The sequence below is a fragment of the Thalassophryne amazonica genome, chromosome 3 (genome assembly GCF_902500255.1).
Source record: "Thalassophryne amazonica chromosome 3, fThaAma1.1, whole genome shotgun sequence".
Classification (NCBI taxonomy): Eukaryota; Metazoa; Chordata; class Actinopteri; order Batrachoidiformes; family Batrachoididae; genus Thalassophryne; species Thalassophryne amazonica.
In genome coordinates this window covers 60,597,180-60,741,358 of record NC_047105.1, presented here as the reverse complement: position 1 = coordinate 60,741,358, position 144,179 = coordinate 60,597,180, and the positions used below count along the sequence as shown (strand labels likewise).

Sequence of the window (144,179 nt, the reverse complement as noted above, 5' to 3'; positions counted from 1 at the left end):
CTCACTTTATAGTCACCCTTTCTTGACTTCAATGAAAATAAATACTTGTTTTATAAAAAGTAAAATAAAGACCTCTTTCTTGACCTCATATTTAACTGTTGACAGCACTGTAACAGTAAAACTTGCAATTTCAAACCTACATTGTTTATAAATGTAACTATTAAATTCTAACATTTTTCTAACATTTAAATTCTGTCTAAACATTTTACTTGTCGAAATTATTATTATTTTAAGCAATATTAGTAGTTGTAGTAAAAAAACGGCTTCAAAACTGGACCTTTAATCTAGGGGTGTTGTGGGGGAGGGGGGCACATCCTTGCCCGACGCCCCCATTCCATCTGGATTCGCCGTTATGCGTTTTCACATCATGTGGTCCTCAGAAAGAGAGTTTAGGTGCATTTGAGTGGAAAATAGTGTTAGTTATTGACGCGTCGCGGAAGATCAGCTGTTTTAACGAGACGATACAGAGCAGCTCAGCTCAGAATTCTAAATAAAGGAGGAAAAAAAGTATAAAAATGTCTTTGTAAAGCTCAGTGCAGGTGTGCTGATCACCGCGCTTTAAGAGGTGAGGATGAGTCGAGCAGCTGCAAAAAACTGTGGATGAAAAGCTCACAGCTCGCTTAAAGTGTGCAGTTCAGTCGAACCCCGACTTCCTGCCCACGGACCAAGTTTAATGCTGCTATCGACCCACAATGAAAAATAATAGTAACGCACAGTGACATGGAGAAGTAACTTTAATCTGATTACTGATTTGGAAAGATTAACGCGTTAGATTACTCGTTACTAAAAAAAGTGGTCAGATTAGAGTAACGCGTTACTAAGTAATGCGTTACCGGCATCACTGGTGATTCCATAATTTTTTCCTCAGAATTGAGTGATTCCATATTTTTTTCCTCTGCTTGGTCTAAAAAAGTAACCGTTACTGACTGCCACAATCTTTTTTTCTTGATTTCTTATAGTGTTTCTTAAAGCCAGAAAGTTGCCATTTGAAATGACTTTAGTTTCGTGTCATGTCTGTGATCTGCTTTTTTTCTACAAAATTAAACAACTGAATGAACATCCTCCGAGGCCGGTGATTCCATCATTTTTGCCAGGGGTTGTACAATGCATGGGTGCTGAAACTGCAAGCAGCAATAGCACAAAAGAATGAATAGGATGAACAACTGTCACCCTACAATACAAATCCCATATCACATAACAGGGTTTCCAAAATAACCTACACAACTAGTGTATACAATTATTACTTTAGTTGATACACAAAGTACTAACAATTTGCAGGCTTAAGACTTCACAATCATACTATATTCATAGTTTACAAACTGTTAAAAATGCATGCAATACAAAAAAAATACATGTACTCACAATGTTAAGCATGTCCATATAAATATGTATTTCATTAAATGTAAATGTAGTGTAAATGTACTATCCATCTCTTTTGCAGTCAGTTACAAGTATGCAGTTTTACTCAACACTCACCTTGGTTTGTTATCCTGAGCACAGTTGTTGCTCCTTGACAAATGAAGAAACTTGACAGAGGGTGATCAAAGGCCAAAAAAACACAATAAGCCTCTTGAGCATGTGGCATTTGGCTTGAGCATCAACACAAGGCTGCTTCTATATTTGAATTTTGCCCTAATAAGACAGAAGATTTTGAAGCAGGTATCGTGTAACACGTGGTTGTTGAAGACACAAGCTCATTATATCTTGTGGGGTAAGCACTTTAGAATTTCTTCTTCTTCTTCTTCTTCACATTTGACAGGAGATCATCTTACTGATGCACAGTGCCCAATAGCTGTTTAGGAATAGTCTAAATTGTTCCGGCACTGTGCCACAGTCTTGGTAGAAGCATTTGGCTGCTTATTATACGTGCCATCATTGACCAGATCTTTCCTCTGTCTTATGACATACTTGGTACTTTGTACATGTGGTTACACATACATCATGAGCCACACATTCTAAAGAAAAACAAACAATTGCTGAAATGTGAGATGGACTGCATAACATAGATTTTGAAGGAAGTCAAGCTGCAACCCATCACTTACTGGTGCCACATTTGGAGTTTGTCTTGCTCTCCCATGTGTTTCCTTTAAAAGCTGGTGTAATAACAGCTGCTGGCGCTGTTGTGACAAATAATCTCTTGGCAATCTTTCCTTTTCTTTAAAGCTCAATGGCACTCTTTTTTATTTTTAAAAAACTTCTGACTCTTAATGACTCTGAAACAGAATATCATTGACATTAAAGCTTCTCCAACACACAGCAAATGACAACTGTGGTGCCAGGAGCCATAAAACACAAGATGTGTTAGTCACATCTTTGAAACGTTGCTTCCACCTTAACCTTGAACAACAACTGAAGCAATTCATGTGCAAATGCATGCTGTGTATTTATCTGCATGCAGTATTTGTGTGTGCAAATTGGGCACCTCTTATGTATACTACTCACATATTAACAATGAAGGAGAATTACCAACATTCTCTAGAGATGCCTTCTCAGAGCACAACATATACAACAATATACGATATATATATATATATATGTATTATTTATGTATATATATGTATGTATGCGTTCCTCTACTAACCACTGAAAGGCATGAAATGCATAGTATGACAAATAGAGGTAGGAACCACTCAACAAGGACAATGTGAGGCGACATGACCAAATAGAGCTGGGCATGTGCAGAGGGCTTCTATCACGCTATATAAAAGGCAGAGCTCCCCTCCACTATGCACAGGCACCCAGAAAAAGGTAGGTTTCTTTGTAGCTGACTTACACAAAGTCACTACTCAGATACAGCTTTAATTTATAATACACACACTCATCTTCAACTGCTTATCCAAGATTGGGTCACAGGGGGCTGTCATTTATGTGTATTTATAACAGAAAAAAAAATAAAATCATTTGTGTAAATCTAACTTATATCAATGCATTTATTTCTTTTTCCTCTCCATCAGTAGTTTGTACTGACATCTGCTAGAAAAGCCTCAGCCCACCTGGTATCCTCCGAGGTAAATCACTGTTGGTTGCATGCTGTATATAGTTACAACAACATCTCATGAGTTCTGTTTTAATTATACATGTACTATATACATAAGTATTTTCCATTTGAATCACATATTCACTGGTATGTCTATATGTCTGCCTCTTGTGTAACCAATCTTAATGGTAGGTCATTAATGGGACTCCAATAAGCCTACATATTGAAGCCATCACTAGTTGTGCACTCTTTCTACCCACTTCACTTAAACATATCTGTCTTTTAATGGCCTCTGTCTGTGTACCTCATTTGCAGTGAAGGGTCATCATGAGTATAGACCCCGAAATGGAGTGTTTTGGCCCGGCGGCCGTTTACCTCCGGAAGCCAGAAAGAGAAAGACTTGAAGCTCAGAACATTCCCTTTGATGCTAAAACATCTTACTTTGTGTCTGAACCCACTGAGATGTACCTCAAGGGAAAGCTTGTGAAGAGAGAAGGTGGCAAAGCTACAGTCGAAACTCTTACTGGAAAGGTGAGAATGAAGAATGAAAGAATTGAAATATGTTACAACTAAATCCCTTTGGCTGCTCCCTTGTTTTCACTTGGGTTCACCATAGCAGATCCAATGGGCATCTGCATGTTGAATTGGCACAAGTTTTACGCCGGATGCGCTTCCTGACGCAACTCCACATTACATGGAGAAATGTGGCATGGGTGGGTTTGAATTAGGAACCTTTCACACTAAAACCAAGTGAATAAACCACCTTTAATATTATGATGTAGGATCTGATGTAGGCGGCCTCGTCAGATTAGCCAGTGCTGATTGCATTCTTTAAAAAAAAAAGACCTTGCAGGTTGTGACTTTGTAATGACTTTTAATTTAAGAATACTATCGAGACAACATACGAGGGGTGATTGAGAAGTGTTGAGTCTGACCCATAAAAAGTAGGGTGTGGTTCTCCATCTTTTGCATTCTGAGAAACCAACATTTCTCAAGAATGTGTGAAATTTTTAGTCACTTGGTGCAAATTTGAGAAAAGCTGAGTTGTGTTGTATGAAGGTGTTATACTTGAACCTTTTTTACTGAAATATGTAGATGGTAACCAGCTTGTACTGGGAGCTGTTTGGGAAATATTTGTTTTATTTTAATTGTAATTATGAGCTGCTGTTGAGATTTTGTTAGGAAAGGAAGATTTATGAACAGGCATATATGCCTGGTTTGATTTGACTTCATGGAGGGGAATAGGCATTGATAAGCTTTGCTTCTGCCTACGCCTTTAGGCACCGTGTACATTGTTTATTGTTTTTGACTACTTTGTTTGAGTTTTGTTGTTGTATATGAGTGAAATTTTGTTGCATGGGTGTCTAATAAATTCAATTCAATTCAAAGTGTTTATAATATCTATATATGTAATGCATGATGGAGTACAACAGTTGAAAGTATATTCCATTATACTGCAATTTAATAATAAGGGTGTGCAGATCAGATATGGCTTCTGTCAGTATCTTCTGATATTGGCCAGAATTACTGGATTGGATATCAGGAATTTAAAAAAAAATACAATCTGGTCCAAGTCTTCTGTTGCACATCTGAGTCATGTTGTGAGCAATGTATGTTTTCTTTTAAGAGATTAGAACATTTGTTTCAAAATTTGATTTGATGTTTTGCTGGATGAGGTTAGCAGAGTACATCCAACCAAATGCGTTGACAGATTGGTTGGTTTAAAACAGAAATCAATGGTCTGGAATTTGCATCAGTATTTTCAGATACTGTAGTTTCCACTATTGGTATTGTATCAGAAATGAAAAAGTGATATCGTGCGACCACTGCACAGCCTTAAAATGACCACAGACCTGAATCAATGTGCTTCTGATATTAACAACTTCAAACTACTAGTTTCATAAAGTCACTATACTGTTGGGGTTGGATGGTCTTATAAGTAACAGGTGTGTCTACTGTATTTTCCTGAGTGCAAGTGCTAGAAAATAATATTGGACTAACTGTCACTCATCTGATTTCTGTCTTTCCTCTCTCTCTTACAGTCCCTCACTGTAAAAGAGGATGACATATTCCCTATGAATCCTCCAAAGTTCGATAAGATCGAGGACATGGCCATGATGACCCACCTCAGTGAGCCCGCTGTGCTGTATAACCTCAAAGAGCGTTACGCAGCCTGGATGATCTACGTGAGTCTGAGCTGACACACACTGACCTTACAGAACAGTATGTAGGACTGACGGTGTCATGTGTCCCAACAGACCTACTCTGGGTTGTTCTGCGTCACTGTGAACCCCTACAAGTGGCTCCCTGTGTACGACTCTGTGGTTGTAGCAGGATACAGAGGCAAAAAGAGGGTCGAGGCTCCACCACACATCTTCTCCATCTCTGATAACGCCTATCAGTTCATGCTTCAAGGTATCAGTCATTTTATAAATTACTGTCAAAAAAAAATTCTTGAGTGAAGCTGTAAAAGAAGGTACTTCTCAACAGTCGTACCTCATTTTGATGTTTTGCAGACAGAGAAAACCAGTCAATCCTGATTACGTAAGTACACATACTTTACAGGACACCATTGATTATTGTGTAGTACATTGATATAATGTAATCTTTTTTTAACAAACACCGCTACCCAGTGGAGAATCTGGTGCAGGAAAGACAGTCAACACCAAACGTGTCATCCAGTACTTTGCGACAATCGCAGTTGCTGGAGGAAAGAAAACTGAGCCAACTCCTGGCAAGATGCAGGTGACAAAAACTGAACAGTATTACTTTTAAAATAAAATTGAATGTTGTTTGGCTTGACACAATAAATGTGGCCTCTAGGGGTCGCTGGAAGATCAAATCATTGCAGCCAACCCACTGCTGGAGGCATATGGTAATGCCAAGACTGTGAGGAATGACAACTCTTCACGTTTTGTAAGTGCTTCTTGATACTTCTTTTTATTTTTCAACAGATTTTATTTTGTGACAATGTCTCGCAATAAGAAATTAATGTAAATTGAAACATTAACCTGTCTCCACACAGGGCAAATTCATCAGAATTCACTTTGGTTCAACTGGAAAGTTGGCTTCAGCTGATATTGAAACATGTAAGATTTCTAGTTGAGCAATACCTTTATACTACTCTCACCCCCACCTGTCCATATAACACTAAACTGAATATTCGTCATATCTGTGCAGATCTGCTGGAGAAGTCTCGGGTGACGTTCCAGCTGTCTGCTGAGAGGAGCTACCACATCTTCTATCAGCTCACAACAGGCCACAAACCTGAGCTGATCGGTAAGAGCCCAGTGGCTCCTAATGCACATTTACCAGAGTCTACACCAAATAAACATATTGTACTTCAGTATATATCTTTTTACAGAGGCTCTTCTGATCACCACAAACCCTTACGATTATCCAATGGTCAGTCAGGGTGAAATTACTGTAAAGAGTATCAATGACGTTGAAGAATTCATCGCCACTGATGTAAGTGTACTTTACTCTTATCAAAGCATTTACTGTTGTACACAAGTTTATCTTCTCTTCTTATGATAACTATGTACATAATTTTGGTACACATGTGCAATCTAATCCACTCTAACTGCTTTATAAGTGAGACGATTGCATATCTCTGGTAATATTTGCAGCAATAATTTGTTAGCCTACATGAAAGGTTGTGCTGGAGAACATTAATCTGAGAGATGCACATTCACACTGCGCTACATGATGGGACACACTATTTTCACATCTCAGTCTGTCATTTACTTTGTTTATAGATCACTTTAGTAGATCCTTTTAGCACACACTATATAAAGTAAAAGCGAAACAAATAGAGATAAATAAATGTGGTTTCATGTATATTCAAGAGTGTGCCGCTACTTGTTTTGCAACAAAGCTGCATTATGCCTGTAGTTTCGCACATGCACAAAAAAAAAAAAAAAAAAAAAAAAAACAGTACAAAAGTACAACCAAATACGTACCGGTGCATTTATTCAGGTTCTGACTTACTCTTTATATTATAGACTGCTATTGACATCCTGGGCTTCACCTTGGATGAAAAAGCCAGTATGTACAAGCTGACTGGAGCTGTGATGCATCACGGAAACATGAAGTTCAAGCAGAAGCAGCGTGAAGAGCAGGCTGAGCCTGACGGCACTGAGGGTATTAAACCTACAAAACACTGAGCAAACAGCCAGGTTTATAGCTGTATTGTATGACTCTTAATTATAATTTTGCTTTCCTTTAGTGGCAGACAAAATTGCCTACCTCATGGGTCTAAACTCTGCAGACTTGCTCAAATGTGTGTGCTATCCCAGAGTGAAAGTCGGAAATGAGTTTGTAACTAAAGGTCAAACTGTGCCTCAGGTATGGAATCAAAAACCAAACACAAATTAAGACACCCAACCACACTGTCATCCTTAATCATCACACTTCAGGACCCTCATTTTCCTCCCTCCTTCTTTGTCAGGTTCATAATTCAGTCATGGCTCTCTCCAAATCTGTCTATGAGAAAATGTTCTTGTGGATGGTTGTAAGAATCAATGAGATGCTGGATACAAAGCAGTCCAGAAGCTTTTTCATTGGTGTCCTGGATATTGCTGGGTTTGAAATTTTTGATGTAAGTATTCTTGGGTAACATGAATTAAAGCTACATGATGTTAAATAATACAGTGCAGGGCTTTTAGACAAATTCGGGTTTCAGGAGCTAAGTAACAAATATAACCAAGCTATATTCAATTATTTTTTCATAACTTCACTTCTTCAGTTCAACAGCTTGGAGCAGCTGTGCATCAACTTTACCAATGAGAAGCTGCAACAGTTTTTCAACCACCACATGTTTGTCCTGGAGCAAGAAGAGTACAAGAAAGAGGGCATTGAATGGGAGTTCATTGATTTTGGTATGGACTTGGCCGCCTGCATTGAGCTAATTGAAAAGGTATGCTGTTATTGTAAAGGGTGCAGTCTCATTAATGTGTCTTACATACTTACAAATTAATTAATTTCATTTCATTGTAGCCAATGGGCATCTTCTCCATCCTTGAAGAGGAATGCATGTTTCCCAAGGCAACTGATATGACATTCAAAAACAAGATGTATGACCAACATCTTGGTAAGAGCGCCCCATTCCAGAAACCAAGACCTGTCAAGGGCAAAGCTGAGGCTCACTTCTCTCTGATACACTATGCCGGCACTGTTGATTACAATGTCAACGGCTGGCTGGAGAAGAACAAGGACCCACTGAATGACTCTGTTGTTCAGCTGTACCAGAAGTCTTCAGTTAAACTGCTGGCTCACTTGTATGTAGCACATGCTGGCTCAGAAGGTAAATGTCCTATTATAAAGAAGAAAAATAATTTGAATGTTTTTTAAGTTAAACATTGAAATTTTATTATTATGTTACAGGTGAGGGTGGTGGTAAAAAAGGTGGCAAGAAAAAGGGTGGGTCATTTCAAACCGTATCTGCTCTGTTCAGGGTAAGCATCACATCTAACTTTAAAACCACAAATCTGTTAATCTTTACTTTAACATTAATATAATTAATTTCTTTCACCAAAACATTAAATCTATACTTGTATTGCAAATTGTAGCTGAACTTTCAGTTCTTCTTCTTCTTCTTCTTCCATATGAGTGTTGTAAAACTCATCCAACAATGTTGGCCAGGTGTTGAAGCCATCTCTCCATATCGTCATCTATGGTTGTAGGGTCGTGATGGGGGGGGGGGGGGGGGGGTGAAGGATCTTACATTCACCGAGTATGTGAGCCATAGTCTGGGCCTCCGCTCCGCACTCGCATGAAGCTGATGGTTTCAGCCCCCATCGATGCATATCTGCACTAAAACGACCCACTCCAGCTCTGAAACATGTACTGTGCACAGTTTCTCCAATCACAGCCACAGAAGCCTATAACTTCTTCTGGGTTGTCTGGGTGTCTTGGTGGCTTTCCTCACTCGTCTCCTTCTTGCACAGTCATTCAGTTTTTGAGAACTGTCCACTCCACACAGATTTACCATAGAGTGCCATACTGTTTGTATTTCTTCATAACTGATGTAAATAGTTCAGGACATATTCAGTGACTTGGAAATGTTCATGTATCCATTCCCTGACTTGTCTGAAGAAAGCTGGCAATTAAACTGATTATTTAGAGGTATTATAACAAAGGGGCTGATTACTTATGCAACCCATCATCTTTTCTTTTATATTTTTAATTAATTTATATCAAGTTGTAGAGATTTACTTTCAGTTTGAGTGTAAGATAATTTTAGAAATTTTTATATTGAGAAGCCTGATTTGCTTTTTGTATTTGAAATGCCATAAACAAATTAAAATGCATGAAATACCAAGGGGCCCAATACTTATGCAAGCCACTGTATAGTGTATAACACCAGAGGAAGAGAACTGCACTTAGTTTCATTGTACGTTTGTACAATGACAATAAAGCTATCTTATCTTATATTCTTCGATTTGTGACATTGAGGATGAATATGACATCTTCACTTTTTTCTATTCATTGTATTTTTTGTATTTCATATAGGAAAACTTGGGCAAGCTGATGACCAACTTAAGGAGCACTCACCCCCATTTTGTACGGTGTTTGATTCCAAATGAAACAAAGACTCCAGGTCAGCCTAACACTATCGCTGTCACTTTTGCTATCTAGAACGACTGTGCCAATGAGCACTAAATGTAACATGGTTGAATGTCCACAAGGCCTTATGGAGAACCAGCTGGTCATCCATCAGCTGAGGTGTAATGGTGTATTGGAAGGTATCAGGATCTGCCGAAAGGGGTTCCCAAGCAGAATCCTCTACGGTGACTTCAAGCAGAGGTAGTTAGCTAAATTACTCACAAGTGTTGACACGTGTATGACCAAATACTGATGGAAAGCTCTATTTCCCTCCAATCAGATACAAAGTATTGAATGCCAGTGTCATCCCTGAGGGACAATTCATTGACAACAAAAAGGCCTCAGAGAAACTCTTGGGTTCTATTGACATTGACCACACTCAGTACAAATTTGGGCACACAAAGGTAATCTGTTTTTATTAATGAATGTGCTATGGATTTGGTCAACTATTTCTGAAATCATCTTACATGATGCAGTGATGCAATATTTAATTTACCACTGTCTTTTAGGTGTTCTTTAAAGCTGGCCTGTTGGGTCTTCTGGAGGAAATGCGAGATGAAAAACTTGCTATCCTGGTGACAATGACACAGGGCTTATGCAGAGGTTTCCTCATGAGGAGAGAATTTGTCAAGATGATGGAAAGGAGGTACACTTAAATTAATACACTAAACAGCAAGTTGACAACTCTAAACAAATGCTTGTAACTTTTAGGATTTTTTTTTTTGAAAATTTTATTCATATTTTAAAGAAATATAGCTTTCAGATACTAATAATCGTTATGTTGTTTTGTCTACTAATCATAGAGAGGCAATTTATTCTATTCAGTACAACATTCGCGCATTCATGAATGTCAAAACGTGGCCATGGATGAAGCTTTATTTCAAGATTAAGCCTCTTCTGAAGAGTGCAGAGACCGAAAAGGAGATGGCTCAAATGAAAGAAGACTTTGAAAAAACTAAAGAGGAGCTTGCAAAAGCGCTGGCAAAGAAAAAAGAACTGGAGGAGAAGATGGTTACACTCCTACAGGAGAAGAATGACCTCCAGTTACAAATTCAAGCTGTACGTCAAATTAATATAGTGATTTTTCTTTGAATTAACCAACAATTTAAATAATATTTACTTTCACTGCTACAAATTTAGGAAAGTGAGAACTTGTCTGATGCAGAGGAAAGGTGCGAGGGACTCATCAAGAGTAAGATCCAGCTTGAGGCCAAACTCAAAGAGACTTCTGAGAGGCTGGAGGACGAGGAGGAGATCAATGGTGAGCTGACTGCCAAGAAGAGGAAGCTGGAGGACGAGTGCTCTGAGTTGAAGAAAGACATCGATGACTTAGAACTCACCCTCGCCAAAGTGGAAAAGGAAAAACATGCCACTGAGAACAAGGTGAGAATTTTATTCTCAATCCTTTACAGTCCACCATTTTTTTTAACAAAATGCTTGAAAATTATTTGCATAACATTGCCAATGTAGGTTAAAAACCTGATTGAGGAAATGACTTCTCAAGATGAGACCATTGCCAAGCTGACCAAGGAGAAGAAAGCCCTCCAAGAGGCCCATCAGCAGACTCTTGATGATCTTCAAGCAGAGGAAGACAAAGTTAACACTCTGACCAAGTCCAAGACCAAGCTGGAACAGCAAGTGGATGATGTAAGTAATAAGAAAAACACATGTTCCATTCTTCTTAAATATAACCCCCCCCCCCCCCCCCCCAATATATATATATATATATATCATGTCTCCTTTCCAATAAAACAGCTTGAAGGTTCTCTGGAGCAAGAGAAGAAACTTCGTATGGACCTTGAGCGAGCTAAACGAAAGCTTGAAGGAGATCTAAAACTGGCCCATGAAACTATCATGGATTTGGAAAATGACAAACAGCAATCAGATGAAAAACTAAAGAAGTGAGACTCAAACCATTTATGGAAATTCATGTCTATTAATTGTAACACGATGCCAACAGGCAATCATGTAATTAAATTCTGTATGGCGGATAAGCTAATGGAATAGAAAGAATGGCTGTGCATTTTGCTTCAGTGAAAATGTAATTGAGTATGACCTTTATAAAATATTTCTGCACAGGAAGGACTTTGAAACAAGCCAGCTTCTGAGCAAGATTGAAGATGAGCAGTCACTTAGTGCTCAGTTTCAGAAAAAGATCAAAGAACTTCAGGTTGGTTAAAGTTATTTTAATGGTACAACAATGACTTTTGACAGCCCAGTTGTACTTTTATTATAAATTCCTTGTGTCAGAATGCAGCTCGGGTGTTTATTAGTTCGTTTCAAATGTGAATTTCAGGCTCGTATTGAGGAGTTGGAGGAGGAGATCGAGGCTGAGCGGGCTGCTCGGGCCAAAGTGGAGAAACAGAGGTCCGATCTCTCCAGGGAACTTGAAGAAATCAGTGAGCGTCTGGAGGAAGCCGGTGGAGCAACTGCTGTTCAAATTGAAATGAACAAGAAGCGCGAAGCTGAGTTCCAGAAGCTGCGTCGTGACCTAGAAGAGGCCACCCTGCAGCACGAGGCCACCGCCGCAGCTCTCCGAAAGAAGCAGGCTGACAGCGTGGCAGAGCTAGGAGAACAGATCGATAACCTCCAGCGTGTCAAACAGAAGCTGGAGAAGGAGAAAAGTGAATACAAGATGGAGATCGATGACCTCTCAAGCAATATGGAGGCCATTGCCAAAGCAAAGGTGAAGTAAATCATGGACCATTGCTCAACTAAGTTAGGTTTGCTCTTTTGGACCCTGGGCTCTTGTGAAGGACCTTGAGACGGTTTGTGTTGTGATTTGGCACGATACAAATAAATTGAATTGGTAATCGAGTCAACCAAAGCTTTCAGTGTTTTGTGTTAATTCTAGTTGCCATCTTTGATTGATGACTGACTGTCACTTTGGACCTTTGTTCTTTACAGACAAACCTAGAAAAGATGTGTCGTACTTTGGAGGATCAACTGAGTGAGATGAAGACCAAAAGTGAAGAGCATGTTCGCCAGCTGAATGATATTAGTGTACAAAGAGCAAGACTGCAAACAGAAAATGGTGAAGAAATATTTTGCATGCATTCACAGTTTGTTGATGCAGGTCATGAAGGTCTTGACCTCGAGAGATTTGGGTAGATCTGAATGTTATTGTTGCACAATGGGACATTTTGGGACACTGTGGCAGTAAACGAATCCCCTGTACTTAATAAATGTTCCCATCTTTAGGTGAAATCGCTCGCCAGCTGGAGGAGAAAGAAGCCCTGGTATCTCAGCTGACCAGGAGCAAGCAGGCTTACACCCAGCAGATTGAAGAGATCAAGAGGCACATTGAGGAGGAAGTTAAAGTATGTGAGACACTTCTGCAGAACTGCACTAGTGTATGACTAAAATGTCTCAAATCAAAGCTAACTTAGACACTTTTATACAAATGTACCCATTTCTTTAAAGGCCAAGAATGCCCTGGCTCACGCTGTTCAGTCATCTCGCCATGACTGCGACCTGCTCAGAGAACAGTATGAGGAGGAGCAGGAGGCCAAAGCTGAGCTGCAGCGTGCAATGTCCAAGGCCAACAGTGAGGTGGCACAGTGGCGAACCAAATATGAGACTGATGCCATCCAGCGCACCGAGGAGCTGGAGGAGGCAAAGTAAGCTGTGCAGTTGTGTGTAGCTTCAACTACATATTCTAAAACGACAAACTTATGAATGAAATATTGCCAACAGGAAGAAGCTTGCTCAGCGTCTCCAGGACGCAGAGGAGTCCATTGAAGCTGTGAATGCTAAATGTGCCTCTCTGGAAAAGACAAAACAGCGTCTGCAGGGTGAGGTGGAAGATCTGATGATTGATGTAGAGAGAGCTAATGCTCTGGCTGCCAACCTTGACAAGAAGCAGAGGAACTTTGATAAGGTTGGATTGTGCTGTTTTTGTTCTAACATGTTGAGGTTCTATGAACTGCGGGTGATTATAGCACACAGGTCTTCCTCAGGTTCTCGCAGAGTGGAAACAGAAATATGAGGAGAGCCAGGCAGAGCTGGAGGGATCTCTAAAAGAATCGCGTTCTCTCAGCACGGAGATGTTTAAGATGAAAAATTCATATGAAGAAGCTCTGGACCACCTCGAGACCTTGAAAAGAGAGAATAAGAATCTGCAACGTAAGTTTTAGAAACGTTGAATACTCATCTTATTTTACACCTTTCATTTGCCTTTTACACTTGTGTTGTGTACAACTGGACAGAATGAGAAGTGTGCCTCCTAGTGGGCTAACATGATTATATGCATAGTCCATCAGTAATAATTAAAATGCCTATAACAAAATAATTCGAACAACTGAAACAGCAGAGTGAAATAATCATAAATTCTCTGTTTCTTAAAGAGGAAATCTCTGATTTAACTGAACAAATTGGTGAGAGTGGAAAAACCATTCATGAGCTGGAAAAAGGCAAAAAGTCTGTCGAGACTGAGAAGTCAGAACTTCAAACTTCACTTGAAGAAGCAGAGGTACTGTTTTTGACCAACTGTCTCTTGTAAAAAAAAAGTTATAAATATTGATTGAAACAACCTACATTCCATATTTTCTCATTAAGGCTACACTGGAGCATGAGGAATCCAAGATGCTTCGCATCCAGCTTGAGCTCACCCAGGTCAAAAGTGAAATTGAGAGAAAACTTGCAGAGAAGGATGAGGAGATGGAGCAGATGAAGAGGAACAGTCAGAGAGTGATTGAGTCCATGCAGAGTACTTTGGACGCTGAGGTCAGGAGCAGGAACGATGCCCTGAGAATCAAGAAGAAGATGGAAGGAGATCTAAATGAGATGGAGATCCAGCTGAGCCACGCCAACCGGCAGGCTGCTGAAGCCCAGAAACAGCTGAGAAATGTCCAGGGACAGCTTAAGGTACACTTGGCTTAGTGCACAGAATTACACCTCCAGCCTACTCTGTGAAAACTGCATTACAAATATGTATATCTTATTATTGTAGGACGCACAACTGCACCTTGATGATGCTATCAGGGGACAGGAAGAAATGAGGGAGCAAGTAGCAATGGTGGAACGTAGGAACAATCTGATGCTAGCTGAGATCGAGGAGTTGAGGGCGGCTCTGGAGCAGACGGACCGAAGCCGCAAAGTCGCAGAACAGGAGCTGGTTGATGCCAGTGAACGAGTGACGCTGCTGCATTCACAGGTACATACCAAAAATCCAAACCAAAATTCAACCAAAAACATTTGAAAAATTAAGATTATATAATCCAAATCACTATTTCTTTAGAATACAAGCCTTATCAACACCAAGAAGAAGCTGGAAGCTGACCTTATTCAGGTCCAAGGTGAAGTGGAAGATTCTGTACAGGAAGCAAGGAATGCTGAAGAAAAGGCCAAGAAGGCTATCACTGATGTGAGTATAGCATATCTTAAAAGAATTCCTCACTTAGTGGATGAAACAACAGCATATACGTAGACCCTGTGCAGCTAGGTGATGTGATTGCCATGTTGGAGGGTGAGAAATGCTCCCTGTGGTTAGCTTGACGAGTAGATCAATCCTCACATCGGTGCGTGTGTGTGCCCGTGTGAATGGGAGGCATCATTGTAAAGAGCTTTGAGCTTCTGATGCAGATGGAAAAGCACTATATAAATAGTCCATTTACCATTATATGGATTCTTCACTCCAACAAGCATTATACCGTTCTTTAGCCTCGTCATCTAAGTGTTCAATGTATTGGGAGAGGTGCAGATTTGTGCTTTGCATTCAGATAGCGACAAGCCCATTTGTGTGGGCACGGGGTTAATGCAGCATCTCCTATGCCCTCCAAAATGGCAAAGTTACATGACTAACCAGGGTCTGTACTTGATTTATGTTCAAAAATACAAACTTCCAGGCTGCCATGATGGCTGAAGAGCTAAAGAAGGAGCAGGACACTAGTGCTCACTTAGAGAGGATGAAGAAGAACCTGGAGGTCACCGTGAAGGACCTGCAGCACCGCCTGGATGAAGCTGAGAATCTGGCCATGAAGGGCGGCAAGAAGCAGCTCCAGAAACTGGAGGCCAGGGTAGGTGTCCCAAAACTGCTTACAAATATGCCCTTCAAATCTATACTGCATTTTAAAATTACTGCCTTCTTTTTCTTTGAAGGTTCGTGAACTGGAGAGCGAAGTTGACACTGAACAGAGGCGTGGAGCTGAGGCTATCAAGGGCGTACGTAAATACGAGAGAAGAGTGAAGGAGCTGACCTATCAGGTATGTTTAAATGTTCTGTGAAACTTGTAGTAATAAAAATAACTTTAAAAATGTCACATGCATTGTCTACATTGTTTGATCTTTCTTGATTCATAACAGTCTGAGGAGGACAGAAAAAACCTGGCCAGACTTCAGGATTTGGTTGACAAGCTGCAGCTGAAAATGAAGTCTTATAAGAGACAGGCTGAGGAGGCTGTGAGTACATGTTGTATTTGTGTTTAATACATTATTAAAATATGATTCAATCAACAACGTGACATTTTCTGCTACTAATTATTCAGGAGGAGCAGGCCAACACTCACCTGTCCAGATACAGGAAGGTCCAGCATGAGATGGAGGAAGCTCAGGAGCGAGCCGACATCGCTGAGTCCCAGGTCAACAAGCTGCGGGCGAAGAGTCGCGAAATTGTCAAGGTAAACAAGAACAATCGGACAGGAATCCAACTAACTGAAATATATTGGATCTATAGTGTTTAATTTCTAATTATTTGACCATAATTTTGCATGTCAATATTTTGTCATTGCAGACCAAAGAAGCAGAATGAAGAAGTTGTCAAGCTTTTCAGTAACGAGTCATAAAATATGAGCATCTTGTTACATGTTCACTTTGACACGTTAAACATGCTAAAGTAAATAAAAAAAAAGGCAGTCTGTGACATTATTTGTGTCTGTCAAAGATTTTTGCATGAATCATATAGTAATTTAGAGTCAAATATGACAAATAGAATAAGGCATGATGTTATACACACAAAACATTTTCTTATAGTACCTGCTTATACCAATGCAATATGTTTAAAAAAAAAAGAGGCTTAAAAGAAAAAATGTCAAATGATACAAAACAAAAAACTAAGATAACATCTGGTTAACATCTGATACCAAGTGGTTCAGTGTGCTTGTTTTCAGTGTGTAAGGTTCCTTGTTCAAACCCTTTCCCATTCTCCATGTAATATGGTGCTGTGTTGGGAACTTGGGAAGTGCATTTGGTGTAAATCTTGTGCCAAATCAACATGTGGATCCACTGTGGTGATCCCGCCTGAAAACAAGGGAGCAAAGCGACTTACTTTACTTTCAAGATAAACACATTACAACGTGGAAAAATGCCAAATTTACATTAAAAAAATAATTATCATAAAAATAAATAAACACTGGAATCAAAGTATACACACAATGTAAATGTAAAATGTCATTAGAAAACAAGTTCAAATAAGTGGTAATTAAGACTGGATTTAAATGCCCCAAGAGAACTTGACCTTCTCTCTTCCACCAGCAGATTATTCCACAACACTGGAGCACTAGAAGAAAAGGCTTCACATCCTTCTTAATCTTAAGAACGCACAGTAAATCTGCATCCTGCACAAACTTTTAGTATTTTATAGGTCATTAGTAGGACATTAAACTCTGCTCTCACAGTCGAAGACAGCCAATGAAAAGAGGTTAGAAAAGGTGCGATATGGTCACATTTCCAGGCTCGACTTAAAAGTTTTGCCTTCTGGGAAAGATCAACAGCACAAAGAGGCATGTACCAGAACATCTGTATGTCATCTGCATAAGACTGAAAGTCAATCCCATAGCAACATATACAACCCCAGTTCCAATGAAGTTGGGACGTTGTGTGAAATGTAAATAAAAACAGAATACTATGATTTGCAAATCCTCTTCAACCTATATTCAATTGAATACACCACAAAGACAAGATATTTAATGTTCAAACTGATATACTTTTTTAGTATTTTCTCATTTTGAAATAGACGCCTACAACACGTTTCAAAAAAGCTAGGACAGTGGTATATTTACCACTGTGTTACATCACCTTTCATTCTAACAACACTCAATAAGCTTTTGGGAACTGAGGACACTAATTGTGAGTGTCATGATTGGGTATAAAAGGAGCATCCCTAAAAGGCTCAGCTGTTCACAAGCAAAGATGGGGCGAAAATCACCACTTTGTGAACAACTGTGTGAAAAAATAGTCCAACAGTTTAAGAACAATGTTTCTCAACATTCAATTGCAAGGAATTTAGGGATTCCATCATCTACAGTCCATAATATAATCAGAAGATTCAGAGAATCTGGAGAACTTTCTACATGTAAGTGGCAAGGCTGAAAACCAACATTGAATGCCCGTGACCTTCGATCCCTCAGGCGGCACTGCATTAAACACCAACGTCATTGTGTATCTTACCGGATGGGCTCAGGAACACTTCAGAAAACCATTGTCAGTTAACACAGTTCGTCACTACATCTACAAGTGCAAGTTAACATTCTACCATGCAAAGCGAAAGCCATACAACATCCAGAAACGCCGCCTTCTCTGGGCCCAAGCTCATTTGAAATGGACAGACATAAAGTGGAAAAGTGTGCTGTGGTCTGATGAGTCCACATTTAAAATTGTTTTTGGAAATCATGGACGTCGTGTCCTCTGGACAAAAGAGGAAAAAGACCATCCAGATTGTTATCAGCGCAAAGTTCAAAAGCCAGCATCTGTGATGGTATGGGGGTGTTAGTGCCCATGGAATGGGCAACTTACACATCTGTGATGGCACCATCAATGCTGAAAGGTACATCCAGGTTTTGGAGCAACACATGCTGTCATCCAAGCAACGTATTTTTTGGGTCGTCCCTGCTTATTTCAGCAAGACAATGCAAAGCCACATTCTGCACGTGTTACAATAGCGTGGCTTCGTAGTTAAAGAGTACGGGTACTAGACTGGCTTGCCTGCAGTCCAGACCTGTTGCCCATTGAAAATGTGTGGCGCATTAGGAAGCGCAAAATACGACAACGGATACCCCAGACTGTTGAACAACTGAAGTCGTACATCAAGCAAGAATGGGAAACAATTCCACCTACAAAGCTTCAACAATTAGTGTCCTCAGTTCCCAAACAGTTGAGTGTTGCTAGAAGGAAAGGTGATATGACACAGTGGTAAACATACCACTGTCCCAGCTTTTTTGAAACGTGCGGCAGGCATCCATTTCAAAATGAGAAAATATTTGCACAAAAACAATAAAATTTATCAGTTTGAACATTAAATATCTTGTATTTGTGGTGTATTCAATTGAATATAGGTTGAAGAGGATTTGCAAATCATTGTATTGTTTTTATTTACATTTTACACAACGTCCCAACTTCATTGGAATTGGGGTTGTATAAAGAAGATGAGAAGTCCACGCAGCCATCAGCACCATAGGCAGGGGCCATCCAGCATTCCTCACGCCGTCAGTGGGCCTGTTCCCACGACAGGGTCACCCCCAAACGCAGACTGCAGCATGCAGCACCTGTGTCAGGCCTTGTATCTCAAAATCAGTCTGGCCCCTTGCGGTTTGGATTCATCATTCCTGCAATCCCATGCAACATCGTTCGTACCTTGGACAGATAGAAAAAAAGCAGAATCACACCTAAAGTATATTTAATCAGCAGTAAGTCAACAGGAAAATAGAGAAATTACTAAGGTGATCGCCGGCCACTATCCCCTAAGCTTCACTAACAGACCCCAAATTTAGATAAAGTTGAGGCCGAGACCTGTTCCGTTGCAAATAAATTGACTTTAAAGGGATAGGAAGCATAGTACACATATTTCATACCATCCCAACTGCTTCTGATTTGAGGTTGTACATCACAGGTGCACAAATTCTTTCCTATGAAAGGACATACGTTAATATCGTTGGAGAGCCTGTGAATAAATAAATGCCGATGTTGTGTGAATTACCAAAATAGTTGTAAAAGAATTAATGTATTACATTTTGTAGAAAATTAATGTTCTGAGTCTAAAATAGGACTTCAATGTAATAAAAGCACTGCTCTTTAACCTGTTTCACTGTATTCATTTGCAGAAAGCTTATCAGTTGCTGCAGGGGGCCAAAACAAGGGGAGTCCAGATCAAATGTGATCCACAGACCATTGGCATCCTATATCTCCATGAATATGCAGAAGTGGCAAAATAATGAAATAATTTTAACATCTGACATTCAACTGAAAATTGGATTTACATAATACGAGCACAGTGGCGCGAAGCTCACTCATAGCAAGTGCCAATATTCAAATTGTGGAGCTATTCGCCATCCCTGCGCAGCAACACTTGCGTTTTACTTAGAGTTAACACAGTGGAAAAACTTTACCGACTAGCATTGCTAAGAGAAACGCTCGACAACCATTTTCTCCGTTGGCTGGCACACTCACAAAAACTAGTAAGTCAGCCTTTTATTCAAACATTTAAAAAAAAGTGGTGGTGCGCGTGGGCGTATACATGGTCACTGACGTCATCACGTCATATAAATCTAATTGGATGCTGATCAACATGGCTTTGCCCTAATAACAAATATGCTTAACACTCCCACTCGAAGACATGTTTACAGCTCTCTTTCTACTGTATAGTGGAAAACAAAACAAAACAAAAAACTCATTTGTACTGTACCCAGTTACAGTATAACTCATAAAACAAAAACATTCGACATACTGGCAGTTCTGAAAACCTAAATAAAAAAATATGTTCTTAACTTCATTTCTTCATTACCTTCATTTCATCTGCCAGCTTCCATTACTCTCCAAACAAATAACCCATGAATTTCTCAAATTTGACCTTTGACACTGGTTTGGTAAGTACATCAGCTACCATGTCTGCAGTAGGACAGTAAACAACATTAATTTTCCCTTCTGTGTGTGCAGACCATACAAAGTGATATTTAATATCTACATGCTTGCTTCTCTGTCTGCATACCGGGTTCTTGGATAACGCTATCGCCCCCTGGTTGTCCTCATAGATTTTGACTGGTAAATGCTGATTACTACCATCCATCCCTTTCAGTAGTTGTACTAGGTACATACTCTCCTGAGTAGTGGCTGCTAGAGCCATGTACTCTGCTTCACAGCTAGATAGCACCACTGTTGGCTGCTTCCTGCTCTTCCATGAGATTACTGCACCAGTCTCAGTTAAGCTGAAACAATATCCAGTGGTGCTTCTCCTGTCATTTTTGTCAGCTGCCCAATCAGCGTCACTATACCCCTCAAGTTGTAAGCTTTTCTCACATTTTCGATAGTTTAATTTCTGACCCATAGTACCTTTTAAGTACCTCAGTAAGCACTTCACAGCAGTCCAATGCTGTTGATTTGGTTCTGCCAAGTGTTATGATAGCTTACTAACTATCCAACTCAAGTCGGGTCTACTACATGTCATGATGTATATCAAGCTACCCACTATCTCTCTGTAACCTGTTGAATCAATTACATCACCATCACTGTCAAAATGTAATTTCTGCTCAGATGGGGTGGATCTGGGTTTGCATTCAGACATTCCAAATCTGGCTAACATTTTCTCAATGTGTCTCTTTTGTGTCATTTTGATTTCTCCATCACTGTAGTTAAAATCAATACCTAGGAAGTGTTTAAGTGGACCCATATTCTTCATCTTAAACTTTCTATTCAGCATTTCATTCACATCTCTCAGTATGGTGTTGTTACTCGCTGCTATGATTAAATCATCAACCCACACTAACAGTATGACTCTCTCGTTCCCAGATTCCCTGGTGTAGACACAGTGGTCAGCATCATTTTGCACAAAACCATTTTCTGTAAGGTGATTATGCAGTAACATATTCCAGTTACGACCGGACTGTTTTAACCCATACAATGACTTGTTAAGTTTACACACAAGGTGTTCACCTGTTTTTGACTTAACCTCAAAACCTTCCTGTTGCTCCATATATACCTCACAGTCCATGGGAGCATGCAAGTAAGCAGTCTTTACATCCATTTGGTGAAGGATAAGATCCTCCAGCACAGCTACCTGCATCAATGCTCGGACAGAGGTCATGTTGGCAATGGGTGAAAATGTCTCTTTGTAGTCAATCCCTTCCACCTTGACCGTACCTTTGCCACATATCTGGCTTTACAAGTCTCAGATCCATCTGGGCTTTCTTTTACTGCATATACCCAGCGACCTCCCACTGCTTGTTTACCCCGTGGCAGTGGTGTCAAAGTGAAAGTTTCATTCTCAGTTAAGAATTGCATCTCTTCTTTCATCGCATCACCCCACAATTTTGATTTCTCTGAATTCATTGCCTCATTAAACGTTTTGGGTACACCATAGGTCACTCTGTAGAAATAATCCACATTTTCTGTTTCATCATCACACTCTGCTTTGCATTGGTACTCTTTCAGGTATTCAGGGGCCTTTCTCTCCCTCACAGGATATCTCCGTTCTACCTGCTCTTTCTCTGTACCATCTGTCTGGGTTGGACCTGGCTTAATCGTCTCCACGCTAGGCTCTTTAGTCTCTTCAGACTGTCCCTGACCCTGGCTCACTACCTTTGGTGTTGCATCTCCATAGTTCTCTATATCATCCTCCATGTCGTAACTGGTCTGCATCTGGCCATCTACGCTGCCTTTAATGATCGTTTTCACTAGCCTATGTTTTAGGACTTTTCCTGTCTCTGGGTAGTAGATGTTGTAAGCTGGGCTATACTTATCATAGCCGACAAAGATCCCTTTGTCACACCTAACATCCAGCTTCTTTTTGTCCTGCTTATACGCATAGCATTCAGATCCAAATACCTTCATGTTAGACAGGTTGGGTGTTTTTCCTGTGAAAACACAATAAGGTGTCTGCTCTAGACGCTTACTGTAACACCTGTTGCGAATCTGAGCTGCTGTTTGCACTGCATATGTCCACAACTGCTTTGGGAGGTTACTCTCCAACAGCATGCATCGCGCCATCTCAAATAAGGTTCTCCATCCCCTTTCAGCGGTTCCGTTCTGATGGGGTGAGTAGGGTGCACTTGTCTCGTGCTTTATCCCATTACTCCTAAGTAAGGATTTGAACTCCTGCCCGGTAAATTCTGTACCGTTGTCAGATCTTATACACTTAATCTTCCCATAAGGAGCTACATCTGCTATGAATTTCTCTGTAGCTTGCGTTGCATAGCTTTTTGCCTTCAGAAAATATGGAAAAATCATCCCACTGTAATCATCAGTGAATGCTATTGCATACTTGTACCCATCTTTATCTGCTGGTTCTATGGGGCCGCACAAGTCTGTGTGTACTAGCTCAAGTATGGATGTAGCTTTTGCATCTGCCTGTCTGTTTCTGCTTTGTGTGAATTTGCCCTGCATGCATATTTCACCGTTTTGGTTTGACTTATCATGTTTGCCCTTAATAGACATCCCTTCAACCACATTCTCCAGCTTTGCAATGTCATCAAAGTTACAATGGCCTAGTATTCTGTGCCATGTTTGCATATCATGACAACCATACACTTCATCAGTGTTTTCATTCTCAACTGTGCTAAGGTAATACAGCCTACTACACACATCCATTTTGAACTTTGTACCATCCCTGTTGACCAGCCAGTCATCGCCGTCTTTGAAACGGACCTCTGCGCCGTTTCTTGTTGCTGCCTTGACAGAAAAGATGTTCTGTGGGAACGATGGGATGTAGAGCGCCTGCTTGAGTCTCGTTCTCACTTGTCGTTCCTCGCTATCCAGCAAGTAGACCTCGGCGTCTCCCCTCATCTTCGCCATTCCGCTCACCTCGGTTCTGTCGGCCAGCTCGATCACGTGGTCCTCGGGTCTGAAGCTCTTGTCCACCGTTTTGAACTTGGTGGCATCGTTGATCATATGCGATGTGACTCCGCAGTCAACCATGAGCCCTTTCTTGTTTTCTCCTTGTACTTGACAGTCACTCGTCTTAAAGAAAAATGACGACTGTGTATCTGTGGTGTGTCCCATGCTCGATCATCTCTCCTCTGTTGCACGTCGTTGGGGCATGCCCGGGCCATGTGTCCTCTTTTCCCGCACACGTAGCACTCCATGTCAGCCAAGTCCACTTTCTTTCCTCGGCCTCTCCCGCGCGCTTTTGTTGTCCCACTTATTCTCATCACGTTGTCCTCGGTCATGTCTCCTCTTCCATATTTCTCTGTACTCTCATAGCTGCGCACTTTTAAACTCGCCACACGTCACGACTTCATTTGTCTGTGTACATGCACAACGAACGGTTTGTAGGACTCGGGTAGCCCTTTCACTACCATTGCAATCATAAGTCCATCACTGATTTGTTTGTCTGCTCTCCTTAATGACGTGAAAATAGTCTCTGCTCGAATTATGTACTCGGTAATCGTCTCATCGCTAGCTTTGCAGAGTGAGGACAGTTCGCAATAAAGACTCACGACTCGTGGCTTGTCTTTGCCAACGTAATGCTTTTGTAGAATCGCCAATGCTTTTCTTCCGTCTCGTTCTGCTTCTCTCATCACTAACGATAAACTTTTGTTGTCCAAAACTTGCACAAGTTCCGCATATGCCTCACCATTCTTTGCCTCATCTTCGGTGAGAGCTCCTTCATCCCCCTCATCGATATCTGGCGTCTCCGTGATGGTCTCCCTGAGACTACGGAGTTCCATGTGAGCGAGGAACCTTGCTTCCCAGAGTTCATAATTTTTCTCTTCGCCGTCGAATAAAAGTCTGTTCCACCTGTGACCTAAGTGACTGGGCCCATAACCTGTGGAGATATTCGCCATCCCTGCGCAGCAGCACTTGCGTTTTACTTAGAGTTAACACAGTGGAAAAACTTTACCGACTAGCATTGCCAAGAGAAACGCTCGACAACCATTTTCTCCGTTGGCTGGCACACTCACAAAACTGGTAAGTCAGCCTTTTATTCGAACATAAAAAAAAAGTGGTGGTGCGCGTGGGCGTATACATGGTCACTGACGTCATCACGTCATATAAATCTAATTGGATGCTGATCAACATGGCTTTGCCCTAATAACAAATATGCTTAACACAAATCCACAGTAAAACAGGAAATGTTCAAATGCCAAACACTTTCTGGATTGACAGACAAGATCCCATGGAATCTCCCGGGAACTCAGTGGCAAGCTCACACTCAAACAGAGAGTGCTGAATTTTCAGTCACAGTGAAACAGGAAATGTCCAATGCTGAACACTTCCTGGCTTGGGTGGAGTTAGAGCAGAGGCCGGCGTTTCACTGGACTCCCCTGAAATCTGATTGGACACAGATGATTGACATGTCACGGCACCACACATCTGGTTGAAAGACCTGCATTTTCAAATCACTGAGTCACATTGACTGCTAGGTTCCTCCTGACCAGTAGTTTGTGCTGTGTACCACAAAAGGTTCTAATCCACCTTAGTAGAAGAAGAAAAATGTTCACTTCAGCTTTGTACTGAACACATTGTTTGAACTATGGACTTCTGATCACACCAAATTTATATTGGTGAATAAACGACCATATTTTATGTCAGAAAGGAGGTCCAGGTTGTTAAAAGCAGTATTTCTCCTTTAATTCTGGTTTCCATATATACACGTTTAAGCTAACAGACAGCAGCTGGTTCATCCTCTGTTGACTTATTAGTGCAGCAGATAACTGAAATTATCCATCAAATGGTGATACAAGCATCACATTCAGCACAAATACAGCTGGAGCAAAATTAATGGAGCAACTTTAACTTTTGACCCCTGTACAAACTGAAACTGACCATTGTCACCATTCTTGCTGCTTTTACCTCAACTCCATAACATTCAGACACAGATTGTCCAAATTCTGCCTTTTTTGGAATATTTATGATCAGGCAAATAATGTGGTGTAGTTTTCTATATGACTGGCTCATCTTTTAATTTTGACCCCTGTGTAATTTTTCAACTGACCCATCTGGCTGCCTATTGAAAATTCAAGTGGCCAATCAGTTTTTTTTTTTCTTTTCAAAAGAGTTAATGTCTATAGATTATTTGTGCTGAATTTGGTGCTTGTATCGCCATTTGCAGGATTCCACTCTAAATACTCTCTTATCTGCTGCACTATATATGAGATGTAACATGCTGCTCCTCAGTGTTTCTCAGTTGCCCTCAAAAGTATTGGAACAATTTGTTTATTCCATTTCAAATACATTTTTTTCTAAAATTATCTTCCTTAACTCAAACTGAAAGCAAATCTCTACAACTTGATATAAATTAATTAAAAAAATATAAAATCCTGTTTCCTGATGAAGTGGTGTAGAGGAGGATTTTCGTAAAAACAAAGACCTGAAAGTTCAGCTACAATTTGACAGAAAGTACATTTGAGATGAAAGCCTAGATTTGATGTCTTGGTGAAAGAAACTTTTGTATTTCTTCATAATTGATGTACATAAAGTCCAAGACATATTCAGTGACTTGGAAATGTTCATGTTTCCATCCCCTGACTTGTCTAAAGAAAACTGGCAATAAAACCGATTATTATTTACAGGTTTTATCAGGTTTTAGAGATTTGCTTTCAGTTTGAGTTTGAGGAATATAATTTTAGAAATGTTTATTCTTTATTTGTATTTCTTGTATTTAAAATGGCATAAACAAATTAAAATGTGTGAAATTCCAAGTGTTCCAATACTTTTGGAGGGCACAGTATCCTAACCTTATGATGAGTGCAAAATGAGTGTGGTATTATTACTGTTTTGTTTAAGAATGTTTAATTTTCACTGTTGCTGCACTTTGTGTCAAATCATAGTCATATCATATATCATATTGGTATGAAAATTCAGTAAGGTATATCTTCTATTATACATTCCAACTCTAAGGTTTTGCCATGCTAATGCTCCCCTGAAGCATTTACTCAAAATAAAATCTGAAGATCCTAAATGACATGGTGAGATGGTGAGGAACTCTCCAGGCATGTGAGAGTCAAAGAAAAATGCTTAAAAAAGTGGGGAGTCTGGGGAGGCGGCGCTCCTCCAGAAGCTGAAAGGTTTTTGCCATGCTAATGCTCCCCTGAAGCATTTACTCAAAATAAAATCTGAAGATCCTAAATGACATGGTGAGATGTTGACAAGCTTTCCAGGCATGTGAGAAGCAAATAAAGAAAAATGCTTAAAAAAGCAGGGAGCCTGGGGAGGTGGAGCTCCCCCAGAAACTGAAAGGTTTTTCCATGCTAATGCTTCCCTGAAGCATTTACTCAAAATAAAATCTGAAGATCCTAAATGACATGATGAGATGCTGACGAGCTTCGTTTGCTCATGCCTGCGACATATGCATATTCATGTAATAATAATACTAAATAATACGTATTACACATATATTTTGAAACAAATATGTAAAGATGTCTGAATCATAGTATAACAGAAAAATAACAGACACAGATTGATTTTTGTTTTTTGTTTGTTTTTTTCGGGTGGGGGGGGGGGGTGTTAAATAATTCCCTCAATGAAAAAGCTAAAAGCAAAAACGTCCATTATTATTTTCAGTCAGCAGGGGTCAGCATTGCACGGAGAGGCAGGATGTTGCTGCGTTAAAGCTCTGAAATGTTAAGATGGAGTTGAGGTGCTTCCAAGGGGGTTTATGAATGCATCGTTGAATTTTATCGTGTGGTTTATCGGCTTACTGTCCGTGGTGGACGTGCGTGTGGTTCTGGTTGGTGAGGAGTTGGGCAGTGCGCTGCAGCGTAAACACGACGGTCTGCGTCTGCACTGCTGCTGTGTCAAGAACATAAAAAAAAAAAAAATAATAATCCCCTCAAGACACACTACCACAAACAACCCCCCCCCCCCCCCCCCCCCCCCCGGCAGCTCGTGGAGAACCAGCGCATTCACCGTCAGACCTTTGTGGCCTTATCATACGCATGCAAGTCTCAATGCGCCAACGGAGTCTCTGCGCCGGGATGATTTTTTAAGAGGATTTCTGCCTGAAAACGTGGCATTAGTCGCAGGAACTCTGCAGCGTCAACTTGCGGAGCAGAAAATGAGAGAGAAGCAGGAACGCGCCGAAAGTGCCGCGTCCGCCGCCAAACTGACGGCGCTGCGGCCGCCGTGCGAGCGCATCTCCTGCCAGAAGAGCAGCGTGTGTTCCCGCTCCTACTTCGTGGTAGTTATGGTGTTTTTTCACGTGTACATCATCAATGTCATAGCCCTGCTACTTTACGTGCATTACAGCAGCGGGCAGGAGGAGGCCAGCAGGAGTCGTGATGCTGTGAGCAGCAAAGAGCAGCTCGCGGAGCCCCAAAGACCCCCGACTGGACCACAGCCCGCACGTGACGTCTCACTCACGCGGATAGAGGGCATCAGAGTGAGTAATGCGAGGATGACTCACACCTATTATTTTTAAGTTTTTTTAATCCAAAACTCACGTGATCAAATCTTGCAAATAGAAAAGACATCGAGAGTGCAAACATCCGCCAAGGATGCACAGTGTTGGGATTTTGCATGGGGATTGCATGTGTTTATGGACATGATTGTCAGGGATTGGACAGGATGGTCGGGGACTGGAGGATGCTCAATCTGGCGGCATCAGAATTACATCTCTGCTTTTTGTGGATGATGTGGGTTTGTTGGTTTCATTAGATGGCAACCTCCAGTGTCCACTGGGCACACTTGAGGCTAAGTGTGAAAACACCAGGATGAAATCTGTGCCTCCAAATCTGAGACCATGGTCCTCTGAAGGAAAAGGGTGGATTGTGCCCTCTGGGTCAGGACAGACTTATTGCCTCATGTAGACAAGTTCAGGTATCTCAGGTTCTTGTACAGGGGGGTAAAATGGAGTGTGAGAGCGACAGATTGGGGCTGCGTCTAAGGTTCTAGCAGTTGCACAATTCAGTTAAATTTATTTAGTGTCAAATCACAACATAAGTGACTCCAAAGCACTTAAGGTCTAACCCCCCCCCCCAGCAAGTACATAGGCAACAATGGTAAGAAAAAACTTCCTCTGGTGTTTTTGAGGAAGAAACCTCAAGCAGGTGCTTTACCATATCACCGTGGTGAAGAAAGAGCGGACAAAGAACGCGAGACACTCGATTTACACTCTCATATTGACTTAACAGTCATGAATCTGTGATCAGCTATTACTGTGATCAGTAATGGCTGAAAGAATAAGACTGCAGATTCCAGTGGTGGAAATGTGATGACAGGGTGAGCGGCTCCATTATCCCGTAGGAACTCAGAGTAGAGCTGCTGCTGCCAGATGAGGTGATTCAGGCATCTGGTGAGGATGCCCCCTGTTCATCTCCCTAAGGAGGTCTTCCAGGCACATCCAACTGGGAGGAGGTACTGGGGAACACCCAGAACATGCTGGAGGGATTATATTTCCCAGATGGCTTTGGAACACCTTGGAATTCTCCAGGAAGAGTTACAGAATTTGGGCAAGGATAGGGATGTGTGGCATGAGCCGCTTGGTCTGCTGCTACCACGACCTGGACCTGGATAAGAAAATGAATGGATGAATGATTACATGTTAAATGGACTGCATTTATATAGCGCTTTTCCATCTGCATCAGACGCTCAAAGCACTTTACAGATAATGCCTCACATTCACCCTGATGTGAGGGTGCTGTCATACAAGGTACTCACTACACACCGGGAGCAACTAGGGGATTAAGGACCTTGCCCCTGCTTAATCCTGTTTTTAAACATTTCTTACAATACAACTTCATTTGTGTCACCTGTCTGTCAGTGTATATAATTTAGATTGTTATATGGATTTACACCAGATTCAGTGGTGGGCACAGTTCCGCTAATCCGCTAACCGCTAATTAGCAAAGCTAACTTTTTTGTTAGCGGATTGGCTTTTCAGCTAATTTTGAAAACCATCAGCGGACCACTTAGCTTTCACTACATTTAGTTCTGCTAACAGTGATTGTTTGCCTTGGGATAAGTCAGGTCAGTCAGGTCTGGGAGCAGGTGCTGGTGCCGTGTGTCACTATACCTACCAGACTATGTAACCTCCTTGGGACCTGGACGTCGACTACCCAGGCAACCAAGTCCATTCCCACCTCTCAAAGGTGAAATGTGGGTATGTTGAGATACACTCAAGGAGTTATTTTCCACCAAATCTTGTCTTGCAGGTCATTTTGGTGGAATGTTATGCATAGGGTTGCCAACTCTCTGAAAAATAAATAAGGGACACCTCACCGCCAGGGCCGACCGACCATTGCCTTCAGCCTTCCCAGCGTCTGTGTGAAATGATTTTTAACCATTTGACTGTTGACTTGACCCTGAATTTAAGTAGATGCATACATGCATTTGTTCTGATACGAACACGTGGAAATTATTATTTAGCAATTTATTTTTAGTGCAAAATAAATTTTCACTCACAATTTCAATATGAGCATTCTGTCCTGCTTCAAAGCATAAAATAAAAATCTCTCTGTAGTGCTTAACAACAAAACAACAGAAAATTTGCATCATCCAAAACAATGTAACAGTGCACATTTACATATTTAGTGTAATAAAAACTGCAAAAAATAAAGTTTGAAAAGTAAACAATACTTACAATACTTAGCTGTTGTCGCTCACCTTTTCCACCCAGCCATTTTCCTTTTCTCATTCGCCCCTGTATTTTTGCATTCTTTTTTGTTTTTTTTGTTTTTTTTTTAGGAGGAGTAACGACGTTACAGACATTGCTGTCCGTAGGCATATCTGCAGTGCCAGTGTCAGTGTCTGTATCGATTCGATATCAGCCATGCTGCACTTTGTTATTGTCGTCCAGTGACCATCGTCGGCTCATGACGTCGGTATCTTCTTGCGAGCAGATGTCCCTCGACCAATGAGATAAGAGTGATTCTGTATTGTCAACTCGTGTCTGTCAGCTCATTGGTGAAGAGCAGGAGAGAGGCTGGGCTCAAATTTACCGCAAGTTTCCATATAAAGTGCCGGTCAATTCCATTGACATTTTACAGACTTTTTGATTCTCACAGAAATACGGGACAAACTGCGTCCCGTTTCAGGTCAATACGGAACGCACACTTTTATTTCCAAATAAGGGACGATTCCGTTTTTCAAGGGACGGTTGGCAACCCTAGTTATGCATTAGCATGAGAGCGTGACAACATATTGAATCTCACGCGGAGTGTGAAACCTGACAGGACCGTTTTAAAGCGCGAGTCTCACTCCAAATGAGTGAGACTTCGGAGCTCTGGTATCCCCTTTGCCATTTACAGTGCTGGGGTCAGTGAGGCACCTGCATGCTCTCATACCCAGACGCAACTCAGACAAAATGGCCATTCAGTCATTGCCTTAGGTCACTGGTTAGCACTCAAGTGCCGCAACAATAAGACAGGAAGTTCTAAGTAAAGTCTTGGATCTTCATTCCCCTGCAAAGATATCATCATCATTGCCAAACCCCTCATAAGTTCTTCCCAGGTGCTTCTTGATCTCAAAGGACCCTCAGTTTGTTGGGACCCAGAGATATGAATGTTACTGCAAAGATAAGTGATTGTCTACAAATTTGACACATTGCAAACAGATGCACTTCTGATAGCCAAGTCCAGGACAACCACCTCAGCATCTCAAGTGCTGCATCAGGTATCCATCAATACAGCAAAGATCACAATGAAGCTGTGAAGTCAGTCTGTGAAACCGGACTCTAATGGAAAAGCATAGAATCCTGTGACCTTTTGATTAAGGACACACACACACACACACACACACACACACACACACACACACACACACACACACACACACACACACACACACACACACACACACACACACACACACACACACACACACACACACACACACACACACACAGATCCATAACTCCTCCCATTTGTTTTTCAGGTCGGACATGTCCAGAAGGTGTCACTCATGCCGGATAAAGTGCATGAAATGCGGACTCTCAGTCTGAAACCTCTACTGTTCGGTAAGAGAGAAAACATCAGTTTGTTCTAACAACTCTACAACAAAGAATCATGAGTGAATAAGTGAAGTCACTATCTCAGCATGCACAATGAATCATGGGTACGCCCAAAGGTCATTCTTGATCAATTTTACCCGGAAGCAATAAGCCACCAATACTTTGATCATGACATAGAAATGGTCAATGCAAAAAAGCTATGGAAACGTTGATTTATGACACAATTTTGTACTGGACAGATAAAATTCATAGAAATGGATGATACAGGGATGAGTTTGGATGACAGTTGGCAATGGACAGTGGTGAATTTAAAAGCATTTTTGAAGAAACAAGGAAAAGAAAAGAGAAGTTGGTGGCACGAGCATTCAAAGAAATGAACTTGACAATCTTGCCAGACTCGGAACAAGTTGTCCAACAAAACCAGGCAGATTATGAATCACTGCTTAGGACCAATGATGGGGAAACAATACCAGACCCCATGAAGATTAACAAAGAAAAGTGGATGGGGGAAGGACAGAGTGGGCCGGTAAACAATACGATATGATACACTTTATTGTCCCCAAAGGGAAATTTGTCTTGGACTTCAAATGCTCTGCAAATGCAGACCACTTCTGCAATATATTCTTTGTAATGCACATTTTTATTGAACACATACAATACTCGGATATATACACACCAACCACCACACAGACCTCTCTTCAAATGCGTACAAACATTACACTTGTAAAATTATGCAACAGAAAGCCATCTAGTAAAGGGAGACCAAATACAATCGTACTGATGGAGTTTATTTAGTACTCCATAAGTCACTTTCTCATAGGATGCCAATTTGACCATTGTCGTCAACCACCACGTGGGGGTTGTTTTTGCCACCAGTGCCTCAACAGAATCCGTTTAGCTGTGGTAAGAGCCAAAACAATCCATCTTTTTTCATGAGAAAAGAAGTGAGAGTCCATAAGTCCTGTGGTAGAGCCCAGCACAGCCAGTTTAGATGAAATTTGAAATCTTGTGACCAGAAAAAAAAAAAAAAAAAAAATCTTAAATGTTTTTCTACCCGTTCTGAAGTGCTGGACAGCTCCACAGAATATGTAGAATTGAGGCACCCTGACCGTTGCATTTCCAGCAAGTGTCCTTAGGTATTAAATTCCACTTGTGTAGTTGCTACAGTGTTTGATGCCATCTGTGGTTATCTTTATTTGAATAAACCTGCTGCCTATTTCCTTGTACGTAGTGTTAATATTATAGAGACACGATTTCCATTCATCTGAAAATATGTCCTCTGCCAGGTCTTCAGCCCAATATCCTTTAGCTTTAGAAAGAGGGTCAACTAATTGTTACAGCAAATTATACATTTTGGAGGTATTGCCTTTACCAAGAGATGACCTAGAGAGCAATGCTTCCACAGGACTACCCGTGGGGCAACTAAGGGGATTCCTAGCCATTTAGTTAAAGAGCTGCGCATTTGGACATATCTCCTGAATTGGTTACGTGGCAGTGTGTATTTATCAACATTCTGATCAAAGCTTAGAAATTGCTTGGTCTTATCATCAAATAAGTGACATACATGGGAGATACCAGTTTTACACCACTGTGACCAGTAAACTGTTGTCCCTCCAATTAAAATTCTGTAATTATTCCACAAAGGTGCCAAAGGGAACATAATAAAGTCCCAGTGACCTGCCCTGCATAATTTGCACCATATTGGTTTTGCAGTTACAATTATGGGGTGGTTAAGTTTGTGATTGAGACCAAACAACTTCAGCCAAGGAGAGATACCGCTGTTTGCCTCTGTCTCTATTTGAAGCCAAATGGGTTTGTCTGGTGTGTTGGGTAACCATGATCTCAGCTGTTTCACATTCATTGCCCAGTAATACCATTTAAAGTTAGGCAGAGAAAACCCCCCTCTCTTTGTACTTGTATGAAGTTTCATAATACTCAGGCGGTGCGGTAAATTGCCCCACAGAAAATCTTGAATATGCAAAGGGATATTAGACATTAAGTAATAAAGCACTGGCATAGTCATCATCTTAATACAATTAACTTTAACTTTACTCCATAGTATGAGGTGTATTCTGGACCATCTACCAAAGTCTATTTTTATTTTTTCAAGTGCAGGCCTAATGTTCGCTTTAATCATATTGGTATAATCAGAGGTGATTTGTATACCTAAGTATTTGAGACTATTTGAGGACCAACGGAATTAAGTATTAACAGTCATCTGCAGTCAGTCACAGCAACAGTGAAGTATTAACATGTCATCTGCATATAATAGAAGTTTATGGTGGCTATTGCCAACAGTGATCCTGTGAATTTCTGTATTGTTTCTCAATTTTTGTCCTAAAGGTTCTATGGCAATCACAAACAATCCAGGGCTTAGTAGGCAACCTTGTGTTGTAGATCTCTGCAACTGAAACAAGTCTGATATAAGACCAATTGTCAATAAGGCAGAGGGTGTATCATATAAGGTCCTTATCCAACTAATAAATATATCGCCAAAGCCAAACTTCTCTACTGTTTTAAACAGATATCCCCATTCCACACAATCAAAAGCTTTAGCAGCATCCAGTCTACAATATATTCTTAGTTTATTTGACTGAATAAAGCTATGTATGTTATAAAATGTTGCCGAAGCAGCTGTTATGATATGCGTAAACAAACATGGGTATTCATGTTTCCCGTAAACAGCGGTATTTACGTAAATCAACAGCAGCAACGTCAAAAAAACAGTTATAATAAGCTTCTATAACATACTGCCGGTTCATTTCATGGAACAATGAAATTTGTCACAAAACAATGATATAACAGGTGGTTTTGATCCTCATCACAAACATAAGCAAACGTTGGCATCCGTTGTTCCCAGAAACAGCGATCTCTACGTACGCTAATATGCTCCGCTTTGATATTTTCATGATGATATTTTAATATGACACAGATTTGAAGCCTGTACACATTATGCTAGTGCCGTTCTATTCCCGACTGACGTTTAATCGAAAGATCTAGCGGGACCTTTAGCCACACTGTGCATGCTCCTGCTGAGATAGCGACTTCGCTTACAGCTCCTGAACAAAAAGCTGTGATGAAAGAAAACCTGTGTAAAAGTCTCATCACATTTTCATTTTCTGTCTTTGATTCATCATGTTCAATGTTTTTTCTTCTGCTTCTTGCTTCAAACTGTGAGACAAGTTAAAGTCTGACAGCTACAGAGAAGCATGAGGCACGCTCAAGTCAAAATCCATTTGGAAATGTTTTCAGCAATTGATTACTGTTGGTTTAACTCAGTAAAACCATGAGTGGTAGCTCCATTCAGTTTTTAAATCCTCCTAAATTCAGTCCAATGAGGCATGCAGTCCATATGGATGAACTACAACCAAACTACATTCAGCATACCTTAAAATTAAGAAAAAAATTAGATCCATTAGTAAAACTGAAATGTACTGAATTAATTTAAGACAAACAGCTTGCATCATCTGTTATGAATATTGTTGGTAACATACAGTACGCTGAACTTGTTTGCCCTTTGGTGATGAAGCAGACACAACAGTCAAAACGTTTTTTTTTTTTTATCTTTTTGGCTTAAACAATAATCTTTATCAGTTTTTTTATCTTTATTTATTTCATTCATTTAAAAGAAAAAGACAGAAAAAAACAGAAATGAAATTTACAAGACTTTGAATGAAAAAGGAGCAGAGAGAAGAACAAGTCTTATATTTTCTGCCCCTTTTTACAATACAATCTTTCAATTTTAAGTATCATTATTCAACATTATTAAACAGATTACATTTTTGACTTGTCACATACCACTGACTTATTTCATAATTTTAACCATTATTTAAAAGATTACATCCCTAACAGGTTACATTTTAAACTTAAAACATTCTAGACATCACTAACAGATCACATCCTAGGCTTTGTCATAGCCCACTGACTTATTTCATAGTTTCATACTTACTTAATACATCTAATTTAATATGTTTTTTAAATAATTTGAGCGACCTTGATTCTTTGATTTATTTGTTGAGGTTGTTCCATAATTTTACACCATTCACTGCAATACTCCGTTCCTTTACTTTGGTTCTGAATCTTGGTTTTTTAAAGACTTCTGTTCCTTTCAAACTGTAACTACTTACTCTTTTTTCAAACATATTTTGAATGTTTATTGTTAAGGTATTTTTGTTAGCTTGATGCATTGTTTGTAATATTTTCAAATCAACTAAATCATGAAATTTAAGTACCCTATATTTAATGAATAATGGATTAAACGATCTCTAAATCGACTATTACTAATCATTTTTAAAGCTCTTTTCTGCAGAATAAATAATGGTTGTGTATAAGTTGTACATGTCTATCCCCAGATTTCTACACAATAAGTTAAATATGGGACAATCAATGAATTGTACAATGTTAATAAACCATAACTATTTAATGAAAATTTTACTTTATGCAAAACAGCAATGGCTTTCGCTATTTTTCCTTTTATGTAATTTATGTGTGACTTCCATGTAAGATCTTCATCAATCATGACTCCTAAACATTTCGTTTCTTTTACCCTTTGTATGTCCATTCCATCTATTTCTAATGACACATCATTATTTCCCACTCTGTCATTAAATAATATGAAATTTGTCTTATTAAGATTTAGTGACAATCTGTTTATATCAAACCAATGTTTAACTTTTTCCAACTCTGTATTTATCACTTGTACTACTTCCTGTATATCTGATCCAGAGCAAAATAATGTTGTATCATCAGCAAATAATATGCTGCCAACGTACTTTAGATACATTCACAAAATCATTGATATACAAAATAAACAGTTTGGGTCCAAGTACCGACCCTTGTGGTACACCATAAATAATGTTACACAATTCTGATTTAGTATTATTTATCTGAACAAACTGTTTTCTATTTTCTAAGTAGCTTTTTACCCACTGATGTGCAATACCTCTAATTCCATATTGTTGTAACTTGTGAAGCAAGTGAGTGGTCGATAACATCAAAAGCTTTTTTCAGGTCGATAAAGATACTTACAAAATAATCCTTATTATCTATTGTTGTTGATATTTTCTCTGTTAATTCCATAATTGCCATAGCTGTCGAATGTTTTGTTCTGAATCCATACTGAGCATTATTTAAAATATGATGTTTCTCAATGAATTTATCCAACCTTGTCACAAAAACTTTTTCCATAATTTTAGAAAACCAGAAAAGTTACCTTTTCCAAAATTAGAGTACCTATAATATTTGACATTTTAGCAATGAAATTACAATGCTTATGATTAGACAAATGGTGTGTAGTATAAAATGATTGTAGCATTTTAAAATTTTAACCCCTGTGTAACCGTTAACTGACCCCTACCTGGCTACAGCTGTCAATGTGGGAAAATTACACATTTTTTGCAGGCCATAGCATACTGAATCCAGAGAGTATGTCTTGTTTTGCCACATTAGGTGGTATCAACTAGGTCAAAACTGGCTGCAGACCCTGTTTCTTGAAGTATTTACGTATACCTGCGGCCGTGGGGTATTGTTCTCTTGTCTGTGTATTTGTCTGTCCGGATATGAACAAAATAATTCCAAGTGTTTTGATCCAATTTCAGTCAAATGTAGTGGAATGACAAGCACAAAGCGATTTAATTGTTTGATCAATCTAGAAACAAGATGGTGGACATGGCTGATAGAAGAGTTGATGCTCTGATTTAATGTAATTTATTTTCTTTTCATTTATATAGTGCTAAATCACAACACAGCTGCCTCAAGGCGCGTCATACAAGTAAGATCTAACCTTACCAACCCCTAGAGCAAGCACACGGGCAACAGTGGTAAAGAAAAACTCCCTCTGATGATTTGAGGAAGAAACCTCAAGCAGACCAGACTCAAAGGGGTGACCCCCCATACTACCGACACACTTGACAATTCAAATATAGAGGAAATTTTAGGAGTCTGTGCTGGTGTCTAGGACAGGAGGCTTGCAGAAGAAGACACCCACTCCCTCTTCTGGATGGAGCCACACCTCAGAGAGAGAGAGAAAAAAAAAAAAAACACAATTAGGCAACAGAAAGACTACAAATAATTTATAATATGTCATTAAGCAACAAGAAAAACAAAAGAAATACTAAGGTGATTGCCAGCCACTAGTCCTAAGCGTCACTACAAGACCCAGGCTTTAGATAAAGTTGAAGTTGTCTATGAGCCAGTCATCAATTTTGACCTAATCGGTACCACTTAAAAGGAATTATTATTTGGGTTAATAGGGTTCTAATAAGGAATAGTTTGCACCATCTGTCATGCTTTTAGTTTTCATGTTACAGGATAACATATGTCACATGTCATAGAATACAATGGATGACGTTTACTTTGGAGACCAAACATTCAACTAGGGTTGGGTATCGAGAACCGGTTCCTTTCGGGTATCGTTAAGAAATGATTCGATCCACCGACATCAATAACCTTTTTGCTTAACAGTTCCCTTATCGGTCCTTCAGAGTGGCCATTGTTTTTTTTTTTTGTTGTTTTTTTTTGGGGGGGGGGGGGGGTGTTTGTCAGGAAAATTATCATTTCTCTACATTGATTACAGACCCTGCAGTGGGTCTGTAATCAACCTTTCTGCAGCGTGGCTTTGCTTTGAACCTTGAACCAATCGAAGCAGTGATTCGCAGATCGATGCGCTGCTTTGATCTGGTGCTTCATTGATTCATTGTTTTATTGCACTTTATCTTAATTTACCCCGCTAAAACCCTAAAGAGCATAAGTCTGTGAGTAATATTTACCTTTTTTATGTTAAACCGACCTGTTATGGTCTTCTGAAACAGTTGATAGATGTATTTTATAACTTAACCGATAGCATAGTTAGCATGTCTATGGCGTTTTCAATGTTAAAGTTAGCATTAAGCTGTTCGCATCTCAGAAGGTTGTGTGTGCATGTTTTCTGTATAATAATGGCTCAGCGTTCATTGTCGTAAAAGAGTTAAATTGTATTTTTTTTCATTTACTTTTCATTCATATATTAATAATAATAGCAACAACAACAATAGTAATAATAACTCATAATAACTAATAATGCTACAATACAATTTTAGAGAAAGAGACAAAAAGAACCTGATGAAACAAAACAACAGAAAAGATAAAACCAGCTAACAATGAAAATAAAAAATACATATAGAAATAAATACCTTTCCTGTGAACACTGAAGTGAAGTTGCATAGTTGATCCCACTAGAGTATTTAAATAATATCCCATAATTTATTTATTTATTGATTTTTGTGTCGTCGTGAGTTTCAGTGGTTTCCCGACAGCGCGTACATGTTGTGACTGCCGTCTGTGAAAAACAGCCTCACATGTGGAGTGCAGCTTTTCCACAAAAGCTGCATTGACAAAAACCACTGTGCACCTTGTTGATGAAGAAATAAAAGCTCTGATCAAATCCAATAAAAATACAAATGATAAAGGCATTTTTTCACAGGTCGGTTGATTCAATTGTGAGTCCTTTCCCTGTAGGGGGTCGATGCCAGGCACTGTGTGTGTGTGTGTGTGTGTGTGTGTGTGTGTGTGTGTGTGTGTGTGTGTGTGTGTGTGTGTGTGTGTGTGTGTGTGTGTGTGTGTTTTTAAATACACAAACACACTGATTCACTTCAAATATGCAATAATTGTATTTAAGATCAGCTATCTGATGAGCACGGAGTCCATAAGAACAGATGGCGAAAAATTTCTCTGGAGCTGCGCACACACTCTGCAGGTGCAGGGGCGGACCCACAGAGATGACGGGTGGGTAAGACCCCCTAAAACTCCTTAATGGCCAATTTTGTAGCCATTTTAAAGATGTTTTTTGCACACAATAATTATTATAATGAGATCATCTGATTCTAATACTTTGAAAAATAAGTTTTATTTAATAATAATATATTATTACTATTAACACGTGTATAGAGCAGAATACACACACAGACTACTGAACCTTTGGACTACTGAACCCTTCCTGTTACCAAATACAAGTGCAAAGTATTCAGTGGCCATACTGTAGCACTATTTCCATTTATTTTGTTGAAAAAAAGGGAAAATTATTTGCTGTTAGTGGGACTTCACCTGCACTGTAACTTTTGTATTCTGTTTTTATATTATATTGCACTCTTTTGTATTGTTTGAACATAGCAACTTGTTATTATTATTCATATTGTGGGGGCTGTCAGGACATTCTAAATATTAGCACAAAATTTAAACAGGAACTGTGCTTTTGTGTTATTTCATATTATTTTTTTTATTGATGCTATTTTAGTTTGTTTGTTTGTGTGTTGGATCAACGGTTAAACCTTTAAGGTTTGTCATACAGTTAATGTCCATTAATGTTTGGGGTGGCGTTTGTGCAGTAAGTGGGGGGGGGGGGGGGGGGGGTAATCTCACCTAGCGCACCAAAATGGCTAGGGCCGGCTGTGGGCACAGCTGCACCTGAGAGCAGTGCAGGCCTGGAACATTAATCAAGGAAATACATGTGAGTAAAGAGCAGGTGCTCAGTTGGCAGTATAACACCAAGTGACAAATGCAATATGATGGTGCAGTGAGTCAGAAAATGAGAACATGCTGCAAATAATGTTTCTACCCTGCTGAGCCCAGAGGTTTCCCTCTGCAGCTGTATCTCTGTCTGCCTCTGTGCATTTCTGCAGAGATTCCTGGGTTCTTATCAGAGGATGAGTGCCGTGTTGTGATGCAGTTGGCCCAGCTAAAGGGTCTAATGGAAAGCCAGCTAATGGTGCAGGATGGCCAGGAGGAGCTCGCTGAGGAACTCAACCTCAGCCCAGATGAGATCTTCGGTCTCCTTGACATCAACCAGGATGGACAGCTGCAGCTACATGAGGTGTATGTCAGTTTGTGGAGTGTCAGCACATTATGCCTAGGACACAGAGGTGTTTATTTGCTTCAGAGTTGTTTAATTTCTGCTGTGTTTTCTACTCTAACAGATACTGACTCACTCTCGAGTGAGAGACGGCATCTGGCTTACACCAGAAAATCTGCTAGAAATCTATGCTGGGCTTGAAGCCGACAAAGATGGAAATGGTATTCATATTGGCGTTATAAGCATTTGCATATTTTCTGTTTGTGTTGAAAACATATTATGGGTTTTATACATAAGTCATTTTTGCACAGAAAATACTTGAATTTTGTAAAAAACAAACATACGAGGTCTGTCAATAAAGTAACGGTCCTTTTTATTTTTTTTCAAAAACTATATGGATTTCATTCATATGTTTTTACGTCAGACATTACTTGAACCCTCCGTGCGCATGCGTGAGTTTTTCCACGCCTGTCGGTGACGTAATTCGCCTGTGAGCACTCCTTGTGGGAGGAGTCGTCCAGCCCCTCGTCGGAATTCCTTTGTCTGAGAAGTTGCTGAGAGACTGGCGCTTTGTTTGATCAAATTTTTTTCTAAACCTGTGAGGCACATCGAAGTGGACACGGTTCGAAAAATTAAGCTGGTTTTCGGTGAAAATTTTAACGGCTGATGAGAGATTTTGAGGTGATACTGTCGCTTTAAGGACTTCCCACGGTGCGAGACGTCGCGCAGTGCTCCCTGGCGCCGTCGTCAGCCTGTTTCAAGCTGAAAACTTCCACATTTCAGGCTCTATTGATCCAGGACGTCGTGAGAGAACAGAGAAGTTTCAGAAGAAGTCGGTTTCAGCATTTTATCCGGATATTCCACTGTTAAAGGAGATTTTTTTAATGAAAGACGTGCGGACGGATTGCAGCGTCGGCTCGCATCTGCTGCGACACTCCGCCACAGGAAAAACACCTCTGTGTTGATAACCATTTGTAAAATCCAGGCGGCTTTTGATGGCTTTCAGTGGAGTGAGTATCTGAGAAATTGTTTAACAGCTGGGCATGTTCCAACTGTCCTTAGGGCTTCCAACAGAGGTGTTTTGATCCACAAAAGGTTGAGTCTTTGAGGAGCATAGATGGGCAGAGGATCTCCAGTTTGTCAGCAAATATGTGAGAAAATTACTTAAAATGTTAAAAAAATGTTTCTCAAAGAAAGATTGGAAGGGATTTGCATATTTATCACTCTGTCTGTAGTGCAAAATCTGTACAAATAATGAATGTTTGAGGTTCAATGGTACAAATATTCCTAAAGTGAAAGATGGATGTTCCATTCAACGAGGCGACGACGGTGGAATGGTATGTTCCAGCCTTCAACGAATTAAAGTTATTTAGAAAAGCTGAGGCATTGGAGTGCTACTTGGACCTAACCTGTTTTAAGATGGTGCTCTTGGTAGAGTTAAAGTAGAGTAGAGTTACTCTACTTTAACTTTAGTTTGGTAGAGTTAAAGTTAAAATGCCTAAAAGGCATTTTAACTTTTTTATTAGATGAGTGCCTTGGTATCTTTTCAAGACTTTATCTGAATTAAAGTATTTGTTCCATTGAAAGAATGAAAAACATTCATTTGTTTTATATAACGGCTAAAATAGATGCCTGTCACTTGATATTATGTAAATTAATTTATCAGCAGAAAAGGGACTTATACTCAACAAAAATATAAACGCAACACTTTTGGTTTTGCTTCCATTTTGTATGAGATGAACTCAAAGATCTAAAACTTTTTCCACATACACAATATCACCATTTCCCTCAAATATTGTTCACAAACCAGTCGAAATCTGTGATAGTGAGCACTTCTCCTTTGCTGAGATAATCCATCCCACCTCACAGGTGTGCCATATCAAGATGCTGATCAGACACCATGATTAGTGCACAGGTGTGCCTTAGACTGCCCACAATAAAAGGCCACTCTGAAAGGTGCAGTTTTGTTTTATTGGGGGGGGGATACCAGTCAGTATCTGGTGTGACCACCACTTGCCTCATGGAGTGCAACACATCTCCTTCGCATCATCCGTGAAGAGAACACCTCTCCAACATGCCAAACGCCAGCGAATGTGAGCATTTGCCCACTCAAGTCGGTTACGACGACGAACTGGAGTCAGGTTGAGACCCCGATGAGGACGACGAGCATGCAGATGAGCTTCCCTGAGACGGTTTCTGACAGTTTGTGCAAAATTCTTTGGTTATGCAAACCGATTGTTCAGCAGCTGTCCGAGTGGCTGGTCTCAGACGATCTTGGGAGGTGAACATGCTGGATGTGGAGGTCCTGGGCTGGTGTGGTTACACTGTGGTCTGCGGTTGTGAGGCTGGTTGGATGTACTGCCAAATTCTCTGAAACGCCTTTGGAGACGGCTTATGGTAGAGAAATGAACATTCAATACACGAGCAACAGCTCTGGTTGACATTCCTGCTGTCAGCATGCCAATTGCACGCTCCCTCAAATCTTGCGACATCTGTGGCATTGTGCTGTGTGATAAAACTGCACCTTTCAGAGTGGCCTTTTATTGTGGGCAGTCTAAGGCACACCTGTGCACTAATCATGTTGTCTAATCAGCATCTTGGTATGGCACACCTGTGAGGTGGGATGGATTATCTCAGCAAAGGAGAAGTGCTCACTATCACAGATTTAGACTGGTTTGTGAACAATATTTGAGGGAAATGGTGATATTGTGTATGTGGAAAAAGTTTTAGATCTTTGAGTTCATCTCATACAAAATGGGAGCAAAACCAAAAGTGTTGCGCTTATATTTTTGTTGAGTGTACATTTTGGTGTGGTGCTTTGACATCAACAGTCCAACATGAACTTTAAATAGGAGTCCAAAATTGTTCTCAGTCAACTTGGATAAACAGATAGTCCATGATACTCCCCCCACCGCCAAAGACTTCTTGTACTTCCTCAGTCCAGCAAAAAAAATTGCGTCAGAAATTTGTCCAGATTTTCATTCTAACAGCTCTTCATGCCTCCAGATGACTTATGGAGTAGTGGATTTGTTTTTTTTGTTTGTTTTTTTGGGGGGGGGGGGTTAGAAGAATTAGCACAGACAATTAGTTCATTCAAAATGCCGTCCATCTGCAAAACAAGGACAAGTCAGCAGTAATGCGGGTGCTCCTATTAGGGGAGCATACCTATGTTCCCAGGGCCTTGTGTTCTCAGAGTCCATGATCCCCAGTTCAATTTTCTGTTCTGCAAACATTAATCCCATTTCTTTGCATGGTAGGGGACCTTATGCTTTACAGGTACCCATTATGTGCTTTAGAGAGCTGGGGAATATATTGGGGGAGGTGATTATTTAGTGGTTAAAGCATTGGGCTTGAGACCAGAGGATCCTCGGTTCAATCCCAGCCTGACCGGAAAATCACTAAGGGCCCTTGGGCAAGGTCCTTAATCCCCTAGTTGTGTAATGAGTACCTTGTATGGCAGCACCCTCACATTGGGGTGAATGTGAGGCATTATTTGTAAAGCACTTTGAGCGTCTGACGCAGATGGAAAAATGCAGTCCATTTACCATTTATTGCCCTGGGAACATAGGGCCCTGGAACTGGGGAACATAGGAACCTGGGAACATTGGACCTTTTATCATGGTCCCATTATCTACCATATTTATTTGGGGCACATAGGGACTTGGGAACATAGGGATGACCCCACTATTACTGGGTTCATTATCTGGCTCAGCTCTAATTTTCCCAATTTTTGGCAGAATCTTGTAATATTCCACAAAGCACTCCTGGTCCTCTGGAAAGTATATCTTAGGCAACATTATCAGTGATCTTAGCACATTTTGTTTTGTGTGTATATGGTCACTGATATTTGGATAGGGTCTTGATGGAAGGTTATCCAATATTTCAACAGGTTTACTGAGTCTAGAAGAGTTCAGGCTTCTGAGCAATGATGCTTTCCAGCGTTACCTGCAGCAGCGTGGAGTGAAAAGGAGCCAGCTAGTGAGGAACAGCAGACACACTTGGTTGTACCAGGGCAAAGGAGCGCATAAGGTCCTCCAAGATATCAAGACGAGGTGAGAAACATACACCGTGACTTGGGGTTCACCAGGTCCTCTGTTGCAGCTTGGACCAATGTATTCTCTTTATTTTGTATGAACAAAGGGTGACTCGGCTTACCCGGCTACCGTCCGCATTAGTGGATCTCAGCGAGCCGCTCCAGGTGGTTCGCTATGAGGAGGGTGGGCACTACCACGCCCATCATGACAGTGGTCCCGTCTATCCTGAAACTGCCTGCACACACACTCGCCTTGCAGCTAACGCTTCCACTCCTTTTGAGACGTCCTGCAGGTGAGATTCATCAAAGTCCTCAGTGTTCACTGGGTGAAATATTTAGCATTTCTTAGCAATATGGAGATTGTCATTGTCATGTTCCATTGTGACACCTGACATGTTTGTTGATGCGATTAAGTTTATTTTTGCCCAAAACATGCTTCTCCATTGGTGTATTTAGATACATCACAGTTCTCTTCTACTTGAACACTGTCGAGGGGGGCGGGGAGACCACGTTCCCTGTGGCGGACAACAGAACCTATGACGAAATGGTGCGTAATTGTGTGTGGCTTTGGGAATGTGTGGAGAGTCCTATGAAGTACAGGGATTAAAGTAAAAAAAAAAAAAACCTGACTGAAATTTTTTTCACAGCCAAATCATCAGGTGTTCACCATCTACCTTTTTATAGAAACCCTTTCGTGATCACATCCTAAGAGTTAAGGTAAATTAGGGTGGTGACAGCTAAGAAAACAGCAAATTGTTCTCCTGCTGAACAAGATTATATTGCACTCACTAATCATTGCTACTCTTTTTTAATGCAGCATCATTTTATAGAAAGGCTTTAATCTACACATTATTTACGTAAATACTTCACGATAAACACATTTTAAGGGGACACCTTGTCTATAGCTTTTACTTAATTCAGTACCAATTAAAATTTCAGGTCTGTATCCAGGATGTGAAGGGGGGGGGGGGGGTGGTTGGTGAAAGTGGACCTTTGGCAGCAGGGGATCTGGGGGCTGCTGAAGACCCCCAGAAATTGTATTTAATTATACTGCTTAATTTGTGTATTTGTATTTTCTTTTGCACATTTTCACCTTTTCTTTGCCTTTAACCAAGACTGATATCACAGCCTATATGTTTGCTTGAGAAGATTACTAACCACATCATTTTCATATTTTTGGCCTCCATCATTCTAACTGACCAGAATTTAAAGCTAGAACCCTAAATAGATTCAGTGATGCTGAGCTTAGACATTACTTTAATAAGCTATTGCTTCACATCCCACTTTAGTTATGCAGAAAAGTTCAATTAAGTAAACTTATTTTTATATGGCTCAAAACATAGGCCCATAGTAAGATATAGGCCCAGAGTGATTTAAACACTTTAGTTGATAAAATTATTATTACTATTATCTGTCCATAACTCAAGAAGTGTCTGTGTGAGTGCGCGTATGTGGCTCGCATATCTCGCTATTTGTCACATTCACGTCAGCTTTCGGATATGGCTCGTGCATAGCACGATGATGTACATGCTTTATTATGGAAATTTGGGGAATTAATTTTCAAAACCTTTATTTTGATTAACATTGTAACATTTGTACTTCCAAAGTGGCATGGCTCGCTATTGTTACTGGTAGAAAAGTTAAACAACATCAGATAGTTCATGTTGCTCGCACCATTTCACAATAAAATGTTTAATACCAGCATCCCAGCAAATACTTTTACTGTGAAACGCGTGCTCTGTGTTCCTTGCGATTGAGTTTAACTTGACAACACTGAGGAGATGTTAGCCAAAATCCATTTTGTTGCTAACACCAACACATTTCCCACTATTTGTACAACATTTCAGTAAGTACATAAGCTGAATAAAATCTTATATTTTCCCACACTTTGTACAAGGTTCCAGTAAGTACATTAGCTGAATAAAATCTTATATTTTCCCACACTTTGTACAAGGTTTCAGTAAGTACATAAGTTGAATAAAATCTTATATTTTCCCACACTTTGTACAAGGTTCCAGTAAGTACATTAGCTGAATAAAATCTTATATTTGCTGTGAATTTAAGTTCAAATGAACTGTGTTCAGGATGTGGGGAACTGAGGATTTGCGGTTTCAAATATTCTAAATGTTCTGTTTAATTTTGTCTGACTCTCTTCCAATAACCTGTTTAATAGGAATCCTTTTATTTTCACATAACTGATGATAAACTAAAAAGTAAGTCCCTTCGGCTGCTCCCTTGTTTGTACTCGGGGTTGCCACAGCAAATCCAAGGTGGATCTGCATGTTGAATTGGCACAAGTTTTACGCTGGATGCCTTCCTGATGCAACTCCACATTACTGTTGGGAAAGTGTAGTGACACGGACCCACAACAGGGGGCGTAAATGAACGGACAATGAAAGAGTCGAATATGAACACTTTACTGTTGTGAATGAGCACAACCACAATACGGAGGAATACAGAATTTTGCAAACAGTCAATCCACAACGGTGACGTGTGGGCAGGTTCGAGGATAGAAGACGTCTGTCCTGAGAAGAACCGGAACCCCACGATTTCCTCCACCACCGAACCTGGAGAATACTGGAGCCGCCAAGTCCCGAGTCCCCAGGTGGCCATCGTCTCCGAATGTCGGATCTGGTACTGCTGGCGAGGAGCAGAAACAATAAGAAGTAGGTGTGTGTACACCCAGTAACAACAATGGTGGAGATTCCACCTCCACCTCTCACCCACACTCGTGCAGCTCCTGTCTTAACACTTATCTGGCTGGGGTGTGAAGCGAAGCCATCGCTGATTACACCAACCTCACTGATAAGGCACTCCACAGGAAAGCAGCTGCAAAATGAATTCAGACTAAGACACAATTAGCTTCTGGCTGAGGATATTACCTTCACAGGTCGATGACGTCCGGGTTTTATGGAGTAGTATGATGAAGTGTAGATGGGTGACAGCTGTCATGAGATAATGACAGCTGTCACCCCCAGCTGTGTCCGTGGCCCTCTCGTGCCTGAAGCCCGCACTTCAGGCAGGGCGCCCTCTGGTGGTGGGCCAGCAGTACCCCCCCCTCAACGGGCGCCTCCTGGCGCCCGACCAGGTTTATCTGGGTGTCGGCGGTAGAAATCGGCCAGGAGGGCCGGGTCCAGGATGAAGCTCCTCTTCACCCAGGAGCATTCTTCGGGTCCATACCCCTCCCAGTCCAGCAAATACTGGAACCCCCGGCCCATTCGACGGACGTCCAGGAGCCGGCGCACTGTCCAAGCCGGCTTCCCATCAATGATCCGGGCAGGAGGCGGCGCCGGACAGGGAGCACAGACGGGTGAGGTGTGGTGTGGTTTCAGTCTGGACACATGGAAAACAGGATGGATCCGCAGTGAAGCTGGGAGTTGGAGCTTCACTGCGGCAGGGCTGAGGATCTTGAGGATTTTGAATGGTCCGATGAACCTGTCCTTCAACTTAGGGGAGTCCACTTGGAGGGGGATGTCCTTCGTTGATAACCACACCTCCTGCCCGGGCTGGTATGCAGGGGCCGGGGATCGCCGGTGGTCTGCATGGGCCTTAGCCCTCGTCCGGGCCTTTAACAAGGCAGAACGGGCGGTACGCCACACCCGACGGCACCTCTGCAGGTGGGCCTGGACCGAGGGCACACCGACCTCTCCCTCCACCACGGGAAACAACGGGGGCTGGTACCCTAGACACACCTCAAATGGGGAGAGGCCAGTGGCAGAAGACACCTGGCTGTTATGTGCATACTCGATCCAGGCCAGATGGTTACTCCAGGCCGTCGGGTGCGCGGATGTCACACAGCGGAGGGTCTGTTCCAACTCTTGGTTGGCCCGTTCTGCCTGTCTGTTCGTCTGTGGGTGGTACCCGGACGAGAGGCTCATGGTGGCCCCCAGTTCTCTGCAGAAACTCCTCAAGACTTGAGAGGAAAACTGGGGACCACGATCCGAGATTACGTCAGTTGGTATCCCATGCAGACGGACGACGTGGTGGACCAGGAGGTCTGCTGTCTCCTGGGCCGTTGGGAGCTTCGGGAGGGCCACAAAGTGGGCCGCCTTGGAGAATCGGTCCACTGTCGTGAGGATGGTGGTGTTGCCCTGGGACGGCGGGAGGCCCGTGACGAAATCCAGGCCGATATGGGACCAGGGGCGATGAGGCACAGGAAGCGGCTGGAGAAGTCCTTGGGACCTTTTGTGGTCTGCCTTGCCCCTGGCACAGGTGGTGCAGGCCTGGATATACTCCCGGATGTCGGCCTCCATAGACGCCCACCAGAAGCGCTGCCGGACAACTGCCATGGTCCTTCGCACCCCTGGATGACAGGAGAGCTTGGAACCGTGACAGAAATCCAAGACTGCAGCTCTGGCCTCTGGTGGGACGTAAAGACGGTTCTTCGGCCCAGTTCCGGGATCCGGGCTCCGTGCCAGGACCTCCTGGATGGTCTTCTCCACGTCCCAGGTGAGGGTGGCCATGATAGTGGACTCCGGAATGATGGGCTCCGGTGGATCCGACAGCTCAGTTTTGACTTAGTCTTCGTGTACCCGGGACAAGGCATCTGATCTCTGGTTCTTGGTCCTGGGGCGATAGGTGATCTGGAAGTCAAAACGTCCGAAGAACAGTGACCAGCGGGCTTGCCTGGGGTTCAGCCGCTTGGCGGTCCTGATATACTCCAGGTTCCGATGGTCATTGAAAACCGTGAACGACACAGACGCTCCCTCCAACAGGTGTCTCCACTCCTCAAGAGCCTCTTTCACCGCAAGGAGTTCTCGGTTGCCGACGTCATAGTTCCGTTCAGCTGGGGTCAACCTGCGAGAAAAGTAGGCACACGGGTGAAGAACCTTATCGGTCTCTCCGCTCTGGGATAGCACGGCTCCTATCCCTGAGTCAGAGGCGTCCACTTCAACCACAAACTGGCGGCTAGGGTCGGGCTGCACCAGAACTGGTGCAGTCGAGAACCGTCGTTTCAGATCCTTGAACGCGGCTTCGCACCGATCCGACCAGGTGAAGGGGACTTTTGGAGAGGTCAGGGCTGTCAGGGGGCTAACTATCTGACTGTAGCCCTTAATGAACCTGCTGTAGAAATTAGCAAAGCCGAGGAACTGTTGCAGCTTCCTACGGCTTGTTGGTTGGGGCCAATCTCTCACCGCCGCAACCTTGGCCGGATCAGGGGCGACGGAGTTGGAGGAGATGATAAACCCCAGGAAGGACAAAGAAGTGCGGTGGAATTCGCACTTCTCGCCCTTCACAAACAGCCGGTTCTCCAACAAGTGCTGCAGGACCTGACGTACATGCTGGACATGAGTCTCAGGGTCCGGAGAAAAGATGAGTATATCGTCCAGATATACGAAGACGAATCGGTGCAGGAAGTCCCGCAAGACGTCATTAACCAAAGCTTGGAACGTCGCGGGGGCGTTAGTGAGGCCGAACGGCATGACCAGGTACTCAAAATGACCTAATGGGGTGTTAAATGCCGTCTTCCACTCGTCTCCCTTCCGGACCCGAACCAGGTGATACGCATTCCTAAGATCCAAATTTGTAAAGATTTTGGCTCCATGCAGGGCGGTGAACACGGAATCTAATAAGGGCAACGGGTATCGATTGCGAACGGTAATCTCATTCAGGCCTCTGTAATCAATGCATGGACGGAGTCCACCATCTTTCTTGCCCACAAAAAAGAAACCTGCACCCATCGGGGAGGTGGAATTCCGGATCAGCCCGGCAGCTAATGAGTCCCGGATGTAGGTCTCCATTGATTCGCGCTCAGGTCGTGAGAGGTTGTACAGCCTGCTGGACGGGAACTCCACGCCTGGAATCAAATCAATGGCACAATCGTACGGACGGTGCGGGGGAAGTGTGAGTGCCAGATCCTTGCTGAAGACGTCAGCAAGATCGTGGTACTCAGCCGGCACTGCCGTCAGATTGGGAGGGACTTTGACCTCCTCTGTAGCCTGTAAACCGGGAGGAACCTAAACACATCTGATGGCAGGTTTCGCTCCACTGAACCACCACCCCAGACAGCCAATCAATCCGGGGATTGTGTTTCAACATCCACGGGAAGCCCAAAATCACTCGGGAGGTAGAAGGAGTCACAAAAAACTCGATCTCCTCCCAATGATTTCCAGACACCACCAGAGTTACTGGTTGTGTCTTGTGTGTGATTAAAGGGAGAAGGGTGCCATCTAGTGCCCGCACCTGCAATGGCGAAGGGAGCGCCACCAGAGGGAGCTCTATCTCCCTAGCCCATCTGCTGTCTACCAGATTCCCTTCTGACCCCGTGTCCACCAGTGCTGGGGCTTGAAGGGTTAAATCCCCGCTCAGGATTGTAACTGGGAGTCGTGTGGAAATATGTGTGTGTCCCACGTGAATGTCTTGGCCCACCCTAAGCCCAGTTTCTAGGGGCGGGCGTTGTTGTTTAAACCGCTTGGGGCAGTCTCTCTGCTGGTGCACACTCGAGCCGCAGACAAAGCACTCCCCGCGGGCCAGCCTCCTCTGTCTGTTAAATGTGGCCCTGCTCGTGTCCATAGCTTCGTCAGCAGGGGGAGCTGTTGCCACACAGAGCGCTGAGGCTGTGGAGCGTGGGGAGGGCGGAACCTTTTCGGACCCGGAAGGGAGAGGGACGGCGCGTGCCCAGCCACGTCCTTCGTCTCGCTCCCGACGGCGTTCCTCCAACCGATTGTCTAACCGTATAACGAGATCAATAAGCCCATCTAAATCCCGCGGTTCTTCCTTCGCTACCAGGTGCTCCTTCAGGACCGACGACAGTCCGTTTATGAAGGCGGCGCGGAGCGCAGCGTTATTCCAGCCGGACGTCGCAGCCGCGATGCGGAAGTCGACTGCATATTTGGCTGCGCTCCGGTGCCCCTGTCTCATTGACAGCAGCACTGTTGAAGCAGTCTCTCCTCTGTTAGGGTGATCAAAAACCGTTCTGAACTCCCTCACAAACCCAGTATAAGTGGTAAGGAGCCGTGAATTTTGCTCCGAAAGCGCCGTAGCCCAAGCGCGTGCCTCACCACGAAGCAAGTTAATTACATAAGCCACCTTACTGGCGTCAGACGCGTACATTACGGGACGTTGTGCAAAGACGAGCGAGCACTGCATAAGAAAGTCCGCGCACGTCTCCACACAACCTCCATACAGCTCTGGGGGACTTATGTATGCTTCAGGGGATGGTGGGGGGGGGGGTCGTTGAACAACCAGTGGAACGTCTATATTCTGCACTGGGTCGGCAGGAGAAGGAGCTGCTGCAGTGCCCTGAGCGTGCGCTTCCACCTGTGCGGTGAGAGCCTCCATCCTGCGATTAAGGATGACGTTTTGCTCGGTCATCAGATCCAACCGAGCGGTAAAGGCAGTGAGGATTTGCTGCAACTCACCAATCACGCCTCCTGCAGACGCCTGTGCACCCTGCTCTTCCATTGGCTGTTCAACAGATGGGTGACGCCCCTCGGGATCCATGACGCTGGCCGAGATATCCTGTTGGGAAAGTGTAGTGACACGGACCCACAACAGGGGGCGTAAATGAACGGACAATGAAAGAGTCGAATATGAACACTTTACTGTTGTGAATGAGCACAACCACAATATGGAGGAATACAGAATTTTGCAAACAGTCAATCCACAATGGTGACGTGTGGGCAGGCTCGAGGATAGAAGACGTCTGTCCTGAGAAGAACCGGAACCCCACGATTTCCTCCACCACCGAACCTGGAGAATACTGGAGCCGCCAAGTCCCGAGTCCCCAGGTGGCCACCGTGTCCGAATGTCGGATCTGGTACTGCTGGCGAGGAGCAGAAACAATAAGAAGTGGGTGTGTGTACACCCAGTAACAACAATGGTGGAGATTCCACCTCCACCTCTCACACACACTCGTGCAGCTCCTGTCTCAACACTTATCTGGCTGGGGTGTGAAGCGAAGCCGTCGCTGATTACACCAACCTCACTGATAAGGCACTCCACAGGAAAGCAGCTGCAAAATGAATTCAGACTAAGACACAATTAGCTTCCGGCTGAGGATATTACCTTCACAGGTCGATGATATCTCGGCAACGAGGTGGAGATGACGTCCGGGTTTTATGGAGTAGTATGATGAAGTGTAGATGGGTGACAGCTGTCATGAGATAATGAGTGACAGCTGTCACCCCCGGCTGTGTCCGTGGCGGCAGCGCCCTCTCGTGCCTGAAGCCTGCACTTCAGGCAGGGCGCCCTCTGGTGGTTGGCCAGCAGTACCTCCTCTTCTGGCGGCCCACACAACAATTACATGGAGAAATGTGGCAGGGGTGGGATTTGAACCCGGAGCATTCTGAACTGAAACCAAGCACATTAACCACTTGGCACCAAGCACATTAACCACTTGGCCACCATCCCCTGCAGCTGATAACTGATTTTTTTTAAAAACAATATGAAATACTATATTAAAATAATAAGATAATATAAGGACAACTCTTTGTACATCCCACATTCAAACACAGCCTCATACGACCATCCATGAGAAATCTACTTAGGCTCCCAATTATTTATAGGAATACAAACTTCCTACAGGCACTGCACTAGTCATTATAAGTACAATCCCAAATCCAGTGAAGTTGGGATGTTGTGTAAAAGGTAAATAAAAACAGAATACAATGATTTGCGAATCCTCTTCAACCTGTATTCAGTTGAATACACCACAAAGACAAGATATTTAATGTTGAAACTGATAAACTTTATTATTTTTGTGCAAATGTTTGCTCATTTTGAAATGGATGCCTGCAACACGTTTCAAAAAAGCTGGGACAGTGGTATGTTTACCACTGTGTCATATCACCTTTCCTTCTAGCAACACTCAATAAGTGTTTGGGAACTGAGGACACTAATTGTTGAAGCTTTGTAGGTGGAATTCTTTCCCATTCTTGCTTGATGTACGACTTCAGTTGTTCAACAGTCCGGGGTATCCGTTGTCGTATTTTGTGCTTCCTAATGCGCCACACATTTTCAATGGGCAACAGGTCTGGACTGCAGGCAAGCCAGTCTAGTACCCGTACTCTTTAACTACGAAGCCACGCTATTGTGTTCCCATGATGCACTGTTTCTTTCTCTTTTTGCTCTGTATGCACCACTCTGCATTTAATCATTAGTGATCGATCTCTGCTCCCCTCCACAGCATGTCTTTTTCCTGGTTCTCTCCCTCAGCCCCAACCAGTCCCAGCAGAAGACTGCCCCTCCCTGAGCCTGGTTCTGCTGGAGGTTTCTTCCTGTTAAAAGGGAGTTTTTCCTTCCCACTGTAGCCAAGTGCTTGCTCACAGGGGGTCGTTTTGACCGTTGGGGTTTTACATAATTATTGTATGGCCTTGCCTTACAATATAAAGCGCCTTGGGGTAACTGTTTGTTGTGATTTGGCGCTATATAAAAAAATTGATTGATTGATTGATTGATTGTAACACGTGCAGAATGTGGCTTTGCATTGTCTTGCTGAAATAAGCAGGGACGTCCCTGAAAAAGACGTCGCTTGAATGACAGCATGTGTTGCTCCAAAACCTGGATGTACCTTTCAGCATTGATGGTGCCATCACAGATGTGATGGTATGGGGGTGTGTTAGTTTCCATGCCATGGGCACTAACACACCCCCATACCATCACAGATGCTGGCTTTTGAACTTTGTGCTGGTAACAATCTGGATGGTCTTTTCCCTCTTTTGTCCAGAGGACGCGACGGCCACGATTTCCAAAAACAATTTGAAATGGTGGACTCGTCAGACCACAGCACACTTTTCCATTTTGCGTCTCTCCATTTCAAATGAGCTCAGGCCCAGAGAAGGCAGCAGCATTTATGGATGTTGTTGATGTATGGTTTTCGCTTTGCATAGCAGAGTTTTAACTTGCACTTGTAGATGTAGGGACGAACTGCGTTAACTGACAATGGTTTTCTGAAGTGCTCCTGAGCCCACATGGTAAGATCCTTTACACAATGATGTTGGTTTTTAATGCAGTGCCGCCTGAGGGATTGAAGGTCACGGGCATCCAATGTTGGTTTTTGGCCTTGCCGCTTACGTGTAGAAAGTTCTCCAGATTCTCTGAATTTTCTGATTATATTATGGACTGTAGATGATGGAATCCCTAAATTCCTTGCAATTGAACTTTGAGAAACATTGTTCTTAAACTGTTGGACTATTTTTTTCATGCAGTTGTTCACAAAGTGGTGATCCTCGCCCCATCTTTGCTTGTGAACGGCTGAGCCTTTTGGGGATGCTCCTTTTATACCCAATCATGACACTCACTTGTTTACAATTAACCTGTTCACCTGTGGAATGTTCCAAACAGGTGTTCTTTGAGCATTCATCAACTTTCCAAGTCTTTTGTTGCCACTGTCCCAGCTTTTTTGAAACGTGTTGCAGGCATCCATTTCAAAATAAGCAAATATTTGCACAAAAACAAAAAAGCCTATCAGTTCGAACATTAAATATCTTGTCTTTGTGGTGTATTCAATTGAATATAGGTTGAAGAGGATTTGCAAATCATTGTATTCTGTTTTTATTTAGATTTTATACAACGTTCCAACTTCATTGGAATTGGGGTTGTAATAAGATTCTCAGGGCCATCCAATCTCTGTACTCACAAAGCAAGAGCTGTGTATGGGTTTGGGTCCTCGGAAGTAACTCAGATTCATTTCCGGTGAAGGTTGGCCTCCGCCAGGGCAGCTCCTTGTCACCAATCCTGTTTGTGATATTCATGAACAAGATATCAAGGTGTAGTCAGGGAGGAGGGTCTTCAGTTTGGTGGGCTCAGGATCTCACCACTGCTTTTAGCAGATGATGTGGTCCTGTTAGCATCATCTTTCTTCCTATTGCACATTTCATTTGCACATTTTATTACTGTGAATTATTCAGTGTTTAGTGTATACATGCCGTACTGAGAGTGCGCAGCTCAAACCGAACGAACACTGGCTTTTGGCAGACAAAACTGTAGCGACAGAGAACTTTAATCCCTGAAAGTATTATGTAAAAGCTGTGTTGGTCAGTAAAAGGGCCTGAAATTGATGTCACTGCATAACTCATTGTAGTTGTGTGTTTAGTCTCTCATACAGAATGACGTGGATCTGTTAGACACCAGAAGGAACTGTGACAAGAGTAACCTCAGGGTAAAGCCGACCAAAGGAACAGCTGTTTTCTGGTACAACTACCTTTCTGATGGAAGAGGTAGAGTTTACAGAATAATATACCACACACTATACTAGACCTCACCCTTGTTTTAAATGTATATTAATCAATTACTAATGAAATTCAATGCAGCATTTTGTAATTTTCTTTAAAAATTTCTGAGAACATAATATTAAAATAGTCTGCCATTAAAAATCATGTTTTTTTTTTAAAGAAGACAATAGACATTTCGATAAGCCAGAGCAGAAAAATTAAAGCTTTGTCTTAATTTATAATTTTTATAAGCATCCCATTGTGTGTGTGAGAGGCAAGGTTTACTGATTGTCATAGTCACGGGCACACACATGATGTTGTTTTTTTTTTTTTTTTTAGACTATTTTTCGTTCAGTTTTCTCTGTGTGTTCTTTTCCTCCCTCGCAGTGAACCTATGCTTTCTGTAAAGGTTGTTCTGCAGAGCACTTGTGCGGGTTCTCTGTGTTTAGTTTCCCTCAGCACTTGGAGCAATGTACAGTTTTTTTCACCAGTTTACTTTGGGTTTGATGGGCACTTGACTCTTTTGCTTTTTACCCCCTGCTGGCCGAAGGCCTGAAGGGGGATTATGCCGTGGCGATTTCCTTCCTTCTGTCTGTCCATTTGTCCATCCCAAAGAAGGGTATAAGCATTCTCAAATCAACTCCTTGTTATAGGTTGGTAATTTGCATATTATCATATCATTTGACTTAGGCCAATTTTACCAGAGTGATGGTTAACAGAACTAGACACTACCACTTTCATGAGCTGGTGTCTTCATTCTGAAGTCAGCTGTCACATACATTTGTGCTCAGAAGTTTACATACCCTGGCAGAATTTTTGCTTTTTTGGCCATTTTTCAGAGAATATGAATGACAACACAAAAACTCTTTTTTCACTCATGGTTAGTGGTTGGGTGAAGCAGAGAAAAAAACGAGCACTCACAGGGACCAGGAGTGGAGGTGCACGGCTCAAAAACTAAGTCAATGTAAAAATATAGCCAGCAACACTCAAGTGTCCTTCTTAATAAAGGTTTTAATGACTCACGGCAAGGTGACAGGATCAAGAGCACAGACGCGTTTCGACTAGGTCTTCATCAGTGTGTAAGGCCGTTCAGGAAATGACGTCTTTTATGGTAACACCAATCAAAAACAGGTGTACAACCCCTGGCAAAAAGTATGGAATCACCGGCCTCGGAGGATGTTCATTCAGTTGTTTAATTTTGTAGAAAAAAAGCAGATCACAGACATGACACAAAACTAAACTCATTTCAAATGGCAACTTTCTGGCTTTAAGAAACACTATAAGAAATCAGGAAAAAAAAATTGTGGCAGTCAGTAACGGTTACTTTTTTAGACCAAGCAGAGGGAAAAAAATATGGAATCACTCAATTCTGAGGAAAAAATTATGGAATCATGAACAACAAAAGAACGATCCAACACATCACTAGTATTTTGTTGCACCACCTCTGGCTTTTATAACAGCGTGCAGTCTCTGAGGCATGGACTTAATGAGTGACAAACAGTACTCTTCATCATTCTGGCTCCAACTTTCTCTGATTTCTCTGATTTTCTTCAACTTCCACCAAAGATTTTCAATTGGATTGCGATCCGGACTATTTGCAGGCCATGACATTGACCCTATGTGTCTTTTTGCAAAGAATGCTTTCACAGTTTTTGCTCTATGGCAAGATGCATTATCATCTTGAAAAATGATTTCATCATCCCCAAACATCCTTTCAATTGATGGGATAAGAAAAGTGTCCAAAATATCAACGTAAACTTGTGCATTTATTGATGATGTAATGACAGCCATCTCCCCAGTGCCTTTACCTGACATGCAGCCCCATATCATCAATGACTGTGGAAATTTACATGTTCTCTTCAGGCAGTCATCTTTATAAATCTCATTGGAACGGCACCAAACAAAAGTTCCAGCATCATCACCTTGCCCAATGCAGATTCGAGATTCATCACTGAATATGACTTTCATCCAGTCATCCACAGTCCACGATTGCTTTTCCTTAGCCCATTGTAACCTTGTTTTTTCTGTTTAGGTGTTAATGATGGCTTTCGTTTAGCTTTTCTGTATGTAAATCCCATTTCCTTTAGGCGGTTTCTTACAGTTCGGTCACAGACGTTGACTCCAGTTTCCTCCCATTCGTTCCTCATTTGTTTTGTTGTGCATTTTCGATTTTTGATACATATTGCTTTAAGTTTTCTGTCTTGACGCTTTGATGTCTTCCTTGGTCTACCAGTATGTTTGCCTTTAACAACCTTCCCATGTTGTATTTGGTCCAGAGTTTAGACACAGCTGACTGTGAACAACCAATATCTTTTGCAACATTGCGTGATGATTTACCCTCTTTTAAGAGTTTGATAATCCCCTCCTTTGTTTCAATTGACATCTCTCGTGTTGGAGCCATGATTCATGTCAGTCCACTTGGTGCAACAGCTCTCCAAGGTGTGATCACGCCTTTTTAGATGCAGACTAACAAGCAGATCTGATTTTGATGCAGGTGTTAGTTTTGGGGATGAAAATTTACAGGGTGATTCCATAATTTATTCCTCAGAATTGAGTGAGTCCATATTTTTTTCCCTCTGCTTGGTCTAAAAAAGTAACCGTTACTGACTACCACAATTTTTTTTTCTTGATTTCTTATAGTGTTTCTTAAAGCCAGAAAGCTGCCATTTGAAATGACTTTAGTTTTGTGTCATGTCTGTGATCTGCTTTTTTTGTAAAAAAAATTAAACAACTGAATGAACATCCTCCGAGGCCGGTGATTCCATAATTTTTGCCAGGGGTTGTAGAACTCCACAAGACATGCAAATGCAGACATTACTAATAATAAACCAAAACATTCAAAAGCAGATAATAATGATAATAATAAGAAGAAGGAAATAAAAAGAAAAATAAGAAAAAGCCGACTGTAGAGAAAATACACTACAAAAAAATCTACACTGCAAAAAAAATTTTTTATACTACAAAAAAAAAAAACCACATCATCAACACGTAAGAGTACCAAAATGAGACCTACCAATATATAAAGGTCTACATCAACAGCTGTGGCTTGTATATACCACACATGGGCACCAGTGAACAAAGGCTTAAACTGAAACTACTGTCCTTAGGGCTACACACTTACAAAAAACAGTATATAAAAAGACATTCATAAAAAAATACAAAAACATATATCAATAACAATGAAGCTCATAAATAGAAACAATACAAATATAAAAAAACACACATCAAGCCTTTACAAAACCAAATAGGCATAGTAAAGGATAAAAAACACACCTGAAAAAAATATAAGTACAAGGCCCAAAAAAAGTAGGCACAAATAGAAAACCTATGACACATACAAATTTAAAGAAAGCAGCCCAACAGTAATTCCTCATTCATTCCCCTCAGAAATTCTGTTTGCAGTGTATGTATCCAAAATAGTTCCCACTGTAATAGAAGCTTCTCCCTGTTACCTCCCCGTCTAGGGGGTTCAACCATTTCTATACCTTGAAATCTGAGAGAACATACATCGTGGCCAGCACTCAAAAAATGTCTCGCCACCGAAGACTTTTCAACTCTGTTCCTAATGTTACTTTTATGTTCCGAGATGCGAGTCTTTAGTTCTCTCTTAGTCTTGCCCACATAACACAGGCCACAAGGGCATTTTAGCAAGTAAACAACAAACTTAGTTTTGCAGGAAATCCTGCTCTTCACCAAATATTTACAGCCCGAATGTGGATGTGTAAAGCAGCCCCCTTTAACCATTAGCGTTACACTGAACACAACCCCGGCAAGGATAATTCCCATTAGGCAGTGAAGACAAAAAATGTTCCGGGTGCATATATGTGTCTGTCTTAACAAGCTTGTCTCTCAGGTTAGGGGCTCTCTTATGGGCAAATATAGGCAACTCTTGAAACAAATGCCCAACTTGTGGATCACTTGACAAAATGTACCAATATTTCTTAACACTGTTTTTAAGATCTAGTGTGATATCCGAGAAAGTAGTGGTACACACCAACCATGAAGTATTGGACGGACGAGGTTTAGGAGTTAAAAGCGACCGTCTGTCAATTTGTTTGACCCTGTGCCAGCAGTCCACCAGTGTCTTTTTGTCATATCCTTTTACTAGAAATCTATTATAGAGTTCCTCTGCCTGTACATCAAAACTCTCCTCAGTACTACAAATTCTCCTTACTCTCAAAAATTGACTGAAAGGCAGACTCTTTTTAAGACCAGATGGATGATAACTAGTGAAATGCAGATAACTATTAGAGTCAGTCTTTTTCTTATACAGACTGGTACTAAAATAGTCATCCTTACACACATTCACATCAAGAAAAGAAACAGAATCAGAGCTAAATTCTAGCGTAAACTTAATAGTAGGCATCCTAAAATCAATATAAACCTTAAAATCCTCAAGCTGAGCCACAGATCCAGAAAAAATGAAAAAGATATCATCTATGTAGCGAAACCAACACTTTAAAAATGGTAAAAATGGATTATTATTGTATACAAAATCTTCTTCAAACTTGCCCATAAATAAATTGGCATAATTTGGACTACATACACTGCCCATACTAACACCTTGACATTGTAAAAAATAGGAATCCTCAAATTTGAAATAATTTCTATTCAAAATAAGTTCAGACATGTCCAAAAGGACGTTCATGGGAGGGACAGGATTATCTCTTGTATCAAGGAAAAACTTCAATGCTAGTAGCCCTTCAACATGTGGTACATTTGTATACAGACTGGCTACGTCCATTGTGCAGACAAGGTCCTCTTTTGTAACACTCTATATCGCCTCTAATGTATTAAGAAAATCAGTAGTGTCTTTAATAAATGACGGTAGCTGAAAAACCAGTTGTTTAATATGCTGATCAATATAAATAGAAATAGGCTCTGTAAGAGAGTCATTGCTGCAACAATGGGACATCCAGGTTCAACCAAACTCTTGTGTATCTTAGGAAGAGTGTAAAAAATAGGATGCACTGGATATCTTTGAAAAAGAAAATTAAATTCATCTAGTGTGATAAGTTTCTCATCCACTGATTTTTTGAGAAAAGAATACATTTCATCTTGAAATCTAACAGTGGGATCATATGAGAGAGGAGCATAAAAAGAATTATCACTCAGTTGCCGAAGAATCTCATTTCTATAACAGACTTTACTCTGAATAACCACAGCACCCCCTTATCCGCATTACGAGTAACAATATCAGTATCACTAGATACATTTTGCATTTTGTATCACTACTCTTAGCTTCATAGTGGAGTAGAGCAGAGAAGGATTTTCTTTCACCAAAACAGATCAAATCCAGGCTTGCATCTCAGATGTACCTTCTGGAAATTTGTAACTAAACTTTCAGGTCTTCTTTTTAAGAAAATCCTCCTCTATACCACTTTATCATGAAGATGGATAACTGGTGATACAAAATGCAAAGCTTGCACTGTGCATAATTTCTCCAATCACAGCCACATAAGCCTATAACTTCTCCTGGCTTGTCTGGGTGTCTTTCCTCACTCTTCTACTTCTTGCATAGTCACTCAGTTTTTGAGAACTGTCTACTCTATGCAGATTTACCATAGAGTGCCATACTGTTTGTATTTCGTCCACAAACTACCACAAAAGACTCCAAGCTGTCATTGATGTTAAAGGGGGCAATGCACAGTATTAAGAACAGGGGTATGTAAACTTTGGATCAGGTTCATTTGGGTAGTTCTCTTGTCATTTTGATTTAAAAAGAGGAAATACAGTTGTTTGACAATAAATGGCTTCACCCAACCACTAACCATGAGTAAAAAAAAGTTTTTGTGTTGTCATTCATATTCTCTGAAAAATGGTCAAAAAAGCCAAAATTCTGCCAGGGTATGTAAACTTTTGAGCACAACTGTACTTTAAAATGTTATTAGAATGTAGCAAGCTCTTGTACCCAGCAATATTTGCCAGCGGGGGGGGGGGGGGGGGGTATTGTGCTGTCAGAGCACTCTTGTTTTTACTTGTGTTTCTCTTGTTCCACCGTGCCTTTTTGTCATGTGTCCTCAATGGCACGTTAACAGATGAGCATCTTTATAAGGTGTCTCTTTTCACGTATGCCTTGCCAGATAGTCATCGTTCCATCCTGCTTTCTCACGCTCTTCTCATGTTCCCAGAGTTGCTAGTGAGTATTGCTAGTGTTACACTTAAAATATTTTTTTCTTTTACTTCTGCTGTGTACTTTGACTTCTGAGATTTGCCTCACATCTAAAGGATGCTGTTGCTAATTTTGAACTGCAATTTTGCTATTGACCTTTTGCCTTCAACTCTGATAATCCACCTGTTATGCCCTTTGAATGACCACTGCCAGTTATCAACTTACTGAACTGCTGTCTGGACTCCTTTCTGAGTAACTCTTGCTGGAGTTGGATTCTGTTGTTATGGACTAATCCTCAGTGTACTAACAAGTCTGTGAACCAGACCTGCAAGAAACATCACTGATCTCTGTCTTTCACTGTGTGGAGTCCACAGCCTGGTCCATGGCAAGTGACACTGACTTCACTGATGCTGCTGTGAATTTTGCGGAATCAATAAATGCCCTGATAGCAGCACTTGAGAAATGAGGAACTGGAGTGTTTGGTTTTGTGATTGTCCTCGATCAAGATTAAGGTACAGGCTTTCAGTTACTTCCTGGATGTGGCCATTAGATGTGTATCTGTATGGGGTGACAGTATTAAACTTGTAAAGACATTCAATTATCACAGCAGTGACATTTACGTGTCTGCGTACCCCACTTTTGAGATAGAAGATAGAAGACCTTTGGAAAGAGCTTAGGTAGTCATGAGGTCGCTGGAACAAGGTGTTTGGTGATACAGATAACAGCAGCACGAACATCCATGTCTTTATTGTCCTGATGCTTTATGTCATACAGTATGTTTGTGAGACTTGGACACTAACCAGTGACCGAAGCTGATACCTGTATGTGTTTGGTACTTGGTGTCTTCAGGGGATTCTTGGGTACCGCTGTAATTACTTTGTGTCAAGACTCAGACGAGGCATAGTACTTGCACTGTAAGGGAATGTTGGCTATGATATTTTGGCCATATGATGTGATTCTCTGAGCATGATCCAACACACAGGTGCTTCAGTGTTGAGGACTTCAGCAACTGGAAAAGGCAATGAGGAAATACCTTTTTTTTACCTGACTGCAGCAGATAGATTGTTACTTTCATTTCAAATGGTGGAGATGGACTGGTTGGTTGCTGGGTTGATTACCATCCAGGACCCAAAGAGGTTCTGTGGTGTAGTGGAGTGGGTGTGACCATGCACGGTACCAGCTCTTGCTCCCAGACCTGACATGATCATTCACAGCCACTAAATGTTGTAACCCCTTCCATATTGTCATAGATGTGATGATGGCTTCCCTCACGGGTCTCCTTTGTGCACAGTCACTCAGTTTTGAAAATAGCCTGCTCTAAGCAGATGTGCCATGTCATGCAATGCTACAACCCCAATTGCGTTCGTGTGTCATACATCATACGGACAAAATGAGGAGCCTTGGGGTAATTTTTGATCCCACGTTGTCTTTTGACCTCCACATCAGGGATGTTACTAGGACTGCTTTTTTCCATCTGAGAAATATAGCGAGGATCCGCCCCATCCTGTCCATGGCTGATGCTGAGACCCTGATTCATGCTTTTGTTGCTTCTAGACTAGATTATTGTAATGTTCTATTTTCAGGGTTACCACAGTCCAGCATTAGGGGTCTTCAGCTGGTTCAGAACGCTGCCGCCAGACTTCTGACACGTAGCAGAAGGTCTGAACATATCACACCCATTTTGGCATCTTTGCACTGGCTCCCTGTCTCTGTGAGAGCAGGTTTTAAGGTTTTGCTATCCGGTTAAGTGTGACGTAACGCATCATGTGATTTTCAACTTCCGGCTCCAAACAAAAAAGGCGCGCTGTCATTAACATTGAGAAATGCACTGAGACGATCTGATCAGGCTGCACTTACACCATTGCACATGGACAACAGCATTAACATCGCAACATAAAACTTTTTGTATACTGTGCCTAAAACTCTCCTGGATATATTAACTGGGTTTTTAGACATTGTTACTGCGTTTGTTTTATGTAAAAATGTCAGACGCTCAGGTTGTTTCTCCGTTTTTTTCAATGGGCGTTGCTGCGAGCTGCGATCGCTTCCTGTTCATGTCGTTTGGGGAGAAAGTGAAGTTTGCACTTTAACGTCCTGTTTATTGTAATAAATAATTTTTTTATTAACAAACAGACATATATATTTTACCTGTGCATAATAAAATATGTAAAGTAAAAGATAAACAAATTTTTATTAAGTGTTCTGACCATAGAGCCAAACAAATGCGTTTTACGGAGGTGAAGGCGGAGGAGGGACGGAGGTTTGCGCACAATGTAAACACAAACTAAACTTAAACTGTAAATCCTTAAAAGGATCATACAGACGTAACTTTAATTGTAAACTTGGAGGTCTTTGGACCCGGAAACAGACTTGTCACGTGATGCCTTACGTCAGCGCTTAACAACCGGATAGACTTATAAGGTTGTTCATGGACTGGTGGAACTGTACGTGCTGGCCTGGGCTTTGCGGTCGCAGGATGCGGGACTTCTCTGTTTTCCCAGGGTGAAGAAGAAGTCAGCAGGTCAAAGAGCCTTTTCGTATCGTGCACCCACCCTGTGGAACAGTCTTCCTACGACCATGAGGCAGTCTGAGTCCGTGGACATTTTTAAGTCAAGACTCAAAACCTATTTTTAATCTCTTTCTTATGAATAGTTTTTATTTTTGTTTTATTCTTTTACTTCTGTTTTTATTTATGTATTTGATTTTTTTTTTATTCATTTTTAATTATTTATTACATTTTATGTTGACTTGTTTTATGTAAGGTGCCTTGAGATGGCTTTTGCTGTGATTTGGCGCATTATAAGCTAATTAAATTAAATTAATTAAATTAATTCCAATGAAGTTGGGACGTTGTGTAAAATGTAGGTAAAAACAGAATACAATGATTTGCAAATCCTCTTCAACCTATTGTAGCAGGGTGAAGTCCGGATTGAAATGATGTTCCCGCTGGCTTGGCTAACAGGGAATTCCCCGTTGGCTGACCTGGTAGAGTTCTGGTCTTTAGTTCGAGCAGTCCAGGGTTCGATCCCACCACCGTCCCGGCCACAAAGGTCCTCCGGTCACACTATATTCAATGGAATACACTACAAAGACAGGATATTTCATGTTCAGACTGATAAACTTTATTGTTTTTGTGCAAATATTTGCTTATTTTTAAATGGATGCCTGCAACACGTTTCAAAAAAGCTGGGACAGTTTACCAATATGTTACATCACTTTTCCTTCTAACAACACTCAATAAGCATTTGGGAACTGAGGACACTAATTGTTGAAGCTTTGTAGGTGGATTTCTTTCCCATTCTTGCTTGATCGCCTTGGGGCAACTGTTTGTTGTGATTTGGCGCTATATAAGAAAAAAGTTGATTGATTGATTGATTGATTGATGTACGAATTCAGTCGTTCAAGAGTCTGGGGTCTCCGTTGTCGTATTTTGCGCTTCATAATGTGCCACACATTTTCAGTGGGCGACAGGTCTGGACTGCAGGCAGGCCAGTCTAGTACCCACACTCTTTTACTTCGAAGCCACGCTGTTGTAACACGTGCAGAATGTGGCTTGGCATTGTCTTGCTGAAATAAGCAGGGACGTCCCTGAAAAATACGTTGCTTGGATGGCAGCATGTGTTGCTCCAAAACCTGGATGTACCTTTCAGCATTGATGGTGCCATCACAGATGTGTAAGTTGCCCATCCCATGGGCACTAACACACCCCCATACCATCACAGATGCTGGCTTTTGAAGTTTGTCCTGGTAACAACCTGGATGGTCTTTTTCCTCTTTTGTCCAGAGGACACGACGTCCATGATTTCCAAAAACAATTTGAAATGTGGACTCATCAGACCACAGCACACTTTTCCACTTTGCATCTGTCCATTTCAAATGAGCTCGGGCCCAGAGAAGGCGGCTTCGTTTTTGGATGTTGTTCATGTATGGCTTTCGCTTTGCATGGTAGAGTTTTAACTTGCACTTGTAGATGTAGTGACGAACTGTGTCAACTGACAATGGTTTTCTGAAGTGTTCCTGAGCCCACACGGTAAGCTCCTTTACACAATGATGTTGGTTTTTAATGGATTGCTGCCTAAGAGATCAAAGGTCACAGGTGACCTTTAGAGTTGCCGCTTACGTGTAGAAAGTTCTCCAGATTCTCTGAATCTTCTGATTATATTATTGACTGTAGATGATGGAATCCCTAAATTACTTACACACAAAGTGGTGATCCTTGCCCCATCTTTGTTTCTGAACGGCCAAGCCTGTTTCCAATTAACCTGTTCACCTGTGGAATGTTCCAAACAGGTGTTCTCTGAGCATTCATCAACTTTCCCAGTCTTTTGTTGCCCCGTCCCAGCTTTTTTGAACCGTGTTGCAGGTATCTATTTCAAAATGAGCAAATATTTGCACAAAAACAATAAAGTCTATCAGTTTGAACATTAAATATCTTGTCTTTGTGGTGTACTCAATTGAACATAGGTTGAAGAGGATTTGAAAATCATTATATTCTGTTTTTCTTTATATTTTACACAACGTCCCAACTTCGTTGGAATTGGGGTTGTATATTTTTTAGTGATTGTTGGAACTAGATTCCAAGAGATTTGCAACACTTGAATTTTTTTTAAAATACTTGTTTAACCTGCTGACTTGCCAATAAAAATGACCTCTGGCCGCTTAAACACGCCAAACCACACACAAAAGTACTGCAATTTTGGCACCATTTGTCTGATCTGGATAAAATTGCCCTCAAAGATTAAGTCTTTGCACTATGAGCACATGCTCATATGTACTAACACCAATATGATGTAGTAGTCAATGAAAATAAACTTCCACTGTCTCCACATGGACAAAATTACAATAAAAGCATTCCAGTATATATAAATGAGGTTTTTTTTTATGTTTGTTTATTTGTTTTTGTTCTTAACAGGCTGGATGGGGGAGCAGGATGAATATGCAATACATGGAGGCTGTGTGGTCACCCATGGCAACAAGTGGATTGCCAATAAATGGATCAACATTGATCCAGACTACCAGCGCCAAGCTCGCTACCAGCAGCTGGTGTCAGAGCAGCCAGAGGAAGATGATGATGATGATGAAAGCCTGACTCTTAACCATAACCATAACTCGCACATTTCCAGCATCCATCAAGAGTTGTAGCCTTGTGCTGTGGAGAGTATATTAGAAAGTTTGATTCAGGGAATGAGGTCACAGTGATTTTATGCAAATACGAATAACATAGGTGAGCTTTTGTTTCCCGTTTTCCCCATTTTAGGAATGTTGCCCTATAAACTCATTAAGAGTTCAAAGAAACTTTCCCTTTTGCATGTTAACGTTTGCCATCACTCTGGGTAAACACTGCACTTCCTATGCCCCATTTAGTTATTGCTGCTGTAAACCAAAAAGGCTCACACACTGTCACTGTAATGCATGTTTTCTCTCTTGAATTGCTTATTTATTTATTTATTTTACATTAAGTACTCATTATATTGTTCAGATGTCCCATTTGATTCGTTCTTCCTCCTGTGAGTTTGAGAGGTTTTCCATGTTTGCTTGTTAATGTTCGGCCATGAGTCTAGATAGTGGTGTTGACCTGAAATAAATGCTTTTATACAACACAAGGAAAATTGCACTTTTTTGGCCTAATCTCCCATAACAGAAATAGACATTTGGGATACCCCAAAAGCATTTGTGATACTTTGCTCTACTGATTCTACACCTGTTGTCAAGACAGAGGCCTGGCAGACTACTTTTATCTAAAGCAATTTACAATGACATCAATGTCAAGATGCTCCACACACACAGAGTGCACACCAGGAGAGACGCAGCCTTACAATGATAACGTCAGGTCATAAGTATGTCATGAAAACTTGTTTAGCCCAACTGCAACATTGCCGTGAGAAACTATCAAGGATTTTATATAGTTCATGCTCTTATTATCATTTATTTTCTTTAGTTTATGCTTATATTATTATTATTTATTTTCTTATAGTTTATGCTTATTATTTTTCCTCTTTGTGAGAAGAGGAGGTTTTAGAAAGAAAGACTTGTTGTCTGCATTCTTCATGATTGAGCAAACTATTTTTCATTTTGCCTTATCCTGCTTTGACGAGCCACAAGGCTCATGTTGCAGGAATGGAAGGTTTCAGCCATTACCTCGCTTTGCTATCACCCTCTTGCAGACATGACTCATGTAACCTCTCCCGACTGTCCTTGTTTGTTTTTTCTCATGTTGAACTAAATAAAAGGCTGGGCCAGAGGAGGAGATTTTAGGAGAGCTTTGTAGCTGAGCACTTACAAGCTGCTTCATTGTTCTCCTCTGCGCAGAGCAAAAAATATATATATTTGTCTCTCTCTGACTGGTTTCTTTTCAGTGTTTCTGCCTCTCATTTCTTTAAAAACGGGGTGCAAACCCAACAGTTTTTTCTTGGCGCCCAACGTGGGGTGTCGACAGATCTTCTCGAGCGAACGGAGGAAGACACGCCACAGACTGTGCACAGCCAATTCCACTAGAGGGATCGAAGTCCTGAGGAGTGAATTCTCCGTCGGGCCGGTGACTATAGACGTCCACCTCCGCTTGCTGCAGTAGATTGACGACGCCTCCGATCCAAATGAGGGGCGCAACAAATTAACGTAAGTAATTACTGCCTGCCTGTGAGGAAAATATGTTGAGGAGGGGTTCGAGTCCCCATCCGGAATAAAGTGCGGGGGAGGGAGTTAGAGTCTCCGGTCCTGCCGGCACAGGTGGCAGAGGGGTTCGAGTCCCCATCCGGCTGAGAAATACAGGGGGAGTAAGAATAAATTTCAGGAGAAGCAGTTAGAGAGACGCAAATTAACTGATTATTTCAAAAGTGAAACTAAGTGTGTTTGTGGTATGAATGAGAGAAAATTCTGTTTTTGTTGTAAGGATTTTGTTGTTATTTATGTCTTGATATAAAATGATTTATTATTATTATTATTATTATTTTTTTAGATGAGGGCTTGTCTGTAATTGCAATCATTGATGAAATCTGTAATTTATTTTGTATATGTGTGAGAGTTGGAGCGGTTGTGGGAGTGTGTGTGTATGTGACAGTGTCGGACTGTGTGGTATTGTTTGACTGAGTATTCCTTAGTAATAATAAAAGAATGAGACTGTGAGTGACTGAAGCACGGACAGCTTGATATCCCATTTTATCAGGGGATAAAAGTGGAGCCGTTGTCTGCAAAGTAGGTCATTTTAAGTCCATACGCACCACACTCACATATTCCCGACGAGTCTGCAAAGAGGGGGATTCCAAGGAAGGTCCACCCCATGGGGTAGAAGCTTGACCTGAACTTTGCAGAGTGAAGGGGAATAGGTGAACAACATGGGAAACACATGCACAGAAAATAAGCCCCTATTTCAGGGCGACGAAAAATACATGCACAAACGCAATCCGGAAAATCTGAAGTACATAACTAAATGGAAAAAGAAATATGGCTTTTCAGGTAAATTGGTTGTGCCAGATTGTGAAGGTTTGGTGTTAAAACGTACAGCAGCAGCAGCAAATAAAAAGGGTAACAGAAAAGTAAGAAAAGAAGGAGAAATAGAGTGTGCAAAAGTATGGCTCAGTGAAGCACAGATGAGAGTAGAGGCCATAAAGAGGAAAAAAAGACGAGAAAGGAAAGTCAGAGGGGAAAGTAATGTTTGTAAAACCTGAAGATAATGAGACGGCCATGAGAGGCCGTGAAGTAAATCCATCCCTGCAGCCACAAAATCAGGCTGCAGTAAGACAAGCGGCACCAACAGTGGCTCCACCACTGGTAAAGGACCCGATTTTTGACCCTAATTATCCCCAGAGGAGTTCTGAAGGTCCGTCATATGACCCAATAAGCTCACTGTATCCAAATCCATTTTTGGATAATCAGAGGGTGGAATTTTCAACTGTATTGACCCCGCCTGCGGCAACAAATTATTTAATGCCCGAAAAATACATTTTGAGAGACAGGGCTATGATTAGGCCACCTCTAAAATACGGTTTCAATATATCCCCAGATCACAGTTTTATTGCTCCAATGATCCAGGTCCCAAACCCAAATATAGCTCAAGGACAGCCGCCATTCCTTCATGTCTTCCATCCATGGACACCAGAAGAGGCAGCAAAGGCCGTGTCTGGCCTGCCAGACCCACAACCTGATGTGGAAGAGTGGGTAAAAGGAATGGAGGACATTATAAAAGCGTATAGGTTGAATGGCTGTGAAGTAGGACAGGCCATACAATTGGCTCTGGGACGAAACTGGGTCCACGTGAGAGGGACATTTACAGGACGTGCTGCAGACGGCACGGTCCTACCACATGGGAATGAGGAAGATCCGGCAGCGGCGTTACAGGCTCAAATAACCGATCTAATGACCAGAGTTAAAAACAAGTTTAAACAGAAAGCGGACTATGGTAAAATAAATGCGTGTAAACAAAAGGCAGATGAGGATGTGGATGATTATAATCAGCGTTTAGGGACAGTTTTCCGTGCAAACAGCGGTATACCGCATAGTGATGATCAAGCAGGAGCATATCAAAATCAGCTGAAACAAGCCCTCCTGAATGGTTTGAAGCCAGAAATTAGTGCATGGATCAGAAAGCACAATGTGACCACTGACTCGGATGATAGATTAAGTCCTGGAAACATGTACTTCTCTGTCATAGACATCAGTAATGCATTTTTCTCAGTACATGTTCATCCAGACTCTCAATTTTGGTTTGCTTTTACATTCAAAGGGAAAAGATATACATATACAAGACTCCCTCAAGGTTTTGCTGACAGTCCGACCATTTTTACACAAGCAATAAATTGTTGCTTATCTTCATTTACTCCACCAGAAGATTCACAAATCTTGGTGTATGTAGATGATATTTTGGTGGCAGGAAAGACAAAAGACAGCTGTACAAAATGTACTATGATGCTTTTGCAACATTTGGCAGAAACAGGAAGTAAAATTAAAAAGCAAAAGTTGCAGTTTGTGCAACCACAAGTGACTTATTTAGGCCATGCCCTATCAGCTGAGGGGAAACAAATACAAGACGATCGAAAGCACGCTATTCTCAAAACACCTAAACCGTCAACAAAAAAGGAAATGATGACTTTCTTAGGTATCTGTAATTATTGCAGAGCCTGGATTCCATGTTATGCAGAGAAGGTGCAGAAATTGCAGGATTTAATACATTCTATACCAATGGCTATGACTGACAAAATACAGTGGAATAAAGAAGCTGAAGAACAGTTTACAGCTCTTAAACAAGAATTTGTGAGTTCCACAGTATTATCTCTGCCCAATTATGCCAAGCCATTCACTCTCATGGTGGACACAAAACAGGGATTCATGTGTGCAGTCTTGCTACAACAACATGGTAATAAAAATAAACCAGTTGGATACATTCTTATCGCCTGCTAGACAGATAGCATATACCGCAATGCTATTGTCTCAGCCACAGATTACCATTGAAAGATGCAACACCTTGAATCCTGCCACGCTCCTACCTACTGAGACAGACGGTGAACCGCATGATTGTTTGGCAGACACACAGAAACAACAATTACCTCGACCAGACTTAACAGACGAACCATTTACAGATGGACTACATTACTTTGTGGATGACTCATGTTTCAAAGATCAGAAAGGACAGACATTAACAGGCTATGCTGTTGTTCAATTACCAAATGCTGTTATTGAAGCAAAACAGATCGATCATTTTAAATCAGCCCAAGCTGCAGAACTCATTGCATTAACCAGAGCTTGTATCTTGGCTAAAGGACAGAAACTGACAGTCTATACAGATAGTCAATATGCATTTTCAACAATTTGGTTCTTTGCAAAACAATGGCAACAAAGAGGTATGATAACCTCTACAGCAGGGGTAGGCAACCTGTTCCAGAAAGAGCCATGAGGGTGCAGGTTTTCTTTGCAGCCACTGACTCCACCAGGTGATTTTACTGATTAATATCACTTTGAGCAGATGGAATCAGTTAATCAGTGAAATCACCTGGTGGAGTCAGTGGCTGCAAAGAAAACCTGCACCCTCATGGCTCTTTCTGGAACAGGTTGCCTACCCCTGCTCTACAGGGAAACCAGTGACACATGCAGGCTTACTCACAAATTTGCTAGAAGCAGTGACATTACCATCACACCTGGCATTATGTAAATGCGCAGCCCACACCAGAGGTACAGATTTTGTCTCCAGAGGAAACTGCCTGGCAGACAAAATAGCGAAAGAAGCAGCAGCTGGTCGATATGGTACTTCTTCTATTTACACAGTTCAGATAGACAATGAACCATTAATAGATTGACCTTTTATTGGATATGCAAAAACAGGCACCAGCGCAGGAACGACATTTGTGGTTGAAAAATGGGGCAACCCCAAACCCCAAAGGACTTTATTGTGTACATAACAAACCCATCCTACCCAAAAGCTTATTCAAAGCAGCCGCAATTGCGACGCATGGGTTAACGCATGTGTCGACAGGGGGGATGGTATATATGGTAGACCAATACTTTACTACCTATGGATTTAATTTATACTCAAAAAATTTTTGTAAAGCCTGTGTTACCTGATTGAAACACAACCCACAGGGAAATATAAGACCCCGGAGAGGGCAATTCCCAAAACCACAGTATCCTTTTCAAATTGTTCATATAGACTTTATTGAACTAAATCGATGTGGACCTTATCAATACTGTCTAGTATTAATTGATGCCTTTTCAAAATGGGTAGAAATTGTTCCATCACAAAAAGCAGATGCTTTAACAGTAGCAAAAGCATTGTGTAAGACAATTATTCCGTATTATGGAATACCAGAGACATTGTACAGTGATAATGGAACACATTTTGTAAATGAAGTTGTACAAAGAGTAGCAGAACACATGAAAATTAAGTTAAAACATCATTGTGCTTACCACCCACAAAGTGCAGGATTAGTGGAAAGGACAAATGGCACAATAAAAACAAGACTAAGGAAATGTATGGAAGAGACAAAATGAACCTGGATTGAATGTTTGGACCTAGTAAAATTGTATATGAGAATAACACCAACACCATCAGGTTTAACACCATTCGAGATACTTTATGGACGACCATATCGTCTACCAATTTTTGACATGGATACTAAAATAGCAGATGAGGAACAAACATTAGCAGATTTTATGAAAAAGACATTAACACAGAAAGAGATAACTCAAACACATTTACTGCCGAATAATTTTGATCTCCCACAGGACGGCCTTCCAGTAGTCCAGCCAGGAGACTGGGTATTCATCAGAGTGATTAAGAGGAAGAACTGGTCCAGTCCTCGTTGGGAAGGTCCATACCAAGTGCTGTTAACAACACCAACTGCAGTAAAGATAGCAGAGAGATCAACGTGGATACATCTAAGTTACTGTAAGATACAGCGTGTGTTGGCTGCCTCCACAGTGTAAGGGGAAGTCTGGCTACAAAGGGAGGCTATTTAATTAGCAATAGATTGTCTCAACGCCAGTGAAGCAGGGAGATCCTTGCACTATTAGGTGAGGTTGGTTAACAACACTGTATCCTAGCAATCATGACTGAACTACAGCAGACCCCGGAGCGGCGTGCTCAGCGCCGCCGCTGCCGGACTGTTGGTAGGGCAGCCGGTTGCGTTGTGATCTTGGTGTGTTTCATGCTCCTCGGATTCCTGGCCTGGTGGTTGACCCAAGAATTGCAGCTCACTGTGGACCGAGCCAGAGAACAACGGAAGCAACATCAGAAGAGGTTTATTCATAATGTGAATGAGACAGATGGACACCCTCATATATACCATACTAATTTGTGGTACAGATATGTTCATTTATTGGCTATGGAATTACGTTACTAATTGTTATGTTTGTTCGCAAATGCCTATACCCTCAACACACCCAGCTCTGACGGCTAAACCGTACCCTGCTAGGGTGACAGAATGTCCTATCATACGGATGCATAATCAAACTGTATTTCGGGGGCAACAGTTCTCAGCAAATCTGACAAGACGTAACACCACTTGCCTCAGTGCAACCACTTATATGATAGGGATTTCAACAGAAGACGTGCAAGCGTGCCCAAGTGCTGCTCCATTGACTAGACTGAAGGGAAATGTAAAAATATCATCACGTTAAATTGTCATCACAACGGCCATTCCCGATTTGCTTTTACGGGACAGGGAATAAAACTAGGTAAAATTAAGAAACGTCTGTGTACCCAAACGTATGTTTTATCAAATAATTTAAGCCTAACCAAAACATTATGTGGATGGTACTTATCTTCATCACATTGGACGGGGATGTAATTATACAGGCTCCTGTCCATGGGGAACGGATGAATCATGTGCTTATGTTAGTAAGTTTTTGCTACCACCGGTAAATGGTACTCCGGTGTACGATGACATCTATTGGCTTTGTGGTTCCAGGCTGTACATGAGTCTCCCACCAAATTGGGGTGGTGTGTGTGCACCTACCCAGGTGACTGACCATACATATGTGGTAGTGCCAAGGACCTCCACAGAGAAGAATGGCAGCACCAGACGGAGGAGATCGATATACCCAGATGTGTTACCACATGATCACATGTGGGGCTCGGATGTACCAAAGGACCAAAAATTGTGGTCTGTAGGAGATAAAATAGCACATTCATTGTTCCCCTGGATAGGAGTGGTAAAAAATTCATTAATGATTGAAACTCTGAATTATCGATTGGGCTGTTCATGAATGTAACTGAGAAAATAGTAGCAGCTCAAAACACTGAAATAGATGCTTTACGTACCATGGTGATGCAAAATCGCATGGTTTTAGACTTGCTTACTGGTTCACAGGGAGGAGTTTGTGTTCTGCTGAACACAACATGCTGTACTTTCATCCCAGACTCCATTCATTCAGTGGATGTGCAGGATGCATTGGAAGAGCTGAATAAACTTCATGATGCAATGCATAAAGACACCCTAGCCGTGAACCGGTGGAATCCCTGGTCCTGGTTGACTTCAGGACCATGGTGGCAGTTACTATTGAAAATGGTGACACCAGTTATTATAGTCCTAATTCTGATTGGACTTTGCATGTGTTGTGTGATCCCTTGTATCAAAACAATGGTTGGCAAAATGGTGTCAAATACATTTGTACAGTGTAATCTGGCTTTCCAACAAATTATGCCAAAATATCAAGCATTGAAACAGTCAGACCTTAGTGGAGAAAACTATAATGACTGTGTTGAGAATTATGATGATATTGAAAAGCTCACAACTCCAGTTCAAGCTTGAACTGTTGACGTGATGAGTTAACACACTCTTAGCCTATGAAGCTTTAGCTGAAAATGTAATAAGACAAGTGGTTAAAGTGGACAAATTTTCTATTGAAGTGTGTTTTGGACATGACAACCTTATGTAAATAAACGATAAACAGGGAGGATTATGTCAAGGATTTTATATAGTTCATGCTCTTATTATCATTTATTTTCTTTAGTTTATGCTTATATTATTATTATTTTCTTTAGTTTATGCTTATATTATTATTATTTATTTTCTTATAGTTTATGCTTATTATTTTTCCTCTTTGTGCGAAGAGGAGGTTTTAGAAAGAAAGACTTGTTGTCTGCATTCTTCATGATTGAGCAAACTATTTTTCATTTTGCCTTATCCTGCCTTGACGAGCCACAAGGCTCATGTTGCAGGAATGGAAGGTTTCAGCCGTTACCTTGCTTTGCTGTCACCCTCTTGCAGACATGACTCGTGTAACCTCTCCCGACTGTCCTTGTTTGTTTTTTCTCATGTTGAACTAAATAAAAGGCTGGGCCAGAGGAGGAGATTTTAGGAGAGCTTTGTAGCTGAGCACTTACAAGCTGCTTCATTGTTCTCCTCTGCGCAGAGCAAAAAATATATATATTTGTCTCTCTCTGACTGGTTTCTTTTCAGTGTTTTTGCCTCTCATTTCTTTAAAAACGGGGTGCAAACCCAACAGAAACCAACACTGATGGGAATGATACTGTTATGGTAATCTAACTAATTACTGTTTAATTCGCTACAACGCCGTTTTTGTTATTGACATTAAAATGTGGCGTGTTATTAAGTTCATTGAAGCCTTTTTCATCTGCAGACTCTCAGCAGAACTGCAAAGTTCTTTGGTGGTGGTGGTGGTGGTGGGGGGGGTTTGGTTGAAGTAGAGTGGCTTGATAGAGTGGTGACATGACGAGTCCAAAAAAAAAAAAAAAAAATCGGTCATGTGACTCATGGTGCCATCTTGGGTTCAAAATAGCGTTCGCTGCTAATGTGTCTGCATGTAAATCCAGCTATTTATTTATTTGATGAAAATGACAGGTTGTTGTGCATTTGGATGCACAAATAGACACAACAAGGGCTTCAAGATGTACAGATTCCCTTCAGATACGAACAGAAGAAAAATTTGGGAAAAGTCAGTCGTGTGGGATGGAAGCGACTTCATCATCAAAGGTTTGAGAGGTAAATTTATTGTTCAGTCCCATGTACAGTAAAACTCACCCGTCGTCATATAAACCAGATATTCGCAGTCACCTGACAAAAAAAGTCCCAAAGTTTTTGTATAGTTTTCCATGTAATAAACATCGTATATAACTGATTTTGTACAGCAGATTTTAGCTCACATCCGATAAAGTGTCCCATCCAATCGCAATGTATTAAACCCCTCGCATGTGGGACCAGAGACATTAAAAGTCTGACCGTTTATTTTTCTCACACCGTGCTCAGACTCGGAGCCGCAGCCTGACGCACACTTGTTAAATCCTCAGACACAGCAAAAGGCTGTGATTTGACACTTTGTTGCTTTCAATCCTTTGTGTCTCATCATATTTTAATAGTTTTTACATTGCGCAAGCAGGTAACATTTTCATAATGGATCAAATACATTTGGCAGAAAAAAAAAATCCAGAGGAAATTTTGACACAGTGATTAACAGTAGTGGGCACAGTTCCCTTAATCTGCTAACCACTAATTATCGAAGCTAATGTTTTCATTATCGGATTAGCTTTTCAGATAACTTTGAAAACCGTCATCGGAGCAATTATCTTCCGATAAATTTTGGCCCGATATTTTTTAGGCCGCTAACATATTATTGCAAGCTTAGTGAATAAAGCTTTAACAGTTAACAAACATTTTTAAAGTCTGATATCAAAGATTTTAAAGCCTACCTGTTAAATGTTTTGTAGTAGACATAGAGTTCTATCCTCTACAGACAAAGGAGAGCTGGTTTCAGGAGAAACCACTCTATCCTCTGCAATCAGGCAACTGGTCACAGAAAAAACCCCAAAATGAGAGCCAAAAAACCCCCCCCATTTCTCTTGACAATGTACTAACTAGCCGAGGATATCACCCAAGTCATCCAGAGGTATACAGTTTTAACTTATGGTTAAAATTTTAACCAAACAAATTTCGGACAAGTCGGAAGAAATCTCAAGCAGACCAGACTCAAGGGGATGACCCTCTGCTTGGGCCATGCTACAGACATAAATTACAGAACAATTCACAGAAACAATTCACAAAACAAATATACGTATAGGAAATGCCGTTGGTGCACAGGACAGGAGGATATATTGTGCCTAAAAGTCTCATGAATATATTCTCTGGGTTTATAGACGTTGTTATTGTGTTTGTTTTGTGTAAAAATGCTAGAAGAAGCTCAGGTTGCTTCTCTGTTATTTTCAAATGGAATCACTGTGAGCTGCAATCGCTTCCTGTTTGTTCTATAATGTCCTGATTATTAAGAGAGGAGCTGAGCTGTTGACCGATCACCACCTGGTGGTGAGTTGGATCCGCTGGGAGGGGAGGAAGCTGGTCAGACCTGGCAGGCCCAAACGTATCGTGAGGGTCTGCTGGGAACGAATGGCAGAACCCTCTGTGAGCAAGGTCATCAACTCCCACCTATGGGAGAGCTTCTCCCAGATCCCGGGGGAGGTTGGAGACACGGAGTCCGAGTGGACCATGTTCTCCACCTCCATTGTTGAAGCGGCTGCTCGTAGCTGTGGTCGCAGGGTCTCTGGTGCCTGTTGCAGCAGCAATCCCCAAACCCGGTGGTGGACGCCAGAAGTAAGGGATTCCGTTAAGCTGAAGAAGGAGTCCTAATTGTCTTTGTTGGCAGGTGGGACTCCAGAGGCAGCTGACAGGTACTGGCTGGCCAAGTGTGCTGCAGCCTGTGTGGTCACAGAGACAAAGACTCGGGTCTGGGAAGAGTTTGGGGAAGCCACGGAGGAGGACTATTGGTCAGCCTCGAACAAATTCTGGCAAACCATCTGACTGGCCTCCTGTCCAGGGTGTACCTCGCCTCACACCCTATAACTGCTGGGATAGGCTGCAGCCCCCCGCGACCCGATCTTGGATAAGCGGCTGAAGATGTGTGTGTGTGTGTGTGAGTCCATAATGAGATGTTCTGCTTGTAACACTGTTAACAGTTAAGATAAATACGAGGTCTGTTAGAAAACTATCCAACCTTTTTATTTTTTTTAAAAACTATATGGATTTGAATCGTGCGCTTGCATCAGCCAAGCTTGAACCTTTGTGCGCATGCGTGAGTTTTTTCACACCTGTCGGTTGCGTCATTCACCTGTGGGCAGGTTTTGAGTGAGCACTGGTCCACCCCCCTCGTCGGATTTTCATTGCCGGGGAAATGGCTGAGCAATTGGAGCAGCGTTGAATCAAATTTTTCCAGAAACTGAGAGACAGCCAGGTGGAAACCATTTGGAAGATTCAGACGGCTTTCGGTGAGGATACTCTGGGCGTCACACAGATTAAGGAGCATTACAACCGGATTAAAGACGGCCCACAGCGGCGGAGGGTGCGCCGCGCTTCGAGCGGCCATCGACAGGCTGAAACGACCAGATCATTTCCAAAGTGAACGCTGTGTTGATCCGGGACATCGTGTGACTACCAGAGAAACTGCAGAAGAGGTGGACATCAGCACTTTTGCGGCACATTCCACTGTTACAGGAGATTTTGTAATGAAAGATGTGCGGAGGAATTCGCGCGTAGGGACGGAGCCGCAATGGCGCACAACAAAAAGCACGTCCGTATTGGAAGTCTCACAGGACAAGTTGTGACATGCCCAGCTGTTACACAATTTCTCGGATACTCACTCGACTGAAAAGCCACAGAAAGCTGTCTGAATCTTCCGAATGGTTTCCAACACGGACGTGCTTTTTGTTGTGCGCCATTGCGGCTCCGTCCCGATGCGCGAATTCCTCCGCACGTCTTTCATTACAAAATCTCCTGTAACAGTGGAATGTTCCGCAAAAGTGCTGATGTCACTTCTTCTGCAATTTCGTCTGGTAGTCAGACGATGTCCCGGATCAACACAGTCCTCTTTTATAAAAAGTAACATAAGGACATCTTTCTTTACCTCATATTTAACTGTTGACAGCACTGTAACAGTAAAACTTACAATTTCTAACCTACATTGTTTCTAAATGTAACTATTAAACTCTTTGTAACATTTACATTCTTTGTAAACATTTTAGTTGTTGAAATTATTATTATTATTATATTTTTATATATAGTATGCAGCCGATCTGCTCTGTGTCAGCCTGATCCTGTCACATCTCAGAAGCTAACCAGTGCGGGACCTGGTTAGTACTTGGATGGGAGACCTCTTTGGAACACCAGCAGCTGTGTGTGTTAACACTGGAGTTGCATCAGGAAGGGCATCTGGCGTAAAACCTGTGCCAAGTATCAATGCGGATCTGGTTGTATTCGCTGTGGCGACCCCGAAAACAAAAAACGGGAGCAGCCGAATGGATAACCATTTTTATAAGTAGTATGAGTAGTAGTAACAATATGAAAAAATGTCTTCAAAAATGGACCTTTAATCTAGGGCTGTTGTGGGGAGCCATGCCCCCCCGCTATGCTCCTTTCCCACATGGATTTACTGGCTTGCTGTTTGAGCAGAAGAATGGATAACGTTTATTTATGCAGAAAACACAAATGAAGTGATTGTTGGCCAGGTTAAACAGATTTAGGGACAAATATTAATTGTTTCATTATGATAATATTGAACAGAAGTTATATTTATATTATTTTTCTTATTCCATACACAAACAAAAAGGTAATGAAACATGAAATGCTGTTTATAGCTCAAACCACATCGATCAAGTCATTATCAATACAAATAGAAATACGTAACATGCAAATTAATGATCTCCTGAAAACCAAGTTAATCTCTATGCATCCTGACGTCTTAAAAAACTGTAGTGTAATTTAAATTGGATGCCATATATAAAGCCACACTAGTTTAAATTAATTTTCAATAATAATTTGTCTTAATATATTAAGTTCTGTTTTTTGAAAGATGTGAGCATAGACTTGCTCTTTAAGAGAACACTGACATGAAATCTGAATCCGGCTTTGGAGCATGCGTCATATCACTCCTTTAAAGACCTGAGTGCATGTGACAGACACCACCAAACAAGAAGTGAGAATTAGCCCAAACATAATGCTTCAAAACGCAAGATAACAGAACTCTGTATTGCAAAATAACTCACATTTGTTAATAGCTCTATGTTAAAATCCTACTGTTCACTGATCCTTCAATCCCTTGAGGCCCAATTGCTGGAAAACAGATCAGTGTCTATTTTTGGGTTAGTAACTCACAGGCCTACACCAGTGGAGGGGGCACATAGTTTTGTCTTTGGCAACTGCTCAGACCTTCTGTAGCCCCCATCTGATACATTTAGAAACATTAACAACACATGCTGCCCGATGAAAAACATCAACATTTACTGATGTTATCAGACCAGCCAACGATAACGACAAGATTTTCAGAAATAAGAGGAGCTGATGAAATTGGTAAGGATTTTTATGGGGAACTGAATGTTCCAAGATGTAGATCAGCTATAATGATAACATCTAATGACACACAACTTTGTAGGCATTTGCAAGAAAATAGTCTTTAATTGTTAAAATATTTATGTGCCAGTTACAGCTCAATTGGTAAGGTGGTTATTCACTGATTGAAAGGTTGGTTGGTTTGATCCACAACTGTGGCAGTGTGTTTAAGTGTTGTTGAGCAAGACAACTCCTAACCTGCTCAACCTTGTGGCACTATGCTTGTTCAGACTGTCAGTGAAAATCGATTTAAGTGCATATCTGATTTGAATCTGATTCTGAACAGTCAAAAGCCACATGAAATCTGTTTTTTTTTTTGTTTTTTTTAGTTTCAAGCCTTGTTCAAATCCATTTTGGTCTGAACACTCAGATCAGATTCTGGGTGTGTTTTGTTATGTCTCCACGTAAAGCTCACAGGGGCAGTTTTATGTGGTGAGAGCTGTACTCTAACCCCGGGAACTCACAGCTACTGCCGCATTGCTTATCTCCGCTCCGGACAATTTTCAACCCACTCCAATAAAATCTCTCACTGCTGTCTCCAAAAAAGAAAATAGAATGCTCGACATGAGGTGTTCTTACAGGGACATGTTGTTGGTTGACAGCTGTTGTTCAACTAAATGAACCAGTGGGGAAGGAAAAAAAACATAACATACACACAAACCTAAACTAACTTGTAAAATTACACGCAAAAACAGTCACAGAAGACAAAGTGTAGAATAAAACTATAAGACAAAGGATGCGGAAAGACTGAGCAGTGACGCAACAGCTGTCTTTCACCTGCTGCGTGTTGTTTGTGTCTGACGCGCACAGCGTGCTTCATACTTAATAACACACAGATGCATTCTGGGTCAGTCATGCTGCACATGCGTGGTGTGAGTTACTTAGTTACTGCTTCAGTATTAGAGAATAAGGTGGTGCACCTATTTTTATTCAAAAATGCCTCTCCACACTTCTTGTTGTGTGATATGTCATTAATATAGAAAACAATGTGAATAAAGCTGAAAATTTGATATATATATATATATGTATGTATGTGTGTGTAATTTAGATAGTCAATCAGTGAGATCAGATATGCAATAAATCGATTTGAACTGGGAGTCTGAACAAAGCCTGAGCCCTCTTTGATCATACAGAGGAACAATTAATAATGTTATATTGTTAAATACGACAATAATGAGTTATCTTTAATGATACGTCTCTCAAAAGGTAAATGGAAAAATTCATATTTTATTATTGCAGCTAAATTTACAGTTTAACCTAACACAAAGCTCAACTATTTTCTTCCCCCAGATACCCAGGATGCGTCCAGTCCATACGGATTAAAATAAAACCTCCAGTGTAAACATTTGTAAATACTTATCACTGTTGCTAACACAGAGAAGCGACATGGATCTAGCAGCCAAACATGGCCTGGTGCTGCTTAACCAGCTGAGGAACATGAGAGAGTCTGAGCATTTGACCGATGTGGTGTTGGTTGCTGAGGGCATCAGTTTCCCCTGTCACAGGGTTGTTTTATCTGCCTTCAGCCCATACTTTCGAGTTATGTTCACGTGTGGCCTGCGTGAATGCAACAACAGACAAATATTCCTGCATGACACCCCCGCAGACAGCCTGGCTCTTCTGCTAAACTACATATACTGTTCCGATCTTCCTCTCACCAACTCCAATGTGCAAGGAATCTCCATTGCAGCCTTTCTGTTGCAGATGGATGAAGTTGTCACTCGCTGTCAGCAGTACATGATGGAGAACATGGATGCCTCCAACTGCCTTGGAGTCTATTATTTTGCCCGTGACCTTGGTGTAGAAGATCTGGCTGACCATGCTCAGCGCTTCCTGCGGCAGAATTTTGTTCAAGTCTGTCAAAATGAAGAGGTGCTAGAGCTCGAGGCCCATCAGCTAGGAAAGCTCATAACATCTGATGACCTCAATGTTTCACGAGAGGAGACCATTTTAGATATAGTCCTCCGCTGGGTCAAACACAGCACTCTGGTGGATGGAGAGCTACGTATAAGGCATCTCCCAGAGCTTTTGAGGAAAGTCCGTTTGCCACTGATAAGCTCTGACTATTTAAAAGAGACGATGAAGAGAAACACTGTCCTGCTAGCCGATGCTGAATGTCTGGAGATGCTGAATGAAGCTTTGCAGATCACAGAGATGCACCCATCAGCTGCACCACGTAAACTAAAACTGCGTTATGGCATGGAGACCACAGATCTGCTGCTCTGTATTGGTAATGACGGTGGTGGAATCAGGTCACGATATGGCAACTATGCAGAGCACAGTTTTTGCTATTCTCCATGCACAGGCCGCACCTACTACATTACTTCACCTCGGTATGGACAAGCTCTGGGGTACGTGTGTGCTGGTGTTGTAACTGAAGGAAATGACATTATAGTGTCAGGAGAAGCAAGTGCGCGCAGAATGGCCCGACAAAAGAACATGAATGTGGAGATTTGCAGGTAAGAAAGACCATTACTTATTATACACTGCTAATAAATAAATAGATAAATAAATTAAATAAAGGAATACTTTGAAAACACATCAGATCTCAATGGGGGGAAAAATGATATCTTTCATGATATGGACTGGAAAATGTGTTAGGAATGAAAAGATGCCACATCATTTGATGGAAATGAAAACTGTCAACCTACAGAGGGCTGAATTCAAAGACAACCCAAAAATCAAGGCGAAAAAATGATGTGGCAGGCTTATCCATTTTGCCAAAATTTCATTGCAACAACTCAAAATGGCACTCAGTAGTTGGTATGGCCCCCACCTGCTTGTATGCATGCCTGACAGCATCAGGGCAAGCTCTTAATGAGATGACAGATGGTGTCCTGGGGGATCTCTACTGGGCTACTGGGCACTCGGAGGTGCAACTTAGTGGTGTCAAATGGACTGAAACATCATATCCCAGAGGTGTTCTCTTGGATTTAAGTCAGGCAAGGATGGGGGCCAGTCACTGGTATTAATTCCTTCATCCTCCAGCAACTGCCTGCATACTCTCACCACGAGGCTGGGCATTGACATGCACCAGGAGGAGCCCAGGACCCTCTGCATAGGGTCTGACAGTGGGTCCAAGGATTTCATCGCAATACCTAAAAGCAGTCAGGGTGCTGTTGTCTAGCCTGTAGAGGTTTGTGCATCCTTCCAGGGATATGCTTCCCCAGACCATCACTAACGCACTACCAAATCAGCAATGCTGAATGACGTTGCAGGCAGCATAACGTTCTCCATGCATCTGCAAACCCTTTGAAGTCAGTCACATGTACTCAGGATGAACCTGCTCTCAACTGTGAAAAGCACAGGGCACCAGTGGCAGACCTGCCAATTCTGGTGTTCTATGGCTTCACGGAGCCAGTCAGTGAGCACAGGGTCCACTACAGGACTCCGGGCCCTCATGCCACCCTCATGAAGTCTGTTTCTGATTGTTTGGTCAGAGACATTCACACAAGTGGCCTGTTGGAGGTCCTTTTGTAGGACTCTGGCAGTCCTTATCCTGTTCCTTCTTGCACAAAGGAGCAGATATTGGTCCTACTGATGGGTTAAGGAGCTTCTACGGCCCTATCCAGCTCTCCTAGAGTAACTGCCTGTCTCCCTGGAATCTCCTCCATGCTCTTCACTGTGCTGGGAGACACAGTAAACCTTCTGGCAATGGCACGTGTTGATGTGCCATCCTGGAGGAGGTGGACTACCTGTGCGACCTCTGCTGGTTCGATAACACACCATGCGACCAGATGTGACACTGACCAGAAAAAGATGAGGAGGAAAAAATATCTGTGGCCTCCACCTGTAAAGCCATTCCTGTTTTGGGGGTCCTCTCATTGTTGCTTCTCTAGTGCACATGTTGTTAATTTCATTAACACCAAATAAATAAAAATCCCTGCGAAATGCTGTTTCTGTATTCTCTATTCAGCAACACCTAGATGCATTTATACCAGACCATGATTCAGCAAGGTGTACCAAAGGTGTTGACTTTTTAGCCAGACATTTCAAATGTTCTTTGTTGCTTGTCATCATAACGTCATCCGGTTGGTAAGTGTGATGTAACGCATCATGTGATTTTCAACTTCCGGGTCCAAACAAAAAAGGTATGCTGTCATTAACACTGAGAAGGGCACTGAGATGCTCTGATCAGGCTGCACTTAAACCGCTGCACACGAACAACAGCATTAACATTGCAACATAAAACTCTTTGTATATGGTGCCTAAAACTCTCCTGGATATATTAACTGGGTTTTTAGATGCTGTTTTTGCATTTGTTTATGTAAAAATGTCAGAAGCTCGGGTCATTTCTCCATTATTTTTAATGGGAGTTGCTGTGAGCTGCGATCGGTTCCTGTTCATGTCGTTCTGGTGGAAAGTGAAGTTTGCACTTTAAGGTCCTGTTTACTATCCTTTACAACACTGTTTGTCCTCTGTTCCAGAGTAATATATACAGTGAGGAAAATAAGTATTTGAACACCCTGCAATTTTGCAAGTTCTCCCACTTAGAAATCATGGAGGGGTCTGAAATTTCTAAAAAAAAAAAAAAAAAAAAAAATCCAGAAATCACAATGTATGATTTTTTTTAATAATTTGTTTGTATGTTACTGCTGCAAATAAGTATTTGAACACCTGTGAAAATCAATGTTAATATTTGGTACAGTAGCCTTTGTTTGCAATTACAGAGGTCAAATGTTTCCTGTAGGTTTTCACCAGGTTTGCACACACTGCAGCAGGGATTTTGGTCCACTCCTCCACACAGATCTTCTCTAGATCTTTCAGGTTTGGAGTTTCAGCTCCCTCCAAAGATTTTCTATTGAGTTCATGTCTGGAGACTGGCCAGGGCACTCCAGGACCTTGAAATGCTTCTTACAGAGCCCCTCCTTAGTTGCCCTGGCTGTGTGTTTGGGGTCATTGTCATGCTGGAAGACCCAGCCATGACCCATCTTCAATGCTCTTACTGAGGGAAGGCGGAAGTTTGACAAAATCTCGCAATACATGACCCCATCCATCCTCCCTTCAATACGGTGCAGTCGTCCTTTCCCCTTTGCAGAAGAGCACCCCCAGAGTATGATGTTTCCACCCCCACGCTTCACGGTTGGGATGGTTTTCTTGGGGTTGTTCTCATCCTCTAAACATGGTAAGTGGAGTTGATTCCAAAAAGCTCTATTCTGGTCTCATCTGACCATATGACCTTCTCCCATGCCTCCTCTGGATCATCCAGATGGTTACTGGTGAACTTCAAATGCGCCTGGACATTTGTTGGCTTGAGCAGGGGGACCTTTCTGCCCTGCAGGATTTTAAACCATGACAGCATCATGTGTTACTAATGTAATCTTTGTGACTGTGGTCCCAGCTCTCTTCAGGTCATTGACCAGGTCCTCCTGTGTAGTTCTGGGCTTTCTCAGAATCATCCTTACCCCACAAAGTGAGATCTTGCATGGAATCCCAGACCAAGGGAGACTGACAGTCATCTTGTGTTTCTTCCACTTTCTAATAAATAATCATAACAGTTGTTGTCTTCTACCAAGCTGCTTGCCTGTTGTCCATCCCAGCCTTGTGCAGGTCTACATTTTTGTCCCTGGCGTCCTTAGACTGCTCTTTGGTCTTGGCTATGGTGGACAAGTTGGAGTGTGATTGATTGAGTGTGTGAACAGGTGTCTTTTATACAGGTAACAAGTTCAAACAGGTGCAATTAATACAGGTAAAGAGTGCAGAATAAGAGGGCTTCTTAAAGAAAAATTAACAGGTCTGTGTGAGCCAGAATTCTTGCTAGTTGGTAGGTGTTCAAATACTTATTTGCAGCAGTAACATGCAAATAAATTATTTAAAAAAATCATACATTGTGATTTCCGGATTTCTTTTTTTTTTTTTTTTTTTTTTTTTAGATTATGTCTCTCACAGTGGACATGCACCTAAGATGAAAATTTCAGACCCCTCCATGATTTCTAAGTGGGATAACTTGCAAAATCGCAGGGTGTTCAAATACTTATTTTCCTCACTGTATAAGATGTCTGAAATTTGATTTGCATTTATTAAATTCCACGCAGATTAAATGTAGCAGACACGGATTATTTGGGATATTTGTTTTAGCAAGTTTTCAGGGTCTCATGGATGCAGTCTCTTATTAACACGATGAAAAGTATTAAAAAAAAAAACATTTTAGTAGTACAGTGGAACCTTGAGTTACTAGTTTAATTTGTTCCGTGACAAGCTCGTAAGCCAGTCTGCTCATATTTCAAACGAATTTCCCCCACTGAAAATAACTAAATATAACTAATAATTTTAATCCATTCCAGCCTTGTAAAACATCCCCAAATCACTCTAAATTATGAAAAGATTATGTTTTTATTGACAAACAGACATGTATATTTTACCTGTGTATAATAAAATATATAAAGTAAAAGAAAAACGTTTTATTAAGTGTTCTTACCTTAGAAACAGACGAATGCAGTTAACAGCAGGTGGAGGCAGAAAAGGGAGGGAACGGAGGTTTGGGCACACTGTACGAGGTCTGTTAGAAAAGTATCAGACCTTTTTATTTTTTCAAAAACCTGATGGATTTGAATCACGTGTGCTTGCATGAGCAAACCTTGAACCTTCGTGCGCATGCGTGAACTTTTTCACGCCTGTCGATTGCATCATTTCCTGGTAAGCAGCCTTTGTGTGGGACGTGTGTCGTGCGCTCGTCGTTTTTTTCATTCCAAGGAAAAAGAAGGAACGACTGGAGCAGCTCTGCATCAAATTTTGCCAGAAACTGGGCGACAGCCAGGTGAAAACCATGCGGATGATTCAGACGGCTTTCGGTGACTTTTCAGTCGTGTGACTATCCGAGAAATTGTGGAAGAGGTGGGCATGTCACATGTCCTGTGAGACTTCATCACGGAGGCGCTTCTGCTCCGCCGTCAAAAACTTCAGGAAAGAATTTCGCCGCCACTCTTTTCATGGTAAAATCTTCTTCCACAGTGGATTGTACCGAAAAAGTGCTGATGTCCACCTCTTCCGCAATTTCTTGGACAGTCACACGACGGTCCCTCATCACCACAGCATTCACTTTGGAATGATCTTATCATTTCAGCATGTTGATGGCCGACCGGAGCGTGGCTCGCTCTCCACCGTTGTGTGGCCGTCTTTAAATCGGTTGTACCGCTCCTTAATCTGTGTGATGCCCATAGGATCGTCACCAAAAGCCGTCTGAATAATCCGAATGTTTTCCACCTGGCTGTCACCCAGTTTCTGGCAAAATTTGATGCGCCGCTGCTCCAGTCATTCCGTCTTTTTCCTTGGAATGCAAAAACGCCGAGCACACGACACACACCTCACACAAAGGCTGCTTACCAGGAAATGGTGCAATCGACAGGCATGAAAAAGTTCATGCATGCGCACAAAGGTTCAGGGTTTGCTCATGCAAGCACACGTGATTCAAATCCATCAGGTTTTTGAAAAAAATAAAAAGGTCTGATACTTTTCTAACATTTAATTCTAACTTTTCTACTTTTCTAAACACAAACTAAACTTAAACTGTAGATCCTTAAAAGGATCATACAGACATAACTTTAATTGTAAACTTGCAGGTCTTAGGACCCGGAAACAGATTTATCACGTGATGCGTTACGTCAGAGCTTAACAACTGGACAGCATCACAATCAAGACTGTAGAAGTTAATAAAGAACAGGTTATAACGTTTCTTTTCTCTGTGGTGTATTTTGTGGTAAAATATGCATCAAAATGCAGAAAATGGCACCTAAAAAAATTCAAAAATGTTGTGGGGGGCCGGCCCCCCAAGACCCTCCACCTTTAGTCATGCCTTACGCATTCACAAATCCATGCCCCCCCCCTTACAAAATCCTGGATCTGCCCCTGTTACCACCCCCTCTGCTACTTAACTGACCAGATCAATACCCCAGTTGAATTGGCTTGATGCTATACTCTGATTAAAAAGTGTTAATTAAATTTTTTTGAGCATTGTATATACTTATTGACTTATCTCATGAAAAGAAGCTGCAAAAGTGATGATTTAATTCTAATATTAGAAGAAATTAACTCTGTCCAGTTTTGTTTTGTTTTTTTTACATGCTGCAGGCCTTATATGCAGGATGGATGTATATTAACTCATGAAATAAAGTTGACCATACAAAACATGAAATATCTTGATTTCATGTGCCCTGCAATTAAACAAGTCAAAGTAAATGTAAGGTTTACTGCATTTAGTTATTTGCATTTTCCATATCATACCAACTTCTTCTGCTTTTGGGTTGTGAAACAACACACTGACTTACACATTGTACATTTTAGTGGATGTGCCTGCAGTAAGCGTTAATGACCTAAGCCGCCCACTAGTGCAGGGTTGAGCAATAAGAGCCTATACGGTTCAGGTGTCCCGCGCTTCAGTGGGCGGTTTTACTGATGATATCCTCCTCTCAGCTTGAAGTCTTAACCATCTGTGAAATCACCTGCTGAGGTGATCAGCAGTAAGGAAAACATGCACAATCTTCACCCTTCATGGCACACTACTGCCCACATCTGCACAAGAATAGAACATTTTGGCTTCACTTTTCAAAACCTGCAGTTACTTGTTGTGTGGGCCGCTGAAGAGGAGGTACTGCTGGCCCACCACCACCAGAGGGCGCCCTGTCTGGAGTGCGGGCTCCAGGCACCAGAGGGCGCTGCCGCCTCACAGGAGCAGCCGGGGTGACAGCTGTCACTTACAGCTGTCACCAATCATCTGATCAGCAGTGGTATATCAGCAAGACGACATCTCCACCTCTTTGCCGAGATATCGCTCTACCTAGGAGGTACAGTACTCAGCCGACTGTGTTGTCTTTTTGACATTAACACTTTGTTACTTTTGTGCGTTAAATAGCAGACATTCTTCCAACGAGAGGTGGAGGTGGTTTTCCCGCCATACGGGTTGCTGGGTGCAAACGCACCCACATTTAACTGTTTTTGTTCCTCGCCAGCAGTACCAGATCCGACACGCGGAGGCAGTGGCCACCTGGGAGTTCGGGACTTGGCGGCTCCAGTATTCCCGGGGTTCGGTGGCGGAGGAAATCGTGTGGTTCCGGTTCTGCTTTGGACAGACGTCTCTTATCTTCGAGCCTGCCCACGTGACACATTTTGTGAATTGACTTCTTGTCTATTGTTGTAATCTGTTGTGTTTGTTGTGCTTATTCACAACAGTAAAGTGTTGTTATTTGACTTCCTCCATTGTCCGTTCATTTGCGCCCCCTGTTGTGGGTCCGTGTTCCTACACTTTCCCAACAGTTACTGACAGCCATTCTGAAGGATACATGGTCGCCTACAGAAATCATGAGTAAGATTACTTGCAAATTTGTTTTTTATTGTTTGTATTTTATGTTCAAAGTTTCTTACAGAGGATTAATTCACCATTCAAATTGTAAACTGATAGTTTTTCAGCATATGTTTGATTCATGGTGCCTTTTGATGATATATTTTGTCACTGACAAGCCACTACTGGATAACACTTATCTTGCCCAATAAGTATGCCTCTGGATATTGTATTCACCAGGTACAAAGTAGAGTCTCAAGGCTCCTGGGAACACCTGACACCAGCAGAATACAGAGATTCTTACGCACTGGGATCGGTGGGGGACACTCTGTACTTGCTGGGTGGACTTATGAAGCTGAAGAACCATTATCTCATCACTAACTCTGTGGAGCGATTGTCTTTACAAGGCGGACCCTGGCGAACAGCAGCACCCCTCCCTATGCCTTTAGCCTATCATAACGTGATCAGACTGAATGATCGCCTGTACGTGATAGGGGGGCGAACCCCACAGGTGAAGTGAAATCACATACACTAATGTGAAACATTGAATTGCTCAACAATTTTTCTTAATCTTAATTAGAGGGTACTTAATCAGACTTCAAACACATATTTAATATGATTTGTACCGTATGTGACTCAATGAATGCACCTGCTCTACTTTTCCGTACCCTGTTGTGTTTGTTGTGCTTATTCACAACAGTAAAGTGTTGTTATTTGACTTCCTCCATTGTCCGTTCATTTGCGCTCCCTGTTGTGGGTCCGTGTTCCTACACTTTCCCAACAGGATATCTCGGCCAGCGTCATGGACTCCAAGGGGCGTCACCCGGCTGTTGAACGACCAATGGGAGAGCAGGGAGCGCAGGCGTCTGCAGGAGACGTGATTGGTGAGCTGCAGCACATTCTCACCGCCTTTACGGCTCGGTTGGATCAAATGACTGAGCAAAACATCCTCCTGAACCGCAGGGTGGAGGCTCTCTCCGCACAGATGGCGGCGAGCGCTCAGGGCGCTGCTGCAGCTCGTCCTCCCTGCCGACCCTGTGCAGGATATAAACGTTCCAGTGGTGGTTCAACAACCCCTCCCACCATCCCCTGAAGCATACATAAGCCCTCCTGAGCCGTACGGAGGTTGTGTGGAGACGTGCGCGGATTTTCTTATGCAGTGTTCGCTCATCTTCGCACAACGTCCCGTCATGTACGCGTCAGATGCTAGTAAAATAGCTTATGTGATTGCTCTGCTTCGGGGTAAAGCACGCGCCTGGGCTACGGCGCTCTGTGAACAGAACTCACGGTTGTTATCAGCATACACTGGGTTTGTGGGGGAGTTCAGAACAGTGTTTGATCACCCTAACAGAGGAGAGACCGCTTCAACCGTGCTGCTGTCAATGAGACAGGGACGCGAGAGCGCAGCCGCTTATGCAGTCAACTTCCGCATCGCGGCTGCGAGGTCCGGCTGGAATAACGTTGCGCTCCGCGCCGCCTTCATAAACGGACTGTCGTTGGTTCTGAAGGAGCAGCTGGTAGCTAAGGAGGAACCGCGGGATTTAGATGGGCTTATCGATCTCGTTATACGGTTAGACAATCGGTTGGAGGAACGCCGTTGGGAGCGAGGCAAAGGACGTGACCGGATACTGCGCCGCCCCTCTCCCTTCCGGGTTCGAAAAGGGGCCGCCCTCCCAACGCTCCACAGCCGCAGCGCTTTGTGGGGCAACAGCTCCCCCTGCTGACGTTGTTAGGGAAACGCACAGGGCCAAAATGGGGAGGCTGATCCGTGGAGAGTGTTTTCTCTGCAGCTCAACTGAGCACACACAGAGAAACTGCCCCAAACAGTCAAAACGACAACACTCGCCCTTAGAGACTGGGCTAAGGGGGGTCAAAACATTCAAGTGAGACACACACAAATTGCCACACGACTCCCAGTCACAGTCCTGAGCGGGGATTTAACCCTTCAAGCCCGAGCACTGGTGGACACGGGTCAGAAGGGAATCTGCTAGACAGCAGATGGGCAAGGGAGGTAGGGCTCCCTCTGGTGGCGCTTCCTTCGCCATTGCAGGTGCGGGCACTAGATGGCACCCTCCTCCCTTTACTCACACACAAGACACAACCAGTAACTCTGGTGGTGTCTGGAAACCACCGGGAGGAGATTGAGTTTTTTGTAACTCCTTCTACCTCCCGCGTGATTTTGGGCATCCCATGGATGTTGAAGCACAAACCCCGGATTGATTGGCCATCTGGGGTGGTGGTTCAGTGGAGCGAAACCTGCCATCGGGGGTGTTTAGGATCCTCGGTTCCTCCCGGTTCACAGGCTAAGGAGGAGGTCAAAGTCCCTCCCAATCTGACGGCAGTGCCGGTTGAGTACCATGATCTTGCTGACGTCTTCAGTAAGGATCTGGCACTCATCCTTCCCCCGCACCGTCCGTATGATTGTGCCATTGATTTGGTTCCAGGCGCTGAGTTCCCGTCCAGCAGGCTGTACAACCTCTCACGACCTGAGCGCGAATCAATGGAGACCTACATCCGGGACTCATTAGCTGCCAGGCTGATCCAGAACTCCACCTCCCCGATAGGGGCAGGTTTCTTTTTTGTGGGCAAGAAGATGGCAGACTTCGTCCATGTATTGATTACAGGGGGCTGAATGAGATTACGGTTCGCAACCGATACCCGTTGCCATTGTTAGATTCCGTGTTCACCCCCCTGCATGGAGCCAAATCTTTACTAAGCTGGATCTTAGAAATGCGTATCACCTGGTTCGGATCCGGAAGGGAGACCGAATGGAAGACGGCATTTAACACCCCATTAGGTCACTTTGAGTACCTGGTCATGCCGTTCGGCCTCACCAACATCCCCGCGACGTTCCAAGCCTTGGTTAACGACATCTGCGGGACTTCCTGCACCGATTCGTCTTCGTATATCTGGACGATATTCTCATCTTTTCTCCGGATCCTGAGACCCATGTCCAGCATGTACGTCAGGTCCTGCAGCGGTTGTTAGAGAACCGACTGTTTGTGAAGGGCGAGAAGTGCGAGTTTCACCGAACGTCTTTGTCCTTCCTGAGGTTTATCATCTCCTCTAACTCCGTCGCCCCTGATCCGGCCAAGGTTGCGGCGGTGAGAGATTGGCCCCAACCAACAAGCCGTAGGAAGCTGCAACAGTTCCTCGGCTTCGCTAATTTCTATAGGAGGTTCATTAAGGGCTACAGTCAGGTAGTTAGCCCCCTGACAGCCCTGACCTCTCCAAAAGTCCCCTTCACCTGGTCGGATCGGTGCGAAGCCGCGTTCAAGGAGTTGAAACGACGGTTCTCTACTGCGCAGTTTTGGTGCAGCCCGACCCTAGCCGCCAGTTCATGGTTGAAGTGGACGCCTCTGACTCAGGGATAGGAGCCGTGCTGTCCCAGAGCGGAGAGACCGATAGGTACTTCACCGTGTGCCTACTTTTCATGCAGGTTGACCCCGGCTGAACGGAACTATGACGTCTGGGCAATCGAGAACTCCTTGCGGTGAAAGAGGCTCTTGAAGAGTGGAGACTCTGTTGGAGGGAACGTCCGTGCCATTCACGGTTTTCACTGACCACCGGAACCTGGAGTATATCAGGACCGCCAAGCGGCTGAACCCCAGGCAAGCCCGCTGGTCACTGTTCTTCGGCCGTTTTGACTTCCGGATCACCTACCGCCCGGGGACCAAAAACCAGAGATCGGATGCCTTGTCCCGGGTGCATGAAGACGAAGTCAAAACGGAGTTGTCGGATCCACCGGAACCTATCATCCCGGAGTCCGCTATCGTGGCCACCCTCACCTGGGACGTAGAGAAAACCGTCCGGGAGGCCCTGGCACGGATCCCGGATCCCGGAACTGGGCCGAAGAACAAACTTTACGTCCCACCAGAGGCCAGGGCTGCAGTCCTGGACTTCTGTCACGGCTCCAAGTTCTCCTGTCATCCAGGGGTGCGTAGGATCGTGGCAGTTGTCCGGCAGCGCTTCTGGTGGGCGTCCCTGGAGGCCGACGTCCGGGATATCCAGGCCTGCACCACCTGCGCCAGGGACAAGGCTGACCACCGCAGGGCATCGGGACTGCTCCAGCCGCTGCCTGTGCCTCATCGCCCCTGGTCCCACATCGACCTGGATTTTGTCACGGGCCTCCCGCCGTCCCAGGGCAACACCACCATCCTCACGATAGTGGACCGATTCTCCAAGGCGGCCCACTTCGTGGCCCTCCCAAAGCTCCCGACTGCCCAGGAGACAGCGGACCTGGTCCACCACGTCGTCCGGCTGCATGGGATTCCAACAGACATCGTCTCGACCGCGGTCCCCAGTTCTCCTCGCAAGTCTGGAGGAGCTTCTGCCGGGAACTGGGGGCCATGGTGAGTCTCTCGTCCGGGTATCATCCTCAGACCAACGGGCAAGCAGAACGGGTCAATCAGGAGGTGGAACAGACCCTGCGCTGCGTGACGGCCGTGCACCCGGCGGTCTGGAGTACCCATTTGGCCTGGATCGAGTATGCCCATAACAGCCAGGTGTCTTCAGCCACCGGCCTCTCCCCTTTTGAGGTGTGTCTGGGGTATCAGCCCCGTTGTTTCCGGTGGTTGAGGGAGAGGTCGGTGTGCCCTCGGTCCAGGCCCACCTGCGGAAGTGCCGTGGGTGTGGAGCGCCGCCCGTTCTGCTTTGCTAAAGGCCCGGACGAGGGCACAAGCCCATGCAGACCGTCGGCGGACCCCGGCCCCTGCGTATCGGCCAGGGCAGGAGGTGTGGTTGTCCACAAAGGACATTCCCCTGATCCCTGAAAGTGGACTCCCTAAACTACAGGACCGTTACATCGGTCCCTTTAGAATCCTTAAGGTCATCAGTCCAGCCGCAGTGAGGCTTCAGCTTCCGGCCTCACTGCGGATATCCTGTTTTCCATGTGTCCCGGATAAAGCCGCATCACACCTCACCCCTCTGTGCTCCGGGTCCGGCGCCGCCTAATGCCCGGATCATCGATGGCGAGCCGGCTTGGACTGTGCGCCGGCTCTTGGATGTCCGTAGGATGGGCCGGGGCTTCCAGTATTTGGTGGACTGGGAGGGGTACGGACCCGAAGAACGCTCCTGGGTGAAGAGGAGCTTCATCCTGGACCCGGCCCTCCTGGCCGATTTCTACCGCCGCCACCCGGACAAGCCTGGTCGGGCGCCAGGAGGCGCCGTTGAGGGGGGGGTCCTGTTGTGTGGGCGCTGAAGAGGAGGTACTGCTGGCCCACCACCACCAGAGGGCGCCCTGTCTGGAGTGCGGGCTCCAGGCACCAGAGGGCGCTGCTGCTCACAGGAGCAGCCGGGGTGACAGCTGTCACTTATTCCAAGAGATTTGCAACACTTGAATTTTTTTTAAAATACTTGTTTAACCTGCTGACTTGCCAATAAAAATGACCTCTGGCCGCTTAAACACGCCAAACCACACACAAAAGTACTGCAATTTTGGCACCATTTGTCTGATCTGGATAAAATTGCCCTCAAAGATTAAGTCTTTGCACTATGAGCACATGCTCATATGTACTAACACCAATATGATGTAGTAGTCAATGAAAATAAACTTCCACTGTCTCCACATGGACAAAATTACAATAAAAGCATTCCAGTATATATAAATGAGGTTTTTTTTTTATGTTTGTTTATTTGTTTTTGTTCTTAACAGGCTGGATGGGGGAGCAGGATGAATATGCAATACATGGAGGCTGTGTGGTCACCCATGGCAACAAGTGGATTGCCAATAAATGGATCAACATTGATCCAGACTACCAGCGCCAAGCTCGCTACCAGCAGCTGGTGTCAGAGCAGCCAGAGGAGATGATGATGATGATGAAAGCCTGACTCTTAACCATAACCATAACTCGCACATTTCCAGCATCCATCAAGAGTTGTAGCCTTGTGCTGTGGAGAGTATATTAGAAAGTTTGATTCAGGGAATGAGGTCACAGTGATTTTATGCAAATACGAATAACATAGGTGAGTTTTGTTTCCCGTTTTCCCCATTTTAGGAATGTTGCCCTATAAACTCATTAAGAGTTCAAAGAAACTTTCCCTTTTGCATGTTAACGTTTGCCATCACTCTGGGTAAACACTGCACTTCCTATGCCCCATTTAGTTATTGCTGCTGTAAACCAAAAAGGCTCACACACTGTCACTGTAATGCATGTTTTCTCTCTTGAATTGCTTATTTATTTATTTTACATTAAGTACTCATTATATTGTTCAGATGTCCCATTTGATTCGTTCTTCCTCCTGTGAGTTTGAGAGGTTTTCCATGTTTGCTTGTTAATGTTCGGCCATGAGTCTAGATAGTGGTGTTGACCTGAAATAAATGCTTTTATACAACACAAGGAAAATTGCACTTTTTTGGCCTAATCTCCCATAACAGAAATAGACATTTGGGATACCCCAAAAGCATTTGTGATACTTTGCTCTACTGATTCTACACCTGTTGTCAAGACAGAGGCCTGGCAGACTACTTTTATCTAAAGCAATTTACAATGACATCAATGTCAAGATGCTCCACACACACAGAGTGCACACCAGGAGAGACGCAGCCTTACAATGATAACGTCAGGTCATAAGTATGTCATGAAAACTTGTTTAGCCCAACTGCAACATTGCCGTGAGAAACTATCAAGGATTTTATATAGTTCATGCTCTTATTATCATTTTTTCTTTAGTTTATGCTTATATTATTATTATTTATTTTCTTATAGTTTATGCTTATTATTTTTCCTCTTTGTGAGAAGAGGAGGTTTTAGAAAGAAAGACTTGTTGTCTGCATTCTTCATGATTGAGCAAACTATTTTTCATTTTGCCTTATCCTGCTTTGACGAGCCACAAGGCTCATGTTGCAGGAATGGAAGGTTTCAGCCTTACCTCGCTTTGCTATCACCCTCTTGCAGACATGACTCATGTAACCTCTCCCGACTGTCCTTGTTTGTTTTTTCTCATGTTGATGAACTAAATAAAAGGCTGGGCCAGAGGAGGAGATTTTAGGAGAGCTTTGTAGCTGAGCACTTACAAGCTGCTTCATTGTTCTCCTCTGCGCAGAACAAAAAATATATATATTTGTCTCTCTCTGACTGGTTTCTTTTCAGTGTTTGTGCCTCTCATTTCTTTAAAAACGGGGTGCAAACCCAACAGTTTTTTCTTGGCGCGCAACGTGGGGCGTCGACAGATCTTCTCGAGCGAACGGAGGAAGACACCCCGCAGACTGTGCACAGCAGATTCCACTAGAGGGATCGAAGGAAAGTCCTGAGGAGTGAATTCTCTGTCGGGCCGGTGACTATAGACGTCCACCTCCGCTTACTGCAGTAGATTGACGACGCCTCCGACCAAATGAGGGGCGCAACAAATTAACGTAAGTAATTACTGCCTGTGAGGAAAATATGTTGAGGAGGGGTTCGAGTCCCCATCCGGAATAAAGTGCGGGGGAGGGAGTTAGAGTCTCCGGTCCTGCGGCACAGGTGGCAGAGGGTTCGAGTCCCCATCCGGCTGAGAAATACAGGGGAGTAAGAATAAATTTCAGGAGAAGCAGAGAGACGCAAATTAACTGATTATTTCAAAAGTGAAACTAAGTGTGTTTGTGGTATGAATGAGAGAAAATTCTGTTTTTGTTGTAAGGATTTTGTTGTTATTTATGTCTTGATATAAAATGATTTATTATTATTATTATTTTTTTTTTAGATGAGGGCTTGTCTGTAATTGCAATCATTGATGAAATCTGTAATTTATTTTGTATATGTGTGAGAGTTGGAGCGGTTGTGGGAGTGTGTGTGTGTGTGACAGTGTCGGACTGTGTGGTATTGTTTGACTGAGTATTCCTTAGTAATATAAAAGAATGAGACTGTGAGTGACTGAAGCACGGACAGCTTGATATCCCATTTTATCAGGGGATAAAAGTGGAGCCGTTGTCTGCAAAGTAGGTCATTTTAAGTCCATACGCACCACACTCACATATTCCCGACGAGTCTGCAAAGAGGGGGATTCCAAGGAAGGTCCCCCCAGGGGTAGAAGCTTGACCTGAACTTTGCAGAGTGAAGGGGAATAGGTGACAACATGGGAAACACATGCACAGAAAATAAGCCCCTATTTCAGGGCGACGAAAAATACATGCACAAACGCAATCCGGAAAATCTGAAGTACATAACTAAATGGAAAAAGAAATATGGCTTTTCAGGTAAATTGGTTGTGCCAGATTGTGAAGGTTTGGTGTTAAACGTACAGCAGCAGCAGCAAATAAAAAGGGTAACAGAAAGTAAGAAAAGAAGGAGAAATAGAGTGTGCAAAAGTATGGCTCAGTGAAGCACAGATGAGAGTAGAGGCCATAAAGAGGAAAAAAGACGAGAAAGGAAAGTCAGAGGGGAAAGTAATGTTTGTAAAACCTGAAGATAATGAGAGCCGTGAGAGGCCGTGATGTAAATCCACCCCTGCAGCCACAAAATCAGGCTGCAGTAAGACAAGCGGCACCAACAGTGGCTCCACCACTGGTAAAGGACCCGATTTTTGACCCTAATTATCCCCAGGGAGTTCTGAAGGTCCGTCATATGACCCAATAAGCTCACTGTATCCAAATCCATTTTTGGATAATCAGAGGGTGGAATTTTCAACTGTATTGACCCCGCCTGCGGCAACAAATTCTTTAATGCCCGAAAAATACATTTTGAGAGACAGGGCTATGATTAAGCCGCCTCTAAAATACGGTTTCAATATATCCCCAGATCACAGTTTTATTGCTCCAATGATCCAGGTCCCAAACCCAAATATAGCTCAAGGACAGCCGCCATTCCTTCATGTCTTCCTCCATGGACACCAGAAGAGGCAGCAAAGGCCGTGTCTGGCCTGCCAGACCCACAAGCTGATGTGGAAGAGTGGGTAAAAGGAATAGAATTATAAAAGCGTATAGGTTGAATGGCTGTGAAGTAGGACAGGCCGTACAATTGGCTCTGGGACGAAACTGGGTCCACGTGAGAGGGACATTTACAGGACGTGCTGCAGACGGCACGGTCCTGCCATGGGAACGAGGAAGATCCGGCAGCGGCGTTACAGGCTCAAATAAGCGATCTAATGACCAGAGTTAAAAACAAGTTTAAACAGAAAGCGGACTATGGTAAAATAAATGCGTGTAAACAAAAGGGAGATGAGGATGTGGATGATTATAATCAGCATTTAGGGACAGTTTTCCGTGCAAACAGCGGTATACCGCATAGTGATGATCAAGCGGGAGCATATCAAAATCAGCTGAAACAAGCCCTCCTGAATGGTTTGAAGCCAGAAATTAGTGCATGGATCAGAAAGCACAATGTGACCACTGACTCGGATGATAGATTAAGTCCTGGAAACATGTACTTCTCTGTCATAGACATCAGTAATGCATTTTTCTCAGTACCTGTTCATCCAGACTCTCAATTTTGGTTTGCTTTTACATTCAAAGGGAAAAGATATACATATACAAGACTCCCTCAAGGTTTTGCTGACAGTCCGACCATTTTTACACAAGCAATAAATTGTTGCTTATCTTCATTTACTCCACCAGAAGATTCACAAATCTTGGTGTATGTAGATGACATTTTGGTGGCAGGAAAGACAAAAGACAGCTGTACAAAATGTACTATGATGCTTTTGCAACATTTGGCAGAAACAGGAAGTAAAATTAAAAAGCAAAAGTTGCAGTTTGTGCAACCACAAGTGACTTATTTAGGCCATGCCCTATCAGCTGAGGGGAAACGAATACAAGACGATCGAAAGCACGCTATTCTCAAACGCCTAAACCGTCAACAAAAAAGGAAATGATGACTTTCTTAGGTATCTGTAATTATTGCAGAGCCTGGATTCCATGTTATGCAGAGAAGGTGCAGAAATTGCAGGATTTAATACATTCTATACCAATGGCTATGACTGACAAAATACAGTGGAATAAAGAAGCTGAAGAACAGTTTACAGCTCTTAAACAAGAACTTGTGAGTTCCACAGTATTATCTCTGCCCAATTATGCCAAGCCATTCACTCTCATGGTGGACACAAAACAGGGATTCATGTGTGCAGTCTTGCTACAACAACATGGTAATAAAAATAAACCAGTTGGATACATTCTTATCGCCTGCTAGACAGATAGCATATACCGCAATGCTATTGTCTCAGCCACAGATTACCATTGAAAGATGCAACACCTTGAATCCTGCCACGCTCCTACCTACTGAGACAGACGGTGAACCGCATGATTGTTTGGCAGACACACAGAAACAACAATTACCTCGACCAGACTTAACAGACGAACCATTTACAGATGGACTACATTACTTTGTGGATGACTCATGTTTCAAAGATCAGAAAGGACAGACATTAACAGGCTATGCTGTTGTTCAATTACCAAATGCTGTTATTGAAGCAAAACAGATCGATCATTTAAATCAGCCCAAGCTGCAGAACTCATTGCATTAACCAGAGCTTGTATCTTGGCTAAAGGACAGAAACTGACAGTCTATACAGATAGTCAATATGCATTTTCAACAATTTGGTTCTTTGCAAAACAATGGCAACAAAGAGGTATGATAACCTCTACAGCAGGGGTAGGCAACCTGTTCCAGAAAGAGCCATGAGGGTGCAGGTTTTCTTTGCAGCCACTGACTCCACCAGGTGATTTACTGATTAATATCACTTTGAGCAGATGGAATCAGTTAATCAGTGAAATCACCTGGTGGAGTCAGTGGCTGCAAAGAAAACCTGCACCCTCATGGCTCTTTCTGGAACAGGTTGCCTACCCCTGCTCTACAGGGAAACCAGTGACATGCAGGCTTACTCACAAATTTGCTAGAAGCAGTGACATTACCATCACACCTGGCATTATGTAAATGCGCAGCCCACACCAGAGGTACAGATTTTGTCTCCAGAGGAAACTGCCTGGCAGACAAAATAGCGAAAGAAGCAGCAGCTGGTCGATATGGTACTTCTTCTATTTACACAGTTCAGATAGACAATGAACCATTAATAGATTGACCTTTTATTGGATATGCAAAAACAGGCACCAGCGCAGGAACGACATTTGTGGTTGAAAAATGGGGCAACCCCAAACCCCAAAGGACTTTATTGTGTACATAACAAACCCATCCTACCCAAAAGCTTATTCAAAGCAGCCGCAATTGCGACGCATGGGTTAACGCATGTGTCGACAGGGGGGATGGTATATATGGTAGACCAATACTTTACTACCTATGGATTTAATTTATACTCAAAAAATTTTTGTAAAGCCTGTGTTACCTGATTGAAACACAACCCACAGGGAAATATAAGACCCCGGAGAGGGCAATTCCCAAAACCACAGTATCCTTTTCAAATTGTTCATATAGACTTTATTGAACTAAATCGATGTGGACCTTATCAATACTGTCTAGTATTAATTGATGCCTTTTCAAAATGGGTAGAAATTGTTCCATCACAAAAAGCAGATGCTTTAACAGTAGCAAAAGCATTGTGTAAGACAATTATTCCGTATTATGGAATACCAGAGACATTGTACAGTGATAATGGAACACATTTTGTAAATTAAGTTGTACAAAGAGTAGCAGAACACATGAAAATTAAGTTAAAACATCATTGTGCTTACCACCCACAAAGTGCAGGATTAGTGGAAAGGACAAATGGCACAATAAAAACAAGACTAAGGAAATGTATGGAAGAGACAAAATGAACCTGGATTGAATGTTTGGACCTAGTAAAATTGTATATGAGAATAACACCAACACCATCAGGTTTAACACCATTCGAGATACTTTATGGACGACCATATCGTCTACCAATTTTTGACATGGATACTAAAATAGCAGATGAGGAACAAACATTAGCAGATTTTATGAAAAAGACATTAACACAGAAAGAGATAACTCAAACACATTTACTGCCGAATAATTTTGATCTCCCACAGGACGGCCTTCCAGTAGTCCAGCCAGGAGACTGGGTATTCATCAGAGTGATTAAGAGGAAGAACTGGTCCAGTCCTCGTTGGGAAGGTCCATACCAAGTGCTGTTAACAACACCAACTGCAGTAAAGATAGCAGAGAGATCAACGTGGATACATCTAAGTTACTGTAAGATACAGCGTGTGTTGGCTGCCTCCACAGTGTAAGGGGAAGTCTGGCTACAAAGGGAGGCTATTTAATTAGCAATAGATTGTCTCAACGCCAGTGAAGCAGGGAGATCCTTGCACTATTAGGTGAGGTTGGTTAACAACACTGTATCCTAGCAATCATGACTGAACTACAGCAGACCCCGGAGCGGCGTGCTCAGCGCCGCCGCTGCCGGACTGTTGGTAGGGCAGCCGGTTGCGTTGTGATCTTGGTGTGTTTCATGCTCCTCGGATTCCTGGCCTGGTGGTTGACCCAAGAATTGCAGCTCACTGTGGACCGAGCCAGAGAACAACGGAAGCAACATCAGAAGAGGTTTATTCATAATGTGAATGAGACAGATGGACACCCTCATATATACCATACTAATTTGTGGTACAGATATGTTCATTTATTGGCTATGGAATTACGTTACTAATTGTTATGTTTGTTCGCAAATGCCTATACCCTCAACACACCCAGCTCTGACGGCTAAACCGTACCCTGCTAGGGTGACAGAATGTCCTATCATACGGATGCATAATCAAACTGTATTTCGGGGGCAACAGTTCTCAGCAAATCTGACAAGACGTAACACCACTTGCCTCAGTGCAACCACTTATATGATAGGGATTTCAACAGAAGACGTGCAAGCGTGCCCAAGTGCTGCTCCATTGACTAGACTGAAGGGAAATGTAAAAATATCATCACGTTAAATTGTCATCACAACGGCCATTCCCGATTTGCTTTTACGGGACAGGGAATAAAACTAGGTAAAATTAAGAAACGTCTGTGTACCCAAACGTATGTTTTATCAAATAATTTAAGCCTAACCAAAACATTATGTGGATGGTACTTATCTTCATCACATTGGACGGGGATGTAATTATACAGGCTCCTGTCCATGGGGAACGGATGAATCATGTGCTTATGTTAGTAAGTTTTTGCTACCACCGGTAAATGGTACTCCGGTGTACGATGACATCTATTGGCTTTGTGGTTCCAGGCTGTACATGAGTCTCCCACCAAATTGGGGTGGTGTGTGTGCACCTACCCAGGTGACTGACCATACATATGTGGTAGTGCCAAGGACCTCCACAGAGAAGAATGGCAGCACCAGACGGAGGAGATCGATATACCCAGATGTGTTACCACATGATCACATGTGGGGCTCGGATGTACCAAAGGACCAAAAATTGTGGTCTGTAGGAGATAAATAGCACATTCATTGTTCCCCTGGATAGGAGTGGTAAAAAATTCATTAATGATTGAAACTCTGAATTATCGATTGGGCTGTTCATGAATGTAACTGAGAAAATAGTAGCAGCTCAAAACACTGAAATAGATGCTTTACGTACCATGGTGATGCAAAATCGCATGGTTTTAGACTTGCTTACTGGTTCACAGGGAGGAGTTTGTGTTCTGCTGAACACAACATGCTGTACTTTCATCCCAGACTCCATTCATTCAGTGGATGTGCAGGATGCATTGGAAGAGCTGAATAAACTTCATGATGCAATGCATAAAGACACCCTAGCCGTGAACCGGTGGAATCCCTGGTCCTGGTTGACTTCAGGACCATGGTGGCAGTTACTATTGAAAATGGTGACACCAGTTATTATAGTCCTAATTCTGATTGGACTTTGCATGTGTTGTGTGATCCCTTGTATCAAAACAATGGTTGGCAAAATGGTGTCAAATACATTTGTACAGTGTAATCTGGCTTTCCAACAAATTATGCCAAAATATCAAGCATTGAAACAGTCAGACCTTAGTGGAGAAAACTATAATGACTGTGTTGAGAATTATGATGATATTGAAAAGCTCACAACTCCAGTTCAAGCTTGAACTGTTGACGTGATGAGTTAACACACTCTTAGCCTATGAAGCTTTAGCTGAAAATGTAATAAGACAAGTGGTTAAAGTGGACAAATTTTCTATTGAAGTGTGTTTTGGACATGACAACCTTATGTAAATAAACGATAAACAGGGAGGATTATGTCAAGGATTTTATATAGTTCATGCTCTTATTATCATTTATTTTCTTTAGTTTATGCTTATATTATTATTATTTTCTTTAGTTTATGCTTATATTATTATTATTTATTTTCTTATAGTTTATGCTTATTATTTTCCTCTTTGTGCGAAGAGGAGGGTTTTAGAAAGAAAGACTTGTTGTCTGCATTCTTCATGATTGAGCAAACTATTTTTCATTTTGCCTTATCCTGCCTTGACGAGCCACAAGGCTCATGTTGCAGGAATGGAAGGTTTCAGCCGTTACCTTGCTTTGCTGTCACCCTCTTGCAGACATGACTCGTGTAACCTCTCCCGACTGTCCTTGTTTGTTTTTTCTCATGTTGAACTAAATAAAAGGCTGGGCCAGAGGAGGAGATTTTAGGAGAGCTTTGTAGCTGAGCACTTACAAGCTGCTTCATTGTTCTCCTCTGCGCAGAGCAAAAAATATATATATTTGTCTCTCTCTGACTGGTTTCTTTTCAGTGTTTTTGCCTCTCATTTCTTTAAAAACGGGGTGCAAACCCAACAGAAACCAACACTGATGGGAATGATACTGTTATGGTAATCTAACTAATTACTGTTTAATTCGCTACAACGCCGTTTTTGTTATTGACATTAAAATGTGGCGTGTTATTAAGTTCATTGAAGCCTTTTTCATCTGCAGACTCTCAGCAGAACTGCAAAGTTCTTTGGTGGTGGTGGTGGTGGTGGGGGGGGTTTGGTTGAAGTAGAGTGGCTTGATAGAGTGGTGACATGACGAGTCCAAAAAAAAAAAAAAAAATCGGTCATGTGACTCATGGTGCCATCTTGGGTTCAAAATAGCGTTCGCTGCTAATGTGTCTGCATGTAAATCCAGCTATTTATTTATTTGATGAAAATGACAGGTTGTTGTGCATTTGGATGCACAAATAGACACAACAAGGGCTTCAAGATGTACAGATTCCCTTCAGATACGAACAGAAAAATTTGGGAAAAGTCAGTCGTGTGGGATGGAAGCGACTTCATCATCAAAGGTTTGAGAGGTAAATTTATTGTTCAGTCCCATGTACAGTAAAACTCACCCGTCGTCATATAAACCAGATATTCGCAGTCACCTGACAAAAAAAGTCCCAAAGTTTTTGTATAGTTTTCCATGTAATAAACATCGTATATAACTGATTTTGTACAGCAGATTTTAGCTCACATCCGATAAAGTGTCCCATCCAATCGCAATGTATTAAACCCCTCGCATGTGGGACCAGAGACATTAAAAGTCTGACCGTTTATTTTTCTCACACCGTGCTCAGACTCGGAGCCGCAGCCTGACGCACACTTGTTAAATCCTCAGACACAGCAAAAGGCTGTGATTTGACACTTTGTTGCTTTCAATCCTTTGTGTCTCATCATATTTTAATAGTTTTTACATTGCGCAAGCAGGTAACATTTTCATAATGGATCAAATACATTTGGCAGAAAAAAAAATCCAGAGGAAATTTTGACACAGTGATTAACAGTAGTGGGCACAGTTCCCTTAATCTGCTAACCACTAATTATCGAAGCTAATGTTTTCATTATCGGATTAGCTTTTCAGATAACTTTGAAAACCGTCATCGGAGCAATTATCTTCCGATAAATTTTGGCCCGATATTTTTTAGGCCGCTAACATATTATTGCAAGCTTAGTGAATAAAGCTTTAACAGTTAACAAACATTTTTAAAGTCTGATATCAAAGATTTTAAAGCCTACCTGTTAAATGTTTTGTAGTAGACATAGAGTTCTATCCTCTACAGACAAAGGAGAGCTGGTTTCAGGAGAAACCACTCTATCCTCTGCAATCAGGCAACTGGTCACAGAAAAAACCCCAAAATGAGAGCCAAAAAACCCCCCCCATTTCTCTTGACAATGTACTAACTAGCCGAGGATATCAAGTCATCCAGAGGTATACAGTTTTAACTTATGGTTAAAATTTTAACCAAACAAATTTCGGACAAGTCGGAAGAAATCTCAAGCAGACCAGACTCAAGGGGATGACCCTCTGCTTGGGCCATGCTACAGACATAAATTACAGAACAATTCACAGAAACAATTCACAAAACAAATATACGTATAGGAAATGCCGTTGGTGCACAGGACAGGAGGATATATTGTGCCTAAAAGTCTCATGAATATATTCTCTGGGTTTATAGACGTTGTTATTGTGTTGTTTTGTGTAAAAATGCTAGAAGAAGCTCAGGTTGCTTCTCTGTTATTTTCAAATGGAATCACTGTGAGCTGCAATCGCTTCCTGTTTGTTCTATAATGTCCTGATTATTAAGAGAGGAGCTGAGCTGTTGACCGATCACCACCTGGTGGTGAGTTGGATCCGCTGGGAGGGAGGAAGCTGGTCAGACCTGGCAGGCCCAAACGTATCGTGAGGGTCTGCTGGGAACGAATGGCAGAACCCTCTGTGAGCAAGGTCATCAACTCCCACCTATGGGAGAGCTTCTCCCAGATCCCGGGGGAGGTTGGAGACACGGAGTCCGAGTGGACCATGTTCTCCACCTCCATTGTTGAAGCGGCTGCTCGTAGCTGTGGTCGCAGGGTCTCTGGTGCCTGTTGCAGCAGCAATCCCCAAACCCGGTGGTGGACGCCAGAAGTAAGGGATTCCGTTAAGCTGAAGAAGGAGTCCTAATTGTCTTTGTTGGCAGGTGGGACTCCAGAGGCAGCTGACAGGTACTGGCTGGCCAAGTGTGCTGCAGCCTGTGTGGTCACAGAGACAAAGACTCGGGTCTGGGAAGAGTTTGGGGAAGCCACGGAGGAGGACTATTGGTCAGCCTCGAACAAATTCTGGCAAACCATCTGACTGGCCTCCTGTCCAGGGTGTACCTCGCCTCACACCCTATAACTGCTGGGATAGGCTGCAGCCCCCGCGACCCGATCTTGGATAAGCGGCTGAAGATGGTGTGTGTGTGTGTGAGTCCATAATGAGATGTTCTGCTTGTAACACTGTTAACAGTTAAGATAATACGAGGTCTGTTAGAAAACTATCCAACCTTTTTATTTTTTTTAAAAACTATATGGATTTGAATCGTGCGCTTGCATCAGCCAAGCTTGAACCTTTGTGCGCATGCGTGAGTTTTTTCACACCTGTCGGTTGCGTCATTCACCTGTGGGCAGGTTTTGAGTGAGCACTGGTCCACCCCCTCGTCGGATTTTCATTGCCGGGGAAATGGCTGAGCAATTGGAGCAGCGTTGAATCAAATTTTTCCAGAAACTGAGAGACAGCCAGGTGGAAACCATTTGGAAGATTCAGACGGCTTTCGGTGAGGATACTCTGGGCGTCACACAGATTAAGGAGCATTACAACCGGATTAAAGACGGCCCACAGCGGCGGAGGGTGCGCCGCGCTTCGAGCGGCCATCGACAGGCTGAAACGACCAGATCATTTCCAAAGTGAACGCTGTGTTGATCCGGGACATCGTGTGACTACCAGAGAAACTGCAGAAGAGGTGGACATCAGCACTTTTGCGGCACATTCCACTGTTACAGGAGATTTTGTAATGAAAGACGTGCGGAGGAATTCGCGCGTAGGGACGGAGCCGCAATGGCGCACAACAAAAAGCACGTCCGTATTGGAAGTCTCACAGGACAAGTTGTGACATGCCCAGCTGTTACACAATTTCTCGGATACTCACTCGACTGAAAAGCCACAGAAAGCCGTCTGAATCTTCCGAATGGTTTCCAACACGGACGTGCTTTTTGTTGTGCGCCATTGCGGCTCCGTCCCGATGCGCGAATTCCTCCGCACGTCTTTCATTACAAATCTCCTGTAACAGTGGAATGTTCCGCAAAAGTGCTGATGTCACTTCTTCTGCAATTTCGTCTGGTAGTCAGACGATGTCCCGGATCAACACAGTCCTCTTTTATAAAAAGTAACATAAGGACATCTTTCTTTACCTCATATTTAACTGTTGACAGCACTGTAACAGTAAAACTTACAATTTCTAACCTACATTGTTTCTAAATGTAACTATTAAACTCTTTGTAACATTTACATTCTTTGTAAACATTTTAGTTGTTGAAATTATTATTATTATTATATTTTATATATAGTATGCAGCCGATCTGCTCTGTGTCAGCCTGATCCTGTCACATCTCAGAAGCTAACCAGTGCGGGACCTGGTTAGTACTTGGATGGGAGACCTCTTTGGAACACCAGCAGCTGTGTGTGTTAACACTGGAGTTGCATCAGGAAGGGCATCTGGCGTAAAACCTGTGCCAAGTATCAATGCGGATCTGGTTGTATTCGCTGTGGCGACCCCGAAAACAAAAAACGGGAGCAGCCGAATGGATAACCATTTTTATAAGTAGTATGAGTAGTAACAATATGAAAAAATGTCTTCAAAAATGGACCTTTAATCTAGGGCTGTTGTGGGGAGCCATGCCCCCCCGCTATGCTCCTTTCCCACATGGATTTACTGGCTTGCTGTTTGAGCAGAAGAATGGATAACGTTTATTTATGCAGAAAACACAAATGAAGATTGTTGGCCAGGTTAAACAGATTTAGGGACAAATATAATTGTTTCATTATGATAATATTGAACAAAGTAGATTTATTTATTTTTTCTTAGTCCATACACAAACACAAGGTAATGAAACATGAAATGCGTTTATAGCTCAAACCACATCGATCAAGTCATTATCAATACAAATAGAAATACGTAACATGCAAATTAATGATCTCCTGAAAACCAAGTTAATCTCTATGCATCCTGACGTCTTAAAAAACTGTAGTGTAATTTAAATTGGATGCCATATATAAAGCCACACTAGTTTAAATTAATTTCAATAATAATTTGTCTTAATATATTAAGTTCTGTTTTTTGAAAGATGTGAGCATAGACTTGCCTCTTTAAGAGAACACTGACATGAAATCTGAATCCGGCTTGTGGAGCATGCGTCATATCACTCCTTTAAAGACCTGAGTGCATGTGACAGACACCACCAAACAAGAAGTGAGAATTAGCCCAAACAATGCTTCAAAACGCAAGATTAAACAGAACTCTGTATTGCAAAATAACTCACATTTGTTAATAGCTCTATGTTAAAATCCTACTGTTCACTGATCCTTCAATCCCTTGAGGCCCAATTGCTGGAAAACAGATCAGTGTCTATTTTTGGGTTTAGTAACTCACAGGCCTACACCAGTGGAGGGGGCACATAGTTTGTCTTTGGCAACTGCTCAGACCTTCTGTAGCCCCCATCTGATACATTTAGAAACATTAACAACACATGCTGCCCGATGAAAAACATCAACATTACTGATGTTATCAGACCAGCCAACGATAACGACAAGATTTTCAGAAATAAGAGGAGCTGATGAAATTGGTAAGGATTTTTATGGGGAACTGAATGTTCCAAGATGTAGATCAGCTATAATGATAACATCTAATGACACACAACTTTGTAGGCATTTGCAAGAAAATAGTCTTTAATTGTTAAAATATTTATGTGCCAGTTACAGCTCAATTGGTAAGGGTGGTTATTCACTGATTGAAAGGTTGGTTGGTTTGATCCACAACTGTGGCAGTGTGTTTAAGTGTTGTTGAGCAAGACAAACTCCTAACCTGCTCAACCTTGTGGCACTATGCTTGTTCAGGACTGTCAGTGAAAATCGATTTAAGTGCATATCTGATTTGAATCTGATTCTGAACAGTCAAAAGCCACATGAAATCTGTTTTTTTTTTTGTTTTTTTTAGTTTCAAGCCTTGTTCAAAATCCATTTTGGTCTGAACACATCAGATCAGATTCTGGGTGTGTTTTGTTATGTCTCCACGTAAAGCTCACAGGGGCAGTTTTATGTGGTGAGAGCTGTACTCTAACCCCGGGAACTCACAGCTACTGCCGCATTGCTTATCTCCGCTCCGGACAATTTTCAACCCACTCCAATAAAATCTCTCACTGCTGTCTCCAAAAAAGAAATAGAATGCTCGACATGAGGTGTTCTTACAGGGACATGTTGTTGGTTGACAGCTGTTGTTCAACTAATGAACCAGTGGGGAAGGAAAAAAAACATAACATACACACAAACCTAAACTAACTTGTAAAATTACACGCAAAAACAGTCACAGAAGACAAAGTGTAGAATAAAACTATAAGACAAAGGATGCGGAAAGACTGAGCAGTGACGCAACAGCTGTCTTCACCTGCTGCGTGGTGTTTGTGTCTGACCGCGCACAGCGTGCTTCATACTTAATAACACACAGATGCATTCTGGGTCAGTCATGCTGCACATGCTGGGTGAGTTACTTAGGTTACTGCTTCAGTATTAGAGAATAAGGTGGTGCACCTATTTTATCAAAAATGCCTCTCCACACTTCTTGTTGTGTGATATGTCATTAATATAGAAAACAATGTGAATAAAGCTGAAATTTGATATATATATATATATGTATGTATGTGGGTGTGTAATTTAGATAGTCAATCAGTGAGATCAGATATGCAATAAATCGATTTGAACTGGGAGTCTGAACAAAGCCTGAGCCCTCTTGATCATACAGAGAACAATTAATAATGTTATATTGTTTAAATACGACAATAATGAGTTATCTTTAATGATACGTCTCTCAAAAGGTAATGGAAAAATTCATATTTTATTATTGCAGCTAAATTTACAGTTTAACCTAACAAAGCTCAACTATTTTCTTCCCCCAGATACCCAGGATGCGTCCAGTCCATACGGATTAAAATAAAACCTCCAGTGTAAACATTTGTAAATACTTATCACTGTTGCTAACACAGAGAAGCGACATGGATCTAGCAGCCAAACATGGCCTGGTGCTGCTTAACCAGCTGAGGAACATGAGAGAGTCTGAGCATTTGACCGATGTGGTGTTGGTTGCTGAGGGCATCAGTTTCCCCTGTCACAGGGTTGTTTTATCTGCCTTCAGCCCATACTTTCGAGTTATGTTCACGTGTGGCCTGCGTGAATGCAACAACAGACAAATATTCCTGCATGACACCCCCGCAGACAGCCTGGCTCTTCTGCTAAACTACATATACTGTTCCGATCTTCCTCTCACCAACTCCAATGTGCAAGGAATCTCCATTGCAGCCTTTCTGTTGCAGATGGATGAAGTTGTCACTCGCTGTCAGCAGTACATGATGGAGAACATGGATGCCTCCAACTGCCTTGGAGTCTATTATTTTGCCCGTGACCTTGGTGTAGAAGATCTGGCTGACCATGCTCAGCGCTTCCTGCGGCAGAATTTTGTTCAAGTCTGTCAAAATGAAGAGGTGCTAGAGCTCGAGGCCCATCAGCTAGGAAAGCTCATAACATCTGATGACCTCAATGTTTCACGAGAGGAGACCATTTTAGATATAGTCCTCCGCTGGGTCAAACACAGCACTCTGGTGGATGGAGAGCTACGTATAAGGCATCTCCCAGAGCTTTTGAGGAAAGTCCGTTTGCCACTGATAAGCTCTGACTATTTAAAAGAGACGATGAAGAGAAACACTGTCCTGCTAGCCGATGCTGAATGTCTGGAGATGCTGAATGAAGCTTTGCAGATCACAGAGATGCACCCATCAGCTGCACCACGTAAACTAAAACTGCGTTATGGCATGGAGACCACAGATCTGCTGCTCTGTATTGGTAATGACGGTGGTGGAATCAGGTCACGATATGGCAACTATGCAGAGCACAGTTTTTGCTATTCTCCATGCACAGGCCGCACCTACTACATTACTTCACCTCGGTATGGACAAGCTCTGGGGTACGTGTGTGCTGGTGTTGTAACTGAAGGAAATGACATTATAGTGTCAGGAGAAGCAAGTGCGCGCAGAATGGCCCGACAAAGAACATGAATGTGAGATTTGCAGGTAAGAAAGACCATTACTTATTATACACTGCTAATAAATAAATAGATAAATAAATTAAATAAAGGAATACTTTGAAAACACATCAGATCTCAATGGGTGGGAAAATGATATCTTTCATGATATGGACTGGAAAATGTGTTAGGAATGAAAAGATGCCACATCATTTGATGGAAATGAAACTGTCAACCTACAGAGGGCTGAATTCAAAGACAACCCAAAAATCAAGGCGAAAAAATGATGTGGCAGGCTTATCCATTTTGCCAAAATTTCATTGCAACAACTCAAAATGGCACTCAGTAGTTGGTATGGCCCCCCACCTGCTTGTATGCATGCCTGACAGCATCAGGGCAAGCTCTTAATGAGATGACAGATGGTGTCCTGGGGGATCTCTACTGGGCTACTGGGCACTCGGAGGTGCAACTTAGTGTGTCAAATGGACTGAAACATCATATCCCAGAGGTGTTCTCTTGGATTAAGTCAGGCAAGGATGGGGGCCAGTCACTGGTATTAATTCCTTCATCCTCCAGCAACTGCCTGCATACTCTCACCACGAGGCTGGGCATTGACATGCACCAGGAGGAGCCCAGGACCCTCTGCATAGGGTCTGACAGTGGGTCCAAGGATTTCATCGCAATACCTAAAAGCAGTCAGGGTGCTGTTGTCTAGCCTGTAGAGGTTTGTGCATCCTTCCAGGGATATGCTTCCCCAGACCATCACTAACGCACTACCAAATCAGCAATGCTGAATGACGTTGCAGGCAGCATAACGTTCTCCATGCATCTGCAACCCTTTGAAGTCAGTCACATGTACTCAGGATGAACCTGCTCTCAACTGTGAAAAGCACAGGGCACCAGTGGCAGACCTGCCAATTCTGGTGTTCTATGGCTTCACGGAGCCAGTCAGTGAGCACAGGGTCCACTACAGGACTCCGGGCCCTCATGCCACCCTCATGAAGTCTGTTTCTGATTGTTTGGTCAGAGACATTCACACAAGTGGCCTGTTGGAGGTCCTTTTGTAGGACTCTGGCAGTCCTTATCCTGTTCCTTCTTGCACAAAGGAGCAGATATTGGTCCTACTGATGGGTTAAGGAGCTTCTACGGCCCTATCCAGCTCTCCTAGAGTAACTGCCTGTCTCCCTGGAATCTCCTCCATGCTCTTCACTGTGCTGGGAGACACAGTAAACCTTCTGGCAATGGCACGTGTTGATGTGCCATCCTGGAGGAGGTGGACTACCTGTGCGACCTCTGCTGGTTCGATAACACACCATGCGACCAGATGTGACACTGACCAGAAAAAGATGAGGAGGAAAAAATATCTGTGGCCTCCACCTGTAAAGCCATTCCTGTTTGGGGGGTCCTCTCATTGTTGCTTCTCTAGTGCACATGTTGTTAATTTCATTAACACCAAATAAATAAAAATCCCTGCGAAATGCTGTTTCTGTATTCTCTATTCAGCAACACCTAGATGCATTTATACCAGACCATGATTCAGCAAGGTGTACCAAAGGTGTTGACTTTTTAGCCAGACATTTCAAATGTTCTTTGTTGCTTGTCATCATAACGTCATCCGGTTGGTAAGTGTGATGTAACGCATCATGTGATTTTCAACTTCCGGGTCCAAACAAAAAAGGTATGCTGTCATTAACACTGAGAAGGGCACTGAGATGCTCTGATCAGGCTGCACTTAAACCGCTGCACACGAACAACAGCATTAACATTGCAACATAAAACTCTTTGTATATGGTGCCTAAAACTCTCCTGGATATATTAACTGGGTTTTTAGATGCTGTTTTTGCATTTGTTTTATGTAAAAATGTCAGAAGCTCGGGTCATTTCTCCATTATTTTTAATGGGAGTTGCTGTGAGCTGCGATCGGTTCCTGTTCATGTCGTTCTGGTGGAAAGTGAAGTTTGCACTTTAAGGTCCTGTTTACTATCCTTTACAACACTGTTTGTCCTCTGTTCCAGAGTAATATATACAGTGAGGAAAATAAGTATTTGAACACCCTGCAATTTTGCAAGTTCTCCCACTTAGAAATCATGGAGGGGTCTGAAATTTCTAAAAAAAAAAAAAAAAAAAAAATCCAGAAATCACAATGTATGATTTTTTTTTTAATAATTTGTTTGTATGTTACTGCTGCAAATAAGTATTTGAACACCTGTGAAAATCAATGTTAATATTTGGTACAGTAGCCTTTGTTTGCAATTACAGAGGTCAAATGTTTCCTGTAGGTTTTCACCAGGTTTGCACACACTGCAGCAGGGATTTTGGTCCACTCCTCCACACAGATCTTCTCTAGATCTTTCAGGTTTGGAGTTTCAGCTCCCTCCAAAGATTTTCTATTGAGTTCATGTCTGGAGACTGGCCAGGGCACTCCAGGACCTTGAAATGCTTCTTACAGAGCCCCTCCTTAGTTGCCCTGGCTGTGTGTTTGGGGTCATTGTCATGCTGGAAGACCCAGCCATGACCCATCTTCAATGCTCTTACTGAGGGAAGGCGGAAGTTTGACAAAATCTCGCAATACATGACCCCATCCATCCTCCCTTCAATACGGTGCAGTCGTCCTTTCCCTTTGCAGAAGAGCACCCCCAGAGTATGATGTTTCCACCCCCACGCTTCACGGTTGGGATGGTTTTCTTGGGGTTGTTCTCATCCTCTAAACATGGTAAGTGGAGTTGATTCCAAAAAGCTCTATTCTGGTCTCATCTGACCATATGACCTTCTCCCATGCCTCCTCTGGATCATCCAGATGGTTACTGGTGAACTTCAAATGCGCCTGGACATTTGTTGGCTTGAGCAGGGGGACCTTTCTGCCCTGCAGGATTTTAAACCATGACAGCATCATGTGTTACTAATGTAATCTTTGTGACTGTGGTCCCAGCTCTCTTCAGGTCATTGACCAGGTCCTCCTGTGTAGTTCTGGCTTTCTCAGAATCATCCTTACCCCACAAAGTGAGATCTTGCATGGAATCCCAGACCGAGGGAGACTGACAGTCATCTTGTGTTTCTTCCACTTTCTAATAAATAATCATAACAGTTGTTGTCTTCTACCAAGCTGCTTGCCTGTTGTCCATCCCAGCCTTGTGCAGGTCTACATTTTGTCCCTGGCGTCCTTAGACTGCTCTTTGGTCTTGGCTATGGTGGACAAGTTGGAGTGTGATTGATTGAGTGTGTGAACAGGTGTCTTTTATACAGGTAACAAGTTCAAACAGGTGCAATTAATACAGGTAAAGAGTGCAGAATAAGAGGGCTTCTTAAAGAAAAATTAACAGGTCTGTGTGAGCCAGAATTCTTGCTAGTTGGTAGGTGTTCAAATACTTATTTGCAGCAGTAACATGCAAATAAATTATTTAAAAAAATCATACATTGTGATTTCCGGATTTCTTTTTTTTTTTTTTTTTTTTTTTTTTAGATTATGTCTCTCACAGTGGACATGCACCTAAGATGAAAATTTCAGACCCCTCCATGATTTCTAAGTGGGATAACTTGCAAAATCGCAGGGTGTTCAAATACTTATTTTCCTCACTGTATAAGATGTCTGAAATTTGATTTGCATTTATTAAATTCCACGCAGATTAAATGTAGCAGACACGGATTATTTGGGATATTTGTTTTAGCAAGTTTTCAGGGTCTCATGGATGCAGTCTCTTATTAACACGATGAAAAGTATTAAAAAAAAAAACATTTTAGTAGTACAGTGGAACCTTGAGTTACTAGTTTAATTTGTTCCGTGACAAGCTCGTAAGCCAGTCTGCTCATATTTCAAACGAATTTCCCCCACTGAAAATAACTAAATATAACTAAATAATTTTAATCCATTCCAGCCTTGTAAAACATCCCCAAATCACTCTAAATTATGAAAAGATTATGTTTTTATTGACAAACAGACATGTATATTTTACCTGTGTATAATAAAATATATAAAGTAAAAGAAAAACGTTTATTAAGTGTTCTTACCTTAGAAACAGACGAATGCAGTTAACAGCAGGTGGAGGCAGAAAAGGGAGGGAACGGAGGTTTGGGCACACTGTACGAGGTCTGTTAGAAAAGTATCAGACCTTTTTATTTTTTCAAAAACCTGATGGATTTGAATCACGTGTGCTTGCATGAGCAAACCTTGAACCTTCGTGCGCATGCGTGAACTTTTTCACGCCTGTCGATTGCATCATTTCCTGGTAAGCAGCCTTTGTGTGGGACGTGTGTCGTGCGCTCGTCGTTTTTTCATTCCAAGGAAAAAGAAGGAACGACTGGAGCAGCTCTGCATCAAATTTTGCCAGAAACTGGGCGACAGCCAGGTGAAAACCATGCGGATGATTCAGACGGCTTTCGGTGACTTTTCAGTCGTGTGACTATCCGAGAAATTGTGGAAGAGGTGGGCATGTCACATGTCCTGTGAGACTTCATCACGGAGGCGCTTCTGCTCCGCCGTCAAAAACTTCAGGAAAGAATTTCGCCGCCACTCTTTTCATGGTAAAATCTTCTTCCACAGTGGATTGTACCGAAAAAGTGCTGATGTCCACCTCTTCCGCAATTTCTTGGACAGTCACACGACGGTCCCTCATCACCACAGCATTCACTTTGGAATGATCTTATCATTTCAGCATGTTGATGGCCGACCGGAGCGTGGCTCGCTCTCCACCGTTGTGTGGCCGTCTTTAAATCGGTTGTACCGCTCCTTAATCTGTGTGATGCCCATAGGATCGTCACCAAAAGCCGTCTGAATAATCCGAATGTTTTCCACCTGGCTGTCACCCAGTTTCTGGCAAAATTTGATGCGCCGCTGCTCCAGTCATTCCGTCTTTTTCCTTGGAATGCAAAAACGCCGAGCACACGACACACACCTCACACAAAGGCTGCTTACCAGGAAATGGTGCAATCGACAGGCATGAAAAAGTTCATGCATGCGCACAAAGGTTCAGGGTTTGCTCATGCAAGCACACGTGATTCAAATCCATCAGGTTTTTGAAAAAAATAAAAAGGTCTGATACTTTTCTAACATTTAATTCTAACTTTTCTACTTTTCTAAACACAAACTAAACTTAAACTGTAGATCCTTAAAAGGATCATACAGACATAACTTTAATTGTAAACTTGCAGGTCTTAGGACCCGGAAACAGATTTATCACGTGATGCGTTACGTCAGAGCTTAACAACTGGACAGCATCACAATCAAGACTGTAGAAGTTAATAAAGAACAGGTTATAACGTTTCTTTTCTCTGTGGTGTATTTTGTGGTAAAATATGCATCAAAATGCAGAAAATGGCACCTAAAAAAAATTCAAAAATGTTTGTGGGGGGCCGGCCCCCCAAGACCCTCCACCTTTAGTCATGCCTTACGCATTCACAAATCCATGCCCCCCCCCTTACAAAATCCTGGATCTGCCCCTGTTACCACCCCCTCTGCTACTTAACTGACCAGATCAATACCCCAGTTGAATTGGCTTGATGCTATACTCTGATTAAAAAGTGTTAATTAAATTTTTTTGAGCATTGTATATACTTATTGACTTATCTCATGAAAAGAAGCTGCAAAAGTGATGATTTAATTCTAATATTTAGAAGAAATTAACTCTGTCCAGTTTTGTTTTGTTTTTTTGTTTTTTTTACATGCTGCAGGCCTTATATGCAGGATGGATGTATATTAACTCATGAAATAAAGTTGACCATACAAAACATGAAATATCTTGATTTCATGTGCCCTGCAATTAAACAAGTCAAAGTAAATGTAAGGTTTACTGCATTTAGTTATTTGCATTTTCCATATCATACCAACTTCTTCTGCTTTTGGGTTGTGAAACAACACACTGACTTACACATTGTACATTTTAGTGGATGTGCCTGCAGTAAGCGTTAATGACCTAAGCCGCCCACTAGTGCAGGGTTGAGCAATAAGAGCCTATACGGTTCAGGTGTCCCGCGCTTCAGTGGGCGGTTTTACTGATGATATCCTCCTCTCAGCTTGAAGTCTTAACCATCTGTGAAATCACCTGCTGAGGTGATCAGCAGTAAGGAAAACATGCACAATCTTCACCCTTCATGGCACACTACTGCCCACATCTGCACAAGAATAGAACATTTTGGCTTCACTTTTCAAAACCTGCAGTTACTTGTTGTGTGGGCCGCTGAAGAGGAGGTACTGCTGGCCCACCACCACCAGAGGGCGCCCTGTCTGGAGTGCGGGCTCCAGGCACCAGAGGGCGCTGCCGCCTCACAGGAGCAGCCGGGGTGACAGCTGTCACTTACAGCTGTCACCAATCATCTGATCAGCAGTGGTATATCAGCAAGACGACATCTCCACCTCTTTGCCGAGATATCGCTCTACCTAGGAGGTACAGTACTCAGCCGACTGTGTTGTCTTTTTGACATTAACACTTTGTTACTTTTGTGCGTTAAATAGCAGACATTCTTCCAACGAGAGGTGGAGGTGGTTTTCCCGCCATACGGGTTGCTGGGTGCAAACGCACCCACATTTAACTGTTTTTGTTCCTCGCCAGCAGTACCAGATCCGACACGCGGAGGCAGTGGCCACCTGGGAGTTCGGGACTTGGCGGCTCCAGTATTCCCGGGGTTCGGTGGCGGAGGAAATCGTGTGGTTCCGGTTCTGCTTTGGACAGACGTCTCTTATCTTCGAGCCTGCCCACGTGACACATTTTGTGAATTGACTTCTTTGTCTATTGTTGTAATCTGTTGTGTTTGTTGTGCTTATTCACAACAGTAAAGTGTTGTTATTTGACTTCCTCCATTGTCCGTTCATTTGCGCCCCCTGTTGTGGGTCCGTGTTCCTACACTTTCCCAACAGTTACTGACAGCCATTCTGAAGGATACATGGTCGCCTACAGAAATCATGAGTAAGATTACTTGCAAATTTGTTTTTTATTGTTTGTATTTTATGTTCAAAGTTTCTTACAGAGGATTAATTCACCATTCAAATTGTAAACTGATAGTTTTTCAGCATATGTTTGATTCATGGTGCCTTTTGATGATATATTTTGTCACTGACAAGCCACTACTGGATAACACTTATCTTGCCCAATAAGTATGCCTCTGGATATTGTATTCACCAGGTACAAAGTAGAGTCTCAAGGCTCCTGGGAACACCTGACACCAGCAGAATACAGAGATTCTTACGCACTGGGATCGGTGGGGGACACTCTGTACTTGCTGGGTGGACTTATGAAGCTGAAGAACCATTATCTCATCACTAACTCTGTGGAGCGATTGTCTTTACAAGGCGGACCCTGGCGAACAGCAGCACCCCTCCCTATGCCTTTAGCCTATCATAACGTGATCAGACTGAATGATCGCCTGTACGTGATAGGGGGGCGAACCCCACAGGTGAAGTGAAATCACATACACTAATGTGAAACATTGAATTGCTCAACAATTTTTCTTAATCTTAATTAGAGGGTACTTAATCAGACTTCAAACACATATTTAATATGATTTGTACCGTATGTGACTCAATGAATGCACCTGCTCTACTTTTCCGTACCCTGTTGTGTTTGTTGTGCTTATTCACAACAGTAAAGTGTTGTTATTTGACTTCCTCCATTGTCCGTTCATTTGCGCTCCCTGTTGTGGGTCCGTGTTCCTACACTTTCCCAACAGGATATCTCGGCCAGCGTCATGGACTCCAAGGGGCGTCACCCGGCTGTTGAACGACCAATGGGAGAGCAGGGAGCGCAGGCGTCTGCAGGAGACGTGATTGGTGAGCTGCAGCACATTCTCACCGCCTTTACGGCTCGGTTGGATCAAATGACTGAGCAAAACATCCTCCTGAACCGCAGGGTGGAGGCTCTCTCCGCACAGATGGCGGCGAGCGCTCAGGGCGCTGCTGCAGCTCGTCCTCCTGCCGACCCTGTGCAGGATATAAACGTTCCAGTGGTGGTTCAACAACCCCTCCCACCATCCCCTGAAGCATACATAAGCCCTCCTGAGCCGTACGGAGGTTGTGTGGAGACGTGCGCGGATTTTCTTATGCAGTGTTCGCTCATCTTCGCACAACGTCCCGTCATGTACGCGTCAGATGCTAGTAAAATAGCTTATGTGATTGCTCTGCTTCGGGGTAAAGCACGCGCCTGGGCTACGGCGCTCTGTGAACAGAACTCACGGTTGTTATCAGCATACACTGGGTTTGTGGGGGAGTTCAGAACAGTGTTTGATCACCCTAACAGAGGAGAGACCGCTTCAACCGTGCTGCTGTCAATGAGACAGGGACGCGAGAGCGCAGCCGCTTATGCAGTCAACTTCCGCATCGCGGCTGCGAGGTCCGGCTGGAATAACGTTGCGCTCCGCGCCGCCTTCATAAACGGACTGTCGTTGGTTCTGAAGGAGCAGCTGGTAGCTAAGGAGGAACCGCGGGATTTAGATGGGCTTATCGATCTCGTTATACGGTTAGACAATCGGTTGGAGGAACGCCGTTGGGAGCGAGGCAAAGGACGTGACCGGATATGCGCCGCCCCTCTCCCTTCCGGGTTCGAAAAGGGGCCGCCCTCCCAACGCTCCACAGCCGCAGCGCTTTGTGGGGCAACAGCTCCCCCTGCTGACGTTGTTAGGGAAACGCACAGGGCCAAAATGGGGAGGCTGATCCGTGGAGAGTGTTTTCTCTGCAGCTCAACTGAGCACACACAGAGAAACTGCCCCAAACAGTCAAAACGACAACACTCGCCCTTAGAGACTGGGCTAAGGGGGGGTCAAAACATTCAAGTGAGACACACACAAATTGCCACACGACTCCCAGTCACAGTCCTGAGCGGGGATTTAACCCTTCAAGCCCGAGCACTGGTGGACACGGGGTCAGAAGGGAATCTGCTAGACAGCAGATGGGCAAGGGAGGTAGGGCTCCCTCTGGTGGCGCTTCCTTCGCCATTGCAGGTGCGGGCACTAGATGGCACCCTCCTCCCTTTACTCACACACAAGACACAACCAGTAACTCTGGTGGTGTCTGGAAACCACCGGGAGGAGATTGAGTTTTTTGTAACTCCTTCTACCTCCCGCGTGATTTTGGGCATCCCATGGATGTTGAAGCACAATCCCCGGATTGATTGGCCATCTGGGGTGGTGGTTCAGTGGAGCGAAACCTGCCATCGGGGGTGTTTAGGATCCTCGGTTCCTCCCGGTTCACAGGCTAAGGAGGAGGTCAAAGTCCCTCCCAATCTGACGGCAGTGCCGGTTGAGTACCATGATCTTGCTGACGTCTTCAGTAAGGATCTGGCACTCACCCTTCCCCCGCACCGTCCGTATGATTGTGCCATTGATTTGGTTCCAGGCGCTGAGTTCCCGTCCAGCAGGCTGTACAACCTCTCACGACCTGAGCGCGAATCAATGGAGACCTACATCCGGGACTCATTAGCTGCCAGGCTGATCCAGAACTCCACCTCCCCGATAGGGGCAGGTTTCTTTTTTGTGGGCAAGAAAGATGGCAGACTTCGTCCATGTATTGATTACAGGGGGCTGAATGAGATTACGGTTCGCAACCGATACCCGTTGCCATTGTTAGATTCCGTGTTCACCCCCCTGCATGGAGCCAAAATCTTTACTAAGCTGGATCTTAGAAATGCGTATCACCTGGTTCGGATCCGGAAGGGAGACGAATGGAAGACGGCATTTAACACCCCATTAGGTCACTTTGAGTACCTGGTCATGCCGTTCGGCCTCACCAACATCCCCGCGACGTTCCAAGCCTTGGTTAACGACATCTTGCGGGACTTCCTGCACCGATTCGTCTTCGTATATCTGGACGATATTCTCATCTTTTCTCCGGATCCTGAGACCCATGTCCAGCATGTACGTCAGGTCCTGCAGCGGTTGTTAGAGAACCGACTGTTTGTGAAGGGCGAGAAGTGCGAGTTTCACCGAACGTCTTTGTCCTTCCTGAGGTTTATCATCTCCTCTAACTCCGTCGCCCCTGATCCGGCCAAGGTTGCGGCGGTGAGAGATTGGCCCCAACCAACAAGCCGTAGGAAGCTGCAACAGTTCCTCGGCTTCGCTAATTTCTATAGGAGGTTCATTAAGGGCTACAGTCAGGTAGTTAGCCCCCTGACAGCCCTGACCTCTCCAAAAGTCCCCTTCACCTGGTCGGATCGGTGCGAAGCCGCGTTCAAGGAGTTGAAACGACGGTTCTCTACTGCGCCAGTTTTGGTGCAGCCCGACCCTAGCCGCCAGTTCATGGTTGAAGTGGACGCCTCTGACTCAGGGATAGGAGCCGTGCTGTCCCAGAGCGGAGAGACCGATAAGGTACTTCACCCGTGTGCCTACTTTTCATGCAGGTTGACCCCGGCTGAACGGAACTATGACGTCGGCAATCGAGAACTCCTTGCGGTGAAAGAGGCTCTTGAAGAGTGGAGACATCTGTTGGAGGGAACGTCCGTGCCATTCACGGTTTTCACTGACCACCGGAACCTGGAGTATATCAGGACCGCCAAGCGGCTGAACCCCAGGCAAGCCCGCTGGTCACTGTTCTTCGGCCGTTTTGACTTCCGGATCACCTACCGCCCGGGGACCAAAAACCAGAGATCGGATGCCTTGTCCCGGGTGCATGAAGACGAAGTCAAAACGGAGTTGTCGGATCCACCGGAACCTATCATCCCGGAGTCCGCTATCGTGGCCACCCTCACCTGGGACGTAGAGAAAACCGTCCGGGAGGCCCTGGCACGGATCCCGGATCCCGGAACTGGGCCGAAGAACAAACTTTACGTCCCACCAGAGGCCAGGGCTGCAGTCCTGGACTTCTGTCACGGCTCCAAGTTCTCCTGTCATCCAGGGGTGCGTAGGATCGTGGCAGTTGTCCGGCAGCGCTTCTGGTGGGCGTCCCTGGAGGCCGACGTCCGGGATTATATCCAGGCCTGCACCACCTGCGCCAGGGACAAGGCTGACCACCGCAGGGCATCGGGACTGCTCCAGCCGCTGCCTGTGCCTCATCGCCCCTGGTCCCACATCGACCTGGATTTTGTCACGGGCCTCCCGCCGTCCCAGGGCAACACCACCATCCTCACGATAGTGGACCGATTCTCCAAGGCGGCCCACTTCGTGGCCCTCCCAAAGCTCCCGACTGCCCAGGAGACAGCGGACCTCCTGGTCCACCACGTCGTCCGGCTGCATGGGATTCCAACAGACATCGTCTCAGACCGCGGTCCCCAGTTCTCCTCGCAAGTCTGGAGGAGCTTCTGCCGGGAACTGGGGGCCATGGTGAGTCTCTCGTCCGGGTATCATCCTCAGACCAACGGGCAAGCAGAACGGGTCAATCAGGAGGTGGAACAGACCCTGCGCTGCGTGACGGCCGTGCACCCGGCGGTCTGGAGTACCCATTTGGCCTGGATCGAGTATGCCCATAACAGCCAGGTGTCTTCAGCCACCGGCCTCTCCCCTTTTGAGGTGTGTCTGGGGTATCAGCCCCCGTTGTTTCCGGTGGTTGAGGGAGAGGTCGGTGTGCCCTCGGTCCAGGCCCACCTGCGGAAGTGCCGTCGGGTGTGGAGCGCCGCCCGTTCTGCTTTGCTAAAGGCCCGGACGAGGGCACAAGCCCATGCAGACCGTCGGCGGACCCCGGCCCCTGCGTATCGGCCAGGGCAGGAGGTGTGGTTGTCCACAAAGGACATTCCCCTGATCCCCTGAAAGTGGACTCCCCTAAACTACAGGACCGTTACATCGGTCCCTTTAGAATCCTTAAGGTCATCAGTCCAGCCGCAGTGAGGCTTCAGCTTCCGGCCTCACTGCGGATCCATCCTGTTTTCCATGTGTCCCGGATAAAGCCGCATCACACCTCACCCCTCTGTGCTCCGGGTCCGGCGCCGCCTAATGCCCGGATCATCGATGGCGAGCCGGCTTGGACTGTGCGCCGGCTCTTGGATGTCCGTAGGATGGGCCGGGGCTTCCAGTATTTGGTGGACTGGGAGGGGTACGGACCCGAAGAACGCTCCTGGGTGAAGAGGAGCTTCATCCTGGACCCGGCCCTCCTGGCCGATTTCTACCGCCGCCACCCGGACAAGCCTGGTCGGGCGCCAGGAGGCGCCCGTTGAGGGGGGGGTCCTGTTGTGTGGGCCGCTGAAGAGGAGGTACTGCTGGCCCACCACCACCAGAGGGCGCCCTGTCTGGAGTGCGGGCTCCAGGCACCAGAGGGCGCTGCTGCCTCACAGGAGCAGCCGGGGTGACAGCTGTCACTTATCGCCTACGACAGCTGTCACCAATCATCTGATCAGCAGTGGTATATCAGCAAGACGACATCTCCACCTCTTTGCCGAGATATCGCTCTACCTAGGAGGTACAGTACTCAGCCGACTGTGTTGTCTTTTTGACATTAACACTTTGTTACTTTTGTGCGTTAAATAGCAGACATTCTTCCGACGAGAGGTGGAGGTGGTTTTCCCGCCATACGGGTTGCTGGGTGCAAACGCACCCACATTTAACTGTTTTTGTTCCTCGCCAGCAGTACCAGATCCGACACGCGGAGGCAGTGGCCACCTGGGAGTTCGGGACTTGGCGGCTCCAGTATTCCCGGGGTTCGGTGGCGGAGGAAATCGTGTGGTTCCGGTTCTGCTTTGGACAGACGTCTCTTATCTTCGAGCCTGCCCACGTGACACATTTTGTGAATTGACTTCTTTGTCTATTGTTGTAATCTGTTGTGTTTGTTGTGCTTATTCACAACAGTAAAGTGTTGTTATTTGACTTCCTCCATTGTCCGTTCATTTGCGCCCCCTGTTGTGGGTCCGTGTTCCTACACTTTCCCAACAGTTACTGACAGCCATTCTGAAGGATACATGGTCGCCTACAGAAATCATGAGTAAGATTACTTGCAAATTTGTTTTTTATTGTTTGTATTTTATGTTCAAAGTTTCTTACAGAGGATTAATTCACCATTCAAATTGTAAACTGATAGTTTTTCAGCATATGTTTGATTCATGGGGCCTTTTGATGATATATTTTGTCACTGACAAGCCACTACTGGATAACACTTATCTTGCCCAATAAGTATGCCTCTGGATATTGTATTCACCAGGTACAAAGTAGAGTCTCAAGGCTCCTGGGAACACCTGACACCAGCAGAATACAGAGATTCTTACGCACTGGGATCGGTGGGGGACACTCTGTACTTGCTGGGTGGCCTTATGAAGCTGAAGAACCATTATCTCATCACTAACTCTGTGGAGCGATTGTCTTTACAAGGCGGACCCTGGCGAACAGCAGCACCCCTCCCTATGCCTTTAGCCTATCATAACGTGATCAGACTGAATGATCGCCTGTACGTGATAGGAGGGCGAACCCCACAGGTGAAGTGAAATCACATACACTAATGTGAAACATTGAATTGCTCAACAATTTTTCTTAATCTTAATTAGAGGGTACTTAATCAGACTTCAAACACATATTTAATATTTGTACCGTATGTGACTCAATGAATGCACCTGCTCTACTTTTCCGTACCCTCCCTCATCTTCAACTGTCCAGTCATATCGAGTGGACGATGAGCCTGACCGTCTTAGCAACCGTCTTCTGGAGTATGATCCTACCACAAATAGGTGGACAGAACTTGGGCCCATGAAGTACTCGAAATACCGCTGCAGTGCTGTGGTACTCAATGGTGAAATTTTTGTGATGGGTAAGAGTTTTTACTTCAGTATTAAAGCTTTTATGTGGGGTACTGTTTGTAAATACATGTTCAAAGTTTTCCAGGTTTAGCCATAATAGCATACATTCACTTTGCTACAGGTTTAACGCACATTTTAATGGCATTTAGGTTGAAAACGACACACACACACACACACACACACACACACAAAAATCATGTAAGAAAAATTTGTGTTTACAGTAAATTTTACAAATAGACTACAGTGAGAAATTGTGTTGTTAATTCAAGTTAAACAACTTTGATAAAGTTCAAATGCTAGAACTGATTTACCAAATTGATTTCACACCATTTGGAGTGAGAGCATATATACTAACTACAGAGACTGTTTAATTTTTTGTTTGAATTTTTAGTTGCGCTGTTCCAGTTAGGATTCACCACAGCACATTATTTACATATCAATCAATTCAATCAATCAAATTTTTTTTTATATAGTGCCAAATCACAACAAACAGTTGCCCCAAGGCGCCTTATATCGTAAGGCAAGGCCATACAATAATTATGTAAAACCCCAATGGTCAAAACGACCCCCTGTGAGCAAGCACTTGGCGACAGTGGGAAGGAAAAACTCCCTTTTAATAGGAAGAAACCTCCAGCAGAACCAGGCTCAGGGAGGGGCAGTCTTCTGCTGGGACTGGTTGGGGCTGAGGGAGAGAACCAGGAAAAAGACATGCTGTGGAGGGGAGCAGAGATCAATCATTAATGATTAAATGCAGAGTGGTGCATACAGAGCAAAAAGAGAAAGAAACAGTGCATCGTGGGAACCCCCCAGCAGTCTACGTCTATAGCAGCATAACTAAGGGATGGTTCAGGGTCACCTGATCCAGCCCTAACTATAAGCTTTAGCAAAAAGGAAAGTTTTTAGCCTAATCTTAAAAGTAGAGAGGGTGTCTGTCTCCCTGATCTGAATTGGGAGCTGGTTCCACAGGAGAGGAGCCTGAAAGCTGAAGGCTCTGCCTCCCATTCTACTCTTACAAACCCTAAGAACTACAAGTAAGCCTGCAGTCTGAGAGCGAAGCGCTCTATTGGGGTGATATGGTACTACGAGGTCCCTAAGATAAGATGGGACCTGATTATTCAAAACCTTATAAGTAAGAAGAAGAATTTTAAATTCTATTCTAGAATTAACAGGAAGCCAATGAAGAGAGGCCAATATGGGTGAGATATGCTCTCTCCTTCTAGTCCCCGTTAGTACTCTAGCTGCAGCATTTTGAATTAACTGAAGGCTTTTTAGGGAACTTTTAGGACAACCTAATAATAATGAATTACAATAGTCCAGCCTAGAGGAAATAAATGCATGAATTAGTTTTTCAGCATCACTCTGAGACAAGACCTTTCTAATTTTAGAGATATTGCGTAAATGCAAAAAAGCAGTCCTACATATTTGTTTAATATGCGCTTTGAATGACATATCCTGATCAAAAATGACTCCCAAGATTTCTCACAGTATTACTAGAGGTCAGGGTAATGCCATCCAGAGTAAGGATCTGATTAGACACCATGTTTCTAAGATTTGTGGGGCCAAGTACAATAACTTCAGTTTTATCTCAGTTTAAAAGCAGGAAATTAGAGGTCATCCATGTCTTTATGTCTGTTTAGCTAATTGGTGTGTGTCCTCTGGCTTCATGGATAAAGCTGGGTATCATCTGCGTAACAATGAAAATTTAAGCAATACCGTCTAATAATACTGCCTAAGGGAAGCATGTATAAAGTGAATAAAATTGGTCCTAGCACAGAACCTTGTGGAACTCCATAATCAACTTTAGTCTGTGAAGAAGATTCCCCATTTACATGAACAAATTGTAATCTATTAGACAAATATGATTCAAACCACCGCAGCGCAGTGCCTTTAATACCTATGGCATGCTCTAATCTCTGTAATAAAATTTTATGGTCAACAGTATCAAAAGCAGCACTGAGGTCTAACAGAACAAGCACAGAGATGAGTCCACTGTCCGAGGCCATAAGAAGATCATTTGTAACCTTCACTAATGCTGTTTCTGTACTATGATGAATTCTAAAACCTGACTGAAACTCTTCAAATAGACCATTCGTCTGCAGATGATCAGTTAGCTGTTTTACAACTACCCTTTCAAGAATTTTTGAGAGAAAAGGAAGGTTGGAGATTGGCCTATAATTAGCTAAGATAGCTGGGTCAAGTGATGGCTTTTTAAGTAATGGTTTAATTACTGCCACCTTAAAAGCCTGTGGTACATAGCCAACTTGTTGTGTGGGCCGCTGAAGAGGAGGTACTGCTGGCCCACCACCAAAGGGCGCCCTGCCTGAAGTGCGGGCTTCAGGCACGAGAGGGCGCTGCCGCCTCAGGAACAAGCCGTGGTGACAGCTGTCACCCATCATCCGTGACAGCTGTCACTAATCATCCACATCTGGTATAAAAGCAGGAAGACACCTCCACCACACTGCCGAGATATCATCTTCTATCAGAGGTAATACTCTCAGCCTTTTTGTGAGATTTGTAAATCTGCTATTGTGAGTGTTTGCAGGAGGACCGGTCGTTTTTGTGGAGGCTGTGCAAGACGGCGCTCTTTTTCTTCTGAGACCGCTGCAACGTGTTGAGTGAGAGGTGGAGGTGTAATTCCCTCCAGGATTGTTACTGGGTGTTCACACACCCACCCTTTGACTGTCTTTTGCTTTTTGCCAGCAGTACCAGATCCGACACGCCGTGAAGGTGGCCACCTGGGGACTCCGGGACTTGGCGGCTCCAGTATTCCTCGGGTTCGGTGGTGGTGGAAATCGTGTGGTTCCGGTTCGTTTCCAGACGGGCGTCTCCTATCGTCGAGCCTGCCCACACGACACCTTTATTGATTGACTGTTGCACATTCTGAATCTGCTGTTTGGTTGTGTATTTCACAACCGTAAAGTGTTATAATTTGACTCCTTCCATTGTCCGTTCATTTACGCCCCCTGTTGTGGGTCCGTGTCACTACACTTTCCCAACACAACTAACAAAGATAGATTGATCATATTTAAGATCGAAGCATTAAATAATGGTAGGGCTTCCTTGAGCAGCCTGGTAGGAATGGGGTCTAATAAACATGTTGATGGTTTGGATGAAGTAACTAATGAAAATAACTCAGACAGAACAATCGGAGAGAAAGAGTCTAACCAAATACCGGCATCACTGAAAGCAGCCAAAGATAACGATACGTCTTTGGGATGGTTATGAGTAATTTTTTCTCTAATAGTTAAAATTTTGTTAGCAAAGAAAGTCATGAAGTCATTACTAGTTAAAGTTAATGGAATACTCAGCTCAATAGAGCTCTGACTCTTTGTCAGCCTGGCTACAGTGCTGAAAAGAAACCTGGGGTTGTTCTTATTTTCTTCAATTAGTGATGAGTAGAAAGATGTCCTAGCTTTACGGAGGGCTTTTTTATACAGCAACAGACTCTTTTTCCAGGCTAAGTGAAGATCTTCTAAATTAGTGAGATGCCATTTCCTCTCCAACGTACGGGTTATCTGCTTTAAGCTACGAGTTTGTGAGTTATACCACGGAGTCAGGCACTTCTGATTTAAAGCTCTCTTTTTCAGAGGAGCTACAGCATCCAAAGTTGTCTTCAATGAGGATGTAAAACTATTGACGAGATACTCTATCTCACTTACAGAGTTTAGGTAGCTACTCTGCACTGTGTTGGTATATGGCATTAGAGAACATAAAGAAGGAATCATATCCTTAAACCTAGTTACAGCGCTTTCTGAAAGACTTCTAGTGTAATGAAACTTATTCCCCACTGCTGGGTAGTCCATCAGAGTAAATGTAAATGTTATTAAGAAATGATCAGACAGAAGGGAGTTTTCAGGGAATACTGTTAAGTCTTCCATTTCCATACCATAAGTCAGAACAAGATCTAAGATATGATTAAAGTGGTGGGTGGACTCATTTACATTTTGAGCAAAGCCAATAGAGTCTAATAATAGATTAAATGCAGTGTTGAGGCTGTCATTCTCAGCATCTGTGTGGATGTTAAAATCGCCCACTATAATTATCTTATCTGAGCTAAGCACTAAGTCAGACAAAAGGTCTGAAAATTCACAGAGAAACTCACAGTAACGACCAGGTGGACGATAGATAATAACAAATAAAACTGGTTTTTGGGACTTCCAATTTGGATGGACAAGACTAAGAGTCACGCTTTCAAATGAATTAAAGCTCTGTCTGGGTTTTTGATTAATTAATAAGCTGGAATGGAAGATTGCTGCTAATCCTCCGCTCCGGCCCGTGCTACGAGGATTCTGACAGTTAGTGTGACTCGGGGGTGTTGACTCATTTAAACTAACATATTCATCCTGCTGTAACCAGGTTTCTGTAAGGCAGAATAAATCAATATGTTGATCAATTATTATATCATTTACCAACAGGGACTTAGAAGAGAGAGACCTAATGTTTAATAGACCACATTTAACTGTTTTAGTCTGTGGTGCAGTTGAAGGTGCTATATTATTTTTTCTTTTTGAATTTTTATGCTTAAATAGATTTTTGCTGGTTATTGGTGGTCTGGGAGCAGACACCGTCTCTACGGGGATGGGGTAATGAGGGGATGGCAGGGGGAGAGAAGCTGCAGAGAGGTGTGTAAGACTACAACTCTGCTTCCTGGTCCCAACCCTGGATAGTCACGGTTTGGAGGATTTAAGAAAATTGGCCAGATTTCTAGAAATGAGAGCTGCTCCATCCAAAGTGGGATGGATGCCATCTCTCCTAACAAGACCAGGTTTTCCCCAGAAGCTTTGCCAATTATCTATGAAGCCCACCTCATTTTTTGGACACCACTCAGACAGCCAGCAATTCAAGGAGAACATGCGGCTAAACATGTCACTCCCGGTCCGATTGGGGAGGGGCCCAGAGAAAACTACAGAGTCCGACATTGTTTTTGCAAAGTTACACACCGATTCAATGTTAATTTTAGTGACCTCCGATTGGCGTAACCGGGTGTCATTACTGCCGACGTGAATTACAATCTTACCAAATTTACGCTTAGCCTTAGCCAGCAGTTTCAAATTTCCTTCAATGTCGCCTGCTCTGGCCCCCGGAAGACAATTGACTATGGTTGCTGGTGTCGCTAACTTCACATTTCTCAAAACAGAGTCGCCAATAACCAGAGTTTGATCCTCGGCGGGTGTGTCGTTGAGTGGGGAAAAACGGTTAGAAATGTGAACGGGTTGGCGGTGTACACGGGGCTTCTGTTTAGAACTACGCTTCCTCCTCACAGTCACCCAGTCGGCCTGCTTTCCCGGCTGCTCGGGATCTGCCAGGGGGGAACTAACGGCGGCTAAGCTACCTTGGTCCGCACTGACTACAGGGGCCTGGCTAGCTGTAGAATTTTCCACGGTGCGGAGCCGAGTCTCCAATTCGCCCAGCCTGGCCTCCAAAGCTACGAATAAGCTACACTTATTACAAGTACCGTTACTGCTAAAGGAGGCCGAGGAATAACTAAACATTTCACACCCAGAGCAGAAAAGTGCGGGAGAGACAGGAGAAGCCGCCATGCTAAACCGGCTAAGAGCTAGTAGCTGCGCTAAGCTAGCGGATTCCTAAAAACACGCAAAGTGAATAATGTGTAAATAATTTAGAGGTGATTCAGCAGAAGGAGTGCTTTAGTTAAGGCACGTGAAGATTACACTGTGAAACAAATCGTAATCTAGATAACTAGATCAATCTAACTACGCAGATTAAACAGCTAACAGATACAGCAAAACACCGCTGTGCTCCGGAACAGGAAGTGATACAATACTGCAGTGAGAGCCAACCACCAGTAGAGGCAAGCAAGAGCCATGTCTGTCTATGTCTATTTCATCTTCTTCTATCACTCCATCAACATGTAAGTCCTCCACAAACCTCGTCTTTGGCTTCCCTCTTCTCCTCCTGCCAGGTGGCTCCATCCTCAGCATCCATCTCCTCATATACCCTGTGTCCCTCCTCTGCACATACCTAAACTATTAATTTAATTCATTTCATTTATATAGCGCCAAATCACAACAAAGTTGCCTCAAGGCGCTTCATACAAGTAAGGTCTAACCTTACCAACCCCCAGAGCAAGCACACAGGTGACAGTGGTAAGGAAAAACTCCCTCTGATGATTTGAGGAAGAAACCTCAAGCAGACCAGACTCAAAGGGGAGGGGGTAACTATCTTCCCTCTCTCACTTCATCTCCAAACTGCATGACTTTTGCTCTCCCCCAATACGCTCATATCTAATGTTGTCCATCCTCATCACTCCCAAGGAAAATCGTGTCATCTTCAGCTCTGCCTCCTGTCTTCTTGATAGTGCCACTGCCTCTAAGCTGTACAATATAGCTGGTCTGAGTAGCCTTGTAAGCTTTCTCTTTCACCCTTATCCCGAATCACTCTTGCCACTCTTCTCCACCAACTGCACCCTCCCTGCACTCTCTTATTCAGCTCTCTACCGCACTCTCTATTACAGTTGTATGCAAAAGTATGGGCACCCCTGATAATTTTCATGACTTTCCTTCATAAATCATTGGTTGTCTGGATCATAAATTTCAATTAAATATATACAGCAGACGAACACACTGATATTTGAGAAGTGAAATGAAGTTTCTAGTATTTACAGAAAGTGTGCAATAATTATTTAAACAAAATTAGGCAGGTGCATAAATTTGGGCACCCTTGCCATTTTATTGATTTGAATACATTCAGCACTAATTATTGGAACACAAAATTGGTTTGGTAAGCTCACTGACCCTTGACCTCCTTACACAGGTGAATCCAATCATGAGAAAGGGTATTTAAGGTGGCCATTTAAAAATGTTTCCCCTCTTTGCATCTCTTCTAATGAGTGGCAACATGGGAGCCTCTAAACAACTCTCAAATGACCTGAAAACAAAGATTGTTCAACATCATGGTTTAGGGGAAGGATACAAAAAGCTATCTCAGAGATTGGAGCTGTCAGTTTCCACTGTGAGGAACATAATGAAGAAATTCAAGACCACAGGCACAGTACTAGTTAAGGCCTGAGGTGACAGGCCAAGAAAAATCTCAGATAAGATGAAGCAAAGGATGGTGAGAACAGTCATAGTCAACCCATAGACCTGCTCCAAAGACCTACAACATGATCTTGCTGCAAATAGTGTCTTCGTTTATCAGCAGATTCTTGAGAACAATGTTCATGAATCAGTGACAAAGTTGAAGTTGCACCGGGGCTGGATCTTTCAACAAGACTACGACTCTAAACACTGCTCAAAATCTACTAAGGTATTCATGCAGAGGAACAAGTACAATGTTCTGGAATGGCCATCTCAGTCCCCAGACCTGAATATTATTGAAAATCTGTGGTGTGATTTTAAGCGGGCTGTCCATGCTTGGAAACCAACAAACCTGAGATGTTTTTTAAAGAAGAATGGTCCAAAATACCTTCAACCAGAATCCTTACTCTCACTGGAAGCTATAGGAAGTGTTTAGAGACTGTTATTTCTGCAAAAGGAGGAGCCACTAAATATTGATATATTTTTTCTGTCTAATTTTGTTTAAAGAATTATTGCACACTTTCTGTAAATCCTTTAAACTTCATTTCATTTCTCAAATATCACTGTTTGTCTGCTATATGATATATTTAACTGATATTGCTGATCCAAACAACCGATGATTTATAAAGGAAAATCATGGAAATCATTAGGGGTGCCCAAACTTTTACATACCACTGTACTTTGAACAGATGAGACCAAACTCATCTTCATCACCTCTACTCCTTGCAACCCCACTATTCCATTGTGCTTCATCTCATTCACAGTCAAGTACTTGGATTTAAAAAGTGTTGTTATATGTCCACACATATTTAGAAACTAAATTTTATTTCAACATTTAGATAAACAGTTAAATATTTCAATAAATATCTACAAACTACTTAACTAGCGCATTGCCCGTGGGGATCCATGGGCTGTAGATTGGGTAGTGTTTATAAAATAGGTAGCTGATATTTTTGAAGGGTGGTAATAAATTATGCAAAGTTTCTATAATGATTTTAACTGAAAGTGTGGGAAATTAAAATGAGAAAGTTCTGTGAAAAACTGTATTCATTATTTAGCAAATGTAGTTGATGTCATGTTTTACAACTGGCAAGGTTGAGATATTTCCTTTGTACAGAGCTTGTCTGGTTACCAGGGACTGATTAACAGTGATATCAATGTACATTGTTCACTGTTGTTACCTAATATCCCTAATTTCTCTAAAAATATTAGTCCTATCAACTTTCTGTTTTGGCAGTATTCATCCTTGACCCAAAATACTTAAGCATACCAAACGGCAAATGTCAGCTCTCCACAGTTTCTCTGTGATAGAAGTTACACACACATACACAGATTCCACATGGCTTTAAATATATAAATACAAATTTATAAACTAAATTTGTAATTCAATATTTTGATAAACAGTTAAATATTTAACGATAAACTAAATATTTAAGTAAATGCTATTTAACAACACATTTCATTAAATACTTTGACTCAACAATTTAAACATTAAGAAGTAAATTCTATACAGATGCTGAGGCCCAGAGGTGTCTGTGTTGCAGACCGAATGGTCCCCCCTAAAAATTGGTCCGCCCTGCCTTCACTGCGCATGCATCATTTGGGACCACAGCAGCACGTCTGAGACTGACTCTTTACACCCAGTGATCAAAGGGAATAATGTGATTATTAACCATCAGATGAAGCTTAGGGCTAGTGGCCGGCAATCACCTTAGTATTTCTTTTGTTTTTTTGTTGCTTAATGCTGACAAATTATATTGTATTTGTTATCTTTCTGATACCTGATTCTGTTTTGTCTCTCTGTTTAAGGTGCAGCTCCATCCAGAGATGGGTGCCTGTTCCTGCAACCCTCCTGCCCTGTGCACCGGCAACATTTCCTTTATATTGGTTTTGTGAATTGTTTTGTAATTTCTGTCGGTAACATGGCCCAAGCAGAGGGTCACCCCTTTGAGTCTGGTTTGCTTGAGGTTTCTTCCTCAAATCAGAGGGAGTTTTTCCTTACTACTGTCACCTGTGTGCTTGCTCTGGGGGTCGGTAAGGTTAGACTTTACTTGTGTGAAGCGCCTTGAGGCAACTTTATTGTGATTTGGTGCTATATAAATTGAAGTTAAATTGAAAAATGACAAGGTAAAACCATTGAAGTCATTCCAAAGTCAGTTTTAAGCAGAAATGAGGCAGTTTTAAGCAGATACGAGACGATAATCCGTGAGTCGCTATTGATGCTCTGAAATCATGTAGGCGCAGCAGCATGTCACTCTCAAACATGCTGCTGTGGCGCTCTGATCGGTCCTATGTCTTTTATTATGAAACAATGCTGAATTTCTGTGGAAATAATTGTAAAAGCTTCAGATATCTGTCACTTAGATAGATGATAACTGGAGTGCAGTTTTAAGCAGAAACAAGAAGATAATCGGTGAATCGCTGCTGACACATGCGCAGTGAAGGCAGGACGGACCGATTTTTTTGAGGGGGGGGCGTTCGGTCGGCACCAGTGCTCAACCCCAGATTCCACAGCGTAAATCAGATGAGACTGTATGACTTCCCCTACGTGGGATGCCAGTTGATTACAGGTTACTAGGAAGACTTCCTCAGCCAAGACTGGTATCCATTTACACTTGGGTAGAGTGGCATAATGCAGATGAAATGTCTTGTCCAGTTACAATGACTGGTTATCAAATACAGATCTACATACTGGTAGCTCAATTCCTATCCTACTGAGCTACCTGTCCTACCTAAAGAATAGGCATAGTTGAATGTTAGGCCACATATGTATTTAATTATTTAGGGAAACAGTGGTTCAACTGGTGAGCACACTTGCCTTCCAAACAGCTTCTGCCAAAATCTATATACAGATCCATACTACATCCACAGTAGTGACCCTGAGCAGCCAAAAGCTAGTACAGAACCCCACCCACTATGTGTGTGTGTGTGTATGTATGTATGTATATATATATATATATATATATATATTCAAAAAATGCACTTTTTATCTTAAATGGCATGGAAAACGTGAGTGAACATTCATGTGAATTAGTTTTATATTTTCAATGGATATCATTCAGGATTCATTCCATTTAGTAAATTTTGAAATTTACTTGAGGTACATACTGTATATAAACACACTACTGTCATGTTGTTTAAATAATTCAGCTGCCATATTTTCTATAATATTTCATTTTAAAATAAGGTATTTAGTGATGACCATAATCTGCACATACATATAGGAGGCATTGGCTGTGAAGGAGTGGATCGTGGACAATCACGTCACTGTCTTGACGCTGTGGAGATTTACAATCCAGATGGAGATTATTGGAGGGATGGACCCCCACTCCCATGTGCACAACTGTCACTGCGCACCAATGCTTCAAATGCAGGCGTAGTGGGAGGAAAGCTTTATGTTTGTGGATACTACAAAGGAGCAGGTAATGAATTAAGAAAACATCTACATGAATGAAATCTGTTTAATCTTGATCGTAATCTTACTTTTCCTTATTTACACTTAGATCGCCATGATGATATAACAAAGGACATTTTGGAGCTGGACCCATGGGAGAACCGGTGGACTGTTGTGTCTCGTCATGCTCTAATGCATGACAACTATGATGTTTGCTTGGTGGCAAAACTCAACCCACGTGGACTAATGTCACCACCTGCAGACTTAGTCATCCTGTAATCAAATTAGTTTGAGAAAAAACATGAACCAAAAACATGCTTCATGCATTTAAAGCTGGGCCAAAATCTTAGGTACGGTACGGTACCTTTAAAAAAATGTGATGGCTTTGTTAAATCAAGAACAAAAATTATCTGTAAATACAGTGTTCTTGATTTATCTTTTTGTGTAAATGCTGCAGCAGTTTTATATCTGAATCCTGCAGCTGTGTGACACGTGTGTGATACCAGGAAACAATTTGTACGAACAAAGAAAAAGTTGGTGACTGAATCAAAAGATGACATAACCACAATGGTAATAATAATAAAAAGCAACCATCTTTACATCGAGCAGACAGACTGCAGCTGTATCATAACTAAAATGTAAATTTGGCACTTAATAGTTGTATGATTGTGAAAATAAGCATTAAAAATCTTTTGCTAATATTCATGCACATTCAATAAATGTTGAATATTCTATTGTGGACTTTTAATTAGTGCTTTGTGAATGTTTTTCTGAACTAACATCATATGATCATGTTATAAAACTGTATAAAATTATAAAACTATAAAAACCAAAGAAGTAAATGTTTTCAATTGATTTCTATGAACACTGTAATTCAAAAAACATGGATTTATTTTTATGATGTGTTTACAGTCGAGTTGGGAAGACAAGTCTTAATACTTTTGTTCTAGTTGACTAGTCAGGTAATTCAGATTTTCCTGCACAGCCATCAAAAACAGACAGAATACAGGATTGTTGCAGAAACCAGCACAGGCCAACATCCACCAGCAGCCAGCGCTAACCTCACTTGGAAGTTTTGAATAAATAGTCTGCATCCAGTCGAACCACAAATATTGTTTCCATTTAGTGCACTGTGTTATTATGTCTACAATTTATAATTTTTTTAAAGTCAATTTTAATTTTCACTGCTTACATTTGTCGATATTGGTCTAATAATGACTTCTATTAGAGGAACATCTGTAAAATACACAAAACAGCAGCAAAAAATAGCTTAAATATAGAGATTCAAAATAGTGTGTGCACGTATATATAAAGTTCTTTTACCATCTACCTTTACATGGGGCAGTGGTGGGCACAGATAACCAAAAAAATTAACTTCGATAACAGATAATCAGATAACTGAAAAGTTATCTTTGATAAAGTTAAAATGACAAACCATCCAAAAATGTATCGGAAGTTACAGATAACCGATAATTTTCAGTATTGTCTCCAGTACACTTGCAACTACTAACAAGCTGATTTTGAGTTAACACCACAATCACTTCTGGAAGCATTAAAGGTGACGACAGACCCAAACAATGAGTCAGCACTTCAGTCTTTGAATCAGAATCGCCTTTATTGTCATTGTGATTTACATTACAATGAGATTTGAGTGCAACTCCAAAAAGGTGCTTTCCGTGGTGCGAGTAATTTTTTAGCCAATATAAAAGATAGTGAAATTTAACGGTCAATTATTCCGAGTATATGTACAACTAATATAAACATAAGGTAAAATAAAATAAAATGTGGACCAAGTAAAATGTAAAACGAGAATTATACACAACTGTGGAATCATATTGTACGGGAAAATTGCATATGGTTTGCATATATTGCATAAGAAACTTGAAAGGTGCGGATTAGAGTGATTTGTAATTGTTCAGTGCAGTGATCGCTCTGGGGAGAAAGCTGTCCCTGAGTCTGTTTGTCCTCGTTTTGACTGACCTATACCGTCGGCCGGAGGGTAGCAGGTCAAACAGGTGGTTGCTGGGGTGGGATGTGTCTTTGCTGATGCTGGCAGCTCTGCTGAGGTAGCGAGAGCTGGCAATGTCTTCCAGACTGGGCAGAGAACAACCAGTGATCCCCTGGGCCATTTTGATCACCCACTGCAGCGCTCTCCTGTCTGCTCCTGAGCACCCCCCGTACCACGCTGTGATGCAGTACGTCAGGATGCTCTCAATGGTGGCTCTGTAGAACAACACCAGAAGCTTCTCTTCCAGATTGTTTCCCCTGAGCACCCTCAGGAAGTGGAGTCGCTGCTGGGCTTTCTTCACCACCACTGTGGTGTTGGCAGTCCAGGAGAGGGTGTCAGAGAGCTGCACTCCCAGGAACCTGATGGAGCTGACCCTTTCCACACAGTCCCCTTGGATGTAGAGCGGGGCTGTGTCAGCCCTGTTCTTCCTGAAGTCCAGGATTATTTCTTTTGTTTTTGTGGTGTTCAGCGGCAGGCTGTTCGCTGAACACCACGCTGTCAGTCGATTGACCTCATCTCTGTAGTCAGTCTCAACCCCCCTGAGATGAGCCCAATCACGGTGGTGTCATCCGCAAACTTTACGATGGTGTTTGTAGGATGGGTCGGAGAGCAGTCGTGCGTGTAAAGGGTGAACAGGAGGGGGCTCAGTACACAGCTTGAGGGGAACCGGTGCTGAGTGTGATGGTGGAGGAAAGGTGGGGGCCAAGTTTCACGGACTGTGGGCGGTTTGTGAGGAAGTCCTTGATCCACTGGCAGATGGGGTGGAGATGCCCAGATGTGTCATTTTCTGGGCCAGGATCTCCGGGATGATGTGGTTGAAGGCTAAGCTGAAGTCCAGGAAGAGCATCTTCACATAGCTCCCCTGGTGCTCCAGGTGGCTCAGCGCAGTGTGGAGAGCTGTGGTGATTGCGTCATCTGTGGAGTGGTTACCCCCTGTAGGCAAACTGGTGGGGGTCCAGAGTGGGAGGCAGACAGGCTCTGATGTGCTGAGCGTCCTGCCCCCTGCTAGTAGCTCCAGTTTACTACATGGCTTCCAGCACAGACGCAAGATGAGAGGAGCCACAAAGTTCAACTCTCTACTCAATCACAATGCTGCCGTCAAGCGGAGGTCTTGGAAAATAAAGCAATGCTGAGTTATGGTTTGGTGTATAAATCAAATGAATACTGATAGAATAACTCCATTAATGTCAATTCTGTCATTTGTGCAAAGTTAAGATATAGCATATCTTTTAATGTTGAATAATGCACTAATTCTGAAGTTTTGTAACAAACAGTTACAAAACAATCTGAGTAAAATGTGCCTCCGGTAACACTGATTGGTTGACGCATTCATTCTATGTAAACCAACACGTTAATGTGAGGTGTGTCGTGTGTTGGTGTTTACAGATAAATGTGCTTTTGTAAAATATGCCATTTTTTATTTGTAAAAAAAGGCTTTTTCGAAAAAAAAAAAAGCCAAGTTATAATTAGATAACTGTTTAATATAACTGGTGTGAAAATAAATAGAACACTGCCATGATCTACTGGTGCCAGTGCGAGTTTTGGCCCTTTTTCAGCTGATTTTTCATTTGTGCGAGAATTTTTTGGATCGCACCGAGTTTCAGGTTAATCGCACGTCCTGCATCGTTTAGTATACATGGAGTAACGAGCTGCGTTTAACATCTCACGACCACCTCCTGATCGGCGATTGTATGGTCAGATGAAAATCAAACCTGTTTGATATTCTGGTCAGCCGTCGTGAGGGTATCCCGCTGCTGAAGCGCTACAAGCATCCAACCTCCTGCACTATGCCTGTGTAAACACCACAGACATGTCTTGTAATGTTTTTGTTTTTTCTTTTTAAACTTTGATGTCTCCCATCAAGAGTTTTTGTAAATTAAGTTTGAAAAAAAAGCTTCTGTTTACGTTTTGCTTCTGGAAACATGAGTCTGACATGTGGTTTTTGAATGTACGTGTGTGAGAACATAAATCGTGCGCTCTGAACTTTTACACCGTGCGGTTCTGTAGTACAGTTTGAGCTGGAACCGAGTACAGTGATTGAAAATATCAGCCCAGCTTCAGGGCGAATACTGCCATGAACAGTACAGGCCAGTAGATGGCAGTAGAGTCCTTGAAAACTTGCCAAAACAAAATTCCAGATAATCTGTGTTGCTACGTTTAAGATGCGTGGAATTTAATAAACGCAAACACAATAACATCTATAAACCCAGAGAATGTATTCACGAGAGCACTAGAGTTTAATGCTGTTGTCCGTGGAGCCTGATCAGAGTGTCTCAAACCATTTCTCATTTCCACACTAAAACCTTAAAAATTAGCGCATTACTTTAAATCTAAAACATATATCTGATATTTTCACTTTATAAAACTTCAGATGTCACGTTAATTTAAATAACTTGTCCGAAATTAGTTTGGTTAAAATTTGAACCATAAATTAAAAATGTATGCCTCTGGATGACTTGGGTGATATTGCCCATGTATCAGTATGGGGTTAAAAGAATTGAGGGTTTTTTTGTGTGTGTGACCAGTTCTCCTTTGCTTGCAGAGGATACAGCGGTTTCTTCTAGATACAGCTCTCTTCTGTTTGCAGAGGATAGAACTACACATCTGCTGCAAAACATTTAACAGGTAGGTGCTCAATTTAAATTTTATAAGTGTTTGTAGCTGTTCAGCTTGGTTTACCACATTAACAGTCTAAAAATTATCAGACAAAAATTTATCAGAAGATAAATAGTCCAGTAATGGTTTTCTAAGTTATCTGAAAAGATAATCCGATAATGAAAACATTATCTTCGATAATTATCGGATTATCAGAACTGTGCCCACCACTGACATGGGAATACCACAGCAGACTCATATTGGAGCTACAAGTTGATTTGGCACAAATCTGACACCGGTCGCCCTTCCTCACACAACCCCACATTACAAGGAGAATGGGCAGGGGTGGTGTTGAAATGCAAACTTTCTGCTCAGAAAACAAGCTCTCTAACCACTGAGTCACTTCACTGACTAATGTGTACATCTCTGCAGTAATGAAAAATTATTTCATTATAAAATATAATCTCTGGCATCTGTCTGTATTGGGAGACAATGGAGCTGCAATGTGGGTCAGTTGGTCGTTGGGTTGCAGCGCCTTCTATGACTGTGTCTCAGCAGCAGCGAGAAGAAGATGCCAAAGAGTGTTGGTGCGAGCATTCAGCCCTGTTTCACCCTGCTCTTGATTGGGATGGGTTCCGAGGATGAGCCATCATACTGGACAGTACTTTTCATCTCCTCATGGAAGGACGTGATCATTTTCAGTAGCTTGGGAGGGAATCCAATCATCTGGAGTAAGGTGAAGAGACCTTGTCTGCTGACAAGGTCGAACACCTTTGTCAGATCGATGAAGGCGATGCACAGGGGTCGGCGTTGCTCACAGCACTTCTCCTGGAGTTGTCAAAGTGAGAACACCATGTAGACTGTTGATCTTCCAGCTCTGAAGCCACACTGTGCCTCAGGGTAAACCCTTTCGGCGAGAGACTGTAGGCGTTTCATGGCAACTCATGCAAAGGCCTTGCCAACAGTGCTGAGCAGGGAGATTCCGCGATAGTTGTTGCAATCATTATGGTCACCTTTGTTCTTATACAGTGTGATGATATTTGCGTCTTGCATTTCTTGGGGCACTGTCCCTTCTTCTCAGCACTGTAGCAGGAGTTCATGGAGGTGTTGAGAGGTGTCTTTGCCGGCCTTGATGATCTCTGAGGGGATGCCATCGCTTCCTGGTGCTTTGCCACAGGCAAAGGAGTTGCATTATAAAATATAAACACTCAAATAAATCTTCACTCTTAAGGCCCCTTTACATAGTAGGAATAAGTACAAATCAGGGCAAATCATGGCGGAACAGCTTGCATTAGCGAACCACAAAAACATCGAGCCGACGCTCAGGCATGAACGAACGCGCTGCAACGGTGTGGTGCACGCGAAGGTGTGGTGCGAGCAGCTGGGATGTGGGGCACCACATTGTGCCGCTGATGTGGAGAACAAAAAAAAAAAAAATCAGCCGTATAATTAGTGAATATCACTGGGTTGATATACCGTTAATAACACATAAAAGGGGATGCAATACAGAACCCCATGGTTGAATAACCCTGGTAAAAAAAAAAAAATGGCACTCATGAGATTCAAACCTGTAAGCTCTGATTACCAGATGGAAACTTTACCACTGGGCTACAATCACTGTCTTATAACATGAGCATGAAATGGCTAAAATCAACAAGATTTTTTTTAAAAAGAGAAAAAAGCGCCGTGATAACTGACCAAATGACGTTTGTTACAGCGTATTTCTGCTGATACGTGACTGAAAGTGGTGTATTTGCCGCACTGTTGGCTTGTCATGTAGTCCTGACTGATGGTCCGTTTCTCCAGCCCGTCGCAAAAGTGATATGTTTTTAAGTATTTCCATGTGAGGACAGCAAAACACGGTACGTGTTCTGCCGCTGTGACATCCAGGACCAGAGATATCTCAACAGCTATTGGCAGCTAGCCACGCCCCCGTCCGTTCAGCGCACAGACCATGGTGTCACTCTGTGATCAGATGAGAGGCGCCTTGCCTACGGGTTGGTGCGCGAAGCACACGCACACACGTGTTGGGTGGGGGAGCACGCAAAACACACGCACACATATTGTGCGGGGAACCGACACTCTGGCACGCCACATGCGTACTTGGCAACTTCACAGTCGTGGGGGCACTTAGACAAATTTCACAGCTCAAAAGTGATCGCCTGCTGTTTTCGTGCTGACAGCACGAATGGCCACATTTTCGAAATGCCAATTGAGCAGTGTAGATGTTCTTGTGTCACCTGGAATTTGGCCAACACTTGCCGCAAGAGGGATCGAATGGACTCTCACAGGGGGCACACGCACACACACACACATATACACTCAACAAAAATATAAATGCAACACTTTTGGTTTTGCTCCCATTTTGTATGAGATGAACTCAAAGATCTAAAACTTTTTCCACATACACAATATCACCATTTCCCTCAAATATTGTTCACAAACCTGTCTAACTCGGTGATAGTGAGCACTTCTCCTTTGCTGAGATAATCCATCCCACCTCACAGGTGTGCCATATCAAGATGCTGATTAGACACCATGATTAGTGCACAGGTGTGCCTTAGACTGTCCACAATAAAAGGCCACTCTGAAAGGTGCAGTTTTATCACACAGCACAATGCCACAGATGTCGCAAGATTTGAGGGAGCGTGCAATTGGCATGCTGACAGCAGGAATGTCAACCAGAGCTGTTGCTCGTGTATTGAATGTTCATTTCTCTACCATAAGCCGTCTCCAAAGGCGTTTCAGAGAATTTGGCAGTACATCCAACCAGCCTCACAACTGCAGACCACGTGTAACCACACCAGCCCAGGACCTCCACATCCAGCATGTTCACCTCCAAGATCGTCTGAGACCAGCCACTCGGACAGCTGCTGAAACAATCAGTTTGCATAACCAAAGAATTTCTGCACAAACTGTCATAAACCGTCTCAGGGAAGCTCATCTGCATGCTGGTCGTCCTCATCGGGGTCTCGACCTGACTCCAGTTCGTCATCGCAACTTCGCACAGCCATTGAAGAGGAGTGGACCAACATTCCACAGGCCACAATTGACAACCTGATCAACTCTATGCGAAGGAGATGTGTTGCACTGCATGAGGCAAATGGTGGTCACACCAGATACTGACTGGTATCCCCCCCAATAAAACAAAACTGCACCTTTCAGAGTGGCCTTTTATTGTGGGCAGTCTAAGGCACACCTGTGCACTAATCATGGTGTCTAATCAGCATCTTGATATGGCACAGCTGTGAGGTGGGATGGATTATCTCAGCAAAGGAGAAGTGCTCACTATCACAGATTTAGACTGGTTTGTGAACAATATTTGAGGGAAATGGTGATATTGTGTATGTGGAAAAAGTTTTAGATCTTTGAGTTCATCTCATACAAAATGGGAGCAAAACCAAAAGTGTTGCGTTTATATTTTTGTTGAGTATATATATATATATATGGAACATAGGGCACCCTAGGCAACTGCCTATGTTACTTATGCCTAAAAACATCTTTGGCTTTTAGGTTTGTTTGATGTAGTTACTGGACATAACCTCCGCCAAGTAAGTTGGGCAGAGGTTATGTTTTCACTCGTGTTGGTTTGTCTGGTGGGCATAATAAATAATTAAAAAAGACACTAGACTATTTAAAGAATGGTGTAATATTCATACCACTTTACATATACGTGAACTTTGAGTTGGTTCTCTCGTTGACTGTAAATTATTGTTTTTTTATATATTGAAGGCATACTGGGGAAATAGGTGACAGGTGATTAATAATGAAAATGAAGGAGAAACTGAAAAAAAAATTTCTTATCAACTTACTATTGAAATTTATTGCATTTTTACCATGCAGGATACGGTGCACCCGCAAAGTATTCACAGCGCTTCTCTTTTTCCACATTTTGCTATGTTACAGCCTTATTCCAAAATGGAGCAAATTAATTTTTTCCTTCAAAATTCTACTCATAACACCCCATAATGACAACATGAAAAAAGTTTTGAAATTCTTGCAAATTTATTA

The 144,179-nt window shown here is 42.8% G+C and overlaps 5 protein-coding genes across 5 annotated transcripts in view; 4 read left to right on the top strand and 1 right to left on the bottom strand.

Moving 5' to 3' along the window:
- Positions 1 to 3,304: 3,304 nt before the first annotated feature.
- Positions 3,305 to 16,444, top strand: LOC117506829 (myosin heavy chain, fast skeletal muscle-like). The gene is made up of 39 exons (XM_034166460.1): positions 3,305 to 3,508; positions 5,020 to 5,163; positions 5,236 to 5,392; positions 5,494 to 5,521; positions 5,611 to 5,722; positions 5,801 to 5,893; positions 6,003 to 6,066; positions 6,158 to 6,256; positions 6,342 to 6,445; positions 6,982 to 7,120; positions 7,206 to 7,324; positions 7,428 to 7,577; positions 7,725 to 7,895; positions 7,976 to 8,282; positions 8,363 to 8,433; positions 9,491 to 9,578; positions 9,667 to 9,784; positions 9,864 to 9,987; positions 10,093 to 10,229; positions 10,387 to 10,642; positions 10,724 to 10,966; positions 11,054 to 11,230; positions 11,339 to 11,484; positions 11,663 to 11,753; positions 11,880 to 12,269; positions 12,491 to 12,617; positions 12,785 to 12,903; positions 13,007 to 13,203; positions 13,280 to 13,463; positions 13,543 to 13,708; positions 13,930 to 14,054; positions 14,141 to 14,449; positions 14,535 to 14,738; positions 14,823 to 14,948; positions 15,430 to 15,600; positions 15,683 to 15,787; positions 15,887 to 15,982; positions 16,069 to 16,200; positions 16,314 to 16,444. Exons 1-39 carry the CDS (start codon positions 3,305 to 3,307, stop codon positions 16,329 to 16,331), a joined length of 5,811 nt encoding a protein of 1,936 aa, XP_034022351.1. The 3' UTR covers positions 16,332 to 16,444.
- Positions 16,445 to 27,364: 10,920 nt separating this feature from the next.
- On the top strand, positions 27,365 to 67,114 carry p4htm (prolyl 4-hydroxylase, transmembrane (endoplasmic reticulum)). The gene is made up of 9 exons (XM_034166454.1): positions 27,365 to 27,827; positions 31,319 to 31,400; positions 40,049 to 40,239; positions 40,343 to 40,439; positions 44,108 to 44,270; positions 44,359 to 44,544; positions 44,708 to 44,798; positions 55,287 to 55,410; positions 66,429 to 67,114. The coding sequence occupies exons 1-9, from the start codon at positions 27,504 to 27,506 to the stop codon at positions 66,656 to 66,658; spliced, it is 1,488 nt and encodes a 495-aa protein (XP_034022345.1). The 5' UTR covers positions 27,365 to 27,503; the 3' UTR covers positions 66,659 to 67,114.
- Positions 67,115 to 81,632: 14,518 nt separating this feature from the next.
- Positions 81,633 to 95,437, top strand: LOC117507772 (kelch repeat and BTB domain-containing protein 12-like). Its single transcript, XM_034167579.1, has 4 exons — positions 81,633 to 82,793; positions 89,849 to 90,119; positions 95,086 to 95,119; positions 95,262 to 95,437. Exons 1-4 carry the CDS (start codon positions 81,721 to 81,723, stop codon positions 95,435 to 95,437), a joined length of 1,554 nt encoding a protein of 517 aa, XP_034023470.1. The 5' UTR covers positions 81,633 to 81,720.
- A 14,959-nt stretch (positions 95,438 to 110,396) lies between these two features.
- On the top strand, positions 110,397 to 136,310 carry LOC117506826 (kelch repeat and BTB domain-containing protein 12-like). The gene is given in 5 exon segments (XM_034166453.1): positions 110,397 to 111,542; positions 118,592 to 118,889; positions 124,995 to 125,145; positions 135,396 to 135,593; positions 135,675 to 136,310. Coding segments are annotated over 5 exon segments (1,875 nt in total). The 5' UTR covers positions 110,397 to 110,484; the 3' UTR covers positions 135,845 to 136,310.
- Positions 136,311 to 140,765: 4,455 nt separating this feature from the next.
- LOC117507771 (interactor of HORMAD1 protein 1) overlaps positions 140,766 to 144,179 on the bottom strand; it is a 10,560-nt gene continuing 7,146 nt past the window's right edge. Inside the window, exon 7 of the mRNA XM_034167577.1 lies at positions 140,766 to 140,996. Within this exon, the coding sequence (XP_034023468.1) occupies positions 140,766 to 140,996 (231 nt within the window). The remainder of the gene's footprint in view (positions 140,997 to 144,179) is intronic.

Excerpts from the sequence above, each read along its gene's own strand:
- LOC117506829 (XM_034166460.1), top strand. The coding sequence starts at position 3,305 with ATGAGTATAGACCCCGAAATGGAGTGTTTTGGCCCGGCGGCCGTTTAC. Across the intron at positions 7,896-7,975 it reads GCATTGAGCTAATTGAAAAG|CCAATGGGCATCTTCTCCAT; the intron begins GTATGCTGTTAT and ends ATTTCATTGTAG. Across the intron at positions 15,788-15,886 it reads TGAAGGAGCTGACCTATCAG|TCTGAGGAGGACAGAAAAAA; the intron begins GTATGTTTAAAT and ends GATTCATAACAG.
- p4htm (XM_034166454.1), top strand. The coding sequence starts at position 27,504 with ATGAGAGAGAAGCAGGAACGCGCCGAAAGTGCCGCGTCCGCCGCCAAA. Across the intron at positions 40,240-40,342 it reads GACAGCTGCAGCTACATGAG|ATACTGACTCACTCTCGAGT; the intron begins GTGTATGTCAGT and ends CTACTCTAACAG. Across the intron at positions 44,545-44,707 it reads CCTTTTGAGACGTCCTGCAG|ATACATCACAGTTCTCTTCT; the intron begins GTGAGATTCATC and ends TGGTGTATTTAG.
- LOC117507772 (XM_034167579.1), top strand. The coding sequence starts at position 81,721 with ATGGATCTAGCAGCCAAACATGGCCTGGTGCTGCTTAACCAGCTGAGG. Across the intron at positions 90,120-95,085 it reads TAGGGGGGCGAACCCCACAG|ATTAAGTCTTTGCACTATGA; the intron begins GTGAAGTGAAAT and ends TTGCCCTCAAAG. Across the intron at positions 95,120-95,261 it reads CTATGAGCACATGCTCATAT|GCTGGATGGGGGAGCAGGAT; the intron begins GTACTAACACCA and ends TGTTCTTAACAG.